Source organism: Papio anubis, chromosome 7 (genome assembly GCF_008728515.1).
Source record: "Papio anubis isolate 15944 chromosome 7, Panubis1.0, whole genome shotgun sequence".
Lineage (NCBI taxonomy): Eukaryota > Metazoa > Chordata > Mammalia > Primates > Cercopithecidae > Papio > Papio anubis.
The window spans coordinates 36,908,705-37,052,883 of NC_044982.1; the positions used below are offsets into that span (position 1 = coordinate 36,908,705).

The following is a 144,179-nucleotide window of genomic DNA, read 5'->3' on the forward strand; positions in this document are numbered from 1 at the left end:
AAGGGACTTGCCTTGTCTCAGATAAGACTTTGGACTGTGGACTTTTGAGTTAATGCTGAAATGAATTATGACTTTGGGGGACTATTGGGAAGGCATGATTGGTTTTGAAATGTGAGGACATGAGATTTGGCAGTGGCTGGGGTGGAATGATATGGTTTGGCTCTGTGTCCCCGCCCAAATCTCATGTTGAATTGTACTCCCATGATTCCCAAGTGTTATGGGAGGAATGCAGTGGGAGATAATTGAATCATGGGGGAAGTTCCCCCATACTGTTCTCATGGTAATGAATAAGTCTCATGAGATCTGATGGTTGCACCAGGGGTTTCCGCTTTTACGTCTTCCTCATTCTCTCTTTGCCTGCTGCCATCCATGTAAGATAAGACTTGCTCCTCCTTGCCTTCCATGATTGTGAGGCTTCCCCAGCCATGTGGAACTGTAAGTCCAATTAAACCTCTTTATTTTGTAAATTGCCTAGTCTCAGGTATGTCTTTATCAGCAGTGTGGAAACAGACTAATACAGAATAAAACAAATAATAAAATGGCCAGAAAAGGCTGGGCACAATGACTCATGCCCGTAATCCCAGCACTTTGGGAGGCCAAGGTGGGGGGATCACTTGAGGCCAGTAGTTTGAGACCAGTCTGGGCAACATAATGAGATCCCTTGTCTCTATAAAAAATAGAAAAAAATTAGCCAGGTGTCGTGATGGCACCTGTAGTCCCACCTACTCAGGAGGCTGAGGTGGAAGGATCACTTGAGGCCAGGAGGTCGAAACTGAAGTGAGGTATAATTGTGCCTCTGCATCCTAGACTGGGCAAAAGAGCAAGACTCTGTCTCAAAAGAAAAAAAAAAGGCCAGAAAATAGACAGACAGTGAAGTTTTTCTTGTATTTAACTTTGTATAAACAATCATCCAAGGCTGGATTACTAAACAGCAATGTGACCTTGGCAAGTCCTTGGTGACACTCAGTAAATACCAGATGGATGGATGGATGGATGGATGGATGGATGGATGGATGGATAGATGCATGGATGCATGAACCAAAGCATTTGTCTGTTTCATCACTCTGGATTGATTATCTCTGTAAAAACAAGCAAGTCAGTCCAGGCACAGTGGCTCATGCCTGTAATCCCAGCACGTTACCCATCCAAGGCTGGGTAAAATAAGGCTGAGACCTACAGGGCTGCATCCCCAGACAGTTAGGCATTTAAGTCACAGGATGAGATAGAGGTTACAAGATACAGGTCACAAAGACCACACTGATAAAACAGGATGCAGTAAAGAAGCTGGCTAAATCAGCTACTCAGAAGACTGAGGCAGGAGAATCGCTTGAATAGGGAGGCAGAGGTTGCAGTGAGCTGAGATCGTGCCATTGCACTCCTACCTGGGCACAAGCGTGAAACTCCATCTCAAAAAAAAAAAAAAAAAAAAAAAGAAGCCAGCTAAAACCCACCAAAACCAAGATGATGATGAGAGTGACCTCTGGTCATCCTCATTGCTCATTATACATTAATTATAATGCATTACCATATTAAAAGACACTCCCACCAATGCCATGACCATTTACAAATGCCATGGCAATGTCCAGAAGTTACCCTATATGGTCTAAAAGGAAGAGGAACCCTCAGTTCCAGGAATTCCCACCCCTTTCCTGGAAATCTCATGAATAATCCATGCCTTGTTTAGCATATAATCAAGAAATAACTATAAATATACTCAGTTGAGCAGCCCATGCCACTGCTCTGTCTATACAGTAGTCATTCTTTCATTCCTTTATGTTCTTCATAAACTTGCTTTCACTTTACTCTGTGGACTGGCCCTGAATTCTTTCTTGCGGAAGATCCAAGAATCCTCTCCTGGGGTCTGGATTGGGAGCTAATGACATATTTAACTCAGATATTAATGGATAGAATGTATCAGATCGGATTACAGTCCTACACTGTCTCAAAAAATAATAATAGTTTTTATTTATAAGATAGGATAGTCTATGGACCTCTGTTTCATGGGTCTCTGCCTATTGCACCGTCTCCACCTCTGGTAATTATGACACCTAGCACATGCTTTAAAACCTTCTAGGGTGCCCACCTACAAGATACTTCAAGCCAAGAGAATGGCTCTAAAAGCCTTTCACCATAGAGCCACAGTCTCCAGGTCTGAGCCATTTGACAGCACCTTGCCCCCACACCCTCCCTTCCAACCACACCCGGCTCCCAAACTCCCCAACCTCACGACGCCACTCACAACTGGGCATTGCCCACCTGTTAGCTCTGCCTAGAATGCCTCTCCCCCTGGCCCATCTCTTCTGCCTGGCAACTAAACTGCTATTTGTTCAAGACCCAGCTCCAAAAGCACTTGCTCTGTAAAGCCCTAGCCAACTGCTCTGCACCCACTTCCCCGCTGCGTGGTCCCCCTGCATCATTCCTGCAACCCTTCTTTCCTCTCTCCTGCCCTCCTCCATCCTTCCTTCCTAATTCAATGAAATACAGGGCTTCTGGGCCGGCCCTGCTAGGCACTAAGGAGTCAAGGTTGAAGAGGGACATGGATCAGTGATAACACTATTAGTGTCAGTCGTGAGAACCTCAAGAACAGAGCAGCTCCGTGTGCCCAACCCTCAGCACCAGCCTGGCACCTTGCAGGTGCTCTGGGCACATCTGTCGAGCGAAAAGATTCTATGGAGGGTGTCCTAACCTCTGGTTCCTCTGAATGTGATCTTATGTGAAAATAGGCTGTGATCAGGTTAAGATGAGTCCTACTGGATTGAGTGGGCTCTAATCCTATAACTCATGCTCTTATAGGAGGAGGGAGATCGGGGCCTGGACATACAGGAAGACAGAAACTGGAATGAGGAGGCATCTGTAAGCAAACCCACAACAAGAACTGCGGGCAGCCGCCAAAAGCTAGAAAGAGGCCAGGACAGACTCTCCCTAGAGCCTGAGGAGGGGACACGGCCCTGCCCAAGCCTTGATTTCAGACTTCTGGCCTCCAGAACTGTGACAGAAGACACCTCTGCTGCCTCAAGCCACCCAGTTAGTGGTAATTTGTTACCGCAGCTCTAGCAAACAGAATACAGAGTCCAAGCAGGACTGGCTGTCACACCCCCGACTCCCCGCTGATCCCCGTTTTGATAACCTGGAGGCTAACTCACCCCAAGCCCAAGCGTCGCCTCCAGCCGCAGAAGGCCGCCTCCTCACTCGACACTAGATGGCGCCAGCGGGCTGAGCCGGCCCGGCTTCGTGGGCTCCTGGTGGGTGGGGTGAGTCGCCCGCAGGCCGAGACCCCAAATCCAAGGTGAAGATCAGACATCCAACTTCTTCGAGTTCTTCCCAGGGAGAGCGGCTTTTTTTCCAGTCAGAGGGAGGAAATTGGACCCTCTGCCCTGGCCCTGCCTGCCCGGCGCGCCCTTGCGCCCTCGGGTCTGAGCTGCCCGTGGTGCTTCCTCCGGCCTCTGCTGCAGGCCCGGGCGCTGCTGAGCCTGCGTGAGGACGCGCACGCGGACCGCGAGGGTGGCGAGCACCCCGGCCTGCGCAGGCAGAAGAATTTGCCCTCGTACTCCGAAGCTGGGGCTTTCTGGGCGTGAGGACGGCTGCCTGCCAAAGGGCATGGCAGTGGGGAAGGAAGACGGGGTGGATCCACTCCTCTTCGTGGATCCTGTATTTTCTTCTTTTTTTTAATTTTAAAATTTTGCATCATTAGTTTTGTTTTGGTTTGTTTTTTGTTTGCTCGTTTTGAGACAGGGTGTCATTCTGGCGCCTAGGCTGGAGTGCATTGGCACGAACACAGCTCCCTGCAGCCTCGATCTCCTGGGCTCAGGTGATCCTCCCACCGCAGCCTCCATACTCTATCCCAGGAATGAAAAACTAGGCCTGCAACAGACCCCGCAGAGCCGTCGGCATGATGCCCCCAAGATCTGGCCATGGAGAAAAATGGGAGGGGCTAAATTACTGCCTCTCACAGGTGGGCTGTACTCTGGTCCTTCAAGTTCCCTTACATCTTCCTGTGGGAGACACACCACTTCTATTTCACCTCAGAAGCAATTTCCTGAAACAGGCTTTGGTCCTTCCCTCTGAACAAGTGTGATGGACCCTGCTCCACATCCTGGTCACAGTCCACAGACCCATGCGCTCCAGCCCTCTGCACAGGTTCCCTGCACACACTCTTCCAAATCAAAGCAATTTGTTCATTTCTCTGTCTTTCCCGCCTTTCTTCTCCTTGCTATGCATAGAGATAAGCAGCCTTTTTGATCCCTTTGTTTCTCATTCCTTTCTATACAGTCAGCCACAAAGCTCAAGACGCTTCGCCTGAATGATTTTCCCAAATACATGAGCAATTCTGTGAATTCTTCCTAGCTAAGTCAAGCCCCCCTTCTGCTCTCATCACCTGAGGGCTAATGAACATCTTTTACCAGATGCCTGCAGTGGTCTTTCCAGTTGGTGTCCACTCCAATCCACTGTCCATCAAGCTCTTTCCTGATATGTTACACTGCGAGCACACCATTCTTCTCTTCAGTATCCTTCAATGACTCCCATTTGCCTGCAGAATCACATCCATATCCTTAGTATGGCATTCAAAGTCCTGCCCCACTGGGTGCCTTCTTCCCTTTCTCACTAGTTCCCTCACCAGCCCCCTCCATGCTGGCTGCCTGCCCATTCTCTGAATGTGTTCTGTTTTTTTTTTCTTTGACAGAGTCTCACTCTGTCACCCAGGCTTGAGTGCAGTGGCACCATCTCAGCTCACTGTAACCTCCACCTCCTGGATTCAAGTGATTCTTCTGCCTCAGCCTCCCGAGTAGCTGGGACTACAGGCAAGAGTCACCATGCTGGGCTAATTTTTGTATTTTTAGTAGAGACGGGGTTTCATCATGTTGGCTAGGCTGGTCTCAAACTTCTGACCTCAAATGATCCGCCCACCTCAGTTCTCCCAAAGCGCTGGGATGACAGGCATGAGCCACCGCACTTGGCCTGGATGTGTTCTTGTCGTGGGAAGAAGCCCTGGTCCAACCCCCACTTCTGAGACTGAATGTATGAGTTTGCTAGGGCTGCCATTACAATCTTCCATAGACTGGGCAGCCTGAACAGTCCATAGACTGTTGTTTAAACAACAGAAATTTTTGTTCTTACATTCTGGAGGTTGGAAGTCCAATAGCAGGATGTCAGCAAGTTTGGTTCATCCCCAGGCCCGTGAGGGCAAAATCTGTTCCAGACCTTTCCTTGGCTCATACCAGGCTGTCTTCTCCCCGTGTCTTCACATCATCTTCCATTTCCTCTTCTTGTAGGGACACCAGTTATATTGCATTAGGGCCATCGGGTGACCTTATTTTGACTTAATTACCTCTTTAAAGACCCTATCTCCAAATACGATCACATTCTGAGGGACTGAGAGTTAGGACTTCAACACTCCAACATATGAATGGGGGGAAGGGGGAACAATTCCATCCATAATACTAAAAGTCCCAACAAATAATTTTATTTTTCCGGATAAAGTAGATGAAAATAGCAGGCAATGAGAATTGTTTATTGTTCTTAAGCAAGGCCCTGCAGGTAGCTGTATGACCTGTCCCAGAAGGCAGATTACTAATTTGTAACAAGAGATCAGATAAATTTTTTAAATTTCTTGTTAACTTATTCCTTCTATTCCTTCTGTGTCTAGGTAGCATGCCCTTTTGTTTGTTTGTTTGTTTTTTGAGAAGGTGTCTCGCTCTGTCACCCAGGCTGCAGTGTAGTGGTGCGATCTTGGCTCACCACAACCTCTGCCTCCCGGGTTCAAGCAATTCTCCTGCCTCAGTCTCCCAAGTAGCTGGGATTATAGGCGCCTGCCACCACATCCAGCTAATTTTTCTGTTTTTAGTAGAGACAGGGTTTCACTATGTTGGTTAGACTGGTCTCAAACTCCTGACCTTGTGATCTGCCCGCCTCGGCCTCCCAAAGTGCTGGAATTACAGGTGTGAGCCACTACGCCCTGCCCTTTTGTTTTGTTTTGTTTTGAGACAGGATCTCTCTCACCCAGACTGAAGTGCAGTGGTGTGAACCCAGATCACTGCAGCCTCAACCTCCTGGGCTCAAGCAATTCTTCCACCTCAGCCTCCCAAGTAGCTGGGACCACAGGTGTGCACCACAATGCCCAGCTATTTTTTCTAATTTTTGGTAGAGATGAGGGTCTCACCATGTTGCCCAGGCTACTCTTGAATTCCTGGGTTCAAGAGATCCTCCTGCCTCAGCCTCCCATGGTGTTGGGATTACAGGCATGAGCCACTGTGCCCAGAGCGTTTCACTTTTTAATATATAATTTTAGTTTAATTAATTTATTAAACAGGTAATACATTCACTTGCTTAAAAATTCTGAAGTACAAAAGGGTGTAGAAGATTCTTCCTCCCATGTCACTCTCCCAAGCACCAAAATCTCTCTCCAGAGTCACCCAGTGCTCTCAATGTCTGGGGTGTATTTACAGACATCCTCTGTGCATACAGAAGCAAGCACATTGACACTGTTTCTCTCTTTTTGTATACAAATGATTGCATTTCTATACTTGGCCTATTCTATACCTGGCCTATTTCTTCTATTCCTTCATACTTGGCCTTTTTCATACAATGTATTCTGCAATTGGTGCCAGGCTGTATTATTCTTTTTTTTTTTTTTTTTCTGTATGCCTTTTATGTTTGGATATATCATATGTGTTTAACCAGTCCATGTTGGTGATTATTTAGGTTATTTTCAAATCTTTGCTTTATTAAACCATTGCACTGAGTAACTTATATGTAACACATATGAACAAGATATCTGTAGGAAAAATTCCTGCAAGTAGAATGCTATGGTTTGAATGTATGCGTCCCTCCAAAATTTATATGTTGGAACTTAAACCCCAAGGTGATGGTATTAAAAGGTGAGGCCTTTGGAAGGTGATTAGGTCATGAGGGTTCCACCTGGGAGAATGGGATTCATGCCCTTATGAAAGTGCTGGAGGGCACTAGCCAGGCCTCTTTGGGCCCTTCCATCTCTTCTCCCACGTGAGGATGTAGGAATCAACCCTTTTGCCCTTCCACCACAAGAGGATGCAGCCAGAAAGTGCCATCTTGGAAGCAGAGAGCAGCCCTCACTAGACACCAAATCTGCAGGTGCCCTGCCCTTTGACTTCCCAGCCTCCAGCACAGTGAGAACTTTCTATTGTTTATAAATTACTTACTCTAAGGTATTGGGTTATAGCAACAGGAACAAACTTAAGTCATACAATTTCCAGGGTGAAAGAATTTCATATCATTTCAAAGAGTGCATTATCTACATAATGTTGTTTAGAAATAATCACAAATTTACAGAACATTTCCTGAAGCATTTGAGAGTACTTTTCCCAATCCCCTCCCAATACTTTAATGTGTGTTTCCCACCGGCAAGGATATTCTCCTACATAACCACAACTGTCAAATCAAGAAGTCAACACTGAGACATTACTACCATTGAATCCTCAGACCCTATTTGAGTTTGGCCCCAGTAACATCTTTATGGCAAAAGGACCCAGTTCAGAATCATATGTTAATTTCTTTTTATTCATGTCTCTTAGTCTCCTTCAGTCTGGGACAGTTTCTCAGATTTTCCCTTTTCATGACCTTGACATTTTCAAGATTACAGGCCAGTTATTTTATGAACTATCACTCACTTTGGGTCTGTCTCATTTTCTTTTCCATTATTAGTGTAGGTTGTATTCTGTAGGAATATCATGGGAGTGACGCTGTGTTCACTTGGTGCCTCCTGTCAGGCGGTACACGATTTTGATTTGTCCCACTGATGAAAGTAATGTCTGCTGGGTGTCTCCACTGTAAAATTTATCTCTATGGATTCATGGTCTTCTGTTTTATTCAATGGATTATAATCCATTATAATCATTATTTATTTTGATGCTCAAAATGTCCCTGATGTGGCCAGAAGAAGCCCCTTCCATGGGAGCCTTTCCGGCATGTCCCTATCGCTCTTTGAGCACTTTCTTGCTTTCTGATACCATATGTTCCAGGTTCATCTCGCAGTCTTCCTGCCTCAGCTCTGGAATCAGCCATTTCTCCAAGGAGCCCTGGGTCCTTTTCAAGGACAATATTAATTAATTAATTAATTAACTTATTTTTTGAGATGGAGCCTCTGTTGCCCAGGTTAGAGTGCAGTGGCACCATCTTGGCTCACTGCAACCTCCACCTCCCAGGTTCAAGTGATTCTCTTGCCTCAGCCTCCCAGGTAGCTGGGATTACAGGCATGTGCCACCACTCCCAACTAATTTTTTTTTTTTTTTTTTTGTATTTTTAGTAGAGATGAGGTTTCGCCATGTTGGCCAGGCTGGTCTCAAACTCCTGACCTCAAGTGATCCACCCGCCTCGGCCTCCCAAAGTGTTGGGATTACAGATGTGAGCCACCACACCCGGCTGAAAATACTATTTTAAAGCAAAGATCTGAATGCCAGGTGTACTCACTGCTATTGGGGTGTCACTGCTAGCAAGTCCTCTGGGAAGAGCTGGGGAATCTGTGTGTGTGTGTGCATGAGTGTGACTGTGTGTATACCAGCAAACCCACAGTACTTCTATATTTATTTCTGTATCAATTATGTATATTGAAAACCATAAGTTCACATCAATATCTCCAATTCCAATCTGGTATTGTAGGGTTCATTCTGTTTGTTTTGGTTGGGGTCATTCCCTCTTTCTGAATATGTAACTCTCTGCTCTGCCCTCACTTATTGTCTTTAGGACTAAATGAGTCCAGTAAGGGAAGAAGATAAGGAACTACATTGTAATTTTTTTTTTTTTTGAGACTGAGTCTGTCTCTGTCGCCCAGGCTGCAGTGCAGTAGCGCAATCTCGACTCACTGCAACCTCCGCCTCCCAAGTTCAAGCGATTCTCCTGCCTCAGCCTCCCCAGGAGCTGGGATTACAGGCACGCGCCCCCACACCTGGCTAATTTTTTTGTATTTTTAGTAGAGACGGGGTTTCACCATGTTGGCCAGGCTAGTCTCAAACTCCTGACCTCAGGTGATCTGTCCGCCTTGGCCTCCCAAAGTGCTGGGATTACAGGCGTAAGCCACTGTGCCTGGCCCTACATTGTAATTTTGATGATTATTGCCAAACTGCCCTCCATAGACAACGTACCAATTTACACTCCTACTGGATACTTTTAAGCCTTTTCTTTTCCCAACCTGAGGTGAAAAAATATTATTTCTGATGTTTTAATATGTATTACTCTTATTATAAGATAACTTGATTTTTTTTGAATGTTTCTAATAAAAAATAGAAAAAGTTAACAAGGAGAGAATGCTGTAAATGGGTGTAACTTCTGTCTCTCATTTTCCGCCCTATGGAAAACATTAAAAAGGGTCAAAACATTTCTGCATTAGAATAGCTGCCTGCCTGTGGCTGGCAGGAACTTAGTTATGAGTTGTGGGCGTCCTTCTGTTGTCCGCCTGGAAGAACAAGTGCATTGGTGCCGTCCTGGAGACTTGAACAGCTCACGCGATTTCTCAAAACGCCTCCCGCAGTCAGCCGGCAGGAGCTGGCTCATGGTAACCAAAGAGTCAGCTACGCTTAGTGCTCTGTTACGGTGGGGCATAGGCTCCAGGACAAGAAGACTTTGGACACTTTGGGTGTCCTGGAATTTCCTTCTTGTGATTAAAATAATTAAAATGTAGTCTAACTCAGAGAAGAAAGGCATCCCTAATTTGAGCAGATCTTAAGACAATTATATGTTAGGTTAAAATTGCCCATATCTGAACTTTTTTTTTTTTAAACCTGCAAAAATGGCAGTTTCATGTGGTTTATATTTTAGATGTTAGTACATCTGGCCAGGCGCAGTGGCTCATGCCTGTAATCCCAGCACTCCGGGAGGCCGAGATGGGCAGATTGCTTAGGCTCAGGAGTTCAAGACCAGCCTGGGCAACATGGTGAAATCCTGTCTCTACCAAAAAAACAAAAACAAAAACAAAAAATTAGCCAGGCATTGTGGTGGGTGACTGTGGTCTCAGCTACTCGGGAGACTGAAGCATGAGAATTCCTTGAACCTAAGAGGCAGAGGTTGCAGTGAGCTGAGATCGCGCCACTGCACTCCAGCCTGGTAACACAGCAAGACTTTGTCTTAAAAAAAAAAAAAGATGTTTGTACATTTGCTTCTATGGTGGTCTCTACAGCTTGAAAAGTCCTCTTCTTCCCATCCCACCCCCTCATTTCCTTACTTATCTATCAATAATATCGAAACACAACAATTTAGACCCAATGCAAGCGGCACCTTTCTAGGGAATCTTTGCTCATACCCTAAAGAAATTAGCTCCTTTCTCATCACTCCCCAAGCACTTTTCTGGTCTTTTTTTTTTTTTGAGACGGAGTCTCATTTCCGCTTCCAGGCTTGGAGTGCAGTGGCCGGATCTCAGCTCTCTCACTGCAAGCCTCGGCCCCGGTTCACTTCTTATTCTCTGCCTCAGCCTCCCGAGTAGCTGGGACTACACGGCTCTCGGCCACCTCGCCTCGCTAGTTTTTTTGTATTTTAGTAGAGACGGGGTTTCACCGTGGTTAGCCAGGATGGTCTCGACCTCCTGACCTCGTGATCCGCCTGGCCTCGGCCTCCTCCCAAAGTGCTGGGATTACAGGCTTGAGCCACCGGCCGTCAGTTTTTTTTTTTTTTTTTTTTGAGGTGGAGTCTCCGCCTCTTGCCCAGGCTGGAGTGCAGTGGCCGGATCTCAGCTCACTGTAAGCCCGCCTCCTGTCTAGGCCATCTCCTGCCTCAGCCTCCCCGAAGACTACAGGTCAGCCACCTGCCCTGCCAGTCTTTTGTATTTTTAGTAGAGATGGGGTTTCACTGTGTTAGCCAGATGGTCTCGATCTCCTGACTGGGTGGATCCACCTCGCCTCAGCCTCCAAAGTGCTGGGATTCAGGCATGCTTCACCACTCGCCTGGTGTATCATTATAGGTTTGTTTTTTGTTTGTTTGTTTCAATTTTAAGTTCTGCCTTAACTTTTAGAAAGCTGTCTAATCTCTTTCTCCCCTATTGGACTACAAACTCTTTGAGGGCAAAGACTGAGTCTTGTTCATCACTATGTTCCTAGAATCTAACAGCAGGCTTTGTGTAAAGTCCTCAAAATGAATATGAATAAACAAATAAAAGTTTGTTGAATGAATTAGCAAATGAGTCAATGAATGAGGACTGCAGCAGGAATGGGGAATGGGCTTCCCAGAGAGAGGCTACAGCGCCAAAAGTCCCTAAAAGTCTCTGGAGCCCAGCTGCTCAAGGCCCTCAAGAGGCCAACCCCAGAAGCCAGGGCAGCCCCCATGCTGGGTGCATTTGTGTTGAGCCATAGTCTTGTCGCATACCCCAGTCCCTTCAGATGCTGAGCCCTGCTGGCACGCTTCATCTGCAATAGGCTGCCTTTGCTGCAGGCAGGGCTGCTTACTCCCCCAGAAAACCTCTGCTATGGGGGAAGTCCACACTTGCCAAAACCTCTGCAGGAAGAACCATAGAATCATCTACTCCCCCAGGTTCAGAACAGTGTACGCTGTCCCAGACAGCCTGCTCGGGACATTCCTAGCTTGTGAAATTTCCCTTTCTAGGGGCACTGGAGCGTCACAGGAAATGCCAAGCAGCTGTTCGCCTCTTGGGTGTGGGATTGGACGGTCCCCAAGCCCGGTAATGCTCCTTCATCACCAGGCAGCTTGAAGGACGAACCTAGGCTCAACTTGGGAATGTGTCATGTCTCACCCCAGGTTCACAGCAGATGAAATTCCCTTTTCAGTAACAAAGAGAAAAGCCTGGCAAGTGCCCCCAGCTCTAGTGCCAAGGAAAAGCGGGAAGACCTGAGAATACAGAGCGTTCTCCTCACCTTTCAGAAGCAAGGCCCAGGGAGGAGACATGGGCTGCCTGGGTCTCCTGGCTTTGCCTGATCTTTCCAGGGACCAAGAACCCGTCCTGACTGCTGAGACTGTTGAGCACCTGGGACTGCATTTTTCTAAATGGCTTGGTGTCCTGGCTTTGGGCATTGCCGAGAGGGATTCTTGGGTAGGATAGTAGGTGTGAAGGGGTCAGGTGAACCCAGGGAGAAAAACTGGGGAGTAGAAGAGGAGAGTGAGTCAGCAGTGTGAGGTGAAGAGGCCTGGAGTGGCACACCTGAATTCAAACCCCAGCTCAGCTGAGGATTCATGACCTATGTGGTCTTGGACTGTACTTGAATCTGTCTGAGCCTTACTGTCCTCACCTATAAAAAGGGCAATGACATCTGCCTTGCAAGACTGGCTGAGTTGATTGAGTAAAAGAACACCTCTCTCTCTCTCTCTTTTTTTTTTTTAGTTTTGGAGACAGGGTCTTGCTCTGTTGCCCAGGCTGGAGTGCAGTGAAGCAATCATAGCTCACTGCAGCCTCAACCTCCTGGGCTCAAGCAATCCTCCCACCTCAACCTCCCGAGCACCTGGGACTACAGGTGCAAACCACCTCACCCAGCTAATTTTTAAAAATTTTTGTAGAGATAGGATCTTGCTCTGTTGCCCCGGCTGGTCTCAAACTCCTGGCCTCAAGTGATCGCTCCCACCTCGACCTCCCAAAGTGCGGGGATTGCAGGCATGAGCCATTTCTCCCGGCCTAAAATAATATCTTTAAAGCACCTTACCCAGTCCTGGGAACCTATTAGGTGCTCAGCAAACATCAAGGAAGGTTGGGGAATGGGAAGATGTGTGGTAGATGTCCTGTGGAGCCGACACTCCCCCACATGCTCCCCACCAGACCGAAGCCCCTATTGGGGCACAACTGCATTTGCTGTTGTCACCTCTCATCTTGAAGATAGACCGTGAGACCCGCTCCATATGCAGCTTGGCTTCTGGGATCACTTGAGTGGGGAAGGTTGGGACAGTGCCATTTCCCCTACCCTGGGCGGCTACCATGGACTGGGCCACTCAGAATCTCCCTGTGATCCCTTCTTCCCATTCCAAGGTCTGTGGAGAAAAGAAGAAATCTCCTTTCAGCTGGGCCTTGCCACTATCAGAGTGGGGGATTCAGCAGCTATGCCTCTGGCCAGCCGCTACCCGTGCCTCTGAGCTCCCTCCTCTCCTGCCACTTCCAATGCAGGGGAAAGAGGCCGCCTGTCACCCAGTGAGGAGGAAGCAGGTGATAAAGGAGGCAGCTCTCTTCCTTCCCCAGTCTCCTCTCCATAGTCTAGGCTGCAGATGGGCCACAGCCTCAGGTTGAGATCAAGACAGGAAGGAAAATAAAGTGCTGCCCCAGGTCTTGAACTCTGGGAAGTATTCCCTATTCATACTGGGGCTCTTTTCCTTGCCTCCTGCCCAGGCCCTGATCTGAAGGAACTAGGAAAGGAGTGACGAGCTTCTCAGAACTTCCCCTAGATACCTAGGCTGCCTCAGGAGGTGATATGGTTTGGCTCTGTGTCCCCATCCAAATCTCACCTTGAATTGTAATAATCCCCACGTGTCAAGAGCGGTACCAGGTGGAGGTAATTGAATCATGGGGACAATTTCCCCCATGCTGTTCTCATGATAGTGAGTTCTCACAAGATGTGCTGGTTTTTGTTTTTGGTTGTTTTGAGACTGAATCTCGCTCTATTGCCCAGGCTGGACTGCAATGGCATGATCTCAGCTCACTGCAACCTCTGCCTCCCGGGTTCAAGCAATCCTCATGCCTCAGTCTCCCAAGTAGCTGGGATTACAGGCATAAGCCACCACACCTGGCTAACTTTTGTATTTTTAGTAGAGACAGGGTTTCGCCATGTTGGCCAGGCTTGTCTTGAACTCCTGACCTCAGGTAATCCACCCGCCTTGGCCTCCCAAAGTGCTGGGATTACAGGCATGAGCCACTGTGCCTGGCCGATGTGATGGTTTTATAAGGGTCTTCCCCCTTCACTTGGCACTCATTGTCTCTCCTGCCACCCCGTGAGGAGGTACCTTCCCCCATGATTGTAAGTTTCCTGAGGCTTCCCCAGCCACGCAGAACTGTGAGTTAACTAAACCTCTTTTCTTCATGAATTACCTAGTCTCATGTTATTTCTTCATAGCAGCATGAGAATGGACTAATACAGGAGTTTGTCCTCAGGTGTTGCTCCTCCTTCCAACCTCCCCAGGAGCAGCATTCAGGGCCAAGAGAGCCACAGTGACTCTGGCATACTCTGACACAATGAGTCATGGGTGTTCAGGAGGCAGAAGGAAGCTGTGTTGGAGAACAGGATGGGGCCGGGCTCCAAAGCCAAGCAGAAGAGAGTGGACTTGCGAAGATGGTGGGACAGGGACACACACTGGACCCGGACTAGGGGCTTGGAATTTCAGCCCAGCTCTGCCACCAACTAGCCGTGTGGTCTTGATCAAATCAGAGTACAGCCATGCACATCAGTGCCCTCATCTGTAAAACTGGGCATTTGAAACAAATGACTACTGAGGGTTTGTGATTTCTTTCCTACTCTAAACAATAAAGCAAGACTCATGAAGAGTTTCTGAGAAAGAAAATGATGTCATTCAAGCCAAGTCTTGGTAGAATTAGCCTGGAAGTGGGGTGCTGGGTGTTGAATCAGCTGCGCATTGTGGTTGAAGCCAGTGGGGTTTTCTGTTCTTGCAACATAAAGAACGCCTGCATGCTGGGTGCAGTATTCTTTAAGGCAGATATTAAGACACTGGGCAGTGAGACAATCATGTTTGAGTCCCAATTTCCATATTTCAGAACTGTGTGACTTTATAATAAAGCTTCACTACACTATTTTGAGCCTGCTTCTTCACCTGCAAAGTCAGGGTTAATCAGAATGCCCATCCCCTAGTGCAGCTGCCAGATCTGGAGTTACTGCAGGCCAAGAGCCTAGAAGGGCGCCTGGTACATACGGAAGCACTCAGTAGACACTGGCTCGCATCAACATGAATCCTGGCATGTTGCCAGCTCTCTTTTGCTTTTGGCTTTCCTGAATGCATTCCCACCACTTCTCCCTGTGTTCCTGCCCTCCTCACTGCTCCTGCCCACTGAATTGCCAGCAATGCCTACTGTTGCCATAGTTTCCCCAGATAAATAGAATGCTTCCCTTATTTTAACTTGGGCCTCACTGCCTTCTTCCTGAAACCCTTGGTGTTTTGGGAGCCATCACCACAGTTCCTTCTCTCTTCCCGTCTGCTCCAAGACATCTGCTCTTTCCAGGAATATAATCCAAAGCCTTGATTCTGTGAGCTCATTTCAAATGCCCTCCTTGCCACACTGAAGCCGTGGTGGCTTTCTGCCCGGTTTGAACCTCCCTTTGCTGTCATCCCTCCCTTGCCCAAGCACCCGCACCCCACCATACTGAAGAATTGGTGGCCAAGACTTTTTTTTTTTTTTTTGAGACAAGAGTCTTGCTCTGTTGCCCAGGCTGGAGTGCAGTGGTGTGATCTCGACTCACTGCAAGCTCCTCCCCGCCAGGTTCACACCATTCTCCTGCCTCGGCCTCCTGAGTAGCTGGGACTATGGGTGCCCGCCACCACACCCGACTAATTTTTTTTTTGTTTTGTATTTTTAGTAGAGACAGGGTTTCACTGTGTTAGCCAGCATGGTCTCAATCTGTTGACCTCATGATCTGCCTGAATCGGCCTCCCAGAATGCTGGGATTACAGGCACGAGCTACCGTGCCCGGCCAAGACTTTTTTTTTACATTTATTTATTTTTTGAGACAGTCTCGCTCCGTCACCCAGGCTGGTGTGTAATGGTGCAATCTCAGCTGGCTGCAACCTCCGTCTTCCGGGTTCAAGCGATTCTCCGGCCTCAGCCTCCCAAGTAGATGGGATTACAAGCATGCACCACTGCACCCAGCTAATTTTTGTATTTTTAGTAGAGATGGACTTTTGCTCTGTTGGCCAGGCTGGTCTCAAACTCCTAGCCTCAAGTGATCCAACCACCTTGGCCTCACAAAGTGCTCTCCATCCCGGCTCCTCCACCTCTTGCCAGGCACCCTCCCTACAGAGCTAGTGCCTCATCCTTCCATGACCTCCGGTCCACATATCCTCTTTCAATCTAAGGTTTCTGCAAAAGCTTTCAGGAAGGATTACATTTCCCATAATTGCCTTCATAAGAACTTTTTTTTAATTATTTAGAAATGCAGTTATATACATAGAACAATTAAAATTAAATTAAACTTTGTACAAATATTAAAATACTATCTTCACACCCACTGCAATGTACAGGATACCAAAAAATATATATATATATAAAATAAAATAAAGCAAACCCAAACTGATTGAGTGACATCCTGCACAGAGCCGATTATGAATGCGTTGTTTTAAACCATTATATGAGTACCATTCTGCAAAGGATTCCATAGTGGTGCGATAACCTGAAGAAGCCAGGGCATGGTGTGGGGACTGCCACACAGCCCACGTACATCTCTCCTCCTTGCTTGGCAATTGAGTGCTTTGCCCCTGCATCCCCTTCTGCTAGCTCTGCTGCTTGGCAGAGGGGCTCAACTTTGGGGTTTTCATTCACAATTCTACTAGGGTTTCAATGGGAAATTAAGAGCCATTTCCCAGCAAAGCTGGGCCTGCCACCTTTTCCTCTCTAGGGAACCAGCAACTATATCATTCAGACCAAACATATGCCAAGCAAAATATTCTCCAAGTCCCACCTTGGGGCACCAATAATGACTGTCCCTATTCCAAGAGCCTAGAGACCCAGCAGGCCTAAAAGCAGCTCCCAGCCTCACTCGCTGTCCTTGGCATTAAGCTGTGAAGCCTGCATGCTGCTTCCCTGCTAGGCCTTTTTTTTTTCTTTGGGGGTGAGGAGTAAGGATGCAGAAATGTTTGCAGCATATTTCATTCTCTATGCAAGGATGTTCCTCAGAAATGGAGGCGACAATGTTATGTGGGAACCAAGTGGTTTGAGTGCTCGGCTGGGACTGGGAGGGAAAGGGCTAAGAGCTATCTATTCCCGTGCCACCACCCATGAAGCAGGAAGAGTATACCTTTGTCTGAATTGCCATCTGGCTTCTCCACTGAACTTTAAAGCTGGCGGGAGGAGGAGGAGGGCAAGATGAATGGGAAAGAAAATATTAGCTTAAGATCTGTTTGCAAATGGAGTGCTTGTATTTATAGAATGTACATTGAAATGCCTTATAAAACCAAACTCATAAAGTGGCCAGGATTCAGTCCATTTCACAGTTCATACCCAGTGAAACGGGAACACAGCACATAAAATACAGAAATGGCAAAAGATAGAGCCCACCTGCTAAACGAAGGCATGGAAGGGACGGATATTTTAAGTGATTTTCACCATATTCTGGCCCTTGAAAGTCATTAGAATGTGACTGCAAGTCACCAGGATATTAAACCGTCAGCTCAAGTGTGCAAAACAAAACAAAACAAAACAAACAAAAACAAACCCAAAAACTCTTTTAAATGTCCTTTGGTGCTGGCCATTCTCCTGCATCAGCCTTCTGCTGGAATGCCCTAGAGGTGAGCCCGGGAAAGCAGGGCTGTGGCCGGTTTCTACCACCTGTTTCCACCTGCTCCGGGCTCCTTAGGCAGCCTCTCTTCTAACAGCCTGCCATCTGCTGCTGCCCTTGTCTCTCAGCCAGGCCCCACCTCAAGGCAGCTGTGGAGTCCCTAATCCCTCAGTAAGGGACAAAGCCCAGAAGCCCTAGAAATAGCAGCACATGGCTGATGGTTAAGAAGAAATTGCTTTGGAAGAAAGAGAAATAACTGGGGGAAGAAGCTGTCACAGACTTCAGCAGCGAGGAGAGAATGAGCTCCTGTACTCACAGGCCCAGGAGCCTCTGGGAAGTGGGCCTCATCAAAGCCAGTGACAAGAAGGAGGGGAGGAGCCAAGGCTCCCATTGTTCTGATTTCCTTTCCTACCAGGTGGGCAAGCCTGGGCTTGCCCTCCTCAGTGTTGTTAAGTGGAGGGCAGGGCGGAAAGAGGTTTCAGGAGAAGGAAGGCTTTTCATTTCACCAGGGATCAAGCTGGTCATCTATGCAGCTGAATAAACCCCAAACAAAAAGTGCAATCTCTTAGTGGGGAAAAACCCCAGAGTAACAAGATAGAAAAAGGCAAGATCTTCCATTTTAAAACCATTCTAGAATAGAATTCAGGTTTTGAAACAGTGAAAAACAAAAGCTGAAGGCTCAGTAGTGAGTCTTCGGACTACCACCCCTCCCCCATTTGTCCCTGCTTTCTTTTTTGGAGGAAGACAAGGGCACTGCTGTGGGTGTGGTAAGGCGACTGGGGCCATTAGGGACACCTCTCCAGGTGGGCCAATGCTAGTCTCATCTGCCTTCTGGTTCTAGCACCTTCTCCAACCAGCTCCCTACCTAACTATGCTTTCCTGGACTCAGCACAGCAGATGAGGGCTCCTAGGGGAGGGGAAGTGTGGGAGTGGCCAACAGGCACAGCAGGCACTGCCCTTACCCTGAGAGGAAGGAAGGAAGACCACAAGTGGCAGCAAGAGGCCAGGGAATGACTGGGTGGTAAAGTGCGTGTGTAAGCGCGGAGGCAAGAGGCAAGAGGGTAACAGGCTGGGAGAAGACCACTCCCCTTATCTTCTAGGCCACCCACGCCTGGAGCCAACCCTGTTAGGTAAGGTACTGAAAAATATACTGGGATTTTTATTATTTTTAGCACCCCCAAGCAGAGAGGCTCAGGGGAGGAGCAGACATGCAGCACAGGGTCCGCTTCGAAGTTTCCCAGCCACAGTGCTTCAGAAAATTTCAGAAAAAAGCGAAACAAACATTCCTTACTGCTGCGTCTATCTTCTGAAGATGATAGCAGCTGGCAGAGTTCGTCCACCCCAGCCTAGTTAGCATTCAACACATGGCTATGGGAGAGTGCCCCTCATCAGCGGGCTCCTCCCCCAGGGCCCTGTACTCCAGGCTACTCCACACCCCTCTGCCCACCTCAGGCCAGTAAGGTCAGGGTGCACATGGACTGTTTCTCAGCCCTTCCCCCAGGGGGCCAGGGAAGACAAGGAATCGTTTGTCAGCCGTGACATGCGAGTGGTGGCAGGGAAGGGCAGAAGTAGGAAAAGCAGCAGCACAGCAAGCAGCAGGCCACTTCCTGGGCACAGTTACTAAGGCACGTGACCATGGTGAGGAGGATCCTCAGGACTGGGCTAGAGCTGCCTGCAGCCACCCGGGGACTCAGTCTGCGCCCCTCGGCCTCCCCTCCGTCACCACAAACCCAGAAAGGGGCAACCTGGCTAGATTGCCAGTGACCAGATGGGCACTCCATGGCATCTCAGCAACTCTCCTTCCTGCCCCAGGCCCCTGTGGGTAGCAAGAAAGCCAGAGCTATCTGGGATAAAACCCAGGAGGCAGCATGCAACTTCCCCTTATACTCCAGGGAAACAGAAAAAAGACAAGGCCAGGAAGGCCGACGCTGGAAGTAGGAAGTGAGAACTTGCATATTAGGAAGACAATCATTATCAGCCATTTTCCTTCTCTCCCTTGGGATCTTCTGGATGCTTCTTGGAAACACTCAACTCAACAAGGCCAGGAGCTTGCGCCTTTGGGCCAGATGGCTGGGTCCTGGACCAGCTTGGGCATGATTTTCCAAATCTTCCATCCTCGGCCAAGGAAATGTGCCACCAGGGTCAACCCAGGGCAAGCCCAGGGACTACACTCTCACCCCAGTTAGAGCCACTTCTGCCACTCCTGACTCAAGAGCTCTCACACCTGGATCTGCTCCTGCAAAGGGCAGCAGGGGCAGCCCTCAAAGGAAACAGGATAGACCCAGGCCTGGCCCCCTATGTGGCAGGGGGCAGCAGTGCAGCCACTAAGGCTTGTGGACAGCAACAAGCCTGCATGACAGGGAAACTGGACAGGGTGGGGGAAAGGCACAAGTAAACACAGCAGCACTCAGGCCCACAGGAGCTGGTGGGGGCTGCTGCCAAAGAGCTGGCTGGAGGGGACCCAGAGGCTTAGGAAAAGGGAGGGTTCGATCCAGCACATTCAAATATGTCTCCAACAGACGGGAAGGCTGGGCCAGGCAAAGAGCCAATTCCTCTAGCTGTCCAACAGGCAGATGGTGAGAATCTTCCTTGAGTTTCCAGCAAGGTGGGCCTATAGGGCCCTCAGAGATACACAGGTACACAGGTGGCAGCTCAGGTATCCAGGTAAGGTGGCTGGAGAGTACAGGGTGCTCAATCCCACAGGGAGAGGGAGGAAGGGCTGAGAGAACCTCGCAGACAGGAAAGGCTAGCCGCTGCCCTCATGCTTCTTTCAACAGTGGAATATCTGCAGGAAGACCAGAAGAAAAGCACAGTGGTTACCTCGTGTGGGTCTCCAGAGCACTCTCGACCCCACTGCAAATTAGGGGCTATCCCACATAGCCCGTAATTTAAAGAAAGTAAATGTCCCACTCATACACTTCTAGGTAGGCAAAAACTCCCTACTTCCTTTTTATGACTTTCTAGTTTATCTTTCTCACTGCCTATGTGAAACAAAACTGAATGTTCAGCCTGGTATTCGAACCACCCTCCTCTCTGCTCTCTGCCTTAGCTCTGCTGGTCTAGTCCCTTCCCTTTCTCTCCTAATTCCACCCTATGAGGCTACAAAGCCCTGTGAAGTCCCACTGCCTCCTAAAGCAATCTGCCAGTCGTGTGACTTTGGATAAATCATTTCCCCTCTTTTGGTTTCAGCTTCTTCATATGCTGTGGGCCTCAAGCTCCCAACTTCCTAGGATATTATCAGTCCCAAACAGCTCAGGCATGGCCTGCAAGGAACTCACTGACTTCTGGGTCTTGTTTTCTGAACCCCTCATTTTGACATAGATGCTACAATTCCTGGTTCTATTATTTCTTGAGTATAGGCCCCACCATCTTCCCAAATGGCTGATACTCCATGCAGGAAGATAGCACATTTCATATTTTCTCTGTATCACCCCTGAAACCTAATCCAGCGTTAGGCACAAGATGGCCTCTCAAAATGCTTGTTAAATACAAAAAACAAAGCTAGGTAGCATGGAAGAGGAGGAGGAGGAGGGCCCCACCTTGGCTCCTTGGGAGGGTAAGGGCTATGATATACACTTAGACACATCTCACAATATATGTGGCTGACTGTGGGGTTACTGGCTTCCAGATTCAAACCTGGGTCAACTATTTTAATGGCCAACCAAGAAAAAGGAAGGCAAGCTGTTGATAACCAGGAAGCTCCATAAACATGATCTGCCTTCAATAATTTCCAACTTCTTTGCTTTCAGATATTCTAAACCTTAGACATTTACTATGCCCAGGATACCCAGGAAGCATAAAGTTTCCTCTAAGGCTCTTTTAGGGAAGCTTTCTGAGTGTACAAGTCTTCACTATAGAAAGGGGCATCTAGGGTTAGTCTCATCCTGAACCACACTGGGATTTACCTTAAAGATAGCTTTCAAAGTGACAGACTCAAGCCCAAGGTAAACTGGGCTCTGGCAAAGGCAGAAACATCAGGAGGCAATAATTTCATTCTATGATTGTTTGCCACAAGGGTGCTAGAGCCAGCTGGAAGGCAGCATCTGGCTTCAAATCCCAGCTCAGCCATTTACCAAGTGGGCCAAGTGACTTACCTTCTTTGAGCCATAGTTTCCTCAGCTGTAAAATGGGGATGTCAATAAACACCTATGTCTTAGGATCATTGTGATGTTTAACTGAGATAGTGCAAGCAAACGAACTAGCATAGTACCCGGAACACTCCTGTTCAGAAAGCAGCAGCTGTCTGCTTTGGATAGGCTCTCATTTTTCCGTAAAATAACCTATGCCTCCTTGTCATTCCCGACCTTTCAGGAACATAACATTTATAACAAGAGCACAGACCCCATCCGCAACTCCAACAAGCTGTCTATCTTTTGATTTAGCAAGGCTCTGTGACCATGAATGGCCTTAGAGACTCCAAATGATCAGAATTCACGGGCAACAGTGAAAAGTCTCACTATAGAGAGCCCAAAGCCCTACTCAGTACTCTGAGGGTGAAATTCTATTTTGTAGGCAAATATCCCAGGTACTATCTTTTTTTGCTAAAAATATACCAATTATTAGAGAGGCTCACAGTCCTTCCTCACTCCCAGCAAGGACCCTAAGCAGCTAATAATTCATGTTCAGCTCAGACCACTCACCATCTGTGTACTCCTCTGACGTGAGGGATAAAAGGCTTTGTATGTCACTGTTCTCTGAATCTGCAGCTTCTTTGTGTGCCAGTTGGCGGTTCCCTGAGCCGGCCACCCAGGAAGAGGTGGTTGCCTGATGCACCATCACAGTCTCTGAGCCCCGAGAGCCCCAGACTTCACATAGTCCAGACTGGCCTGGGGCCTCATCCTCTCCACCTGCAGAGGAGCAGGCCCCTTGGTCCGGCGGCTGTTGCTCCCTTGACACACTCCTCCCACTGGGCCCAGACCCTTCTGACAGCACAATCTGTACTCTGGGGTCAGCGGGTGGCACACAGTGACCAGAACTGCCATATACAGCCTCCTCATATGATGGTAGTGCAACCTGGACTCCATCCACCATGATGGAGACCTGGTCCCCAGATACTCCCTGGTCACGCCTGGAGTGGAGGAGGAAAAGACAAAGGATGAATTAGAATAAACACACAGATAAACAAGTACAATAATAATAACAATAGCAGCAGCCACCAGTTTCGAGCACTTACTATGTAACAGGCAAAGCACTAAGAATTTTAAACATCTTATGCTGGATTCTCACCTCAGCCCTTTCAGGTAGGGATTCGCCAATAATGCAAATGAGGCTCAGAGAAGTTAATTAACTTGCCCGCGATCACACAGCTGGTAAAGGATGGAGCCAGGATTTGAATCCAGTTCCATCAGCCTCCAAAAACTGTGTTCTTAACCTCTGGGTACACAGGCACCTGGCCCTTTTGCCCTGTGGAAAAACTAGGAGCCTAGAGACCCAGAAATAAAAGCATTCATTGAGCATGGCTAAGATAAGAAAGTGAGAGAATGACAGTGGCATATATCTGTGAATATACTAAAAACCACTTCACTGTACACATTAAATAGGTATATTGTATGGTATGTGGAATATATCTCAATAAAGCCGTTAAAAAAATAGGGAAGCACTATGGCCTTAAAGTGGGATACTGGACTAGAAATCACAATAATTTTGTTCTGACTCAGCCATACTGCTTGATTTTTTTTTAACTTTGTAAACTTTTTAAAAAATTAGAACACAAATACAGAAAAGAGAACACAAGAAAAATCTATGTACAGCTAGCTGATTTACTCCAAAAGTAACACTGGTATAAAACTCCTACATAGGTCAAGAAAAAGGACACTGCCCAGACCCTAGACCCTTTGCACCTGTCCCAAAATCACTCCCATTGCCTCACCACAAAAAGTAACCACTATCCAGACTTTCATGAAAATAATTTCTTTGCTTTTTATTTTAACAGTTCTACTACCTAAACGTGAATCCTTCAACACTATGGTTTAGTTTTGCATATTTTTTTTAAATAAAAAAAATTGTTTTTCTTTTGAGAAAGGGTCTTACTGTTGCCTAGGCTGGAGTGCAGTGGCGTGATCACAACCCACTGCAGTCTTAATATCCTGGGCTCAGGTGATCCTCCCACCTCAGCCTCCCAAGTAGCTGGGACTAAGGCATGCACCACCACGCCTGGCCAATTTTTTGTAGAGACGGAGTTTCTCCATGTTGCCCAGGCTGGTCTTGAACTCCTGGGCTCAGGCAATCCTCCCACCTCCTCCTCCCAAAGGATTACACGCATGAGCCATGGCACCCAGACAGTTTTGCATATTTTTAATCTTTACTTGAATGGGATAACAAAGTAAATTTGTGAGAGTATATATCTGTTTCTGGCTTCTTTTATTCAACATCATACATGTCATGCAGATACCTTTTTTGGGGATCACTTTTGTTATACACATAAATATGCCTTTTTCTCCCTGAACCTTAAAAGTAAGGTGAAGACGTTACTTAACATATACTTCCTAAAAGTATCCTTTCTGATATAACTACATTATCAGATCCCAGAAATTCAACCTTGGTGTAATACAATAACACACATTTTCCTAACTATCCAAAAATATTTCTACTTCAGCTGCAGTCTTGTTTTCATCCAGGACCCAATTAAGTATCATGTATTGCATTTAATTGTCCTGTCTCTTTCATCTCATTTAATCTGTTAAACAGTCCACCAGTTTTTCTTTCATTACATTGACTTTTTTGTTTTTAAGAGTCCAGGCCAGCTGTCTCAAAGAATGTCCCACAATCCGGACTTGTCTAATAGTTTCCTCAGGACTGGATTCAGGCCAATCCTAGGTGATGCTGTGTCCTTTCAGCTCATCACTTCAAGAAATACAGATGCTCTGCTGCCGGACCATATTATTGTTGCTAGATTGCTGTTAGTAGTTCTCAATTTCCTCACCTGCTCTTGGAAGTAAAATCTGTGCTACCTACACTCTGAGAGGAGAGAAGTGGCAGAGAGTTTTGGAAGGAAGGCAAAATTTGATGGGAGCACTTTAGGAAGCTGAGGTGGGCAGACTGCTTGAGACCAGGATTCAAGACCAGCCTGGCAACATGGTGAAACCCGTATCTACAAAAAATACAAAAAAATTAGCTGGGTATGGTGGCACATGCCTGTGGTCGCGGCTACTAGGGAGGCTGAGGTGGGAGGGTCACCTGAGCCCAGGGAAGTTGAGGCTGCAGTAGGCCGTGATCACGCCACTGCACTCCAGCCTGGGCAACACGAGTGAGACCCTGTCTCAGAAAAAGACAAAAAAGAAAGCAGTGTGTACACGGGTATGCGCTTGATTTTTATTACTCAAAATAGTATTTGGCTTAAAAAGTAATATATGTACACAGCACAAAATTTAAATGGGGTCTACAATGAAAACCAAATCTTCCCTCAAATCAAGCACAACTAGCCAGTTACTTTTAACAAACTTACAAGTTAACTATAGTGGGGGGGAAAACTCCCTAATTTAGATGAGATGCAGAACTGATCAGTTTGACTTTAGGTGGAAATAGCTGATTATTTCAAGTAAATAATCCCCTTCAAATTCTCTTCATCCTATTAATTAATAGCCTTTAAAAATAACTGCTAGCCTCTTCCCAAAAACAAAGCAAAAGAAAGAAAATCACACATAGTACACAGAGATTAAATCCAGCCTGGTCCTTGTCTGTAAATCCAAACTTGGAACATTTTACTGACTGCAGTTTAGTTTGGCCTTTTATGTTTGTGAGTTATAACAGTGACTGATGAAGGACTGTGAAGATATATAAAAAATGTTACTCCTCAAGAGGGAATGAGGAACTGCCAGGAAGGGCCAAGCAACTGCAGAAGCCACAATGGCCTGGAAGAAAAGTCCATCATTGGGAATCCACGCAGGGCCAGCACCATCAGCCCCACCCTTCATGCTCCCGCCCCTAGACAACTTGTGGCTAAAGCACTAGACTGGAAAAGGAAACTGATAAAGGCAGGCAAGAAAATCCACTTCCTCTGTTTCTCCTCAGTGTGGTGCAGTGCTTCTCAATCCTAGCTGCACAGAAAAACTGAGAAGTTTTTTATAAAAAGTGAATGCCAGGGTTCCATTCCAAACCAAATAAATCAGAATGGGAATGGAGGCCCAAGTGTTGATATTTGTTTTTAAACTCCCCCAGGTGCCTCTATATTGCAGCCAGGACTGGGAACCAAGAGTACAGGATAGTGGCTCACAAACTTAAGTGTGCATCAAAATCACCCGGACAGCTTGTTAAACAATATCACTGGGCCTCACCCCTAGAACTTCTCATTTGGTTGATCCTAACAAGTTCCATGATCCTGATGCTGCTGGAACCACGCTTTGAGAACCACTGGTGTAGGCAAAATGACATGGCTTTGGAATTGAACAGATTTCAGTTTTTTATGGGACAGAGCGCAGTGGTGCGATCTGGGCTCACTGCAAACTCTGCCTCATGGGTTCAAGTGATTCTCCTGCCTCAGCCTCCTGAGTAGCTGGGACTACAGGTGCGCACCACCACACCCAGCTAATTGTTTTGTATTTTTAGTACAGACAAGGTTTCGCCATGGTGGTCAAGCTGGTCTCGAACTCCTGACCTCAGGTGATCCGCCCACCCTGGCCTCCCTAAGTGCTGGGATTACAGGCGTGAGCCACTGCGCCCAGCTTCAGTTCTGAGCTCTGCTGTCATCTAGAGGTATAACCCTGAGTGAATAACTTAACCTCTCTGAGCCTCAACTTCCTCATCTGCAATGTTCCTATGAGGATTAAGATAATGTATGCAAAGCAATAAGCACAACGCTAGGCACATCTAGGAGTTTAACACATGGCAGGGTCCTCCCCACTCCCTGGACACACACAGATCCACAGAGATTGGCAGGCCACCAGCAACCCTCCACCAAAGACTGGCCCCCACAGTGATGCTTGCACCTGCCTGTCTCACAGCAGCTCTGCCACTGGGCTCACCTGCTATGATGGAAAGACTTCAGCTTTGGCTGCAGCAGCACAAACAGCACCACGAGGAGGAGAATGAGCGCCACGGAGCTGGCAGTAGAAGCCACTATAGACAGCGTGGGGACCCCAAGTGATGTGTGGGTGTCTTTATCTATAAAAACAAGCCATCATCAGAAGGGTTTTGTACCCAAATACACAAAACAGCTGACGGGCCCCACAGCTGATCTTGTCAAATGCCTCCTGAATGAGGCAATATAGACATCCTATGGACAGGGTCATTTCAGGAATAACAGCTTACAATGACCTATATATACACAGTTCTCCTGGAAAAGGACCATTTCCCTATCCTGTTTCCTGAATAAAAATTCCCTTCACTTCCAATCTTTGAGGTCCATCTGATACATAAACTCACTTAACACTAGAGATTTTACCTTTATAAGCCACTTTGATCCCATCCTCAAAAGCAAGTTTGTAAACATGGACCATTTAACTGGGCACATCCTTCCACCATCTTAAGTTCTACCTATGTTCTCCCCAAGTGGCAGGATTAGTTTACAGAAACTGGGCTGTAATAAAACCTTGTCTTAAGATCCACAGCTTTAATTGTAACTCTCAGGTTGGTTCCCACCCACTTGTGGGGTGTCGTGGGTTAAACATGCTCTGGTCTTGAAGCCTGAGTGGGAAGCACAAAGATGGTCATGTGACACACTTTCCTGCAGTTGGCTTTTCCTGTCATGCAAGACAGGAGGAAGCAGGAAGGGTGGGAAGTCTTTTGTCCAGCTGGTCTGTAGCTCCATTCAAGGAAAAATGAAATGGAAGAGACACTAGAGAAGGTATTAGCATTGTGCTCACTGTGAGAGCAGAACATGGCCAAGGATCACCAGCACTTGGTCAGGCGAACGAGATCTTGAACATCAAAGGGGCTTTACAGAGCACAGCAGATGGCTCAATGAAATGCAATAGGACATGCACCAGCAACCTCAAGTATCTTCCATAAAGACATGAAGACCCAAGAAAGGGAGGCTGCAGAGCATCAAATGGGGCTGGGCTGCACCACAGCAAAGGGTGCTCTGGAGGAAGCATGCATTGTGTCCTGTGAGTTAACAGAAAGCAGAACCCCAGCAGCATCCCTTTTTCAACTGCCAGACTGACCCTCGTTGAGACGGCAGCTAATCTCCATGGCTGGTTTCCACTCGCCATTCTTACACGTCAGGTATTTGTAATCGCCCTTCAACATGTAGCCTTCAGCACACAGGTATTCGATGACACTGCCCGCTGTCAGGGGGTCTCTGCAGGGCCGGGGGTGGCAGATGTAGCCACCATTCTCTGGCTCCGGTGGTAGGGGGCACACTGCAAAGACAGGGAGAGCACAGGGGTACAGTGGTGAGGTATACAGTAGGAGTCTGCTCTCAGTGACACAACTCTGAAGGCCTCCACAGGAAACACAAGAGGAGCAAAGAACCCTTTCCTTGGAGGAGTTGTTAACCAAACCCTGGAAACTCAGGCTGCCACTGACAGAGGGGAAGTACACTGGCAACAGGGGAAGTGTGGCTGCTTGCAACATTTCCCCTCCCTCCCCACCATGCCTTAAGAGAATTCCATCCATAAATTAACGGCCGACTCTATAAAGTCTTGAACCTATAGAGATCTAGACATAATATGTTTTAATAAAGCCTGTATTATGTAATAAAGCTTGTAACACACACAATAAATCAGAGTGAAAGGAGGTAAAATGTTGGCCTTGTTTCCACTATCAATGTCAGAAAAGACTCCATAATATAATAAAAACATGCACTCTTGGCCTGAGAGGGGATTTCTGATGGATTCCCTGGGAGGCTTCCCAAACCCCCTGTGCATCTTCCATTCTCTGACTATAGTAGTCAATGGCACCACCTGTCTCTATCCCGTAATAAATCCCACATTTTCCACTGATATACAGGACTGCCTAGTTTCAAAAGCACCTTCACCTCCTATCTTATTTGTCCTGACAACTCTGTGAGACAGCTATCATTACTCTCCTTTGAAGATGAAGACACTGAGGGCCACAAAAGTTAAGTGACTTTTAGCCAAGCTTATAGCAGGGTAAATATCAGGCTTGGGGTCACATTCAAATCTTTTGATCCTAAACTTCTGCTCTTTCCACTAGCAGACACTGCTTCTACCCCATGAGGGGCACGGCCTTTAAGGGGTATGGGTGTCAAGGTTACCTCCCCTTTGCCCTCTTGAAACTGGTTAGGGAGATGGCAGGCAGTGCCTAGGTGTGGTGGGAACGCTGACAAGTTGCAGGAATGGTAAGTCAGAGGATCTGGAAGGTCTGAGTGACCCTGAGGAGGAAAAGGACAGCCTCTGATTCCACTCTGGACACACACTGCAAAACTGAAGTCCCCAGGTGGTGGACTGCTGGGCATTACCAGCCAGAACAGTAAAAGTGGGGGCACTAAAGAATCACTGTTTGGAATGCTGGGCGAGGTAGAATGGCCAGGCAACCATGAATGCACTAAAGACCAAAAGTTTTCTCAACGAAATTCAATTTTGCTGACAAATACCCTGCCCCCATCCTGAATATCACAAGGACATCTGTATGAGAATAAGAACGGTCATTTTCTTTTTCTCATTTCCTCTAACAGGCCTGGAGTGACTGGGAGTCACACCGCAGTGCCTGACTGTCCAAGATAAGGCAGTTTCTCATCCACAAGATGGGCAGACCACACCACCCTGCGGCTGTGCGCTCACAGCCTCTCTCACCCATGCCACTTCTTTCCAATCTATAAATGGCTGTTAAGCAAGCTGACTGCCAGCCAGGTTGGGGAGCGGACACCAAATGAAAAACAGATGATGGCTCCCTACCCTCAACTTGCTTATCACTTGAGATGGGGAGAAAAGACACTTTTTCTTTTCTTTTTTTAGGTGATGCCACTAAAAAAAATGCTATTAACAAAACAAAGCTGGGTAGGTGCCACAGGGATCCAGAGAAGTCTGGCAGCTTCTCTGAAACTAGGAGATGAGCCCCAGTAAGCTCCCCCGAGTCCCCTCTAAGAACCCAACTTGTCCCTATTCTACTCCACCACCAGGGTCTTGAACAGGAGGAAGACAAACACAAACACTCCTTCTGGTGCTCTTTAACTTTGGCTAAGTAGTTCAGAGCACTGGCCAGCTAGATTTCCAAAGAAACCTCCGCAAACTGCTTTAGCCTTTACACTTTCCCTCTTTTGTTCAGGGCAGCAGGCCTGCCACAGATCTCCCTGACTTACTCCCTGGCTCTCCTTGGACTATGTCTAATTGGTTCATTTCCTCGGCATAATTAATGCTGAGCACCCCAGGGCAGCTTCTGAAAGCAGGCAGGACCCACGCACAAGTCCAATCTGCTGGGAAGGATAGTCTCAGGGGAAGAGCTGCTGATTCTAAAGCCACTCCTGCTTCGCTGGGTATCTCTTTCCATAAAACGCACATCTCCACAGAATCTTTGAGTGGGACCCTGGAGGTCACCTAGCACTCATGATAAGTCAAAAAAAAAAAAAAAAAAAGGTGAGGCCTGCAAAGAAGTGACTTGCAATTCAGTTTCATTTCAATTCAACTAATACTTACTGATTCTGAGTAGGGGATCACTGTGCTATGCTCTGAAAAAGGATAAAAATATAAGCACCTCAGGTCCTTCTTGCCAAATAGGGATATGACCATTAAGTGCACACATATATTTAAAAAATCATTCTCTTTATGGTTTCTGGTTTAAGGACATTTTCTCTACTCTGAGGTTATAAACATACTCTCCAGTATTTTCTTGTAATGTTTTAGGGATCAGGTTTTTGTTATTTAAAATACTTATACAAAAAAACAAAACAAAACAAAAAACAAAAAACAAAACAAAACAAAACAAAGAAAACAGACTCATGGGAAACATACACGGTATAAAATTCAAAGAGTACACAGTGAAAAGCAAGCCTTTCTCCTGTCCCCTGGTCACTTGGTTCCACTCTTCAAAGGCACTGCACCAGTTTCTACCACATTCTTCCAAAGATACTCTATATACAAATTTATTCTAACACATGTCAAATAATGTGATTTGTGCCACAAGAGACGAAGTTCAAAGCAGGAATAGGGGAGCCTAGAAAAGGATTTCCGAGGAAGGAGCATTTCAGATGGGGCTTCACTTCATCAGGAAGGGAGATGATAGTTTGAAGTAAATGCACTGAAGTGGGAAAATGTAGGTTAAGTTCAGAGAACAGCAAGTAGCCCAGTTTGGCTGGGTTGAATAATTTTTTAAAAGTCCAAAAAAATAACATGAAGAGTGATGAAACCATCTTGTAGAGGATCTTCCTTGCAAAAGGAGATATTTATAATTATAGTCAAAGAAAAGGGGAAGTCACTGAAGGTTCTTGAGAAGGGTAGCATTATAAGAAAAGCAAATTTATAATTTGATATAAAGGGACTAGAGGTAAGAGAGACCCCTTAGATTATGTCAACATTATAGCAATCCTAGTATTGATACAGGAGCTAGAAAGAAATTATTTAGGCAGATGGTGAGGGCAAAACAGTCCTCAGCAAGGTTTCCCTTTTAAGGAAAAGCAGCCTCAAAATCGTTTCTTTTCTAACAAAGAGCAGCCTGAAAAATCGAGCTGCATAGATAAGCAAGCTGGAAGCTTGCACAGGTGAATGCCAGCAGCTGTGCCAATAGAAAAGGGCTACCTGGAAGCCAGGAATGTTCAATGTGGAAGCTCCATCTTCCCTTCTCTTTGTCACCACGTGTACAGTAAGGACCAGGCAACATGGTGCCCACCAGGTAGAGAACTTATCTGCATAAAAAAGATTAGGGTGGGACAGCCAGCTATTCTACAACTATGCAAATGGCACACCTGGTCCAACCAATCTTTCGTCCCCTACGTAAATGGTCTCCTCAAGTTCATCTATAAAACCTTCTTCATTTTACTGCAGAAGTGGCAATCCATTTTCTCTGGGATCCCTCTCTATGCAGAGAGCTCTTCTCTTTCTTTCGCTTATAAAACTTCCACTCTTAACCTCACTCTGGTGTGTCTGCATCCTAATTTTCCATGGCTGTGGGGCAATGAACCTCAGGTTCAGACAACACCACTTCAGTATGGCAAAATAAACTGAGTACAAAAATTCTTTTATGCCCATCTATGAAGGTCATAGAAAAGAAATAAGTTGAAGTATGTCATAAGATGCTGCTCCAGGTTCAAAGAAGAAATAAGGAGACCTAAGAAGAAAGGGTCCCCCCCAAAAAAATGCAAGTCATTTTAAGACACTAAGAACATGTGAAAAGGCCGGGTACTGTGGCTCACACCTACAATCCCAGCGCTTTGGGAGGTCAAGGTGGGCAGATCACTTGAAGTCAGGAGTTCAAGACCAGCCTGGTCAATATGGTGAATCCCCATCTCTACTAAAAATACAAAAATTAGCCAGGTGTGGTGATGCACACCTCTAGACCCAGCTACTCAGGAGACTGAGGCACAAGAATTGCTTGAACCCATGAGACAGAGATTGCAGTGAGCTGAGATTGTACCACTGCACTCTAGCCTGGGCGATAGAGTGAGACTCTGTTTAAAAAAAAAGAAAGAAAGAAAGAAAGAAAAGAAAAGAAAAGAAAAGAAAAGAAAAGAAAAGAAAAGAAAAAAGAAAGAAAGAAAAGAAAAAAGAGAAGAAAAGAAAAGAAAAAGAACACGTGAAAAAATACGATCCTCTTGACCAAGAGCAGAGTCCTGGCCAACGGCAGGTATTGAAGAGGACCCTCTCAGTGATGCCTGGGAAGAACACTAAAAAAAAAAGCAAAACTCACATGGCAAAGAAATTGCCCAAAGGCTTCCAGAAGCCACAGTCTAGGCAAGAAACTGTCTTGATCTGTGCACCAGGATCATTCTCTGACAATTCCAGGTCTGCAGAAGGAAGCTCCATACTTAACTCTGGGAAGGCAATGAACTCAACTGATGTGGCAGTGTCACATAATTTTAAAAAGAAAAGGAGAAAGCCAGACAATTTTACAGGGGGGAAAAAAATCAATGAATTATCTTTAGCTTCCTCTGCTTTCCATTCTGTCCCACAGCCACTTAGGCTTTCAGTGAGCACAGGGAGTGCACACGGTAGGCATTCAGTCAAAGTCCACCCTGGTAACAATTCAGATGAGACGCAAAATGATCTAGTTGATACTTCCATCACCTCCATCGCCTCAGCCTGACACCCTCAGCAGAAACTAAGTGCTGAGGACCCTCACCAGCCCTTTTAAAGGTTCCCTGCTTTTGTTGGTTTTGCAGGCCAGCCTTTCAGAAGGAGGAGGCAAATTAAAACAAAACAAATTTTTACAACATTCCAAAACAAGCAAAGCAAAATAACCTCCAAGAAAGGCCCCCAAGGTCAAAGCACTCAATTTAACAAAGAGAACAAAATGAGGTCAAAGCATTCAATTTAACAAACAGAACAAATACTTGAGCTCCTACGAAACAAGCTGTGGAAAGTAGGGAATATAAAGATCAGTGTGACATGCGTGCAGCCTCAAAGGGATTAGGGTTGAGTTGGGGAAGGTTACATTTAAATTATCTAGAGTGCATTTTTTGTTTGTCTGTGATGAGTCTGGCCCTGTTGCCCAGGCTGGAGTGCAGTGCCGATCTGGGCTCACTGCAAGATCTGGGCTCACTGCAACGTCTGCCTCATGGGTTCAAGCAATTCTCCTGCTTCAGCCTCCTGAGTAGTTGGAACTACAGGCATGTGCCACCACACCCGGTTAACTTTTGTATTTTCGGTAGAGACAGGGTTTCACCATGTTGACCAGGCTGGTCTCGAACTCCTGACCTCAAGTGATCTGCCTGCCTCGGCCTCCCAAAGTATTGGGATTACAGGCGTGAGCCACTGCACCCAGCCCCTTTACTTTCCTAATCAACTTGTTTTCACTTTACTCTATGGACTTTCCTAAATCATTTCTTGTGTGAGATCCAAGAATCCTCTCTTGGGGTCTGGATCTGGACCTCTTTCTGGTAACAGAACTATGCCCCGCCAAAAGCCTACGACCTAGAGAAGACAGACATGGTCACAGCCAACTCTACCCTAAACCAATAAAATGTAAGTGTTAAATGTGACACAAGATACTCAAATATGAGCTTTTCTAATAGCCTGGGGTGTCTTTCTGGCCAGATGATCATTCTTCTGCACCCAGGGAGGGTAAGAGCCTGAGGCAAAGAAGAAAAAGTAGAAACTGAGGAGGAAGGAATGGAAGGAAATAATAAACCTAGCACAAAGCTGTCCAAAAGAAATATAACATGGCTACAGATGTAATTTAAAATGTTCTAGTAGCCAATTAGGAACATAAATGGAAACAGGTGAAATTAATCTTAACATTTTATTTAACCCAACATATGAAAAAATACATGACTGATTACATCTCAACATGTAGTCAACATAAAAATTCACTAATGAGATACTTTATATTCTTTTTCTCATAGTAGTCTGTACACTTATATAAGAGGCATCTGAATGAAAGCGACTCCATCTTGAATAGGGGCTGGGTAAAATGAGGCTGAGACCCACTGGGCTGCATTCCCAAGAGGTTAGGCATTCTAAATCACAGGATGAGACACAAGATACAGGTCACAAAGACCACACCGATAAAACAGGTTGGGCAGAGAAGTTGACCAAAATCCATCAAAACCAAGATGGCGATGAAAGTGACCTCCGGTGTCCTCACTGCTCATTATATGCTAATTATAATGCAGTAGCATGCTAAAAGACACTCCCCGACCATAGCCATGACAGTTTACAAATGCCATGGCAACACAGGAAGTTATCCTATACGGTCTGAAAAGGGGAGGAACCCTCGGTTCCAGGAATTCCCACCCCTTTCCTGGAAAACTAACGCATAATCCACTCCTTGTTTAGCATATAATCAAGAAATAACCATAAATATACTCAGTCGAGCAGTCCATGCCACACTGCTCTGTCTGTACAGTAGCCATTCTTTCATTCCTTTACTTTCTTCATAAACTTGCTTTCACTTTACTCTGTGGACTCGCCCTGAATTCTTTCTTGTGGGAGATCCAAGGACTCTCTCTTGGGGTCTGAATCTGGACCCCTTTCCGGTTACACTTATAGCACATCTCAACTCAGACTAAACACATTTCAAGTTCTCAGTCACCACATGCGGCTGCCTAGTAGTGGCTATCGTAGTGGACTTGTTTTTTCTCAGTGAAGGAGTCTCAGTGAAGGAGTCCTTGGCCAACAGTCAAGAGGATAGGTCTGGGGATCTGAAAACAGTGGAAAAGGTTCAGAACCACACCACAGGGCATGAAATGTGAGGCTGAAGATGTGGAAAGGAGAAGGCATTTAGCACTGAGGGTCTCTCTTTTTTTTTTTTTTTTTTTTTTTTTTTTTGAGACGGAGTCTCGCTCTGTCACCCAGGCTGGAGTGCAGTGGCGCAATCTTGGCTCACTGTAAGCTCTGCCTCCCGGGTTCACACCATTCTCCTGCCTCAGCCTCCTGGAGGGTCTCTTAAAGTTTAGAAAAGCACTGTTTATGTGCTTATTCTCAAAACCCTTTCTTATATATAAAGGTTGTATTTCTACTTCTAATCTTCAATGGTTTGTAGAAGCAAAGAGATCCAGAGAAAAAGCAAGGTCAATACAGAAAACAAAGGTGTTTAAATGTATACTTTTGTTTGTTTGGGACATAAGATAAGGAAAACAGTAATTATTGCGAACAGATAGTTTATTACCTGTGCCAAGAACTCTTCTGAGTTCTCTCTCTACATGAAGCAGGTACTATATTTTCTCTGCTTTACAGATAAGGACAATAAGGCTTAACTGAGTTGAGTGATCTGCCTCAAGCCACACATTTGTAATTGGCGGGGCTGGATTCACCAGGAATTCTGGCTTCTAAGCTGCAAGCCTGACCACTAAGTTAAGCAGGGCCTGCTGAGGGGTGCAGGGCATCAGGAAACCTGCCAGGTTCTGTTCTGTGGCTCATTTCCCCCTTTGATGTGCTCAGCCTGCAGCTTTGGAGACATCCAGCTACTGTATACAGCATAAAAAAGAAAGAGTTATACCCTAGTATGAACAGTCTTTTTCCAAGGGAAGGTGATTCCCCTAAAGAAAGCCTCCCAGGCAAGTTGGAATTGGAGCATTCCAGACAAATACAAAGAAGAAAAAACAAGTGATCACATCTGATACGGTCAAAAGGTTTCTTCTGAAGTCTCCTAATAATAACAGCTCGCGTTCACTGACTATAGGCCAGGCACTATCTGAGCACTTTACATGTGCAACTCATTTAAGCCTCACAAAAAACCCTCTAGAAACATAACACTGCATTACACAGATAAGCAAACTGAGCCAGGGGTTGAGATACTTGCTCAATTTCACCCAGCAGGTGGGTGGCACAGTTAGGATTTGAACCCCAGAAGGCTGTATTCCCACTCCACAGCACTGGGCAGTATCAGAGGGTCTCAGAGCCAGGCTTCTGCCATACCCATAATCTGTCAAGGAGTCAGACAGCACAGTCCAGTGACAAGGACAATCTAGGTACTGCCCACAGACTCTGGGCCTCAGTTTCAATCCACAAAGGCCCTGAACCAGATCACCTCTGAGATCTCTTCTGACATTTACAAATGTGTCTCAAGTTGGCGGGCCTCACTACCTCCCCAAGGTTCCTTCACAAAAGTCCCGCAACCACTGTGGTTTTGGATACTGCACAAGGTGTTAGGGGCTAGAGATCATCCTGTCCATGCAGAAACTCCTGCATCGGGACAGATTCCTGCTGTGGATTTGTGGTGAGAGCCGGAAAACAGGCAGGAGTCCCATTACTTAAGAGATACCTGGAGCTGCTCTGGTCCATGGCTCTGCCCAGCCTTCTGGCTTCCTGACCCCCGCAAATAGTGAAGTCTAAATCACGCTGCAGTGAGAGGGAAGTGAGATGGTTTCTCATGCCATTTGCAACCTTCCTCTCCTATGAGACAAATCTTCCCAGCAGTCAGACAGGAAGCCTATTGTCCAGCCAGGATCCCTTTTCTCATGAGAACTTCCCACTCACTGGGGGAGAGCCAGCCTGCAGTAGCTCAAGCCGTTTTCAGGGTGTGGTACCAGAGCTGGGGTGGGAGAACACAGGGAGAAACCACCCATGGCTCAGGCTACCTCCTGTGGCTCTTCCCGGGCCCCCACCACTGCCTTCCTAAAAGAGGCTCAGCCTAAGCCCTCCTCGGAAGATCAGCAACCGACAGGTGGGACAAGCCTCGGACCTGTCCATCTTGTTTCAGGTCTGGGCCCCTCAGTTCCTCCCTGTCACCTGGAGTTTTCATGTTTGAGGCACAGGTTCAATAAAAGAAAGTGCTTTTGGCACCTAAGCCTCTGAAGTCCTTAGTCATTCAGTAAAAAGCACTGTTTCTCTCCCAGCCTAGAAACCCTGACCTGAAAGCACATGCAGTCAGCTGGAATCCCACCCATCTCCAAGGTTCCAAGGCCACCTTCCCAGGCATGGCCAGAGAGAAACAACGAGTAGCACAGGGTGGAGCTTATCAGCTTGGGCTGAGACTTACACTGCCTGGGGTTGCACACGGCTCCAACAGTTACCCCCTGGGTAGTCCTGGGGAGATCTGCCTATTCCTCAGTTTCCTCATTTGTAACATGGGGATTCAAAAGGTTAATCACAACTATGCAGGTAAAGTACCTGGTAATGAGTCTGTCACACACTAAGTGTTCAATAACAGCAGCTTCATTATTCCTCCTCTGGGTTCCCATTACATTGTCTTCACTCCTATTTGTAACCTATCACCATGTTGCAGTCTCTGCAGGTTTTCTCACAGGTTGGTCCTTCCTCCATTTCTCCACTAACCACCAATTTGCACACCTAAGCCACAGGGCAGAGACTTGTTCTGCCCATTTTTGTATCCCTAGTACCTGACAAAGAATCCAGCAGATAGATGCTTAGTAGAAAACCAATGTGATTTGCAAAATTTTGTCATTTCAAGACACTGTCTTGTTTTCAACTGCAATGAGCCACAATGATTTTTTATTTGAGATGAGTCAATAACAGACAACGGCAAAGAGAATCCCTCTCCAGCGTACAACTTGTGTTCTCCAAATTGGTACCTAACTGTGAAAATACACTGCCTACCTAACAGGACCAGAGCCACATGGAGTACTAGCATGGTCTTGGGGGTCAGACAGATGAATCTGGGTTTGACCCAGGGGCCTGCTCTGCAGCCTTGTCACCTGCCATAACTCCTCTGAGCCTTAGTCCTTAGCAGCCAATATCCAGCTCCACAGGTTTTTTTAGTGGACTAACAAAACTGCATACTTGAAAGGGTCTTGTACTATGCCTGGCACATTATCAGGCACTGATAGATTTTCATGTAGCAAACTAAACCCTTATCTCTGATTTTTTGAATGGGCAAAGACTTTGGTAAAAAGAAAAAGGATTATTTCAGAAATTTCTGGATATTTGGAGAGGGGGCAGGCAGAAAACAGACCAGGGTAAGCACTTTGGAGGATGCTGTTTGCTCTCTCCTCGTTTCAGCTCAGTAATAAGCCAACTCCTTTTTCACTTCCCCTTCTCGACAATACAGCCCAGGCTGCTCTTGGCTGACAAATGGACTCCATATGGCCTGTTACCCTTTCACCTCCTCTTGTTCTTGCAGCTCAGGGACCCAGGGAAATAGGCTGCCAGCTGGGGTTGGGCACCCCTCCTCCTCCCACTGTTACGACTGCTACAAGAAGGGGCAGGGGGACCACTCTCCTTTATCCTGCTGCTCCAGGTACAGGGCTAGGCCACTCAATGCCCAAAGCCACTACCACCGCTAGGTCAGTACAGTGACCTACAGAGCAGAGCCCACAGCTGTCTCCTACCTCCTCCCCCAGGATGGTGGGATGACACTGGAGATAGGGAGCCAGACTATTCCACCTGTATTAGCAAGTGTTACTGTTTCCCTTGACAGTGGCAGTTAAAGGCTTAAGAAAAAGCAGAGAATGCTTATTTTTCCCTCATCAGCAATGGTCACTTCTTGTTCTCATCTCCTTTACCATATTACCTACCTGAGCTAAAGAATGTGTTTGTTCTCCCCTCTCAGAATTCCTCATCTCCCAGAGGAGGTGGCTGGTCCTCTCAAGAAAGGCCCAGATGGCTGCTTAGGGCAGCTCAGAAAGAAAGCTGATGAGCAGGTGACAACTGAATTAGGAGTCTGGCTTAGAATTTAAAACAGGGTTGGACTCTTGGGTACAAAGGCCAAAACTGTGGTTTTGTTTCCAATTCTACCATCTAATGGTAACTCCTAATGCTAAGTACAGTGCCAGGCATACACAGCACGGCCTCAAGAAACACACAGTCAAATTTAAAACAAATTTAATGATCTATGTTGCCGAAAGGATACAAGTAAGGGAGAGAATTAACATTTATCACCAGGCACTGCACTGGTACTTTAAAAGCGTTATCCTATTAAATTCTTCCACCCTAGGAAGAAGGTGGTATAAAACTTGATTTGTTCAGAAAAAACTGAGGCTCTGAAAAATTCAGTAATGGACTGAGGTCACCTGGATACTAAGTACTAGAGTCTGGATTCAAACTCTGGCTGGCCCGTCTACCTATTGTAAGGAAGCTTCTTAATTTTTTCTGATACCACCAGAAAAAATTTACCCCAAGACCTACAAAGTATAACATAGGGGTGGGATACATACGGACAAAAGCTGCTATAATTCCTCTCTGGAGAAGAATATGGTCTGGTAAGTTTAGTTGTACCCAGATGACTCAGTTCATATCTCAATTGGGGCCACATTTTTCCAGAGAAGTGGAGGGAAAAGGCAAGACAGTTTCCTTACTAATTTCTGTGTACTACACACAATGGAGCTATTTAAGGATCACAGACACCAAAGCTGCAAGTGGGAGAAGATACGCGGGCATTTTCCGCTGAGAACTGACTTCTTTTTTTTTTGAGACGGAGTCTCACTCTGTCACCCAGGCTGGAGTGCAGTGGCACAATCTCAGCTCACTGCAACCTCCGCCTCCCGGGTTCAAGCGATTCTCCTGCCTCAGCTCCTGAGTAGCTGGGACTACAGGCGTGTGCCACCACACTGGGCTAATTTTTGTATTTTCAGTAGAGACAGGGTTTCACCACGTTGGCCAGGATGGTCTTGAACTCCTGACCTCAGGTAATCCACCCGTCTCAGCCTCCTGAAGTACTGGGATTAGAGGCGTAAGCCAACATGCCCAGCTGAGAACACAAGACTTGTAAGAGGGATATGTGAAAGGAAGGTTGTCACTAAATGCAGAATGGGGATGTGACCTGGAATTAGAGGGCTGCCTTTCTGCCACTGCTCAGAGCACACGAGGCCACTGGATTATCACTGCCAAAGCCTGAAATAAACAGCCTCTGCCACATACCCCCAAACAGGGGGTCAGGCAGTGTGCTGATTCTCTTAGGCACTCAACAGGCCACTGCTATTCACAAAGGCCTAGACAACTGCGAAGAAAGAAAGGAAACACCAGTAAACTCTAGTTATGGATGGTAACAGAAATCCACTGAGGATGCAATGGCCCAAAAGCAGCAAACACCACAGGTCTTTGAGAAACACTCACTAGCAGTTGAGGGGTAGAGGTCTGAATGGGTTTTTTGTCATTGTTGTTGTTTTGAGACAAAGTCTTGCTCTGTTGCCTGGCTGGTGTGCAGTGGCGCGATCTCGTCTTGGCTCACTGCAACCTCCGCCTCCTCCCAGGTTCAAGCAATTCTCATGCCTCAGCCTCTTGAGTAGCTGCGATTATAGGTGCATACCACCAAGTCCGGCTAATTTTTTGTATTTTTAGTAAGGACAGGGTTTTGCCATGTTGCCCGGGCTGGTCTTGAACTCCTGACCTCAGGTGATGCACCTGCTTCGACCTCCCAAAGTGCTAGCTAGGATTACAGATGTGAGCCACTACGCCCAGCTCTGAATGGTCTTTTCTGAAGAAGGAGATGTGATTGGATCTAAGGCATGCCATGAAGTGAGACCTGTGCATTCTGAGGGGCAGGGTCCCACCATGAGACAGGGACTACAAATACAAGAGAGACAATAAAAGGTGTGTGGTTTTTTGGTGTGGGGGGAGAAGGCTGGATGAAGCCACAAGTCTCATCTCTGTTGCCTCTGAAACAACAAGCCTAAGGAACCCTGGACTTGCTGTGCACACGCAGGTGGAGCGGAAGTTACCAAGTCCATTGACCTAGATATTCTTCCTCCTCCATCTTGTGCGGGATGAGAGTCTCTGTTTTGAACAATCTTAAACCACAAAATTTTAAATCAGCTTCTCTCAAATGACCACCACAGGAAAAGCAGTTTGCCATGCCTTCTCGATTTCCTTTGCACTTCCCTAGAGGGGAACTTTCACCAACTGATTCTGGACAGTGAGGAGTCAAACCCCCCTAGGAGTTCTCTTCTTCACTACTTTGAACTTTTGTATCTTGCTCAGCATACAGTGCTCCTGGAAGATTCCTCTGCTCCTCCTACAAGCATTCTCTGTGAATCCTTCCCACATGCTTTTCTCTGAGGAAGCCACACTTAGCCTCTTTAAGGATCTTCAAAAACAACATGAATGCATTCAAGCCTGCTGCAAAGTCCAAAGAAGGATGGATGCGTGGCCCTGAAGGTCTAGGACTTGCCTTTGATGTTAGCCTGTGTACATACTGGTCAGGCTCTAGTAAAACAAAGTAACCTCAAAATAGTGAAATCTGGGCCTAAACTAGCTAACAGTCAGGAGTAGAGTCTCAACCACGCTTATTTATCAGGGTGAGGACCATGCCCCTGTCACCTGTCATGGCCTGTCTGGCTCTTTGGACCCTAGACTCTCGCAAGCCACTTTTGACTGACCAGTCTGAGATGCCTGGTCAGAAGATAATGCCTCAGACAGCTTCACACACACTGCATGTTGGTAGATAACTATGTCTAAATGCCCCATTGATGTACAGAAAATACCTTTAATCTCTTGTCCTCCAGACAGCAGGTTTAATAACTTTCACTCAAAAGAGAGTAAAAAAACATGGGCATGGTGGCTTAGGCCTGTAATCCCAGCACTTCGGGAGACTAAGGCAGGTGGATCACTCGAGACCAGGAGATCGAGACCAGCCTGGCCAACATGGTAAAACCTTGTCTCCACCAAAAATACAAAAATTAGCCAGGCGATGTGGCGCACGCCTGTAATTCCAGCTACTCAGGAGCCTTGGCACGAGAATCGCTTGAACCCAGGAGGCGGAGGCTTCAGTAAGCGGAGATCGCGCCACTGCACTCCAGCCTGGGTGACAGCCTGGGTGACTCCATCTCAAAAAATTAAATAAATTTGGCCGGGCGCGGTGGCTCAAGCCTGTAATCCCAGCACTTTGGGAGGCCGAGACGGGCGGATCACGAGGTCAGGAGATCGAGACCATCCTGGCTAACCCAGTGAAACCCCGTCTCTACTAAAAAATACAAAAAAAATAGCCGGGCGAGGTGGCGGGCGCCTGTAGTCCCAGCTATAGGGAGGCTGAGGCAGGAGAATGGCGTAAACCTGGGAGGCGGAGCTTGCAGTGAGCTGAGATCCGGCCACTGCACTCCAGCCTGGGCGACAGTGCGAGACTCCCTCTCAAAAAAAAAAAAAAGAAAAAAAAAAAAATTAAATAAATTTAAAAAAGCATTTACGAGTGTTGATTCTTATTCTCACCGGGTTTCACTTTCCTAACAAATTCCTTCATTCATTTAATGAATTTCTATTGAGCACTAACTATGTGTTAGGCTGGTGCTAGAAATTCAAGAGCAAATAATACACATGGTATGCCCTTGAGGAGATTTCAGTCTCTTTGGGAATACAGATAAGGTGCCCCAACAGGATTAAAATAATAGTAATATCTACTGTTTCTCTTCCAGAATCCATGTAAGGGTTATATTTATCCATTCGTCCTTCTTTTTTTCTCTTCCCTCAGCTTAATTCTACCATTCATTTTTTCAACAAGTTTTTACTAAGTACCAAAAGCACTGTGGCAGGCAATGAAGGTAGGCAAGTGGAAAGATAAAAAGATATTGGTCCTACACTCTAGGAGCTTTCTAATAAATGACTATAATGGACATATGTTAGAAATCAATATGGACTACAGAAAGTTCTGAAGAAGGATTAATCCAATGGGGAAGAGACCAAAGAAGATTGTAGAAATGGTATTAGAGCTCCAACTTCAGGGGAAGTAGGATAGTGAGCACGGGATAAAGGATTATGATGGCGATAAAGTAGAGTGAGAAGAACCTGGTGGGAGAGATATAGGCACAAACAAAGGCAGAGAAGCAAGAAGAGGTGGTATGTGTATGGAGAAATTAGCAAATGTTTCCAGATTTAGCAGGAGATAACTAAAGATTTAGAAAATCAGGCTGGTGCCAGAAGAGGGTAGGCCCTGAATGCAAGGCTAAAGAATGTGGAATCTTGGGTTCCTCTTCCATGAGATGAGATTTTAAGGACACTTCTAGGCCTATAATGCAAAGCCATGTTATTCATAATAAAATGAAAGCCTGCTAAATACTACCAATCCCACTGAAGAAGTTGCCCATATAAATCTGCCTACATCCCCTGGAAACTATTTTCCAATGAGCTGGATGTGCTGACAGGGTGGAGTGGGGAAAGGGGAAGAAAACGGAAAACCCATTGTGAGTTTTCCAGTGCAGATTGATCATGTCTCTTGAGTTTGCCTAGGTGAGAGGTGACAGGAAAGAACTAAAGGGGTTGGAGCACACAGAAAAGGAATACAAAGATATCTTGTGGTCAGTTTCTTTCCCAGGGTTCTCTCACATGGCAGCAGATGGCCTATCCCTGGAGGACTGGATCCAGAAAGCAGCTGCTCCCAGGTCCTGGTTCTAACAGCTGGGGTCACAGGTCCTCTATGCACAAGCTGAATGCCAGAAATCAATGGGTCCCATTGTGCCTGCATGCATGCATAAACTCTCACGTCCAGGCTCAAGCTCTATAACTGCCTAGAACAGAAGACTGGGAAAAATAACACTACACACTTTGAAGGACTACATTTGCAAATTAATGGAAAGATAGAGTATTATACAATCCAATTTTATTTAAATTACCTTGACTTTGCTAGGTAACTACTAAGATGCTAATTATTTGGGAGATAGAGGGTCAAGAGGGAGGCGGAAGAGGAACAGAAGTAGGGCAGATCACAATCAGAGGCTAATCAGTGAATACATCTAGTCCTCCTCTTTCTGCCCAATGCAGAATGGAGTCTGGCTCTACCACAACAACCAAAAAGCAGGCTAGATGTTTCATGTATTAGAAAAGGGGATACAAATTCATAAAACAATGTATGTGTACACAGAAGAGTATAACTGTATAATTACATAATTAGGCACATTATAAAGTATTTATACTGCTGAGACTAAAAGCCCCTACTCAAAGGCATTCCACCAAAGTTGAAAAGGGAAAAAAGAAAAGAAAGAAAGAAAAAAAATCATCTAATTGCAATCTTCCACAAAGCCAGACATCCCCAGCTGGTGCCACAGCTGAATTCTCTTAATTAACATGTTGTAATGGCAAGTATGAAAGACACTGTATGCTTATCAACTCCATGTCATGGCCAGCTAGGCATGGGAGAAGCCCGCACTACTGCTATAATTAGAGAGATTTTTCTCTTTTCTATTATAATAGTACCCCAGAATGTGGTATGTTGGTTAGTTTTTCTTAAAAACTTTGTCGTTTAAAGCACATACATAACAAGTTTACCCAGTTAGGGATTAAGACTAGAGAGTATGAGAAAGTTCACAGTGTAAGAGCCGGTTTAATTTTTGGTTGTTTTCTCTTAACTCCCCATACCTGGGGTTTTAAATTATAAAAGGCTAGCAATGTTTGAGCAGGCCAGCCTTTTAAATAAAAGCCCATGTGACAGCTTAAAATCATAGGCTAGGCGCGGTGGCTCACGCCTGTAATCCCAGCACTTTGGGAGGCCGAAGCAGGCAGATCACCTGAGGTCAGGAGTTCGAGAACAGCCTGGCCAACATGGCGAAAACCCGACTCTACTAAAAATACAAAAATTAAGCCAGGTGCAGTGGTTCACACCTGTAATCCCAGCACTTTGGGAGACCAAGGCAGGCAAATTACCTGAAGTCAGGAGTTCGAGACCAGCCTGGCCAATATGGTAAAATCCCGTCTCTACTAAAAATACAAAAATTAGTCAGGCATAGTGGCGGGTGCCTGTAATCCCAGCTACTCAGGAGGCTGAGGCAGGAGAATCGCCTGAACCCAGGAGGCAGAGGTTGCAGTAAGCCAAGATTGTGCCATTGCACTCCAGCCTGGGTGACAAGAGCGAAACTCTGTCTCAAAAAAAAAAAGAGAGAAAGAAAAAAAATTAGCTGGGCATGGTGGCAGGTGCTTGTAACTCCAGCTACTCAGGAAGCTAAGGCAGGAGAATCACTTGAACCTGGGAGGTAGAGGTTGCAGTCAGCCAGGATCATGCCACTGCATTCCAGCTTCAGCAACAGAGCAAGACTCTGACTCAAAATAAAATAAAACAAAATCATAGGCTAAATGTATCTAAATAGAATAAAGATGGCAGAAATTAGCATATAAATGAGTACAATATGTGGGGAAAAGTACTAATTAATACGCGAAGAGACTAGGTCAATGATATGGTTTGACTCTGTGTCCCCACCCAAATCACATCTTGTAGCTCCCATAATTCCCACATGTTGTTGGAGGAACCTGGTGGGAGATGACTGAATCACGGGTGTGCGTCTTTCCCGTGTTGTTCTCATGATAGTGAATGGGTCTCACAAGATTTGACGGTTTTAAAAACGGAGTTTCTCTGCACAAGCTCTCTTTTTGCCTGCTGTCATCCATGTAAGATGTAACTTGCTTTTCCTTGCCTTCCACCATGAGTGGGAGGGCTTCCCCCACCACATGGAAATGTAAGTCCAATTAAATCTCTTTCTTTTGTAAATTGCCCAGTCTCGGGTATGTCTTTATCAGCAGTGTGAAAACAAACTAATAGTCAACATATAATGTATACTCAGGGCTCTGGAAGGGCCTTTTACACTTACAAAAAGGGTTTTGTTTTTGCACACCTGTTGCAGGTAGTCCCCCCACTTCCCTAGCAAGGAACCTCATAGTCAAACAATAGGTCTACATATTATAAGAAAGTCAACTCAGAAAGCCAACAAAGATAATAAAATACCTAATTATAGCCTGTCTTTTAGAAACAATCTTGGACAACATAACCCAGGTTATTCTTTGGCTATGTGTGTTTTTTCCTCTTCACAACTGAGCAGGGCTGTAGACTTACAAAGAGTGTTCAACTGATACTGAAGATTTCTCACTTCTGACACATTCATTGAATTTAAAAATCTTTCAATTCTATCAACTTTAGAAGACCTACCCTTACAACTACCATTAGTAATTTCATTTGTCCATTTTCAACTCATCCTTACAAAATCAAGGTCCAATAATGCAAGTTACCGCTCCAGCACACGCGGCTGCACAGAGGGAGCTGGCGAGGCTGCTCAGAGTGTGCTGCTGACTGGCAGGCAGCCACACCACACAACAGCTCAAGAGGTTCTTTCTCAGCTGCTGCACAAAAGTCCAAATTCATTACACAAAGGCAATCGGGGTGTCGATTTACAACGTACCAGAGTACAGGCTGTTCCTACGACAAATGTTTAAAAGCAGACTGCTTGGAGCTGCTTCAGAATCCCCACTACCTCTACCCGCTCACCCCCGACCACAGGTTTATAAAATTTAGATTTCTTGCCCCTTCACTCTCCTGGCCCTAAAGGCCCGGAATCACTTTGGTGAACCCAGAGAAAACATATTCTTAGGTAGGCCCACATACAAATGAGGAAAGTATCTAGGCTCCAAAATCTCTGGCACTCAGCAACACACACACCTGCATTTTACAAAGAGACCAGGACTGCATACAGGGCCCCAAGGTTTGCACTGAATCAAGGGAAGTCAAGCTAGTCAGCACCTGCACAAGCCTGTTACTCAGAATGACAGCTCATCCTGGGTTTCCCCGAACTCTATGCCTTGTTGATGGAAAAGACTTGTCAAATGTGCAATCAGGGCCCTGAAGTCTTTGCAGATGCCTCCAGCCAGACCTTGCAGTGGAATATTAGTAGCACAATGGTTTCTTCCTCAACGGGGAGCAACATGGCCTATGGGAAACAATGAATGTGCCTCATGCACTCTATGCATGTGGGTAATGTCCTTTAGGGCTAGTCCATTTGTACTTGCAGCCCTTCCCTTGAAAAACCAAATGAAATCACCCACCACAAAAAGACAAGCTGTAAGGCAACCAATTCTGAACTCTGGGTTTGCTGCTCTCTCTCAACCCTTCCTGAGTCCTCTCAACTGTCCCATCGTAGAAGGTGAGAGAAAAATGTGAAAATTTCCCGCTGTGACTTCTGCAAATGTGGGCAGAGCCACTGAAAGTCAGGCCTGTTTAGGGGGCACCCTGCTACTCAGCCCTAACAAAGTGATAACACAGAATGGTATGAACAGTTTATCTACCAGCAGTTTGAAACAGAGGATCAGGGACCTAGAGGCTTTAAAGAAAAGTGGGTAAGAAAGTGCTGGTCTTTAAGGGCAGTAACTTGAGGTGAAAGTTGAAGACTCAAGGCTCCAAGCTAAGTGTTTCTCCTTAGCTCTTCTGCCATAATGGCCCCACATCTCTTGGCAGGGTGAGTCAAGGCTAACAGTGGCGCCTCGGCCTGACATGCCCCTTGGCCTGGCAATAGGCTGAGCTGACCCCTAAAGAGGAACTGCTCATTCACGGGGCTACAGACATGATGTTTCCACTGGCCACACCACGGTCTGTGCCAGGGCACTTGGGGCAAGTCAGCTGGCAGTGGCAGGCCCGGCCCAGGGACAGCAGCTGAAATTGAAACTGTCATTCATTTTCTGACTATTAAGGAAACTGGGCAGTATCTCCCTTGGCAATAATTTACTCTCCCTACTTCTACTGGAAATTAACAGATCTTGGGATAAGCATAACATGTTTATGCTTGTTTGTCCCCACTGATAGAATCTGACTCAAAATATTTTCCCAATTTCCATTTTTCACAAAGAGTCACTGCTAGATACATATTCTACTAAGAACACTTTTTGACTGATCCTCCTTTATTTTACATATCAAATTTCTTATTTAAAATCTTTAAGGGGGTCCAAGGCACAAAGGAAGGTAGTAACACCCAACATCGGCAAGGGTTTCAGGAAACAGCACTTTCATTGCTGATTAGGCATGAAGTGACTGGTGTCACCTGGACCTGGACAGTATCCCCTGGCCAATCTCATTCCCCAATGACCAGCAGAGGCTTGAAACCTGCTACACATTGTACTTGACCCCACTGGGCCCACCAGGGGACATCACTTCCACCTGCAGCAGGGCCTGATCAAAGCTTTACTCAGGATGGTGCCTGAAAGCTGATCCTACTCAGCCAGCAACAACCTGATGGCTCCAACTGCTGTGCCCTGCCAGGGGGACTGCAGAAGGCCACTGGGCCACAGGCACCATTATGGGACCACACTCACCCAAGACAAAAGAAGGAGACTTCTACCAGGCCATTTTCCCCTCCCACTATCTTATAGCATGATCTCCTCCCAAAACCCATGGACAGAGTTGGGGCTCCTTCCTGCAGCCCACCAGGAGGCATACTATAATTTACCCTCATATGCAAATCTTCCCCCAAAACACATTTTTCCTCATGATGATTTTCAGAATCTTCCAAAGGCTGCCAATTTCTTTCTACAAGTCTAAATGCTTCTGCTGGCTATGCATGTCTCCACACTTTGGCTTGTTCCATTTCTCCAACATCAAGTCCAACTAGGCAGACCCCACTGGCCTCACTCACCCATAATCATGGCCTCAGTTCAGCCTTCTAGCTCCTCTCAGTTCTTTCTCCTTTCTCTCTTCCTCAACATCCTCTAGTTTTTCCTCCATCAACTCAGACCCAACCCATAATGCAAGGCTCAATCTTAGTGCTCTCTTTTACAGGAATATCCTTCCTTTCTAAACAAAAGCATCTATGTCTACACAATCTAGTAGTTAAATACCATTTTGTTCACCATTTCTAAATGTGACATGGTCCTCTTCATGAATTCCTCAAAAGGGCAGAGCGCCCACCTTTACCATCCTGGGCATATTTAAGGCACTGGACAAATACCTGATGGTGTCCGTGTCTGGAAGGGCTGTTACCTCTCACAACATGTATAAACTAAATGCTTAAAAAGATCCCAGCTCTTGCTTCCCAGGGAGTCTCTCCTCCTACACCCCATTCCAGAACCCAGTCCTGGCAAACTCTGAGACTTCTGCCTGTAGACAGCCTGCATTTCAGCTCACATCAAAGCATGAAACAAAGGACTTCACAACACCCCCACCCCCCTTCAGGCTCCAGAGCTCTTCAAGGGCACCCTGTTTAAACAAGAGGTACAGTATATTTTTGGGAAATGATGAAGCAACTTCCCATAAGAGGAAAGTAAAAATTCCCCAAGTGAAAAAAAAAAAAAAAAAAAGCTTCTTGGAAAACAGAACAGCTTCCCTGCCAGGGCAGAGAGAAAGGATTTGACATCCAGGCTTTTCATCCTTGGCAAAGCCTGTTCTAGGAGAGACAGGGCTGCAGGGGAAAAAAGGGAGGCAACTTCTTATGACCAGATGTGGAACTCAGCATAGGTTTCAGAGTTGCAGGCTCAGCCAAACACTTCATCTGATATTGCCCAAGGTGCCACTGGGACTGCACCCTCCTACCTTCTCTTTCTCTTAGATGTCTTAAACAACAAATGTGATTATAAAAAATTAGGGGAAAATGTAATCTTATTATAGATAAACCAGAGCACTTGCTATTTAAAACAATTGCACAGTGACTCCTTCAGTGGATGGTAAAATCTTTTTTGCAATAACTATACTCTGGTTTTTTTTTTTTTTTTTTAATTGGGGAGAGTGTTAAATTTGTATTTCATACATTTGGTTTGATTACAAGGATTATTTTTCTCATATGTTCCAGAGGGCCTGGGTTCCAGGGGAGGAGACATGGGCAAAGTAGGGCAGAATGAGAAAGTTGGTACCATTCTGCTTGATATGCGAGGCTTACCTAATTATTCCTCGTATTTTACCACTTCTTCTTTCTTTTTTTGAGACAAGGTTTCACTCTGTCACCCAGACTTGACTGCAGTGGCATAATCATAGCTCACCATAGCCTCAAATTCCTGGGCTCAAATGATCCTCCCGCCTCAGCCTCCTGAGCAGCTGGGATTCCAGGCATGCATTACTATGCACGGCTAAATTTTAGAAATTTTTTTTTGTAGAGATGGGGCCTCGCTGTATTGCCCAGGCTGGTCTTGAATTCCTGGCCTCAAGTGATCTTCCCACCTTGGCCCCTCAAAGTGCTAGGAGTAAAGCGTGAACCACCCCACCAGGCCCATATTTCATTTCTCAAACTACTACTGATCAAACATTACAGCAACATTAGCAGTACTCTTCAAGTAACAAGACAAGCATTACCCACAAAGGAAACTTCTCTCTGATCCATGTCCATATGAAAACATATTTTTCAATAACATTTAACACAGTGTTTAACACAGTAACCCAGCATTTGTGAGTGCTCAGACCCTACTTCTTTAGCTGTAAGCCCTTTTCATGAACTTGAGAATTCATACCCACCTAGCCTGTTTGCAACAGATTAAAAGGCAGCATGCAACAGATCCAATCCTACCTTTGCATTGATTACAGCAATGTGAGCCAGGGAAATAATTTTTCCCCCATTTTATTATCTTACTTTCCCTACCTTTATAGCAACCATTTTCAATAACTAATGAAAGAGCTATAAAAAAGTTGCCAAAGAAAGTCAACTCTTTCAGATGTTAACAATGACATGAAGATTCGCCATCCAAGTCTCCCACTTCAGATCCCCCTACGGGGCCCTCCCCTTCTCTGACCCATCTCAACCCTCCTATTGCAGGCCACTTACGTCAGCAGTCTTCCAAGCAGGAGCCCCCTTGTCTCCACATCCATGTGGATTTCTGCTATAAAGCTCTTTCAGAAAATAAAAGTTAATCTGCTTAATTTGCATGTCTAACAGATGTCCAGGGTTTAGGGAGTTTTATTTTTTTAGGCTGCTAAAGGGGAGGCAGGAGGCTAGGTGTGGCTAAACGGGAAAAACAGAGTACCATCCAGAATTCTTTCCCTGAGCAGGACCTTTCTGCAGACAGCATTAATGCATACATGTATTTCATGTACCATTTTTAAAATGACAGATGTCAATGTACTACTTTTTCAAAATGCACAATAAGTGAATTGGTGGTAGCGAAGGGTGAGGGACTAGGTGTTGCCATCAGACTGTTCAGTGTATTCCCTCCCTGTAGGCAAGGCATACTAAAAGACAATTTACTAGGATATCAACATCAGCTCTTAATCACAAAAAAGGTATCTTCCTTTTTTGCAGCTACTGAAGAATTAGGCTGCAAAACTACTGGGGCCAACTCTGTAAACAAAATTTATGGGTAAGGAACTTTTGGGGAAGGGATGGAGATGTATCAGCCTTCCCCTAACAAAGCGACAAGTGCAACAAAGACAAAGATAACTTTGCTGAGTCTTCATTTTGACTGAAAGGCTATCAGTGGGAAGACTAAAGGAATCATCTTCTCAGATTGTTGAGTTTTGTAGGGTCTGAGAGACAAAAAAGATCTCCCCCAGCAGACAAAGAGGGAACAACACTTGAGTTGGAGGGAACAGCATAAGCAAGGCTTTGGGGGCACATACCACAGCATGCTAGGAAAATGAATAAAAATGAGATGCCTGGTGAGATTCCAGGACAGAGGATAGGATACAGAAGCGGCTGGCAAGAAAGCTGAAAGCACAGATGAGGGTTATATTGCTAGAAGAATGGACCTTACCATAAGTCTTATGGGTCCCTGAGTTTGTTTTCTTTTAAGAGGAGAAGTAGCATCATGCCAAGTATGAGATTCTGAGAGTTACTCTGGCAGGGTAGAAGACAGATTTGTGGGGAGAGGGGTGAGAAAGACACTGGAGACAGGAAAACCAGTAAGAGCCTGGTGAGAGATGATGGAGCCCTGGATGTCAGCAACGTAATTTTTTTTTCTTAGAGGAGGCCATTGTTTATATCCTTGACTGCAGTTAACCAGCTAGCTGCCTATACACCTTCCCACCCCAGCACAAACACAACCAGGAGTAAGGGCACTGGTGCCTCGACAGAAACTCAAGTATCCAGTAGAAACTGGGGCATGGGGGTTAGCGAGTGCAGAGAGGGATTTTGCTTCCAGAATCCCTGTCGCTTGTGGGTTCTGGGCCTCTGAACAGCCAACTGCAAAATCAGTGAACCCAAGGATCCAAAATGAGAGCGTACACCATTCTCAAGGAGAGACTGCTGCACTCTGCAAAATGCTAGGAGGCGCTCTTGAACAAAAGGGATCTGCAGAAGGCGGCTAAATCCCTATCCCCACATACTGCCCTCCCAAAAAATTATATTCAGATAGGGAAGATGTCCCATTCAGGCCATATAAGTGATTCGGAGAAGGCATAAAATTAAAAACTATTCCTAGTGGCTGAAGGGCCTGGGAATTGGCAGACACTGCCCATAAAAATACATTCCAAAACTTCTACAAGAAAATACAAAAGCCCATCTTTATGAATTTGGACAGAAAATAATTTCTTAAACAAGAAACATACTAGAAAGGAAAAAAAATTTTTTTTAAATCGACACAGTAAAGTAATAGTGGTTCTCAAACTCTTGGCTTTCAGTTTCCTTTACACCAGGGGTGCCCAATCTTTCGGCTTCCCCGGGCCACATTGAGAGAAGAATTGTCTTGGGCCACACATGAAATACACTAACACTAACAATAGCTGACGAGCTTTAAAAAAAAAAAAAGCAAAATAAACTCATAATATTTTAAGAAAGTTTATGAATTTGTGTTGGGCCACACGCAGCCCATGGGCCGTGGGTTGAACAAGCTTGCTTTACACTACTAAAACTTATTGAGAATGCCCAAAGAATTTGTGTGTTACACCTATCAATATTACCATATTTGAAAATAGAACTAAAAAATTTAAATATTTAGAATTCATTTTAAAATAACAAACCCACAGATGTTAGCATCGATGATCACAACACATGCCACATAGCTTTTGTAAACTCAATTATCCACTCATGAAACAATGAGTGCAAAAAAGGCAAACAAGATCTTAGTATGTAATATAGCATCTTAATATGAAATTAGTTTCAACCCTGTCAATCCCCTAAAAGGATCTCAAAGGTCCTTGAGAACCACTGCCGTAAGAAAAGTTTAAAAAATCTACAAATTGCAAGAAGATAATCATGGAAATGCAAAATTAAAGCCATAAGGAGATTCCATTTCATGTCCATCAAACTGGAAAAATTAATACCTAACAATACCAGTTGTTGTAAAGCATATGGAGATATAAGAATTTTCTTATACATCAGTAGTGGTGTAAACTGGTACAACTACTATGAAGAACAATATGCAGAAAGTTGAAGTTGTGCATTTCCAACAACCCAGCAACTCTCCTGCCAGGTGTAGGTACCAGAGAAATTCCGCACACATGCTTAGGACACATGTACAAGGATGTTCCTTGCAGCACTGTTTTTTTAAACAACTTTTTTTCTTTTGTTAACTCTTTTTCTTTTTCTGAGATAGGGTCTTGCTCTGTTGCCCAGGCTGGAGTGCAGTGGTGCATTCATGGCTCACTGCAACCTTGGCCTCTAGGACTCAAGTGACCCTCTCACCTCACCCTCCTGAAGAGCTGGGATTAAAGGCATGTGCCACTACACCTGGCTAATTTTTGTATTTTTTGTAGAGACAGGGTTTCACCATGTTGGCCAGGCTGGTCTCAAACTCCTGGGCTCAAGACATCTGCTCACCTCAGCCTCCCAAAGTGCTGGGATTACAAGTGTGAGCCATTATGCCCAGCCGCAGCATTGTTTTTAACAGCGAAAAACTGGAGTCGCCCATAGATACATCAGTGAGAGAATGGTTATAAATATTTTATTATTAATACAATTATACTGTTACATATCATCACTATAAATAATTGCAACTTATAATTTACAACTATAATTTGTAATCAATAGTTATATTTATATAATTATACATAATTATAAATTATTATAATGTTACAATATGTAATATACACTTACATTAACACAATGGAATGCTATACTGCAGGTAAAAGAAATGTACTAACATAGCCAAATGTCAAAAGCAATGTTGAGTGAAAAAAGTATGCTACGGAAGGTTACATACTTTTTTTTTCCCCCCAAGAGAGTCCCTGGATCTGTTCCATCCAAACACCATTGAAGCAGGAACACCAAATGTGCTGCACATTTTTACACACATACTTACGAATACATGTTTAAGTATCTAAAAACAGAAATGGTTGGAATGATGCACATCAACTTAGGATACTGGTCATCTCTGGAGGAAAAGGTCTGAAGTAAGTGTGGCAAAATATTAAATCTGGGAGGCAAGTATCCATGTGTGATTACACTTGCCTCTATTTTTTTAAGTTTACAGTGGAACACATGACATGTTTATAAATGTTAATTATTTTCACCTATAGTATTTTTATAATGCCTCCAACCTAAGGCATATCACTTCTTAACAGGGTATTTGGTAACTTTGTGATTGTTTTCTAATCTTTACAACTATCCTAGGTACCACATGGTCATAAAATACAGAAATAAATCATTGGAGTCACCAAGACTGCTAAATCTTCTGGCAGACCTGTTTCTACTCACCCGCTGATTGACCATGCAGCTGTCTCTGCTGCCGCCACCCACCCCGCCCACTCCCCTCTGCAAAACAGTCATCTGAAAGCTAAGCTACCAAACAGGATCTGTAAAAACACTTTTCTTAACAGAGTAACCTGAGTAACTCTGAGCAAGGCCAGAACTTTGTTTCAAAGGTACTCAGACTCAGTGGGTGTCCCCACCTGCGTTCAAATCAAGCTGGCAGACAGACTGACCCAGGTGCTGTCAGAGTCAACTTAACTTACACCATTTATTATCCACTGTCCCCATTCCTCCTTGGTTTTATCCTAAACACTCTAAGTCCCCTTCTCATCAAGTAGGACCTCTATGGTATCAAAACCCAGATCCTCAGTTCCTAATGCTTTCTGCAACACTAAGGGCACCAGAACACCCTTGGGTTTCAGTGTTTCTCAAAGCCTGGGCCGGCCTCACCACCTGCAACATAACGATGGGGGCAGCTGATTGACCAAACAGCTTCTGCCTCCGGAAAGGAACAAATGAAATCTATACCTTTGGGTTCTTCTCTTCAGGCAGGAGAATTGAGAGGCTGGGGAAACTGTTTTACATTATTAGCAAACTTTTAAAGAATGCAGATTGCTGGGCTGTACAGAGTTCTACTGAAAGGTTCTTTGTGGGCAAAATATATGGGAATCTCATTTTAAAAGCACAGTAAAGGCCGTGGGCAGTGGCTCACGCCTATAATCCCAGCACTCTGGGAGGCCGAGGCACGAGGATTGCTTGAACCTAGGAGTTCAAGACTGACCTGGGCAACATAGTAAGAGGTCATCTCTAAAAAAACAATTAAAAAAAAATTAAAACTTAGCCAGGCATGGTGGCATGCACCTGTAGTCCCAGCTACTCAGAAGGCTGCCGTGGGAAGACTGCTTTAGCCCAGGAGGTGGAGGCTGCAATGAGCCGTGATTGCCCACCACACTCCAATCTGGGAAACAGAGCAAGACCCTGTCTCAAAAAGAAAAAAAAAAACAAAACAAAGAAAAAGCACAGTAAAGTTGGAGGAGCATCATCCCAGAGGATACTGGTTTTCTAAGTCTGAAGAAGGAAACAAACCTCACCACCTTCTTTGTATCCCAGAGTCTGAGATAGTCAAATAGGAACCAAAACTCCTCCTCAGCTCTCCCCTGGTTTGAGTATTGCCTTTCCACCATGCCAATTCAAGTCTTGGCTCTTCTGGAAGCGTCCCTAGGCAGACATTAGGGTTAATTCTCTTCTTTCTAATAGCATCCAGTACCTGAATCATTCAAGGGGAACTAAGATGAACTCTTATCTTTTTCCCCCAATTAGATTGTGAGACCCTGATTTCCTTGCACAAGACCCAATGCATACATAATGGTTCTTGACACTTAAGTGGTTGAAGTCATACTAAAGACAATGGCATGGGAAGTCAGCGTTAAAAACAAAACCAAACCATCAAATAAAACAACATAGTACAAAAAGCAGAGCCAGGCATGGTGCCTCCCACGTGTAATCTCAGCCACTCAGGTGGGAGAATGGCGTCAGGCCAGGAGTTCGAGACCAGCCTGGACAACACAGTGAAACCCCATCTCTAAAAATAACAATAATAAACAAAAAGTATTTGATTTGTAATGGGAAGACCTAGGTTGAATCCCGGCTTTGTCCTTTACTGGCTGTGATAGGTTTACTGTGAGGATAACAATATGACATGATATACAAGCAAGTGTTTGTACATCTTGTCAACTTGCCACTAGCGATTAGCTGTTACAGCTACTGCTACCTGTTATTTCTCTGACATCAAGAGGTGGTCCATATTATTCCTCTTTAGGGCGAAGAAAAAAAAAAAAAAAAGCACAGAAACTGGAGTTGCAACTATAAAAACACATACAGAAAAAAAGCCCCAGAGACCACAGTTCCCAAGGTTTGAGTTTAGCCACCACCCTGCTGGAATCTCACCTACCTAGGCCTCTGGACTTCCACCAGGGCCAGGAGGAGGTGCTGTGAACACACTCAGTTCACACTGAGTGCCTGGCACACACCCCAGGCAGTCTGTAAATGTTGAGTGATGAAAATGAGTAATGAAAAGCTTGCATATATACTGCCTGGGATAAAAAGAATTCTCATGGGGACCCTCTTCCACCTGCACATCAAGAACTAAGCAGCTTTATAGGAGCAAGGTGAGCAAAACTGAGGCCCCCAGGTGGGTGTGAACTTAAGCAGAGCAACAGTCTTAGCTTCTGGAAATAGTGTCAAAGCCAGTCATTAAAACCATCTTCAAACCATTCTTCCAGTAAATGAAAAAGCTGAGTGCAGTCTCCAGCTGTCTCAGATTAAAGCAGAGTGGTGGGGGGAAATGAGAAACAGAGTCACGGTTTCCAATTACTGCTAACAGGAGCGTGTTCAGAAGGGAGGAAATTAATGAAATCATCAAAAGCCTGCTGATTTTACTTCAAATGAATCAAATCAACTTTAATCTGTCCCTGTTTCAACAGAGACTTCAGGCTAGTCAGTGCCTGAGCTACCTGAAAGTTGCCCAGGCTGGATCAGAGGGGCTAAGTAACAATTAACCAAGGCTGAAAAATACTTGTTTTGCCCCTTCAGATAGAGGCTGAAAAGACAGGGCCAGACAATGGTTCTGAGGCAGGCTGTACTAATTCTCTCCAAGCCAGGAGTCTTCTGGCTTGCCAATACAAACACCATCAGGCTCCGGTGGGAAATAAAGGCTGAAAACGGGGTCAAATTCAATCTGAAGAACAGCAAATTCCCCTAGGACACTGAAAACATTCACAGCTACCCTAGACAAAGTGGGCAGAAGACAGAAGGAGGGAGGAAGAGCGAGGAGCTCTGGAGGAACCCCTCACACAGACGGCTTGCAGAGGGTCTTTTATGATTGTCTTGTGTATACTTTAACCCCCAAAGCACTCAACGTACATGCTAGCTCTGCCAGAGTGCTGAGGAGTAAAAATGGGTACAAAGGAAGCAGGGAGGAAGGATGGAAGGGAGGAGGGCAAAGGAAGACAACTGTACCAAGTTAAGAAGAAAGAAGAAAATGAAGAAAAGAAGAGGTAGCTGGATACAACCCCTTATTCGATACATCCAGTAAGCATACACACAGGCCTACGATGAGCCACACATTGTGCCAGGCAATGGAGAATGTCAAATAACAATCCTGAGCATCCTGGAAACCAGAGCTGATCAGACAGCCTATGAAGCTGGCAGTGAGGTGAAACGAGCAGGCACGACAGTGATGCTAAGTCATTCTCTCTGCAGGCAGGTGTTATGGCAGCAGCATAAGTGCAGGTGCCAATGACTCCAAAAAGAAAAGTTATTCTCTCCAATTCCTAAACTTGTCTCTAGTTTCACTTTTGGTAAGCCAGTCTCTGGATGGGATTCTGATCAACAGAAGTTCTCGTACACAGAAAAAGAAAAAACAGGTAACAAGCCAGCAGAAGTTCCTGACCCTGAGGAGGAAGCTGTCAGGGTAAAGCATTAGAGAACCCAGAGTATCAGAGCACAAAAGGCACCAGAGAGCTAATCCACACTCACATTACCCTTGAGTAACATGAGGTGCCTTCAGTTACTGTCCATTAGAGGCGGTGCTGGGGCCGATGCCCAGGACCCCAGCTCAGGGTCCCATTCTTCATACCGCAGAGCCCAGACTGAGGAAAGGCATCCGAAAATGCAGACTTTTAGAACTCACTGCTGCCTCAGGGGGCAGAATAGGAAATGAAAGTGACCCAGCCCCGGGGCTCACCAGGTCTGGCTACTTTCCATAGGGTAGTATGCAAGGACCAGACCAGCCTGGAGAAGAGATACATCTGAAGGCATCCTCCCTTAACCTCTTCTCAGTTTTATAGGTTGGCCCACCTGTAGTAGCCTATTTCTGAGAGGGCCACTTGTCTCCCTCGTGGGTTCAAGATTTCTCCACCCCTCTGTCCTCACCTCAGCAAAATTTGCTCCGAAAAGAGTCAGACAGGTTTTTTTCAGTCCAAGTATAAATTGGTGGTTCTCAAAGTGTGGTCTTCAGACCAGCAGCAGCTGCTGCTCCATGTCTACCAAGTTCTTCTTTAGAGAACTTTTAAAACCACATCCCAGACCGACTGAACCAGAAACTCGGGATGGGACCCAGCAATCTGTGTTGAACAAGCCCTCTAGAGGAATCTGATGCTAGCTCAAATCTGAAACTCACTAGTGCAAATAACCTCCAAGGTTCAGTCTGTTGGTTCTCTCATGAGTATGTGCCTCTTCACTGGCACACCTGAATGACCTCTAGAGTTTCAAACCTGAGAGCCCACACATCTGCCACTGGAGGAAGGAGGAGCTTCCCAACTCAGTATATCCTTCTCCTGCTCCTAGGGTTCAAGACTTTGTGCATGAGAGTACAAAAGGTGACGATGGAACTGCCCTTTAAGCCTTGACCAGAGGCAGGGAAGCACAAGCTTGGAAAAAGGTCCTGATGACTCTGAATGGCCTCACCTAGTACTATGAACAAAACAGGACCTTTCCACACCAGTTCTAGGCTGGTGAGGCCAGCCTTTGGAAGGGACACAGGTGGACCAATGCACGTAGGCCTTTCCTTGACTGAAGAATTGGCCTAAGGCTGATCTGCCCAGATCCCACCCTGCCAAACTGGACTGCAATACTTGGTCTGTGGCAAAACTGGTCTGAGCAGGACACTCAGGGGGGTCTGTGAAGTTTCAACATGAGACCTGCAGAATACACCAAGCACCTGCTGTGGGTCCCCCTGACACTTCCTGGTACACACCAGAGGAGAGAATGTGTTTCCACTGGCATGTGCCAGGCAGTTAGCACTGTGATGCAGAACCTGGCATCTCAAGTACTTCCACCACAGTCTAATAGAACAGAATTTAAAAATCTGCCAGCCCCCTCTCTTCTTCCCTGTTCTTTGCACCAAAGCTGCTCTTCTTAGCCTTCTGCTTCTCCAGCTCCTATCAAGTTTCATTTCCAGCAGGAACTCTGGCTTCTCAGAGGAAAATGAATGACTGACTTCTAGGTCACTCAAAATCCTGACTATGACAGCCTTGTTTGACATGACCAGTTATTCATGGAAAAAAAAATTTGTAATGATCCCTTCTTTCTCTTTTCACCTTCTTTATTCCCAGGAATGAGGCATTATCACATTTAGAAGTCCAAGCTTTAGATTTAGATTCCACAGGTTTGGGCTTCAAGCTGAAGATGCGGGAGTTTGTTGGAAACTTGTGTTTGATCTTGCATATAAAGAGGGGCTATTAAATGCCAGCCTCCCGGAGCTTGCAGTGAGCCGAGATCACGCCACTGCACTCCAGCCTGGGAGACACAGTGAGACTCCGTCTCAAAAAAAAAAAAAAAATGCCAGCCTCCAACCAGGGATGGATGGTGGATTAACCAGTTAGTGTTAACGAAGTGCTCTGAGCAATTCAGAAAAGAGATGCTGGGCCGGGCGCGGTGGCTCAAGCCTGTAATCCCAGCACTTTGGGAGGCCGAGACGGGCGGATCACGAGGTCAGGAGATCGAGACCATCCTGGCTAACACGGTGAAACCGCGTTTCTACTAAAAAATACAAAAAACTAGCCGGGCGAGGTGGCGGGCGCCTGTAGTCCCAGCTACTTGGGAGGCTGAGGCAGGAGAATGGCGTGAACCCGGGAGGCGGAGCTTGCAGTGAGCTGAGATCCGGCCACTGCACTCCAGCCCGGGCGACAGAGTGAGACTCCGTCTCAAAAAAAAAAAAAAAGAAAAGAGATGCTGACTGAAAAAATAGTATTATAATAATCCCTTCCATTGGAATAGATTTTTATTGTTTACCCAGGACTTTTACACATATTATCTCACTTAATCCTATTATTCACAATCTTAACTATTTCTACAAGGCTAGGGTCTGCGTTACTGGTGACAGATTTTCTGAATGCCAAGGAGAGGAGGCAGTTGAACAGCAAAGCCTCTAAACTGCCTAACAACAAGGTATTGAGAACAATAGCACCAAGAAAGGGTTCCTTTGTTGAAAGCCAGTCTAAGAAACCTGAGACACATCTCTGCTGGAAGTCACAACAGTTCTCTGCACCCTTGAACACATCAAATCACAGACAGTCCTCACCCCAACTTCTCCAATTACCCCAGCCTGATCCAAGATGACAAATCCTGGAATACATCTGAAGGGCCCAGACGCCAGCTGCTCCTCCATTCTTCTCCCTTCCCCAAGCAATTAAGAACCTCTGACACCCTCCAACCTCCCCATGGAATTTGTGACGCCAGTTAAGACCCACATGGGACCCCACACGGTGCATCAGACTTGCTGAAATAAGGAGCCTTTGTCAGACATGCCTCCTACGAGTTGGCTGAGCTGAGGCCAGGTGACAAGGGTCAAGAAGCATCTCCTGTGGCCTGCCCTGAGTGACCTCTCCCCTCGGACCAGAAGGGCAGCCTCACCTAGCCCATCACTTCCTGTCTCATGGGCAAATAGGTGTCCACTGCTATTCTTCTCATCCCCAATCCTCTCCCACAAGTTGTACCTAAAATTAACATCCTCCTTCCAACCCTCTTTCCTTTCCTGTTTAGACTCATTCAACTTCTTGATTTATTAACTAGTGTTTGTTTTTTCTTTAACTCTTTGATCCCTAGGATACTCCAGGAGAGCTTATTTCTCTTCTTCTTCCTCCTCCTCCTCCACAATTCTGACAATTCAACCAGGACAGGCACCTGCCTCCACTAGCAGCATCTCAGTCCTCTCTGGGTGCTTCCTCAAACTGTGCTTTTGGTGTGCTCAACCTAAATCCCTGAATTCTCAGGCTAAGGTTAGACTTCTTTTTTGAAACTACAGCTACTGAACACACTCCGCCAGAGTGAAAGAGACCACTCCTTCATCCACAGGGCAAGAAACAAATCAGTTTAGGGAATACAGTATATTGGATTCAAACACTGTTGAAAATTCCGAAGTTTCAACAGTGACATGGGAAGTTCCAAGGAAAGGAAGTGCTGAGATGAACAGAGCAGACACTATACTCTCTTCCTCTCCTCCCTCCAGACTCCCCACAACAGCAGGCTGTACCTGCCACTGGCAAGTGCCACATTTTAACAACCATGATGATGATAACAGCAACATTTCATCTTCACCACAATCCTATATGGTATGTATGTTATCATCCCAATTTTACAGATATGAAGAACTAAGGGACGTAGAGTTCAAGAAGCTTGCTTAAAATGACACACTACTGGCAGAACTAGGATTCAAACCAGCGTGTCTGGCCCAAGAGACTGCCTTCTTCACCTGACTATGCGACCTTGTCTCCCCCTACCCGTTAACTCCTCCTTGCCTTTAGATCTCAGTGCAGACTTCTCTCCCTCAGAAAAGCCTTCCATGACCAACTCAAACTGAGTCAGGAAACCCCCTAATGAGTATTCCTGTGTAGTGCACTGACTTCCCTGATTATAGCATGTATCACATGGAATTGTTCTATTTCCAGTAGCTGGCACAGTCTTGGCATTCAGCAGAAGCTCAATGAGTACTGGTAGAATAAATCAGAGTGCTAAACCACAAGCTCTGCGTTCCTCCAGTGCAGAGCACAGTTCCTGGCTGCTGCTGCCCTCCTCTCACAGGCTTACTAAATATGATTAACTTCTGTCAAGATCCAGACTAGTACCTCGTCCCCAGAAGGCCCTCTGTGGCATTACACAGCTCCTGCCCACCTTATGTCAACACATACTTGCTAAAGGAGTTAACAGTCATGAAAATACGAAACCCAATCAACCCCACAGCAACTCTACAAACCCAGGGTCGTTAGGGTTTGGAGCAAGTCTATAGCGTTCATGTACCATAATGTACAGAACAAAGGGTTCAAGTTCCCCAAAGCTGCAATTCCCAGAGGTCATAACAAGCTGGCCAATCCCGTCAAATCAAAGTCAGTCAAGATTCTAAGAGTTGGAATCCTGCTCCTAGGAAAACCTGTCTGACATCCTCCCAAAGAAAGAACTAAGACGAGGAGCTCTTGTTAATTCCATTCAATAAATACACTCAAAGCCCACTCTCCTTCCTTCAGACCCTATTAATTCTAGTGGTAAGAGAGATGGGTGATGTCCCACAGAAGAAGCTGAGTAGGACCTTGAAGGATAAAGAGAAGTATGTGAGGAAAAGGCAGGAGGTAGAATTCTAGCCACAGGAAGAACAGGGTGAGAATAAGTTTGAAGGTGCTAATGTTTCGAGGAGAAGGAACTGTCTGTCCCTTAGCCTTGATCTTTCGAAACAGACGTAGAGGTAGAGGAAGCTGTGGCTGCAAAGGCAGTAGGTAAGAAAGTGAAGCCAAACCTACCCAAGTGGCACTTTCCGAGCCCCTCTCTAATGTCAGGATATGTTTAGAGCCAGTATGATTTTCATATACATTCCTCCTTATCTTCACTTCCCACTGGCAATGAAAGCCTGCCTTTCCTCCCTCCTTGAACTAGGCAATTCCTACTCTGCTATAAAGAAATACTTGAGGCCGGGAGCGTTGGCCGAGGTCTGTGATCCCAGCACTTTGGGAGGCTGAGGCAGGTGGATCACAAGGTCAAGAGATTGAGACCATCCTGGCCAACATGGTGAAACTCCGTCTCTATTAAAAATACAAAAATTAGCCAGGCATGGTGGCACACGCCTGTAATCCCAGCTACTTGGAAGGTTGAGGCAGGAGAATCATTTGAACCCGGAGGTGGAGGTTGCAGTGAGCCAAGATCGCACCACTGTACTCCAGCCTGGCGACAAAGCGAGACTCTATCTCAAAAAAGAAAAGAAAAATACTTGAGACTGGGTAATTTATTTAAAAAGATATATATTTTTTAAACTGGCTCACAGTTCTGCAAGCTGTACAGGAAGCATAGTGGCATGTGCTTCTGGGGAGGCCTCAAGAAGCTTTCAATCGTGGTGGAAGGCAAAGGGGGAACAGGCACATCACATGGTGAGAATGAGAACGAAAGGGAGAAAGTGGGGTAGGGAGGGGGTGCCACATATTTTTAAACCACCAGATCTCATGTGAATTCAGAGTGAGAGCTCACCATCACGGGGATGGCCCAAGTCATTCATGAGGAATCTGCTCCCACGATCCAAACACCTCCCACCAAGCCCCACCTCCAACACTGGCAATTACAATTTAACATGAGATTTGGCAGGGGTATACTTTCTTTCTTTTCCTTTTTTTTGAGACGAGTTCTTGCTCTTGTTGCCCAGGCTGGAGTGGCACAATCTTGGCTCACTGCAACCTCCACCTCCCAGGTTCAAGCAATTCTCTTGCCTCAGCCTCCCAAGTAGCTGGGATTATAGGTGTGCGTCACCACACCCGGATGATTTTTGTGTTTTTAGTGGAGACGGGGTTTCACCATGTTGGCTGGGCTGGTCTCGAACTCCTGACCTCAAATGATACACCCGCCTCGGCCTCCCACAGTGCTGCTGGGATTACAGGTGTGAGCCACTGTGCCCGGCTCGGGGCATATTTTCAAACTATATAACTCTTCATCACCTAACAGGATCCACACTGGGTTCGAAATCCTCACCCAAGCTATAAGGTAGCATACTCTGCAATGTACTCTTCCAGGCAGTTGCTTGGGCCCTCTCTTCTCCACAGAAGAGCCCCATCACCTGCATCCCTGACGCATGAAGACACTTTCATGTGCTTCTCCACTTCCTCCCCCAGATGGCTGGGGACTATGAGGAATCATCACTCAGTGGGGAGCCCCCACACACTGCTACTGCTCACAGATCCCTGGACTTGCTCCTGCTTTCCTCACATGAAGGACAAGCCATGATTCTGGATCGTCCTATGGGGTAAACCCACCTATGGAGTACCCTTCCCATGATGTGTGTGTTGGATCTACTGGGATGATCGCTAGCCTGGTTGTAGCAAAGGAGCAACACACAAAAGATTTTGTCTCTGTGTTCAATGAGCTTATATGCAAACACATCCGGAATCAAGAACAAAGAACAAGAATCAAGAACAAAGAGCAAAAACAAAGAAATAAAACTGAAAGCAGTGTGTATAGATATCAAAGCTCAGAGAGGTGTGTGAGAGGTATAAAGCAGATAGCCACACAGCCTACTGAAGGACTCCAGCTAACTTCATGGGCCGCTAATCATAAACTGTGAGCAACCACTGGGCGCGGTGGCTCATGCCTGTAGTCCCAGCACTTTGGGAGGCTGAGGCGGGCGGATCAAGAGGTCAGGACATCGAGACCATCCGGGCTAACACGGTGAAACCCCATCTCTACTAAAAAATACAAAAAAAAAATTAGCTGGGCATGGAGGCAAGCGCCTGTAGTCCCAGCTACTCGGGAGGCTGAGGCAGGAGAATGGTGTGAACCCAGGAGGCGGAGCTTGCAGTGAGCCAAGATCGCACCACTGCACTCCAGCCTGGGTGATAGAGCGAGACTCCGTCTAAAAAAAAAAAAAAAAAGAAGAAAGAAATCATGAGCAACCATGCATAGTTATCAAGGAGCCTTAGTGGGGCTGCACTGGCTCAAGACTCCACTGGGTCCTTTGCAATCCAGCCTCCGGATCATAATGAGATTAACTGGGAAGAAGAGAAATCTAAGACTTTTCTCCCATCTGCCACCAAACCTCTCTGTGCCTAGACCGGTGCTCAGGAAACACTGACAGGCTGATCCTCACATCCACTCAGTCATAGTCTAGTGTGCAACAATCCCAATGACATTCTCTGGTGCCTCTTACCATAGCCAGTGTCAACAAGGCTGAACCATCAGAACCCAAGCCAGTGACAATAAACACAAAGGTCCCACCCTCTCCCAAGGAGACATGTGTCTACTACATGGGAAGAATTGATCAAGCCCTTTGTATTTCATAGAGTGTCACTTGTTACTCAGAATAACAAAGGATGAAGCAGAATTATTTTATAGCCCTGTTTTTACTTGGTCATAACTTCCTGAAACACATTTTGTGCCCCCTCCCCACAGAAATACCAAACATACTTTTGTGATTTAAAAAGAATGAAAAAAAAAAAAAAAAAAAAAACTTGGCCAAGAAATCTTGAAGAGAATCTGTTTACCTTCCCTGCACTACTTCCCAGAATTTTGGATGACTAAACAATTCTCCTTTAAGAGATTTGGTTACTGGCAAAGCTAATAAGTCAAAGAAGTTAAACAAGAAAAAAATCTCCATCACCAGGGATGCCAATAAGTAGAAAGGGGCTCCTAAAAGAAGAAATACCAATATAGCTAAGAAAAGCAAGAGGAGGCAAAAGGACTACCAAATGGGAAAGATATTTCTTATTTTTTAATTCTAATGTTATATTCTCCCAGTTGTGTTTTGGAATCATGTAAAATGCAACCTTTCAATCACATCACTGTGCTGATTAAATAAAAAATATCTTTAAAAGAACAGAACCTTGGCATTCTCATATTTAATATGTAAGGTTTCAAAAGTGACTCCAAATGTTCCTAACAAATAGCATCCCTGAGGAACATCAGCTCTGAAATACCAACAAGGCAGCCTCCCTGAAGAGAACAAACAGTTCACAGTGAGATCACTTAGCTGATCTCACTCCAGCACCAACATCTCAGAAGGGCATTTACCACTCTTTGCTACTCGTCTTCATGTATGGGAAACCAACATGTGTTACTTGAGAATTTAGGGACTCAGAAAACCTCATGAATATCAAGGATCTCACTCTACTCAGTAAGCACTGAATTGAATGAAACAGAATCCAAGAGATACAGAAGAAACGGGGAGCACGTTCCAACCCTGAGTCTGCCACCCAAGCAGCTATGACGTCATAAAACCAGAAGTGTGGAATGATATCAATTAGTGCTAGGATCTGATCTTCCAATATGGGAATATTTATTTGTGTACCCAGCAATGTTCCAAATGCCTTACATATTACTATCTTATTTGATCCCCAATACAATCTTATAAAGCAGACATTATCATCCCCTTTCTGGTGAAACACAGACAGTGAGGTCACAAAAATTATCCAAGGCAACAAAAGTAGCAAAGAATACAGGCAGTATTCAACCCAGACAATCTGACTCCAGAGTACATGCTTTTCATCAGACTATGCAGTCATTCCAAAAAACAAGGTGAAGAGCTGAAGCACAATGGTAGCTAGATATAATACTGAGCTATACTCATGACCTCAGTGGCTCCATGAGAGCTGCAGGTAGTATTTACTATTTTGAGGGGTGTCCATGAATTGAATCCCCCTCCACCTCATAAGAGACAGCTATGTGAAGAAATCCTAGGGACAATCCTGTTCTAAAGGTTATAGTCAGTCGGGTGCAGTGGCTAATGCCTGTAATCCCAGCACTTTGGGAGGCCAAAGCGGGTGGATTGCTTGAGCCCAGGAGTTCAAGACCAGCCTGGGCAAACCCAACAAAACCCATCTCTACAAAAAATACTTTTAAAAAAATTAGCCACGTGTGGTGATGCATGCCTATAGTCCCAGCTACTCAGGCTGAGGCGGTGAGGTGGGAGGATCACTTGAACCCGGGAGGCAGAGGCTGCAGTGAGCTGTGACAGTGCCACTGCACTCCAGCCTGGGCAACTGAGTGAAACCCTGTCTCAGAAAAAAAAAGTTATAGTCACACCCTCATCTTCCAGTGAATTCAGATTTTCATGTGTTAAATTCGCTTAAGATGAGGTCAATGAACAGGGCTGGAAAGAAGTCAGCAGCCAGGGTACTCTTCATTCACATTGCACACAGAAAGGTTGTCTCTAAATGTTTCTGTCCCTCTGGGCCCCAAAGCTAAATCTGAGGCAGGCCAAGGTCTCTCCTGATCTGACCCCAGTTCAGGCAGCCAGGCACACCAGCACAGGCCACCTGGAATGGAAGGGCTCCACACACCCTCTGCAGGCTCCCACTCCCAAGTGATGCACTGGACTCTTCCAGTGGGTAAGAAGTGGTGAGAGGTGTTCATCTGGAAACCTACCTAGAATCACTGAAGACTCCGAGTGCTAACCCTAATTGTTTTATTAGCACCCTGTGCTCCTCTTTTGCAGAAAGTCAGGTAGGTAAGAAGAATAACCTCTAAGCTGGCAAGTTAGCAGGGTAGTGGGGCACCATTGCTCAGCAGATGGAATCTGTGTTTAGTGAGGGCTTTAACCCAATAGAGACCTAGTTATGTGGACTCCCGGTTTCTTTTATTAGAAAGTTACAATGCAAGGGTGGTACCATGTATTGTCAATGTTCTAAACATGGCACAACAATTAGTGTGCAGAGGGTAATTTATCAATGCCTTTTCGGGACACTAGGGTTCAACAAGAACTATAATGACCCATCCAGCCTCCCACCACAATCCCTAAGTTTTTTTATAGTCACAGGTAATTACACCATGGAGAGATTACATCACTTTCATCAACAGGGTTTGCAGCTGACAGGAAGATGCTTTGCGGATGTTTTGGGAACTGTTTGCTATGGTCCCTATTGTTCCTTTCCAAGAATAGAACCACCTTGGCAAACCTTGTGCCTAAACTGGAACCAAACAACCCAGAGCCACAGTAGATGAGAACAGAAACAACCACAGAGGGCCGGGTGCAGTGTCTCACGCTTGTAATCCCAGCACTTTGGGAGGCCGAGGCAGGCAGATCACGAGGTCAGGAGATTGAGACCATTCTGGCTAATATGGTGAAACCCCATCTCCACTGAAAAATACAAAAAAATTAGCTGGGTGTAGTGGTGGGCGCCTGTGGTCTCAGCTACTCGGGAGGCTGAGGCAGGAGGATGATGTGAGCCCAGGAGGCGGAGCTTGCAGTGAGCCAAGATCGCGCCACTTCACTCCAGCCCGGGCGACGGAGTCAAAAAGAAACAACCACAGAGGGAAACATGGTAACCCACAGATGACTCCTGTATCCTTTTTATCCATCAGGAGAAAACATGGTCTCTTTCTTCCTCCATCAGAATAATCTTCTGGAGGCTGATCTGAGCACTTCAATCAGGAAACACAAAAAACAGGTCTCAGTGAAGCCTGTCACTCAGCACAGGTAGTGGGGCTCCCAGAAAAGACCATGGGCAAGAGTCAGACATACTGAGCACAAATCCCAGTCAGCCTCACCACTTAAAATCATCAGTCTCTGAACAAGTTATCAAACCTCTCTCTGGCTCAGTTTCTCTTTTATTAAATGATTGCACATCTGCCTGGAATGATAACAGAGCCTGACACATAAATGATGCTCTATACACATTAGTTTCCCATTTGTCTTCTCCTCTCAACTCAGTGTACATTATCTCTGACTCCAGGGTCCTTCCGAGATGAGGTGAGCCAGGGCCACCTGCCAACATCTCTCTGCTACAGGCCAAAGTCAAGTCATCTCCCAGAGAACCTAGTTCTCAACATTTTCCATTTTCAATGAAAACTAACTGCCTGGCTTTCTGTCATGTAGAAATGCAGATGGCTGTTTTCCTTACTATTCTAAAATTGTTTTAGGTGATGGTGTGATGTTTAACATGGCCTAACATGTCATGGCAACATTTTAAGGGGAAAAAAATCAGAAACAAGTAAAATACTGACCTTGTTTAGTAAATAAGCTCAGGAAAGAAAGAGAATGCAAACAAAAACTTTTTATGAGTCAGCAAGCCAGTTGGATTGAGATCAAGCTATGCAAATATGAGCTTTCTGAAGGCAGTGGGGATTCCTGAAGAAAATTAATCCCTCCTCACTGGTCAAATTTGATAACTGCTCCAAAAATCTCTTATCCCCAACTCAAACAGTACTTTGCACCTTAAGTTTTGTGTTTCAATGACAGCAAAGAATATCATCTGCATAAAAAGTCTACTGTACCTCGTGACTCAACAGTAGGTCATATACCAATTTTGTTGTTGTTATTTGGGAATTACATCACACACTTCATTCTATATGCCAAGAGCCTTCCAATCATTTTTATTAGTCTACACAACATCAACTTAACATTCTTAAGGATTATTGTTTCTGTTTTGCAAAAGACACAAAGAGGTCATGTGATTTGCCTCAGGTCATACAGCAAGTTTCTTAAGACTACAGGTAAAATGAAAGACTTGGAGACCTGAGAAAGGCTGCTACAGAGAAGAGATCTTAATTCTACCTAGCTCAAGAAAGGCAAATTGGGTAGCATGTGCGTAGATTTTATTTTTAATTCTGGTCTATCCACTGCATGGTGTGACTAGGTGGGAAGAATAAGATATGCTTCCTTTTGCCATTCTTAAAAAGGAAACTTTTCAATAATTCTCCCCATTTAAAGGAATGGCCAAGGGAAAACTTGACCCAATGCCTGTCTAACACCTTTTCTGCTATAACTGCAAATCTCGAGCTGTGGATGAGAGAAACCAGTATAGAAACTGAACTTTAAACATGGTGTAATTTTACTCCAGAACTCTGAAGTACCTCTTCATACATGATTCTTCCTACCTTAGATTGTGATCAAAACTGTGATACTTGATGAGATGATATAGATTATGATGACTGTGATATCTACAACCAGAGATGATGCAGACAAATTGTCTCCAGAGGATGCCCACTTACCTATGTCTAGTGGGATTCTCAGAGTCGTGAATGTGCATGTACACACGCATATAGCCAGGGTCTACTACAGCCCACTGGATAGCAAGGCTGTATATTTTACAAGCACCCATTTAAAAACGTCTCTGAGGTGGGTGTTCAGGAGCAGCTATAAGCACAGGTAAGAAATGCAAGAAGGAGGCCAGGCACAGTGGTTCATACCTATAATCCCAGCACTTTGGAAGGTAGAGGGGAGAGGATCACTTCAGCCCAGGAGTTTGAGATCAGCCCGGGCAACATAAAAAAACATTTTTTTTATTAGCTGGGCATGGTGGTGCATGCCTATGGTCCCAGCTACTCAGGAGGCTGAGGTGGAAGGACTGCTTGAGTCTGGGAGATCAAGGCTGCAGTGAGCTATGATTGTATCACTGCACTCCAGCCTGGCAAAAGAGTGAGACCTCATCTCTAAAATAAATAAAGAAAAAGAAAAAAGAAACACAAGAAGAGGAAAAGAGGCTTTTCCTGAACTAAACTGTGTTTCCTCGGCTTCGGAGTATCTGAGATCCTGGTTTCTGGACAAGCCTGCTTGGCATGCTGCTTATGGCAGGCACAGCCATACAGGTGTGCTTTGGGTTTCAGGCCTAGAAAGGGTACCTCCTCCCCTAGAAGCCGCTCCAAAGAAAGGGAAAAACATTGGTAGCAACTTGGTACACTGGATCTAAGCAAAGGTGAACCCCTTTCCCCTGCCAGTACACATGTTTTATGGGGGGCAGAAAAGACTTGGAGGTTGGGGTGGCAGGAAGGGAGCATTCTTTGCAGGTGGGGGAGGGGAAAGAAAACAACAGAGCCAACTTTCCCATCCTGGTCTGAGCCCACACTACAAACAGACACATTTTTCCACAGTGGAAAATAATAATCCCTTTATCTAGCCAGTATGGAACCTGATAATTGATTTCGGACCTTGAGTGGGAAGTTGGGAAGGTGTGGGTAGTTGGAAAATGAGGTGGGGAATGGGAGGGATGCAGCCAACAAAAGGGAGGGTAGGGGTAAGTAGGATAGCTTAATGACACTCAAGAGGCTTCAGACACTTAAGGCAGACGTTCTGCCACTAACACCATATGCCAGGGCAGTTTCCTTAGAGGAGCCTTGGAAGAAGCAGGTCATGGTGGTACGCCAGGCACCAGGTTAGGTCTTGGCCTTACCATTAGCTGTGAGACTCTGGGCAGCAAGTGCACAGTTCTCTGAAGCCCAAGCTGGTTCTGACTAGTCCTTCCTTTCTTCCTGCTCTGACAGTCATTCCATTCATGTGCATACTTACTGAGCACCATTTGTTCTGGGCTGGGGGAGAACCTCTTTTACAAAGACCCAAATATTCTAAAGCCCCAACATTTTAGGCTTTTCAGGCCACATGGTCTTTGTCACAACTACTCAACTCTGCCACTGTAGCATAAAAGCAGCCATAGACAATACATACATGAATGAGCACTGCTGTGTTCCAATAAAACTTTATAGACATTGAAATTTAAGCTTCATATACATTTTTTTTTTTTTTTTTGAGACGGAGTCTCGCTCTGTCACCCAGGCTGGAGTGCAGTGGCCGGATCTCAGCTCACTGCAAGCTCCACCTCCCGGGTTCACGCCATTCTCCTGCCTCAGCCTCCCGAGTAGCTGGGACTACAGGCGCCTGCCACCTCGCCCGGCTAAGTTTTTGTATTTTTAGTAGAGACGGGGTTTCACTGTGTTAGCCAGGATGGTCTCGATCTCCTGACCTTGTGATCCGCCCGTCTCGGCCTCCCAAAGTGCTGGGATTACAGGCTTGAGCCACCGCGCCCAGCCCATATACATTTTTACAAGTCATGAAATATCTGATTTTTCCAACCATTTAAAAATATAAACAGTTAACTGCAAGGCTCTACAAAAGCAGATGGCAGGTAGGATTTGGCCTGTGGGCCAGTATGCCAACTTCTGCTCTGAATACACACTGGTGAATAAAAGAGTCACCACATTCTGCGGTTCTGCAGCTAGCACTTCTAGAGGCTTCCTCTGGTTTTGGGGTGACCCTATGAAAGGAGGCTGTGCTTCCTTTTGTTGCACATTGGTGCAGCCTGGTCTTCTCTTCCTTTGAAACCTCATATAACCTTGATGGCCACATTGTGGGGTCCCAATCATTATGGCCCCCCGGGTTGTGCCAGGAGTTCCTCATAACTAGGGAGAAAAGATTTGGGTTAAGTGTCAGAATGGGGTGGAAGGAAAGGCAAATCTATATGTTGGTAGCAGAAAAGGCTACAATGGAACAAAAAAATCTGTAATTGTTTGTTCCAACAATTCAGGAAAAAAAAAAAAAAGATTAGCTGAGATGGTGCCATTATCTGTTTATGCTGGGTAAGTGGGTGGTGGGAGCTGATAGAGAATGAAAGAAGTAGCACTAAACTGTGGAGGCTCTACAGCCACAATATACCACTCCCCTACTGTCCCTACCAAAGTCCCCTTCCAGGATCTAGTTCTGAGATCCCTCTCCAGGAAGCACTGGCCAAGGAAACTGCCATGTATGTGCTTCTAATAAAGTCCAGTAGGAACACCAGTACTGGTAAGCTCAATGATGATTCTGGAGCTCACAGACACAGAGGTAGGTTGTAGCACACCACCCAGAGGCCTACTGTACACACCCAAATACAGCCTTTCTAAAAGAACATTTTGTCTAGAAGACCACACAAAGACTGCCTAGAAGGGTCTCTGGAGCACTGTTGAAGGCAACAAGGGCTGTACAAACACAAAAAGGTTCAATGGGCCGAGCACGTGGCTCACGCCTGTAATTCCAACACTTTGGGAGGCCAAGGTGGGTACGGGTGGGTCACCTGAGATCAGGAATTCAAGACCAGCCTGGCCAACATGGTGAAACACCATCTTTACTAAATAATAAAAATATTAGCTGGGTGTGGTGGCACGCGCCTGTAGTCCCAGCTACTCGGGAGGCTGGGGCAGGAGAATCGCTGGAAGCCGGGAGGCAGAGGTTGCAATGAGCCAAGATCGTGCCACTGTACTCCAGCCTGGGCGACAGAGTGAGACTCTGTCTCAAAACAAACAAACAAACAGGCTCAATGGTGCATTTCTAGCCCCTGCTAGGGCCCGTCCAGCTCATCAGCTTCAATCGCAAAGTCCTTAGAATCATGAAAGCATTTACTGAGGGACAAGGAAGTGACTTTAAATGTTATTCCAGGTAGACCCATTCATGGGACAGAGGGAAAAACTGAGCCCCAGGATGGTTAATTAGCTTACCCAAGATCACAACATTTGTAGTGTCAGTGACCGGGTCTTATTTCACTAAATTGTAATACTTCAACTAATTCTGAGAAAAAGCACAGAATGACGAACAAACAAAAGAGAGCTAACAACCATTACATACTTATTACCTCAATCTTCACATCCACCCAATGAGGTAGGTACTATTATTATCCCATTCTGCAGCTGAGGAAACAGAGGCTTGCAGCAGTAAAATAACTTGTTCAGAGTCACAGGGCAAGCAAGTAGTGAGAATGAGCGCTGAACACAGGCAGTCTGATTCCAAAGTCTGCCCCCTTAACCCGCATATCATGCTCTGAACCCTACACCTTTGTCCTCCCGATGATGATTATGGCTGGGGGGAAGGGGTGACAAGGTTACCACCAGCAGGCTGCCACACATCCCTCCTCCAGCTGACTCATTAGGCCCCAGAAGGACTGGCTCCCTGCTATATTTACCACAGCACAAAAGCCCTCCACCCTCTGCTCTCTCTGAAACTGCCTGCCAGGAGGAGAGTCCCCTGTCCTAGTCTTCGAGAGAAACAATAGTATTAAATATTTTCCCACCCACACACAGAAGGCAGGTCAGGACTTACCGGAAGCAAGTCCGTCTCCAAGCAGGGTGCAAAGGATCACCAGTGGAAGGAACACTCCATGTCCCACGGAGGCCACGGCAAACACTGAGGTGCTCTTTGGTGCTATCCTGCCATGGCACATCTTTTATCCGTCCAAGTTTTTTTAAAAGGAAAAAATTTAAAATCCAGAAGAATCCTAAAGTCCGCCGGGAGCCGATTCACCTGTAACAAACAAACAAGGACATAGATAAACTGAAAACTTCAGCCATAAGTTAGTCAAAAGCAGACACTTTGGTAAGGAAGTCATAATCACACACAAAGTTGAGAGAATTCTAGCAACTGAATCCCTGCTGCCAGGAGAGGCAAGCACAGAAGTGGCTTTTCAACTCCTCCCTGGGGAAACAAGGCCTGCAGCGTGCAGAAGCCAGGAGGTGAGCTCTGTCTCACCTGGATGTCGGTCAGGCACAGCAGGGCTTTCAGAAACTGCCCAGTTCTGCCCCACCGCCTGCCTGGAGGCTCCAGCAGAGAGGCGGCTATTGACACAGAGCTGCTACACCCAAGTCAGGCTTTGCCTTTGCCACTTGGATTCAGAACAAGTTCAACTAACCAAAAGGAAAAAAAGAGAGAGAGAACACGTGTCGTAAAGAGAGAATACACCGCCTAGAGAAGGAATGCAGCAGTGGGAGCTGAGGGCCCCAGCCTGCTGGCTAAACTGCCAAAGGCTGATGAGCCGGAGGATCTGACTCGACAGCCATGAATCTCAAAAATTGACTAATTAATCAAGGCTCACCCAACACACCTGTGACCACATTCTGTTGGCTGTCCCTGAAAAAGATGGGGCGGAGGGGAGGCATGGAGAATGGGCTGTAATTGCTAAATAGTCCTACCACCTACCCACTCTAGTTCAGACAAAGACTTCAGAAAAGTAGGAACCAGTGGGGGTGGGGGTGAGAGAGAGACAGAGAGAGAGAGAGAGAGAGAGAGAGAATGTGTGTATGTATCAGAGGTCAAGACTTTAAAGATTATTTTCTATAAGCCTTTAGGGAGGCAACTGGGTTGACAATACATATACATTATAATACATTATGATGTGGGCCTATTATATTTCAGTTAACTTATTTAAATTCATTTGCCAGTTATTTTAGTTTATAACAGGTATTCCATATAATATTACACCTCCTTTTTTAAAGTTACACACACACACACCCTTCTCCATTAATAAGGCTTTATATGCACAGATTAGGGAGTCTGCCATCTATAACCCTAATAAAGGATGCCCCGGGACTCTGCCAGGAATACTACCCAGATCTGATTTTGGTTTTTTTTTTTTTTGAGACAGAGTCCTGCTCTGTTGCCCAGGCTAGAGTGCAATGGCATGATCTTGGCTCACTGCAACTTTCACCCCCCGGGTTCAAGTGATTCTCCTGCCTCAGCCTCCCAAGTAGCTGGGATTACAGGTGCCCACCATCACACCCAACTAATTTTTGTATCTTTAGTAGAGATGGGGTTTCCCTATGTTGGCCAGACTGGTCTCAAACTCCTGACCTTAAGTGATCCACCATCTCGGCCTCCCAAAGTGCTGGGATTACAGGCGTGAACCACTGTACCTGGTACGAGATCTCATTTTAATCTGTGCCTGAAGCATGACTCAGGCCTACTCTCCCCTCCTAAAGAAGGTAACTGAAAACAGCAATGTAAGTTGTCTCTGTCCAAAACAAGACTGAGAGTTGTCAAAGGTTCAGGAACAGAGCTGGCCACTGATCCTCACCCATTTCCCTCTAATAACTGTGACTATAGCAGTCTTCTGTCCCCAGCTTTCACCCAGACTCCAGTTTGAGCCTTTAAAACTGTAGAACAGGGATGGTTCATGTAGAGGTCTGGGGTGGAGTCTGTGAGTGACCACCAAACAGTACACAAAACTGTGTGTGGAATCTGTGCCCATTTATGTGGCTAAGAACAGTAAAGTCAGAATGCCTGGATTCAAATCTGTTTCCTTATTATGACCTTTGGTCAAGTTGTATAACCTCTCTTAGCCTTAGTGTCCTCATCTGTAAAATGGGGATAGTAACCATACTAACTTCATAGGGTTGATGTAAGAATTAGGATAGACAAAGTGGCTGGCAAAGTGCTTGGTACTTTGTAAGTCCTCAGTAAACACTGGCTGCTGCTGCTGTTTTAATCATTAGTAAGACTTGCACAGCAGGGGCCTTAGAGTTCCTCAAGTTTCACCATCTCATTTGATAGAAGCCAAATCAAGGTCCAAAGGAGTTAAGGGATATGCACAGAGGCCTCAGCTGGTCACTGACAGAGTTGGCAATGGGCCCTTTGGTATTGCTGTTTTAGGTGCAGCCACACCAGGTAACCCTACTGGGCAGTTGTCATCCCCTCGAGGCAATAACCAGTGGATCATCAAGAATGACACCTGCATGTGCCACATCACAGCACGTGCATAAAAAACATTTAAGCAGTGAATAAATGAGGCCACATAAGGTAATGCTTAGGTGTTCTGTGCATAAGTGGTGGTAGTCAGGAAAGACTACCTAGAGGAGGTGATGCTAAGCTGAGTCCTAAAGGATGTGAGAGGGAAGGAGGGAGGGAAGAATGGAGGAAGAGGGAGGGAGGGAAGAATGGAGGGAGAGAGAGAGAGGGAGGGAGGGAGGGAGGGAGGAAGGAAGGAAGGAAGGAAGGAAGGAAGGAAGGAAGGAAGGAAGGAAGGAAGGAAGGAGAAAACAAAGAAGGAAAAGAAAAAAAAGGAAGCACCAAATACAAGTGGATGAGAGTACTATGGGAGCACATTACTACTGGCAGAGGCTGGAGGCAGGGGCTAAGCAGAGGGGTTTAAACTTTACCCTTACAAGGATTCTAAACAGGGAAGTTAAAAGACGAAACTCATTTAGGAAGATCACACTGGCAGGGATTTTAAAGGATTTTGGTGGGGAGCGAGGGGGCAGGCAGGGGAAGAGCTGTGGGGCTGGCCAAATGGTAAAGAATCTTAAATTTAGTTTTTTGGTGTGTTTTTTGGTTTGTTTTTTTTAAGAGACAGGGTCTTGCTCTGTCATCCAGGCTGGAATGCAGTGTTGTGAGCACAGCTCACTTGAACTCCTGGGCTCAAAAATCCTTCTGCTTCAGCACCCCAAGTAGCTGGGTCTACCGGAGTATGCCACCACACCTACCTTTTTTTTTTTTTTTTTTTTTTTTTTTTAAAGAGAGAGGGTGACTCACTATGTTGCCCAGCTGGTCTCAAACTTCTGGCCTCAAGCGATACTCCTAACTCAGCCTCCCAAAGGGCTGAAACTAGAGGGATGAGCCATTCCGCCTGGCTAGCATTTTATAATCAATATGGAACCCTTCGGAGAGCAACTTGTGAATATCTATTCCAAAAAAATGCACCTATACTCTGACCTATCAGTTCTAGAATGTGTCCTAAGAAATCACATGTGCAATGACATACATGAAAGATATTCACATATTGTTTGTAAGGGCAAAAGACTGAAGCAACCTAAAAGTTCGTGAAAGGGGAGTACTTAAATAAGTTATAGTACACCCAAAATAATGGAATACCGTGCAGTGGTTTAAAAAGAACAGAGCGCTTCAACCTGTGCTAATATGGAATGACTTCTAAAATTAGTATGTGAAAAAAATAACTTGTGTACATGCATGTATTCTTAAAAGACACCCCCCACCCCCATAAGCACTGAAAAACTCACCTGGAATAAAGCATAGGAAACTGGTAACTGCTGGGCACAGTGGCTCACACCTGTAATCCCAGCACTTTGGGAGGCTGAGGCAGGTGGATCACAAGGTCACGAGTTCAAAACCAGCCTGGCCAAAATGGTGAAACCCTGTCTCTACTAAATATACAAAAATTAGCCAGGTGTGGTGGTGGACACCTATAATCCCAGCTATTCGGGAGGCTGAGGCAGGAGAATCGCTTGAATCTGGGAGGCGGAGGTTGCAGTGAGCCAGTATTGTGCCACTGCACTCCAGCCTGGGCAACAGAGTGAGACTCTGTCTCAAAAAAAAAAAGAAAAAAAAAAAGAAATTGGTAGCTAATGATTGCCTTCAGGGAGGGGAACTGAGTGGTTAACGGTGAAGGAGAAAAACATTTTTCACTGCATATATTCCCTTTTACTATCTTGAGTGTTGTACTTTGTACATGTATTATCTATTCAAAAACTAAATATAAAGTTAATGTAGCAAGGCCTTCCTATAGACCACCTGTCTCCTCTCTCAACAAACTGCCATTAAAACAAATCTCAAAAACCTAATTGCTCCCTCTCCCAGGAATACAGTCATTTTAGGGGCTCAGCACCAGGGTCATCTAGAGGAATTCTTTCCTGACACTTCACACCACACCCACCTCCAACGCAGAAATGACCCCTTCTTACTTTGCTGTGACTGTACCTTTAACAGGTTATTATATCTATCTGTTTATCTGTCTCATCACACCAGGCTGAGAGTTCCTTGAAGGCAGGGACAGTGAATTACTCAACTCGGAACCTTCAAAAGCCAGCACAAGGCCAGGAATCTGACAGGCAGGTAGCAAAGGTTTGCCAAAATCGTGAATACTGTGGGGAGGAGCCAGTATGGAACTGGAGAAGACAAGATGTACATGTATGAGTTCCTGATCGGTTTTAGGTTTTTTGTTTGGTTTTGGTTTTGTTTTGCAGGAACAGCTGGCTCCTCCCTTACTGCTTAAGCAGCTACCTGAGTCAGGGAACAAATTCCACCATGAAGCCTAAGACGGGACAGGTGCAGAACAGATGGGGTGATGGAAATGGGGGCTTTGCAAAGAAAAGATAAATGGAAAGTAGTCAGTGGGGTGTTTACACATAAGGCTAGGTCAAGGGTTACTGCTTCAGAAATAAAACAGAAGAAAGCTAACCCCTAAATCTCCAAAGTATTACCCAGAATGGGAGAACCCAGCTACTGTGGAGAAAAGGCCACACTATAAATCTAATCATTTTAAGAAATGATCTGCCTTGAATATAGAATTTAAAAAAACAAGACCTGTTCTTGGATGGTGGCTTTAGTACACCAAGCAAAAAGAAAAACGTTTCACTAGGTATTCATTATCCCTAGAGAAATACCGAGACTAAAACTTTGTTTAAACAAAAACAATCCATTTCACTTCAGTATTCCTTTGGCATGTTAGTGACTACTTCTCCTAATTAAAAAAAATTACCACTGAAGGGAACCTAGAACTAAGCATCAAGGTCAAAACCAGTACTCGGCCATCCTCAAAAGGAATATCACATCTGAACTTAGAGGTGAGACAGAGGAGAGGGCCTGCAATGACTCAGTCCCACCTCTGCCACCAGGCAGGGGGCTGGTCATAAAGGCTCTCTGCCTTCTGTTTCCACATCTGAAAAAGGCTCTAAGGCCACATAATTCTTCACTGCTTCTACCCTTCTCTTGCTGTAATCCATCTCTTACCCCAGTAGCCAGCTTTCCTCTTCAAAATACAGGTGAGGAGAGTCACCCTTCTGATTTTATTTCTTGGGAACTAGTGCTGCTGCCCCAAGGGCTGGTGGTAACAGGAGGCCTCAGCTAGACTGTCAGCCCCAAAAGGGCAGCCTCTCCCACCTCTGTAAACTCAGAACATCAACAGCTGGGTGACTGTGCCCTGCTGAATGTGATATTGTGGACACACACTTCCTGTCCGTAAGTTCCTCCAATGAGGAAGAACACTGCCCTCAAGCCACAGCTCTGACCTTGAGGAAGTCACTTACTTCATCTCTGCCCATTTCCTCATTTGTAAAATGGGGCTGTTACTTGCTTTGACTATCTCCCTAGACTCTATTGAGGCTCAAAAGGAACAAAATATGAGGAAATGCTCTGTAAACTAGAAACACCTGGGGCTTATGTTTACTGTCTTAGCCAGAAGCCAAGACAGCAGAGGGCTGAGAAATGATGACACGCATGGTGGGTTTCTGGTGTTAAGGGCCTGCAACACAAGCCCAAAGTTCACATGGTTTACTTGCTTGTTGTTGCCACAGATGCTTCCAGGTTAACCCAAGAGCCTGCTAATAAGATTAAAAGTGCCCTGGAGTCACCTTCAAAAATGGCTCCGGCCTTGGGAGGCAGCGTCAGCAGCAGCTGGGGCCAGCCAGTAAACAGCCAGGGCCCCCTGTTCCCAAGGCGGCCAAGGCCCAGATCTCCTCAGTCCACGTGTCTGACTACCCTGGGGCCCACCCCTCCCAAGAATGCTATAGTCTTGCTGAAGGTGCATCTTACACTATCGAACTCTTCTCCTGAAGGCAAGAGGGGTCTGATTCAGTCAAGCGTGGCTCCCAGGTGCTGCGTGGGTAAAGTCAGACTCCGTTTACATGTTATTTATTTATTTATTTATTGAGACAGAGTCTCGCTCTGTTGCCCAGGCTGGAGTGCAGCGGGAGTGGCACAATCTTGGGTCAGTGCAGCCTTCACCTCCTGGGTTCAAGTGATTCTCCTGCCTCAGCCTCCTGAGTAGCTGGGACTACAGGTGCATACCACCACGACTGGCTAATTTTTGTATTTTCAGTAGAGACAGGGTTTTGGCATGTTGGTCAGGCTGGTCTCAAACTCCTGACCTCAAGTGATCTGCCTGCCTCGGCCTCTACATGTAATTTTTAGAACAAATTGTTTCCTAAACCATGGCTCCTCTGTCCATTAGTTAAAAGAGGGAACTGGGATGACAAAATCAACATAAATCCTTTTCTCGCCTCAGACTAATCTAGACAGGGGATAACAGTAGTAGTGGTAAGAGCCCAGAACAAGAGTTTATTCCTTTAATTAACCATGTTCACCAACCTTGATCCTGCTACATGAAGAGAAAGGACAAAGAACGGTTCCAGAAACATGAACAGAATTTAACCAGCTAATTACATTTCAGGTTGTAATGATAAGAAGTCCTAACACTTTGAAGTCCAAAGTTCCCCAGAGGGGTGTGATAAGTAAGAGAAATGACTAATACAGCCAAAGCTGCCCAGGCCCTTCCTTAACCTCTCTTTCTTCCCTGCAACATCTCCCCTCTGTACCCCTACTCACCCTGAAATGGCCAGGCTACAGCATCAAAAGATATCTAAACACTTATTGGAACTTAATGCCTCCTATCCCCCCAAATTCAATTATTTATAGATGCCTTCTGTCTTCTCCCACTGTGGATCAATGGATTCTTCCAGTCCTACTAACTTGTGTATCTTCCCCTTTCCTTTGTGCCACTAACACTTGAGTGCTTTGACAGCCGCAAATTCTACTGGACTCTGACATCCTTTCAGGCCAGAATATTAACTTATCCATTTCCTTTAATCTCCAGCTCCTACTTAAAAAGGCAAACATCAAACTCCTGTTAAAATCACAGCCCCTCCAAATCACAAACATTACCCTCAGCTTTCCTCTTAAGCCACTCAGAGGTTTTTCTGAATTGCTTTGATATTCCCTGTGCCCTTGTCTTTCACCCCCAGAATTGCTCACCACATCATCTGGGCAACACGCTTTCCCCAGCTTCAGACAACAGGAACGCCAGTCGACACACTATCACCCCACCTAAGTTTTCTTTTTAACAAGTCTCTAACACCTCTCTTCTAGCACCTAACAGCAGGATGGCTGCAGCAGGGACCTGATCACAGGACAGGAGAGACAGCCTAGGTCCCAGCCACTGAAAAGTGGTTTGGCCTCGGGCAAGTCAGTGAGTCTTCCTGTCTCAGGGGTGAACCTGGATGATCCCCAAAGGACCTTTCAGTTTTAAGAAAACTGGAATGTCTTCTAGGGCATAGGAGGGGCCCAAAAGTATTTCCTCTAAAAAGTAAGTCAACACAGGCTCTGACTGGAAGGAAGCAACATTAACTTTATCCTCATTGTTCTGACTGACAGCACATTCCCCTACATCTCCAAGACAGATCCCTAGCATCTATCTTCCTCTGCATTGCAGCAAACCCAGGACAGTCCACTTTCCCTTTAGGGTTTAATCATTCCATCAGCACATTCGTATGGACTATCCGTACACAGTGTTCCTAAAATGCTTTCTAAAAATAACACACGTCTTAACAACACAACAACAAAACCCAGCCTCTGCACACATTGCAGAGCTACAGGGGCCCAGGGAGAAAGGGAGAAAAGATGCAAGAGAGAAAGGCAGGAGAGAACAAGTAAGACTAGACAGAAAAAAGGGGGAGAGGAGGCAAAATGCCTGTAAGCAGGAACCAAGCCTGTCATAAGTTCCTGACCTGAAGGTAGGAAACCCTTTCTGAAGTCCCAGCTTCAACATGACTGATGGGCCAACCTCAGACAAGCATTTGGCTTCCATGCCTCTGTTTTCTCATCAGTAAAATGAAACAGTTGAACCACGTATCTCTCAGGGAGGCCAGTATCATGGAAAAATTTTGGCAGATATTATCAGTTGGGTGGCTAGGGCAAGTTATTTTCAGTTGCCATCTGTAAACTGGATAAACGATACCCACTTCATTGGGTTGTTGTGCAGTGAAATTAAGACAAACGTGAGACACATAGGATGATGCATGAAACAGTGGGTGCTCAAATTCATGCTGGCTAAGCCCCTTCCTGTTCTAACAGGCTGTGACTGACCCCCACTAGACAACCAAAGGGCACCGTTTCAGCTGGTTTGGAAACACTGCCTGAGACTAGGCTCAAAACACAACGTTAGTTTAGACAAGAGAACAGCCAACAGGTTAAACAAGTGAGCCTCCCACATTCTTTCCCATCAAATTCTTAAAAATTCTTTAAAGCACTTAGCACTACCTCCCCTCCAAATTAAACAGCTATTGTTTGTGACTATCCTGAAATATTAGTTTCTGGGAGACTTAGGGAATATACACATACACACACTCATTACCTCATTAAATAGGTGGTATTAGCCCCATTTTACAGATAAATGGAATCCAAGGGGCCTGGAAGTCTTTCCTCCTCCTGCTTCCCTAATAGGGCTCCCTGCTCTTTTGTTTTCCAAATAAAAGGGCAAGCTTAGTTCCTATCTTAGTTTTGGAAGAATTTCTCAGTTCAGCCCAAAGGTATGGAAGGCTCTTCCAAACCCCCAGCATCCCTGCCTGGACCAGGAATAGGACAGTCAATCATATCCCTCCCCAAAGGCCACTCACAGTTATTTAACTTTTGTATGCTGCATTTCCACAGGTAATAAACTCCTGCAGAGACCACCAATTCTCTGCCCCCAAAGTGCTCAACAATACTTCTCGAGTGAATGAGAAAAAAAGATAAACTCACAAGATATAATTTGTATAGAAACATACAAAATGGCAAAATAGCAGCATGTATAAAACAAGAGGGAAAAGATTATATAAATCCTGAAATTTTGGCCAGGTAGCAAAACAGATGCTTGGCAGAGGCAACTGTAACTGGTTCCTAGACCCTAGAGATATATCTCATGTGTCATCACATCTCTCTGCTTGGTTCCCATCAGGGCTGAGTGGAACAGGCTTCAATACCCAGTTGGCAAATAAAGTCCGGGAAGCCGATTTGCTAAAGCTGACTTCTTAGGGCTCTGTGTTTCCAATGACTATACTGCAATTCAGCTAATATTTACTGGCTGTCTTCCGTGCAAGGCTTGGGTGATCATAGAGATGAATTGGGGCACAGTTCTTACTCTCAAGGAATTCACAACTTACGTGAGAGGAATTATGTTTATCTATATAACACTGTCAAATTGTTACTAGGGCCCAAAGAAGGTTTTTTAAAAAGTGCTCTGAGAACACAGAGGACACAGGAACAAAGACTTCTGATGCGAGTAGGGAGAAGTGAAAGAGAAAGCTTTGAGTTGGACCTTGAACCCATGCACACATTTAGAGCTCCCAGGACAGTGTTTTGCATGCACAGTGATACTTACAAAGAAAGATAAATAAATGGAAGAACAATTCACCAAAAGTGTGGCAGAGAGGGAAAAAAACTGTTAATTTTGTCTGTCTAGAATCACTGAATGCTGCTGTCTGGTAACAAAAAATGTCTGTCTGTCAATATACCTTCACTCAAGGAATGTTTAGGAGATAAATTTTGGTATTCTGAGTACTTACAGCTATTCAGGAAACACCTCCTCCAGGTCAAAAATAGCAAACCCTAGAGAACTGGCTGATGCAGTTATGTTTACTTTTTACCATCTCTGTGGATCGTTTTGCAAAGGCCCCAGAGTGGGATGGTATAAACAGGTCTGTGTCACTTCCTGGTTCTCAGGCCTTCTGCTACATTCCCAGTCAGTCTGGGAAAGCTGCCTATTTAAAAATAAACTTTAAAAACTCACCAAAAACCCCAACTCTAAATCACCCTTCCCTCTATTTCATTCAATTTCACTGAAATTAAAAGGATAGTGAGAGTAAGACAAAAATGACCACAGAAAGTGAGTTCTCAGGTCAAAACAAAAAACAGGTGCTCAACTGAGCTCAAGGTCAAGAGACTTGCATTCCACTTGTATTTCTCCTTTAACTGGAAAACCTGATCTTGAACAAGGAGGATGCTCCATCTCTCTGCATGATAGCTACTTCAGCATTCTCTTTACCTCAATGTAGTTATCCAACCTTTCAGGACCTCTATTTCCTTTCTATAAAATGGTACTAGTAATTCCTATCTCACAGGGATATTTTAAATATTATACGGGGAAATGTATATAAAGTACATAGCATAGTGCCTGTGACTTAGTAAGTCATCAAAAATGGTAGTTACTATTATATTAATCACCATCTATCATTATTATTGTCATCATCATCTGAAAATGCAGGGCTGGACTAGACCATCTCTACTTGAAGAGTTTCTCTGGTTCTAAATCCTGATTATCCTGATTCTTTATTTTTTTTTTTTCCTGAGATGTTCTGTTGCCCAGGCTGGGGTGCAGTGGCGCAATCTCAGTTCACAGCAACCTCTGCCTCTCGGGTTCAAGTGATTCTCATGCCTCAGCCACCTGATTAGCTAGAATTACAGGTGTGCACCACCAAGCCCAAATAATTTTTGTATTTTCAGGAGAGACAGGGTTTCACCATGTTGGCCAGGCTGGTCTCAAACTTCTGGCCTCATGAGATCTGCCTGCCTCAGCCTTCCAAAGTGCTGGGATTACAGGTGTGAGTCACAGTAGCCGGCCCAAATCCTGATTCTTTAAGTCACTTTCTCCTTTTTTCCTTCCCCCCCCCCCCAGGGGGCTGGACAACAAGAAAAGGGAGATAAACTTGGCAAAATGGTTAAATACACATCATCAGCCTTTATGTTAGAAATACTAGGATACAATTAGGAAATCCATTAGTGAGTGAAATGGGGCATATTACTCCCCCAAGCAGAAGAGCCTTGCCTATTTATTGCATTAAATCCATAGCATTGTGGCAAGTTCACCAACAACACACTCTCTGTACTCCCATGAGCACCATGGACAACCCCACCCCCACTCCCCCGGCCAGCACAATTTGACTTCACCCACCTCACCTTTAACTGCATAAACAAATTTCTCAGTAGTTCCTTAGAGAGTCCTATAAGATAGTAGAGTGGCCAATCCACCCCTTTCTAATAATGACTAATCCTTCCAACAAAGTATTTATCTTTAAAAAGAGTCTTCCTGATATAATTTCAATGTGGCCAAAAATCAAATGACCTTCCCAAAAGTTAGTGTAACCAGGAGCATTCAGCTTCACCAAGGCCAAGGTATTTAATTGTAATTAAATTTAGATGAAATAAACAAACATTTTCATCCATCCATCCATTCATTCATTCAGTGCCTGTGATGTGCCAAATGCTATCGAAGATATCAAAAACTAATAGGATGGGGTGAGCGAGAACAATAAAGGATGATGCCTGAGGCTGGGCGCAGTGGCTCATGCCAGTAATCCCAGCACTCATGGATCACGAGGTCAGGAATTCAAGACCAGCCTGGCTAACACAGTGAAACTCCATTGCTAATAAAAATACAAAAAAATTAGCCAGACATGGCGGCGGGCGCCTGTAGTCCCAGCTACTTGAGAGGCTGAGGCAGGAGAATGGTGTGAACTTGAGAGGCGGAGTTTGCAGTGAGCCAAGATCGTACCACTGCACTCCAGCCTGGGTGACAGAGCAAGACTCCACCTCACAAAAAAAAAAAAAAAAAAAAAAAGATGATGCCTAAGTTTTTGGCTTATGCATAAATGGTAGAAGCTACCACAGGAGAAAAAGAATACAGGTAAATAAGCAGGTTTTGTCAGGGAACATAATGAATTTCATTCAGATTATTCTTTAATATATTGAGCTGGGGGTACCTGAGGGATAACTGGTAGAAAGGTCTAGCAGGCAAATTAGAAATGAATGTGAAACCCTACAGAGCACTCTGAGCTTCGGATGTAGCCCTGGAGTGATCAACCTGTAAGTGACGGTTGAAACCATGCAAAATAGATGAGCTTACCTAGGAAAGAGGGCAGGTTGAGAAGAAAGTCAAGGACAGAATCCTAGGGAGAACGCTAACTTATAATGCGCATACTGAGGAAGGAAAGCCTATGAAAGATACTCCAAAAGGTACGTGGAAACCAGGGACATGTGCAACAGATGTCAAGAGAGGGACAGAGAGACTCAAGGAAAACATGAGAAGTGCCACATGCAACAAAGGCCCAGAAAGACGAAGACTGAAAAAGGCCCACTGGATCTGGCCACTAGGAGATCACTGGTGACCTAATTAAGAACAGTTTTATCGAAGTGGTGAAGGCAGATTATATCAAATTTAACATGAATTAAAAGTGGGAGGCTGGGCACAGTGGCTCACGCTTGTAATCCCAGAACTTTGGGAGGCCAATGCAGGCGGATCACCTGAGGTCAGGAGCTCCAGACCAGGCTGGCCAACACATTTTTAGTCTCTACTAAAAATACAAAAATTAGCTGGACGTGGTGGTCCGCACTTGTAGTCCCAGCTACTCAGGAGGCTGAGGCAGGAAAATCGCTTGAAGCAGGGAGGTAGAGGTTGCAGTGAGCTGAGATCACGCCATTGCACTCCAGCCAGGGCAACAGAGCGAGATGCTGTCTCAAAAAAAGCAGTGAGAAAGTGGACACAATAAGGGCAAAACTATTTGGGGAAGGAGGTGAAAAAGAAGGGAGAAGAAAGACTGGATGATAACTAGAGGGGGTTTGTGTCTTATAAGGTACACCTTCTCAGTTAACCCAATGATTGGAGTTAAGGCTTCCTAAACGGTACAGATAGCTCAGAGACACCCTCCACCCCTTCCATGGAAAGTCTCTCTGAACTAACACTTCCATACTCTATGTTTAGCAAAAGTTACGTAGAAGTTGGGCAGACAGCTTAAAGAGTTTCCTGCTTCCTTAGTTGTTCATCAACAACAAAGTCTCTCTACCCCACCATCCCCTCCTCTGAAATTGCTACCTCTTCCATAGGATTAATGAATGGAAAAAAATAGCCTAGTGGCAGGGCCAAAGAGGTGACCTTCCCTACTACATCTGAGGCCTTAAGTTTCTCCATACATATGGTCCCAGTTTTTGCCATTTCCCTCCTTTCTACTCAGAAAGTAACCTGAGTTTCTTCCCTGAGTTTCAGGTTTAGGATTCCAGGGACAAGTCTTCACCTCCATCTAATGAAGCTTAGCAGCCCCAATGAGGCGCACACTCAAGCCAAACAAGATCCTGTTTTCTGGCTCCAAATGTTCTCCATCTTGTGTAACTTCTAGGAAGCCTCCTAATTTATAACCAAACCATGATTCCTCCTGTCCTCTTCATCATAAATTACCCAAACTTCCTGTAAGCTGTCAAGGTTAGACTGTGAGGTACAAACAAAAATGAGAAGTAGGAACTTGCCCACTCTTCCTTCTCTTTGATTAGCCCCATGCCCCTGCCGCCACCTATACCCACCCTTACATCACCTTCTAATTGTACAAAGTCCCTCTGCCAAGGCCTATATATTCTAGTTCTAGTCCTAGTCATACTTCCAGTTCCTTGCATGTGGGGCCCTAAGTCAGGAATCAAGAAGGAATTTGCTTAAACTAATTCACATAAAGGAGAGTCCTTCAAATGTCCAAATAGAGATTCCAAAAGTAATCACAAATTAGTCAAAGTTCAGGCAAAGGCACCAAACAAATAACTTTATAAAATCCAGGCAAATCAGATGAGAACACATCCTGAGAAAATAATTTTTTTTTTTTTGAGACGGAGTCTCACTCTGTCGCAAGGATGAAGTGCAGTGGCATAATCTCGGCTCACAGCAAGCTCCACCTCCCTGCTTCAAGCAATTCTCCTGCCTCAGCTTCCCGAGTAGCTGGGACTATAGGCCCCCATGCCCAGCTAATTTTTGTATTTTTAGTAAAGACAGGGTTTCACCATGCTGGCCACGATGGTCTCGATCTCTTGACCTCGTGATCCACCCACCTCAGCCTACCAAAGTGCTGGGATTACATGTGTAAGCCACTGCACCCGGACATAATTAATTAATTAATTAATTCAGGCAACATTCTGGAATATGGTAAAAGGGATTATGACAAACACAGAGAAGATGAAGAAGAAACATCACAAATTAATGAGGGAATTTGATATTTCCCTCCAGACAGGGTTTCTGAACTCATTCCTAACACACTTCTTTCTTAAGGAACTCAGTGACTATTCAACACATACATTGGGCACCTACAGGTACAAGATTCCTTGAGACATACAAAGACGGGAAGGAAGCATACGCCCTTAAGAGTTTACAGTCTACTGTATATTGTGTATATATATGACACAAACACAAATAATTACAACATGAGGTACAAAGTGAAAAGTCAAGGGAGATATACAGCCAATGTGTCAAAGATAAAACAGGAAGATAAGCTGGAGTCCAGAAGAGGGAAGTGACAGAGAAAATTACAGGGTCAATCAATGTAGTCTAGTGAATAGTACATAGTCTCTGGAGTCGCACAAAAGGGAATTCAAATCCTGACTCTGCCTCTAGCTTCTCACAGGGCCCAGGTATGCTGCTTTACTGTTGTGAGCCTCTGTTTGTCACATATAAAATTGAGGTAATAGACCTATACTTCATGGAATTACAGAGTCAATGAGTCACACATTTTTGAAATTGAATATAGTATCTGGCACAGAATAAGGCCAGGTAAAATGGAGGTGACCACCCACACACAGAGACTTAATGCTCTCTTTCCTCCCCGCACAGGGCTGTCTGGGTCTGACTCATGAATAGGCAGACAGCCAAGCACCTGCTGTTTGCTCACCAATTGTGACTAGTTAGTTCAGTTGTTTGCCCAGGTTTAATGGGACTATGATCAGGAGGTACAGGAAGAAGACTCAAAGTGTATCTATGTCACGTGCATGTCTAGTTGCACAGAATCTTCTGCTAGAAGGTGCAGCATTAGAATACAGGTAAAGTTACAGATTATACCACATTCAGCAAGATACTGGCCATGTCATTCTTTTGGACATAGCAGGTGCTAAATGTTTGGCAACTTGACATGATGTGAATCTAACTGAATTACCATAAGATTTGTCTAAATGATCCATGTTTCAATAAATGAACACAGAAGGAAAATGACATCCAAGGCTAATACCTGATTGGAGGGACAGCTGAGGAATATCTACCTCTAGTCATGATGGAATAATGGGGACTCAATTTATTCTCCTTCCCTAAACAACTGAAAAACCACATAAAATAACGGTTTTCAGACATTGGACAACAGGCAGCACAGGGCAGTAATCCTTGAGATATGGGGGAAAAAAACGCAGTGAGCCCTACTACTGCCCCACTTAATTCCCTTGAGAGTTTCCAGGCCATAGGGTAGGGCAGAGAAACCTGAAAGAGTTCAACAATCTCAGTTGAAAAAAACACAGTTGGAAATTTGGAGAGGTCCAGGTGGCTAGAATTTGCAGAGCAAATTAATTGAAAAGGAGAGAGCTGCAAAGAGCAAAACCAACAAACACCTGCAGATGGACCCCTTTGAGTTTTGGGCTAAGTACTGATGTGTGCACGCCTGTGAGGAAACTAGCAAGGGTGGGAAAATAATGGTCACAAAGAAGTGGGTGGCACAACCCCTAGAACTCACTCAGAGCCAGAAATAGTTCATGCTCTGATATGGTTTGGCTGTGTCCCCACCCAAATCTCAACTTGAATTGTATCTCCCAGAATTCCCATGTGTTGTGGGAGGGACCTGGGGGGGGCGGTAATTGAATCACGGGTGCTGGTCTTTCCCATGCTATTCTCATGATAGTGAATAATTCTCACAAGATTTGATGGGTTTATCAAGGGTTTCCACTTTTGCTTCTTCCTCATTTTCTCTTGCTGCCGCCATGTAAGATGTGCCTTTCGCCTCCTGCCATGATTCTGAGGCCTCCCCAGCCATGTGGAACTGTAAGTCCAATCAAACCTCTTTTTCTTCCCAGTTTTGAGTATGTCTTTATCAGCAGTGTGAAAACAGACTAATACATGCTCCCACCAGCCAAGGCAGGAAAGTCTTCTAATACACAGGGCACTGTGTATCTTCAGAAGGGTTTTGCCTCCAAGTGGGACCAGCTTAGTTATCTTAGCTATTCTGGACTCAGCCTAACAAAGCTTAAAAGTAAGCCATGAAAGGATCAAACCAATTCCAAGTAACTGAACTGTTCCTGAGAACAAAGCCCAAAAGTATTTTTAAAAATACAAATAGTTCCAGCACCCAGCAAGGTAAAACTACAATTGGCTTTCAATAAAAAATTAACAAGCATGCAAAATAAAGCCCAGAAAGATATGAGCCAAAACTAGGAGAATAATCAAACAACAGAAACAGATCAAGAAATGACAGAGATGACAGAATAGACAAGGATGTTAAATCTCTATTATAAATATACTCCATGTGTTCAAGAGAGAACAAGGCACGAGCATGATGAAGAGAGAAAAGCCATGAGGAAGATTTGAAGTGGCTAGGCACAGTGGCTTGTGCCTGTAACCCCAGCACTTTGGGAGGCCAAGGTAGGAGGATCTCTTGAGTCCAGGAGTTTGAGACTAGCCTGGGCAACATAGGATTACCCCCTCCTCTCTACAAAAAAAAATTTTTTTTTAATTATCTGGGTGTGGTGGCATGCACCTGTAATCTCAGCTATTCAGGAAACTGAAGTGGGAGGACTGCTTGAGCCCAGGAGGTTGAGGCTGCAACGAGCTATGATAGTGGCACTGCACTCCAGCCTGGGTGGCAGAGCAAGACCCTGTCTCAAAAAAAATAAAGATTCAAATATTCAAATTGAACTTCTAGAGAGAAAAATACCAATATCTGAAATAAAAAGTACACAGGATAGGATTAACAGCAGATGAGACAATGCAGAAGAAAAAATAATAAATTTGCAAAAGAAATTATCCAAAATTATATACTGAGAAAAAAAGACTTCAAAAAAAAAAAAAGAACAGAACATCAGTGAACTGTGGGACATAACAAGCAGCCTAACAGAACAGGAGTAATGGCTGGAGAGAGGTAGCAAGGCACAGAAACAATACTGAGAAAAGAATGCCCCAAATTTTCCAAATTATATGAAAATTATACACAATAGATACAAGAAGCTCATCAAATCCCAAGAAGAAGAAACACAAAAAGAAAACACAAGGTACATCATAATCGAAATGTTAAAAAAAAAATAGTGATAAAGAAAGTCCTAAAAGTAGCCATGTGCCAGGGAAAATTAGACACATGGCAGAGAGAGGAGCAAAGAATTACAGCAGATTCAGTGTCAGGAATGATGCAAGCCAGGAGGCAATGGAGGCTCTATTCCATCACTAATGCTTTTTGTGCACTGGAATAATATTTAGGAAGGCCTAGTGTTGAAGACAAGGTGGGAACTCTGTGGCCTTAAAACATTTGCAAGTACAGTATCCTCTGAAAACTGAAAATGGATAAAAACCCTTTCTAGGCCGGGCACGGTGGCTCACGTCTGAAATCCCAGCACTTTGGGAGGCCAAGGCGGGCGGATCATGAGGTCAGGAGATCGAGACCATCTAACACAGTGAAACCCCATCTCTACTAAAAATACAAAAAATTAGCTGGCTGTGGTGGTGGCGCCTGTAGTCCCAGCTGCTCTGGAGGCCGAGGCAGGGGAATGGCGGGAACCTGGGAGGTGGAGCTTGCAGTGAGCCGAGATCACGCCACTCACTCCAGCCTAGGCGACAGAGCCAGACTCCGTGTCAAAAAACAAAACAAAACAAAACAAAACAAAACAAAACCCTTTCTTAGGCTCACATCTAAAAAGGGCATTTACCGACGTTTTATACCTATGTCCTCAGAACATTACAGACTATAGTTCCAGTCTTATAGCAATAATCACTTAACACACTAGAAAATAGACAGGAAAAGCTATCAGAGGATTCAACCCATATCAGAATAAAATCAAAGTAGAAATAAAAAATAAGGAGTTAATCTACCAATGTCAGGCTTGAGTTTGTCTCTCTCCATTCAAGGGTAGACATTTGTTGGTTAATGTGTCTGACTGCCCTCTACAAATTCAGATAAAATTTATTTTTCACACCAGGTGCAGTGGTTCATGCCTGTAATCCCAGTGCTTTGGGAGGCTGAGGCGGAGGGATCACTCAAGGTCAGGAGTTTGAAAACACCTGGGCAACACGGCGAGACCCTGTCTCTACAATAAACAAAAAGAAAATCAGCCAGGTGTAGTGTTGTGCACCTGTAGTCCTGGCTACTCGGGAAACTGAGACAGGAGAAATCACTTGAGCCAAGGAGTTCAAGGTTACAGTAAGCTATGATTGTGCCACTGCACTCCAACCCGGGTGACAGAGTGAGATCTTGTCTCCAAATATATATATTATATATATATTTTGTGTGTGTGTGTGTGTGTATGTGTGTGTATATATATATAAAATTTTTTTTCAGAATGGAAGAATTCTCCTAAGGAGTAAGCGAAAGATAGTTACTCAGTTCTTAGCTACGCAATCCAGCCCAGGACAGCAAAATATCTTCCTCATTAAGCACCCTGGGCTTGCACCACATTCTTCTGAGTCCAGCCTGGGTCTCTACACATCCTGGAGGAGGCATTAAGGTGGGAGCTTTCCTGGGAGTCTACAGTTAATAGTTTTGTGGTTCCCCCTCCCCCACTAAACTATAAACTAAACTGTAAATAAACTCCCAGGAAGGCTGGGACCCCACGCTTCCTTTATAATCCGAGATTAACATACACTCCAAAAAAAAAAAAAACAACCCCAGTGTAGGTGCGCCAGAGGGAATCTCTTCCCCAAAATACTAGTTGCCTGAACCAGTGGTTTCTCAACTGGGAACAATTTTGTGCCACCTCCCCCATTTGGCAATGTCTAGAGGCATTTTTGATTGTCACAACTTGGGGGTAAGGTGCTACTGGTATCTAATGGGTAGAGCAAGGGATGTCAACTAAACATCCCACAATGCACAGGACAACCCCATGCAACAAAGAATCACTTGATCCAAAGTCAGGGGTGCTGCAGCTAAGAGCCCTGGCCTAAGTGAATAAACGATGGGCTGCCGAGATGTCAGCTGATCTACCTGAGTTGTTCATGTGGTGCAAAATTCCCCCAAACCACTGGAAAGCCTTTTTGTTCAATCAGCATGTCCCCAAACCAACATTCTGATTCTCTTATCTCTAACTCAGATTTACACTCCCTCAGAGAGGGGCTTGGGAATTAAGGTATCTGGTTTTTCATCCCAGCTCTGCCCCTGGCTGTGATTCTGGACATTTAACAAAAGCTTTCTGGGCCCATTTCCCCCTCAGTAAAATAGACTGGAAAAGATTAAAAGTTCTTTCAGCTCTAAACTTCTATTTCAAATGCTAGGTTTGGCCTTATCTATTTCTAATAATCCAAAGAGAAAGGGGCAAGGACCCAATCTTGTTGTGAGTATGCACACACACCCTCCAAAGGGCTGTAGCTCTTATACCTTGGAAACCAAACTGGACCAAAGGAGCTCAGAGAAGCCAGGAGCTTAGATAAGAGGGACTTGCCTATAAGGCTCTATAGACACTGGCTGAGAGGCCAGCCCAGAGCCTTGGGTTTAAAACATGCAAGTCCTGACTAGTCCCTGTCTTGCCTTCCCTAGGTCAATCTTTTAAATCAACTATTAAAAGGTGGAATAGGAGGAACAGAGCCTTACTATTCAAAGTATGGTCCATTAAGGGCAGCACCGGCAGCACCTGGGAGCTTGTTAGAAATGAGGAATTTCAGCCCTCATCCCAGATCTACTGAATCAGAATCTGCATTTTAGTAAGGTTCCCCAGGTGATTCATATGCATGTTAAAGTTTGGGAAGTCCTGGTTAGGGCATGCTGCCCTTCTAGTCCCTGCTATGTCACATCTTCATTTGGTAAAGGTGGCTTTTAAGACTGTCCACAATTCTCATCTGCCAATCCCATCTCCTTGCAGTTTATACACACACACACACACACACACTCTCACACTCCCCTCCCCACCCCAGTTCAGAACCTTCAAACCCACACCAAGAGTGATGGGGGTAGGTTACTTCCTTTTTGCGTCTTTCTTAGGTCCATACAAGGTCAGAAAGAGGCAAGGTTTGAAGCACAAGCTAAATTACAGTCCTTCCAAGTGAGTGATTCAGCCCATCCCTGCCATTCAAAGGCTCCCCAGGAGGAGGGACGGAAAACGGGGTGGTGAACACAAAAGTACAAACTCTGATGGAAAAAGATTCATCATTTGCATCTGAACAGAGAACAACGGTCCGAAGTTTCGTTTCTAACATTTTTTGTTTTTGTTTCTGTTTTTTGCTGCTGCTGTCTTATGTAACATAAAGATTCTTGGAGGCATGGGCAAAAGGGCAAAGCACACACAGAGATAACAAAAACACAGCAAGAGTTCTCCTAGCAGAGTGCTGGGGGGCAGCAGCTGGAACAAAACCAAGACCTGGATGAAGCATAGCATAACAGAGAACTGGAAAAGAAGACAGGACGTGGGGAGAAGGGGGGCTGAACTCTGTCACGCAGTCAGTGCACTGAAGGAGACTAGGCTGCTGCTCACCCCACACTCCCTCCCCTGCACAGGTCACTCACCCCTCTCACCCCACCCGCTGTCACAAGCAGCAGATGGCCCAGCCCCAGGCAGCTGGGCAGAGGACAGCAATCTGCACATGCTTGCCTGCCCCTCCCCCAGGGCTGGAGATGAGGAGGAGCAGGGCAAAGTCAACGCCCATCCCTGGTGGAAGCAATTCTTGCAAGCGTACCCTGGGGGTGGGGATGGCAACATCACCCAATGCTTTGCCACAATGAGACACACTTCAAAAACAACTCAGCATTATCCAAGGCTCTCCAACACCCACACACAGCTCAGAAAAAGAGAGCCTTAGGCAGGGTAAGGGTGGAGAGGGTCAGAGAACAGTTCCCAGAGTGCACTGGGGTATGCTGACCCTGGTTAGTGGGGGACATTGATTCCTTCAACATTTGCTGTGTATATACCACATCCCAGGTGCTGCACCAGTAATGAGGGATACAGTGGTGATGGCAGACAGTCTCTGCCCTCAAGAAGCTCAGGTAAGGTCAGGAAGAACAAGGAAACAGACAGTAATACAGTGGCGTAAGTGCTGAGCACAGGGTGTAATGGCAGCACCAAGGAGAGGCACCCACACAAGTATGGGGCAAGCGGTAGTCTAAGCTGATACCTGGCTTTAGGAAGGTATTAGCCGGACAGAGCAGAAAGAGGTGGGCACAGGCAGTGTGGGGCATTCCAAGGAGAAGAAACATCAAAAAGCTGGGAGGCAAAAGAGAACTGGGAACTGCAAGCTTCCTGTCCCAGCCTTTGCCAACCTTGGTCACCTACACCAGGGGCAGACTCCTGGGTTTGTCATGGAATCCTAACACATTACTGTCTAAAGGAAGTCTGGGATCATCTTATAAAGTCCAATCTACCCATTTTAGGAGGGGAAAACTGAGGCCTATCAAAGGATCATGACTTCTTCAGAGAATGGCTGAACCAGAACCCCATTCTCCTAACTCACCAAAGTTTCCTCATATATCTCGCAATCAGAATCTGACCACTGACTGAGCGCTTTTGGACACAGTGGCAGCCCCTGGACTGTTCTCCACTAGGCTAGGTCTGTTCTGAGAACCCAAGAAATGGCTCTCATCCAGGCCTCTGCCAGATTAGAGGTCCAGCAGCACTAGTCTCCAGGAGCTCCAACGAGGCAGGAACAGCTCATAAGAAAAAAAGAGTGGCTACCTGCCTCTTCTGGAAAGGAGGCAGAAAGCACACACAGCAGTACCGGGGATAGGCTCTGTGAGTGTGTGCTGGCGACAATGGGTTCCCCCTGGAAACGAAGAGTTGTTCTTAGAGCTGAAGGAAATTATCAGCCAACACAGAAACAGGAGGCGAGTCTGAGGTACCGCCAAACCAGGCAGGCTTAATTAAGGCTCTCCCACCCTCTTCCCCAGGAAGCCCGTCCCCACCCCTGGCTGGTCACACTACCTTAGCTGTGAGAAGCACTCATTTCAGGGAAGCTGAAGGCCTTCCTCTTGGTCTCACCTCAGGAGGTAAGCCATCAGCCAGGGTCTGAGCCACTGGAATTTCAGGGCTTAGCTGCCCTTACCGTCACCTCCGTCTATGCCTTCAACAGCAACAGTACTTGCTCTATTGCGGTCCTCCAGCCTGCCGCCCACTCCAGGCAGCAGGAGTGTGTGCAGAGTGGAAGAAAGCACTCATTAGCTTTGAGTGTAACCCTCCACAGAATCTAAATAGAAGGCACAGTTATTCAACTGCTAAGGCACAATTCCTCCTCTTCTCATAGTAAAACAAAGATGCATGTCAACACCCACTAGCTGACTAGAAACTGTGCAGAAAGAGACTAAGAGGCACTGGGGTTAAACCAACTTACTAAATTCATCTCAGTCCCTGGCAATCCTCAGTTCTATGACCCTGAAGCACAGGTGTGATGAAAACATCCTAATAATCAGAAATCTTTCCTGTCCAAAATGCCCTCAGATGCTGTCCCTGACCACATGCTCAAGTGCAATCCCCAAAGGCTGGCCCTGGCCTTCAGAGCCAATGCCAGCCCAGGGCCCTAGACATGGATATGAAGGGCAAGAAAGTGGCCTGCCAGAAAAAGTTTACTCTGGGGCTGAAAAGCCATGTTTGGTCTCGTACAACAAAGGGGTTATAAAGGGAACCCTGTGTTCTAAACTCCTTCACATCTGCCACAAGGAACCTCTGGGTGGAGGTGAATATGAGTGTGTGTGTGGTGTGCCTCGGTTGGAGTGGGGGCAGAGGAGATGACTTCCTTCTCTTCCACCCAAACAACAACCCTTTAGAATATGTCCTCCTGAAAGGCAAATAAGTACAGTTCTGATTTCCAAACCTCACTGTTTGAGAGAACTTCTTGTTTTCTCTGCTTTTTAAAACAGATGAATGCTCCCCTAGGGGAAAAGCAGCTGTAAATATAGAAGAGGGTGGAAAAAGAATCCTGCTATGAGTTCCAGAGGAACTATTGTACTATTGTAAAAGGCCTTCTCAAAAGAAGCAATACACCCTATTCCAAAAAGAAAACACACGACTTCATCCAAAGTCCTTCTCTAAAGTGTGCCTTTGGCCAGATGACTCCACAGCTGCTTCCTCCTCTACCTGACACTAAGGCCTTCACATATAAAGTGAGTTAGCAATTTTCTTCCTGGGAGCCTTAGAAAGAACTAGTCCACAACTCAGTCCACTGCTACTGAGTGTCCTCCATCATCATCAACATTATCATCATCATCATCATCATCATCATCAAAGGACTTAATTTATTACCAAACTACTGCCGACATTTAAATAAACTTAAGCCATTATCTTTTTAGGCAAACTGAGGCCACAGTATTTACTAGTTGAGAATAGAATGCGAAGAGGGTATAAATCTGAAAAAGGCGGCCTGGCTTCTATACTTATTACTTTTCAAAAGCAACAGCATTTTTCAAAGGCTCAGGATTCTGTGAAATCTCAAACTGGCTTGTTATATCCCTTCATCCCAACAGTAGTGGGGATGCCACCCCAAAATCCATTTACCAAAAATAAAAGATATAAAGACATGTTTTGCATAAAGTTTGCGAGAAAAAAATTCCAGCTGCTTCTATTTTCATACAAGCTACGATCACATGAGTTTTGCCTTTGCAACCACACTTCCTATCTAGAATTCCAGTAAATTTAGATGCGCCTCATAAATCTAAACTATGTAACAGGGAATTTAGCTGGCTGAAACCGTCCTAGCCCACAGATGTGAAACCAACCTGTTTCACAGTCCCAGGTGGATCTAAGAAATGAAAGGGAGATGGAGGGGAAAAGCGAGCACGATGCTTAAAGCCCTACCAAGTCAGAAGTGGAGGATACTGCTTTTAATTTCATGCAAGATGCTATTATTCAAAGAAAAAATGCAACATAAGCCTATAAACCACATCAGTGACATGACAAAAGAAAATGTTTGTATTTGCAGAATACATTCAAATCCCCAAACTCCCCAGAAAAATCAATACAAATGCCAGTAATACAAATAAATCAAATCCTCAGTCTGACAGGTCTGCTTACCATTGCTCCCAAGAGTTCATTCCCTGAAGCTATAAGCTTCACTGCGGCCAGGCACCTTTCACACCCTCCTTCTGGGGTGATTCACCATGCAGAGAACCTGGATCAAACAGAGGCATCTGGCCTCACCATCATTCCCCAAGAACCCTAGTTAGTCAACTTCTAGGATAAGCACATTTTCCACATGAACCAGAGTTTCATGAGAATCCCATGATAATACAAACTCTTGGGAGACAAGACTGACCCTTCCTGACCTTTCCAGTTTCTCTCAGGTCTTGGTTACCATAGTCCTAAAACTGGATGGTCCCCAGCCTCCAGCCCCTGCTGTGCTCCAGGCCACCTAAAATACGACTGGGAACCTCACTCCCAAAGTACTATCAGGCCGCCTTCCACCTCCAACGGTTCACATTTGTTTATTCTATGTATCATCATTTCCTGACAATCTTCTATACACAGCTTTAAAATGCAAAGAAGGCACAATCCCCAGCCTACCAAGAACTTCAATGGAATTGAGGAGGCTGCAAACCCAGACAGCAAACAATCAAGACACACAATAAGGCAAGCATATCTACTTCAGTATTCTATATGGGTGCAATAAAATCCTAACCAGTGAGATATGAATGAATAGAACATAAGGAAGAATAAGCTGCAGCTATTTGTGAGTTACGAACAAAATAATGAAAAAATTGGAAAAAAGGAAATTAATCTGAACTAAGATAATCAAAGAGGGCCTTAAAAAGGAAAGAAAGGAGATCTGACCTGAAAGCTTTGAGGGCTGAGTAAGTATGAGGATGGAAAGACAGAACATTCCTTCTGGGGCAGGAATGTTGAAGCAAGCACGCTAGATGGGGGGTGGCAGGGTAAGGTAGGGGAGAGAGGCCAAGGATCAGGGAAGAACAGAAAATAAACTCCATTCAGAAATCTGTCAGGGCAAGAGACAGTTCTTGCTGGTTTTCTTAGCATCCGTCACATAGCAGACTCTGGCTACTCCACAAAGTATTGAGCATTCAACTGAATATTTAAGGTAAGGCTAGTTTGCACAGCCATGAAAAACAGGCAGAGAAATTCTGCCTTGGGTAAGTAGTGGGAAGTCAACAAATATTCTTGAGCAGGAAACCTGACCTAGTCCAGTTTAACAAGCATTTCCTAAAGGCCTCCTACATTTGAGGACCAAGAATACCCTCAAGGAGCACCTCTACCATGGGAAGGGATAGCAATGCTACCTCCCATACACATAGGGCTTTTTTCTCTTACCTAGTCTCACCGGAGAGGAGAACCGTGTTCTACGGGGGTGAACCTGGCAAGAGAGACTAAAACAGCCTGGAAGGCCAGCAGATGACAAGGTCTGGCTAGAGTGGTGGAGATAGGAACCTGTGAAAGAAAGAACTGGCAGGGCGGGTCACTGACTAGATTGGAGAAGTTCAAAAGAGGGGAGTTTTGGATGAGAGCAGGAAGACTCAGGTTTTGATTTCCAGATGGTGTCATTATCTTTAGGCAATGCTTTGGCTCAGTGAACACCAAACGCTAGGGTCAGTCAGTTCAGCCATTCTGCCTATTTCTGAGAACGGGGGTTACACATTCCGTCCTTCCCATCTGCCCAGTGTTTTGTTGTTGTTGTTGTTTTATGTTGTTTTGTTTTAATGCTAGTTGTGATTTCCTGTAATTCTCATTTGCAAGGGGGTAAGGGGGGGATCAATGAGATGATACAGAAAGGAGGAGCTGACAATTCTTTTGTCCATCATATCATGACAAATACATCTCAACAGTCTGCACTAAAGTTTTACTGGCAGCTCTTATTCTGGGAAGAAGAGAAAAGGGGAAGGAAGCATTAGTTTTAAAACCCAGAAGGGAAGTGTTCTCCTTACACAATGAGTTTTCCCCTTCTAGGCAACCCTCCCCAGCTGCATTTACTGAGGGAGGAGGGATGAGACAGAGAAGTGTCAGCCCTGAGAGCAACAAGAAGGCCAGTCTGGCTCCCAGAAATGCAGCCCCTCCCTCTGAAGCCTGACCCCTCCTCCACCTGCCACTCTGCCATCCCTGACATCCTAGACCAGGGAGAGAAGCAGCAGGGTAATAGCAGTGTGAACAGTGGTGCTCTCTGGAAGGGTTGCCATTAACCTGTATTTCCTAATCTTTCTTCCAAAAACAAGTATAAATTGTAATTTCTTAAAGCTTTTTAAAAAACAAGCTACTATGGGGAACAAATTTGAGATGTGCACCTTTACAAAGGAAAAGTACAATTTAGCCCTCTTTCCTAACCATTAAACAAGCATAAGGGGGAAAAAGCCCAGAATGAAGAACAAATTGTTGTTGGTTATAACACCTTGGTGGATTCTCTGCCATATTCTAAACAAGTACTTCCCTCCCACCTGTGACAGAGTCTGACCACCCTAGAACAGTCATGCTGTGTACCCTTTCCACACAGGGGCCTCAGAAAACTAAAAGGATGTGACCTGAGAATACCTGTTTTTGCAAGCATTTCCCAGTGCCCTGTGTTAGGCTTCCTGGGGATGGCAAACATTCTTTTATAAGCCTGTGACTTGGCTATGTCAATGGGGACAAGGATATTTTATCACCCTGCAGGACTTCCTTCTGTAAATGTCGTGGTCATAATCCTACTCCAGGAACATGAAACCTCAGGACAATCACAGAATCATTATCATTAACTGGCATTTGAGTGCTTATTCACTGTGCACAGATATAAGCATTTTACATCTAATATCTTATTTAATTCTTGCAACAACCTTACAAGGTAGGTACTGTTATCTCCATTTTTAGGCAAAACAAAACAAAACAAAAAACAGAAGCAGAAGGACACTAAATAACCTATCCAAGCTTACACAGATAGAAAGTGATGAGACCAAGATATCAAACTAAGCAGTCTGACCCAAAAGCATGCAATCTTGGTAGAGCTGAAATTTATTCCACATTATATAACATAATTCATTTTAAATGTTAAAATTATCCTAGATGTATTATGGACTAGGAGGCATCAGTATAAAGAGATGGGAAGTTCTGAAGATTGTTCCCCTGCAGCTTGCAGCTATGCACCCTCTTGAGGTGGGGTGGGACTTGGACTTGAGCAAGCAGCAGAAAGCCAGTTGAACATGCACATGTGAGAGCTGATTTTGAAAGTCTAAGGTAGGCCAGGTGATGCTACAGCATACTTTTGAGTGACACTGCCTTGGGGCATTCTAGGAGACTTCTGAAGCCGCTGCAAGCTTTGGGGACACAGGTCACTAGATGATGGTTAAGTCCCCTGAATTGCTAAGGAAACAGATCATCACTTTAAGTCACAGGCACCTCATGTTAAGAAAGCTGCTGACAGAATTGAGTGGAGTAAAACAAGAATTCCGAAACATGAACTCTCAGAGTCCTCTTTACAGACATGCATTTAAGATTGCCTTTTCCATGATGAGCAGGTGTGCTTGTCCCCAGTTCTCCACAACTGAAACAACCTGGCTAGAAGTTGCCTCAAAAAATGAGCTTGGGCCGGGCGCGGTGGCTCAAGCCTGTAATCCCAGCACTTTGGGAGGCCGAGGCGGGTGGATCACAAGGTCAGGAGATCGAGACTATCCTGGCTAACATGGTGAAACCCCGTCTCTACTAAAAATACAAAAAACTAGCCGGGCACGGTAGCGGGCGCCTGTAGTCCCAGCTACTTGGGAGGCTGAGGCGGGAGAATGGCGTGAACCCGGGGGGCGGAGCTTGCAGTGAGCCGAGATCGCGCCACTGCACTCCAGCCTGGGAGACACAGTGAGACTCCGTCTCAAAAAAAAAAAAAAAAAAAAAAAAAAAAAAAAAAATGAGCTTGGTTTTTCTGGAAAATAACTGCCAAAGATGGATACATTGCATATTAATGCTCAAATTAATATATTCTTAATAAAAACTTAGAAAAGGGTTGAAAGGGAAGAGGTTTTTTTCTTTTTTTTCCATATGTATTCTTCAAGAGTCCAAACACGAAGCATGTTGCCTGGGTCTTTGCACTTGTTTAGAAATTGAATAAACATGATTCACTTTAAGGTTTTTCCTCTGCGTTTTAGTCAGAGTCAATAAGTGTCCATCTACATATGTGAGCTCACCAATTTGGTCCTTCCTCCTTGGCTTAAATTATCTGTTTCAATTGTATTACTCTCCAAGAAAGATGGCTCCAAGCTCAGAAAAGGTTTCAGTAATTTAATTAAGTTGTGCAGAAATGCTGATGCTTTCTGAGGCACCAGCCTGACCTTTCTCTGCTCCTTGCTGGTCTCTGAGGGTAGGTCCTGGCTGCTGCCTTCCCTTGGGGAGACCACCTCTACTCCCTGACTTCCACAAGATCTTTACAGTGGCCAGTGTTTGGCCAAACATTCAGACTGCCTAGCTCTGCTACTTACTGCTGTGCTATCCTCGGCAAGTTTTTTTTTTATCCTCTTTTACCTACCAAGTGGGTACACAAGCAATCTACTTCGAAGTTGCTATAAAGATTAAATAAGCTAACACGTAGAAAGCACTTAGAGCAGTGCCTGGCAAATAGAAGGCATTCAATATATGTTAACTTTTATTATCAGCCTGCCTAGTAATACTGAAGAAAGTTTTACATAAATCGAGAGCTTAATACCTTTAGAAGCAGTCTCAATTCATTACCACTATATTCAAACCTCTCAACAACCATGCAAATGAGACAAGACAATGTTTATGACACTTCCTACGAGAAGGAAAAGGAACTGGCTCAACTGCCAACTGTGGGAGCTGTTTGCCCATCCTCCCTCATTTAGGTCAGAGACCTGCCTCCATCATTTTCACATACCACCCCCAACACACACACATACTAGCAGGTGCTCAATAAATCCATGGTGAATTGCACTGACTTTAGGGTTGGTTGTGCTGTAAACACAGCAACCCCAGCCTCATGGCAAGAAGCTGGCAAACCAGAATCATCATTCCTGGGCATTCCTGGCCAACCTGAACAGAAACAAGAGGGCTGCCTTTCCCAGTCCCAGCTCCAACTCATCCCTGAGAGGAAAAGGAGTATCTGCAAGAGAGGGGCAGCCAGAGGTCATTCAGGGAGAAACAGCAGAAGTGCCCCTGAACAACCTCTGAGGTAGCAAGGCATTAGGATAACATAATGGGCATTATCCAGACCCTCCCACTGGGCCAAATGGGAATCCATGGAAGTGGTGTTTCAGAGGCAGATAATGTTGCCTTCGCTGACTGAAATGGTAGCTGCCTTTCAGTAGCATACAGGCCAGTCTATAAATACCAGGGATTAAAAGGCTTCCTGTGGGGGCCCAACGGCCATCTACCTAAATACAGAGGCTATCTGGTCGTCCAGGCACTCTGGTCCATCCCTCGCCCTTCAGGGAAGAAGTGCTATCATCCAACATTACACCCCCTCCAAGGGACCCCCAACCTCTCTTTCACTTCAGCTTGTTTTTGCTAACCAACCCCTCCTTTCCACACCCTCACCAGGGCCATTCACTCCCACCTGGCCCTACCCTCCTCTCTCCAGGCATTTGTTCTCTGCCTCCCTCACCACCTCATCCCCCACCCAACTTTCTAATCCACATATGCTTTACCTGCCATAAAATAACCACAGGCAGAACTGAGCTCAGTGGCTCATGCTTGTAATCCCAGCACTTTGGGAGGCCAAGGCTGGCAGATCACTTGAGTCCAGGAATTCAAGACCAGCCTGGGCAACATGGCAAAACCCCATCTCTTAAAAAAATACAAAAATTAGCTGGGTGTGGTGGTGCGTGCCTGTAGTCCCAGCTACTGGGGTTGAGGGCTGAGGTAGGGAGGCAGAGGCTGCAGTGAGCCCACATAGACCCACTGCACTCCAGCCTGGGAAACAGAGTGATACCCTGTCTCCAAAAAACACACACACATACACACACACACACAGGCTTTGGAATCACTCCAACCTTGGTTCTAGTTCCAATACAGTAAATTACAGTACTTAATGTTTCAGAGCTTGGTTTCCTGATTTATCCAGTGAAGATCAGCCTAGTGAGTTAAAGCACTGAGCACACTGCCTGGCATAGGGCACACATTCAATACTTTCTGCCTTGTCCTACTCCCCAGGGGGATTTTTCTTCTTTCTTTTCTAGGACACTCTCATATAGACACTCTTTCTAGGTATAATACCTGCTAAATACAGATGTCTTAACCCAAAGGAATGACTCAAATGTTGCATAATTTCATCACCAGCAGTATCTCTGTAGCAAGCACACAGCCTCATCATCAACACAGCCCCATCAGCAACCTTCAAATTCTACTAGAGAGAAGGCTGGTCACTTTGTACTTTGCCACCACAAATGACACATGTGCTGAGAGAAAGTGATCAGAAGGGATGGGAAAACAGAGTTAAGAGCCACTTTAGGGCCGAGCACGGTGGCTCACGCCTATAATCCCAGCACTCTGGGAGGCAGAGGTGGGTGGATCACCTGAGGTCAGGAGTTCCAGACCAGCCTGGTCAACGTGGTGAAACACCGTCTCTACTAAAAATACAAAAATCAGCTGGGCATGGTGGCAGGTGACTGTAATCCCAGCTATGTAGGAGCTGAGGCAGACCAATCGCTTGAATCCAGGAGGCAGAGGTTGCAGTGAGCCAAGATTGCGCCACGGCCCTCCAGACTGGGTGACAGAGTGAGACTCTGTCTAAAAAAAAAATAAAAAATAAAAAAAAAGTCAAGAGCAAGGGATAAATAAAGTCTCTGTAAGGTAAGAGCAGCACTTCCATATGAGACTAAGACCTCCCAAAAAAGAGTCCCATAACCCCACATTCACATGTAAAAAAATTAAAATTAATTCCAACAGCAAGAACATCTGCCACTTTTACTACAAATACCATCTGGTTAATTTCTGATAAGGTGCAGGCACAACTTTACATAGACCAAGGACTGCCTACAGTATGTCCCTAAAAGGTAGCAGCATCCTAATGACAGCTCCAAGGCAGTGTGCCATGCCTCTCTCCCTGGTGTCCTGAAGCTGCTCCTGCAAATTCATGATTAGCCCTGAAATAAATCCAGAGCTTCATTCTTTTCTAAATACCGCTTCCAAAACTTTTAGTCATCACTCTTGAAATCAGAATTAATTCAAGCAAGACGATCTTAAAAAACCAGATAAATACTAGAGCAACATAATAAAAGTCCTGAACAACCTGTGTTTTATAGGGACTTCTACCATGGTAGTGGGAGGGTTTCTTTTCCAATGAAGATTCTTATTTTGCAATAAGTTAACAGGGTCCCTTCCATAAGGTCTTTAACATCCTCTAGGATCCACCTGTTGCCAAGCCAAAGGGAGTCGGAGCAGAGTCCTCTAAAGAATTCTGATAGGTCAGTTGCAGTGGCTCATGACTGTAATCCCAGCACTTTGGGAGTCCAAAGCAGGAGGATCACTTGAAGCCAGGGGTTCAAGACCAACCTGGGGAACATAGCAAGACAAAAAAAAAATATATATATATATATATTTTTTTTTTAAATTAGCCGGGTGTGGTGGTGCTTGCCTGTAATCTGAGCTGCTGAGGAGGCTGAGCTGGGAAGATAAGCACTTAAGTCCAGGAGTTCGAAGCTACAGTGAGCTATGATCAAGCCACTGTACTCCAATCTGGGCACAGAGCAAGACCCTACCTCAAAAAAAAAAAAAAAAAAAAGTCTGGTGACTTAGTTGGTATTAAGCATGAAAAAATGGGTGCTTCATAGGTAGGCCCCTTCATACTTTTCAGATCCTGATGGGGAATTATTAAATGTAAACCTAATACCCATAGCAAGAAGATATTAAAAGAATATCTACAATGAAAAATGAAAAGTAAACTATGGGGGTTTGCCAGCCACTATTAAATGCATATTTGGAAAAGTGAATATTTGAAACACATGCACACCCAAAAATGATCAAGTCCTGCAAGAAGATGGCACATGCCATCTTCCAGTCCACTGTGCAAATTGAGATTTGGTAAAATTTGACACTACATTGTCTGTATTTTTCACTAATTGGTATTTCATGAACCCTGTGCAGCAGGAAGAGAGCAGGGCACATGTGGGAAGGTCTGATAAGCAGAAAACAGAAAGGGCAAGGATAAGAAGTGTACTGTAAAAACCCAAGGTGGGAAGGTGAGAAGCCGGGTGCTTAATCAGTTCTGGCCCCACGACTGAGTTTGAGGAGGAGAATCTCGCACTCTCTGGAAACCGTACTGGGCAGAAATCACTCAGGGCTTTTTTTCCCCCTCTCAAAATGCACATATGCAGAAGAGGAGCCCACAGAGAAGCTCAAAACCTATTTCCCACCAAGACTGGCTTCAACTCAACCATTCAGTCCCACCAACAGGCAGATTGTTCCAGGAGCAGGTAGAACACCATAGGGAGCGCTAAAGTGGTATATGGAAAAAGGCCTTCCTTACAGAAGCAAAGACGTCCTCACACAGGCCACCCAGGTTTAAAGCAGGAGAGGATGAGCAGACTCGGGTGGTGTGGCTGTCCGTGTGGACTCCAGCAGCAGGGACGGTTTCACAGAGAAGGCCAGACCTGAATTTTCTAGATGTGACAGAGTTCACAGAACTGAGACCACGAAGGGAGTGGTAAAGAGTGTGCCACCTACAAGACCAGGAGGCAGAAAGGAGAGGGGAAACAAGCCTCTCCCTTTGATCACTCTGGATGTGGTCCATCTGCCCTGGAAAGTGGGAAAAGGATGTGGTCCTAAGCTGGCTTCTCTCACTCACTCAGCCCCACAGTCACCCTTGCTAACCCCCTCTGTCCAGACCGGCCATGTTCTGCTAAGTTTCACCTCCACAGGCCTGGCCAGTGCTTCCTGTCTGCACATCCGCGAGGCCTCCGTGGTTTGCTGCCACCCACTCTGACAGGGCTGCACTGAAACATGAAGGAGACCATGTAGGCGTCAGCCCCGTTTCTGCTGCTAACCCAACATCTAGCCTTAGGACAAGTCATCCACTATTCTGTGCCTCATTTTCTGTAACTTTAAAGTAAATAAAACTGCCTCCTCTCTTCAAGCATAGTTGTGAGGATAAAAGCTGATAACAGCTAATATTTACTGGGCACTTACTACGTGCCAGATACTGGGTTAACCGCTTAACCGTCTAGAATCATTTAATCCTCAAAACCCCCCATGGGATAGACACTACTCTTAACTGCCAATTTCAGTTAAAGAAGCTGGAGCTTAACAAAGTTAAGAGAGTTACCCAGAGTCACACAGCTAGACAGAACATCTAACACTACAAAAGGGTCAGCCACTAATTAATACTTCCCCAATCTACCCTTTGAGTATCTCTTAGCTGTCAGGCACATACACATCTTTTTAAATATCCCATTTCATTTGATTTTCATAAAATTCTACAAGGGAGTACTTTTAAAAGTAATTTTAATAAAGTATTCAAGTTATATATGCCAATAGTAAAAAATTCAAATGAAACAAAAAGTTTAAGTTAAAGTCCCCTTTATCCTTTACCATTCACATGCAGAATTCCCCACACCAGGCAATCATCAATACTTTGGTAGCCACCCGTCTATAAATTGGTAGTGTTAATATCATTTCCATCCTACAAATGATAAAACTAAGTATCGGCCAGGCACGGTGACTCACGCCTGTGATTCCAGCACTTTGGGAGGCCAAGGTGGGCAGATCACCTGAGGTCAGGAGATCGAGACCAGCCTGAACAACATGGAGAAACTCTGTCTCTACTAAAAATACAAAAAATTAGCCGGGTGTGGTGCCGCATGCCTGTAATCCCAGCTATTTGGGAGGCTGAGGTAGGAGAATCACTTGAACCTGGGAGGCGGAGGTTGCGGTGAGCCAAGATCGGGCCATTGCACTCTAGCCTGGGCAACAAGAGTGAAACTCTGTCTCAGAAAAAAACAACTAAGTATCAAAGAGGTTAAATTTGCTCAAGGTCATATAGCTGATATGTGGCAGAACTGACACTGAAGCAGGGTCACTCTGATTCCATGGATACTTTCTGAGAACTGTGTCATTAGGCAATGTTGTTGTATGGATATCACAGAGTGAACTCACATAAACCTAAATGGCATAGCCTACTATACACCTCAGCTACATGGCATGGCCTAGGCTACAAACCTGTACAGCAGATACGTTACTGAATACTGTAGGCAACTCTAACATGATGGTAATTGTGTCTCTAAACATACTTAAACATAGAAAAAATACAATATGGTATAAAAGATAACAAATGGTACATCTGTATAGAGCACTTACCATGGATGGGGCTTGCAGGACTGAAAATTGCCCTGGGTAAGTGAGTGAATGAAGAGTGAGTGTGAGGGCCTAGGACATTACTATATACTACTGTAGACTTTATAAACACTGTACACTTAGGCTACACTATATTTGTAAAACTTTTTTCTTCCATAAACTAATCTTAGCTTACTGTGACTTTTTTACTTTATAAACTTTTTAATTATTTTAAACTTTTTGACTCATTTGTAATAACACTTAGGTTAAGACATACAGCTGTGACAAAATATTTTCTTTTTTTATATCCTTATCTATAAGCTATTTTCTATTTTAAAAAATTTTTTTTTGTTAAAAAAACGAAGACACAAACACACACATTAGCCTAGGCCTACAAAGGGTAAGGATCATCTATATCACTGTCTTCCATCTCCGCATCTTACTCCACCAGTAGGTCTTCAAGGGCAGTAACAGAACTGTTTTCTCCTATAACAATGCCTCCTGGAAAACCTGCCTGAGGCTGTTTTACAGTTAACTGGTTTTTGGGTTTTTTTTTTTTCCTAAGTAGAAGGAGTATAGTCTATATTGACGACAAAAAACATAGTATAGTAAATACAAAAACCAGAAACACAGTTATTATCATCGAGTATTATGTACTATACGTAATTGTATGTGCTAGACTCTAATATGACTGGCCATGCTGTAGATTTATTTACAACAGCATCACCACAAACAGGTGAGTAATGCATTGTGCTATGACCTTACCATGGCTACAATGTCACTAGGTGATAGAAATTTTTCAGTTCCATTATAATCTTATGGAGCCACCATCATATATGCAGCAAAATGTCATTACACTACACATGACTGTATGCACATGTTTACATTTTTGTTCCATTAGTACACAAAAACATGTTGACCTTAGGGTACCTGTGCCAAGATGGGGATGGAGGAACCAAAAAGGGGCTATTGCTATCATGTTGCTGGTTGCTGTTCCTTGGCAGGTTAATCAAGTCTGCAATCCTAGGAGGTTTCCCATCTCTCAACATGTGCTATCATACCAGTGTCTGATTTAGCATTTGAATTCTAGCTGACTTAACATCACTACTACATATAAGTACAGTTGCTGCCAAATGCATACCGGTTGCCAAAGGTCTTATCTTTCCCATTTGTAAAATGGGACTACAATCTTCCTGACAGTATGTGATGTCTTACATGAAAGCAGTTTGGCCGGGCGCTGTGGCTCATGCCTGTAATCCCAACACTTTGAGAGGCCAAGGTGGGCGGATCACTTCTGGTCAGGAGTTCAAGACCAGCCTGACCAACATGGTGAAACCTCATCTCTTCTAAAAACACAAAAATTAGCCAGGCGTGGTGGCGGGTGCCTGTAATCCCAGCTACTCAGGAGGCTGAGGCAGGAGATTCGCTTGAACCTGGCAGGCAGAGGTTGTGGTGAATCGAGATCGCACTACTGCACTCCAGCCTATGCAACAGAGACTCCATCTCAAAAAAAGAAAAGAAAGCAGTTTGTAAAATGAAGAAATCTTTACTGCTATCAATATGGATGTTCAGTCTGCACAGTAAACATGGAGAAACGTAAACCATCCTCAAGGGGGTTGAAATCTATGAGGAGAAGAGACTAACCAAAACACTAGGCCAGGGGTGGTAGCTCATGCCTGTAATCCCAGCACTTTGGGAAGCTGAGGCAGGCAGATCACTCGAATCTGGAAATTCAAGACAAGCCTGGGCAACATGGCAAAACCCCATCTCTATAAAAAAATACAAAAACATTAGACGGGCATGGTGACGCATGCCTGTAGTCCCAGCTATTCAGCAGGCTGAGGTGGGAGGATCGCTTAAGCCCGGGAGGTCAAGGCTGCAGTGAGCCGCGATGGTACCACTACACTCTAGCCTGGGCAACAGAACAAGATCCTGTTTCAAAAAAAAAAAAAAAAAAAAAGCCAAAAAACACTAGAGAACAATTCAAAAGTATATAATTAAGTGTTAAACTTTTGTGCTGCAAAGAATTCCTGTGGTGAGATAATCAGTATATGGGAAAGAGCATCTGATAAATACTTGATCAATTAATGAGTTCAGATGTGTTGCTTCAAAAACACCTCATCTGCTACTTTAACATTAGACTCCTAATACCTTCACTATTCACAGAAAGTGATACCAACACCAAAACCCCGAAGTCTATTCATTCTACCATTGCTCACGTATAACCCAAGAAAAAAGCATGTCAGCATTTGTACAGAGCACCCTTCTTTCAACGACGTGCTTTTAAAAAAGCATGGACAGACCTTCAAAGGAGATGACCCACACAATTATATAATTCCAGAAGCAGTAGAACTGCCCCCCTAAAAAGAGTTCAATTGTGGAGAACAAAGACAGAAGTCTTCCTCGCAATGACTTCCTTGCCTGCAACCTGACACACTGGATACTAAATATATTTCTCTCCAAACTACAGAGGCAAAGGTGTAAGTTGGCTTTCAAGAATGAATGATGCCTCCCAAGGCTTTTAAAAGAACAGAATTCTAGAAACAAAGACCTGCTACCTAAAAATTAGCAGGGATGACTTTCTGGTCTTCAGCCCCGTAACAAGAGGGCCCTATAGTTTGTTTTTGACTGGCCTTGCTAAAACATTCTGGAGAACCTCCAATACCCTCTCTCTCCTTCACCTCCCACTGCCATGGTTCCTGAGCTGTCTTCTTTTCCTGCCACCAGACAGGGTGAACATGCCTGAGCTGTCTTCTTTTCCTGCCACCAGACAGGGTGAACATGGTGAATGTTAACAGCTTTTTAACACCCTGTTTATATTTGTTTTTCACTCAAACCAGGCCCTCCTCCAAATGACTCCATTTTTAGAATTCATCAATAATACCACTCTTTCATTCCTTTTCATCAAGGTTCATAACCTCAAAGTCACCCTGCCCTCCTCTACTTGTTATTTTAATCCCCTACACCTGGTCAATCATTTATTAATCATCCAATTAATCCAGGAGGGGGTACAAGGAAGTGGATGAGACAGTCACCGACCTCAGGGAACTTCCAACGTCAGCTTGGAACCAGGGCCTACACAGAGATGGCCACCCAAAGAGGTAAAATATAGGGGGAGGGCGTATGTTTACTGGGAACTAGGTCCTTTACTGCCCCCAGCAGGTTGTAAAGCCACAGATATATCAGGAAAAGAGATCTCACAAATCCACATTTCTATCTAAAATTGAGGCTTGAGGGAGATGGAAGAAGAAAAAAGATTCCCTAAGGAATTCATGCCACTGATCCTCTCTATTCCCTTCTCCCAGTTTCTCATAGTTGAACCCACATCTCCTTTTTTCTTTTAATTAAAAATAGGATAAGTCAAGGACTGAAAACATTCACAGATTAAAAACTAGTTGATCAAATAAAGCAAGAAACAGGAATCCTCAAAGCACACCAAACTCCTAGACCTAGCTCATTGCAGAGAAAGACAATTCATTTCTTTAATAGGGAGCCTGGGGGAACTCTCTAACAATACTTTTCAAGTTTTTCCCTTCCAGGATGACTGTGGTTTGGACCACAGAAGTAACTGACAAATCCCAAACAGTCAAGCTGAAGGTCTACTGTACACAAAAGACTCCTCCAACACTACTCTCAAATTAAAAACCTCATGAGTATTCCCGCAGTATGCTAACTCCACGCCAGCAAGTACTATGTCCATTTTGTTCTTTGTTCACAACTGTATACCTAGTGCCTAGAACAGGCATCCACTAATTATTTGCCAGACAACTAGACTTACTTCCCTTTGGTTTCCGCAGCAACCACCTACCAGCCTCCCACCAGCCTGACATCATAGCCTAACCAGATTATCAGCTCACAAATTATTATGACTTGAGGGTGCATGTAAAGGAAAGATGGATCGATGAATTCTTATGAAACTCAGAGCCTGTTTTTCTTGCTATTCTGCTGTGTAACAAGCAAAATCCCCACAGGACAGAAACAAGGATGTAGACGGTCTTCCCATGGCAGAGTTTCTACCTGGAGGCAGATGGAGGATTGATAAAGGGGTGGACCAGATAACATACCACTGGTTAATTTCCTAGCAATGCCTCAAGCATGCCAACTGAAACAGCAGCACCCACACTAAACACAAGACTCTGTTCACTGGTTTTCTGGGATGGGGAAAGCCAGTATATATGACCTGCTTCCTTCGTGCCTGGTTAGAGACATACAGTTATAGATGTGTGGTCACGCTGCATTTAGGTGGGTAGCTGATTCCACATACCATAAGTCCAAGGAAGTTGAGACACAGCTCTGAAGGGTTTGGTCGGTTAATGGGGTGTGGGGGCAGGATCAGTTCTCCCAGACAGAGAACACACCCATTGGCCTGGGGTCAGGTGGGGTGTTTTTTTTTTTTTTTTTTTTTTTTTGAGACAGGGTCTCAACTGTGTCACCAGGCTGGAGTACAGCAGCACCATCATAGCTCATTGCAGCCTTGACTTCCCAAGCTCAAGTGATCCCCCAACTCCAGCTTCCCAAGTAGCTGGGACTACAGGTGTGTGCCACCATGCCCAGCTAATTTTTAATTTTTTTTTTTTTTCTGTAGAGATGTGGACTCTCACTACGTTGCCTAGGCTAGTCTTGAACTGGTCTTGAGCAATTGTCCCACCTCAGCCTCCCAAAGTGCTGGGATTACAGGTGTGAGCCACCGTACCGGGCCAGGTGGCATTTTTTTTTTTTTTTTTTTTTTTTTTGAGACGGAGTCTCGCTCTGTCGCCCAGGCTGGAGTGCAGTGGCCGGATCTCAGCTCACTGCAAGCTCTGCCTCCCGGGTTCACGCCATTCTCCTGCCTCAGCCTCCCGAGTAGCTGGGACTACAGGCGCCCGCCGCCTCGCCCGGCTAGTTTTTTGTACTTTTTTTTTTAGTAGAGACGGGGTTTCACCGTGTTAGCCAGGATGGTCTCGATCTCCTGACCTCGTGATCCGCCCGTCTCGGCCTCCCAAAGTGCTGGGATTACAGGCTTGAGCCACCGCGCCCGGCCCCAGGTGGCATTTTTGAATGGCAAAGATACACAGCACAGAAATTTAAAAGTTAAGTAGGCCCAGTCTAAACACAACTACAACAATTTTTTAAAGTGAAAGCAAGTTTATTAAGAAAGTAAAGGAATAAAGAATGGTTACTCCACAGGCAGAGCAGCCCTGAGGGCTCTGTACCCATTTTAAGAACAGTTTTCTTTCAGAAGAATTGGACTTCAAGACTCATTTCCTTTGTAATTTCACTATTAGATTCAAAACTACAATCACAGAAGTAACTTGAATTTGTTCCCAAAAATATGAACCACAACACCCTGCTGGACTCCCAATCCCCATTCCTGGTCCAGGCCCAAAGGAGGGGGAGAAACAAAGAGTTGATCACACCAGGAGAGAAAAAAACTAGACTAGGAATCAGGGGCCTTGGCTTCTCCACTAGCCCTTTCACCTCTCAGGCAAGTCAGCTCTGAGCATCCATTTCCCATTTGCATTTCTTTAGAATGAGGAGGTAGAATAAAAAGAACCCCAAAGTCCCATTTTTCCAACTCTAACATTTCATGAGCCTAGAGTCTCTCTTCATATACTTTGTTGTGCAGGGAGTTTTGGTAGCATCTAGATACCAACAGTGAAAAATCTGGATCTTCAACTACGAGTCTCGTCTCACTTCACTCAACCTTTGGAAACTCTTAGGATTTGGGAATCAAATTTGCATTAACAGGTAGGGCCTGCTCCAAATCACAAAATTTTTGGCAATGAATTTTGGCAGAGAAGTTACGGCTGCATTCACACACATTTACACACACACAGGAGGGAACTTTCTAGAAGAACTGATCCTTGGCCTTGGCTCCAGATACAGGAACCCAGAGAAGAGAGTTCAAGTTCCTAGCTTTTGTCTGTCTTGCTGGACAAAGGGCATGTGCCCTATCCCTTCTGTTTCTCTGCAGTGTAACTATCTTGATCCTCTGTTAAATCACTAGGTAGCCTGCATGTGCACACTTTCGAGAGCTTTTATTGGGGATCTAGGAGTAGGGAAAGCAAGACTAGCTGTTGGTCACAAGTGCTAGTACAGGCTGAGTGTCCCTTATCAGAAATGCTTGGGATCACAAATGTTTTGGATTTTGGAATATCTGCATATATATAATCAGGTATCTCAGGGATGGGACCCCAGTCTAAACACAAAATCCATTTACAATTCATATACACCTAATACACACAGCCTAAAGGTAGTTTTGACTGTGACCCAAAACATGAGGTCAGGTGTGGAATTTTCCATCATGTGGGTGCTCAAAAAGTTTAAGATTTTGGAGCACTTCATATTTCAGATTAGGGAAACTCAACCTGTGGTTCCAATTACAACAAGGGCAAAAGCAGACATTCTGTTGCATTATTTCATTAATATGGTTGGCATGATGTAAAACCACCCAGGGACACATCCTGTAGAGGAAATGACACTCCAAGCAGCACCATCTGCTCCTTTTTGTGTCTGGCATGATCTGTTTTTAACCTCAGGTTACACCTGAGGTCCACCTGGAAAAGCCCTGTGGCAGCTGCTCTAAAGAGCACTCTTTCTCGGATCTACATTTTCAGGGCACTCACAGCCCCTCTCCCTCTTCCCTATCTTGCTGGCTGGCTCTCTAGTCAATAAGCATTCCACTCCCCAACCTAGCAGAAGCCTCTGAGCAGGTGCACAGAACCCTGGCATGGAATTTTTCACAACAAAAGGAAAAGCTTCTGAGAACTATAAATCACATCTGATAAGGAAGGCTTTGGGGATTCATGGTCAAGTTCTCTCTATAAAACACAAAGATGAGATTTAGAGCTGAGGCTTCGCATTGAAAATCCTCTTTATTTTTTTTAAAGCAGCAGTACATGTGCATTGAATTTAGGCACTATTGCGTCTGTCAACTCTCACCAATGGTTAAAGTTTTGTACCAAATATTTGGAAACAATGCTACTGGAGAGTTCAAACTTAAAAACAGGATTCTCTCTTTTTGTTTTTGGGTTTTGGAATTTTTTTGGTGGCACCTTTTCTTGATCCAGGACAATATCCGCAACACCACAGTAGGGCCAAGAGTTTACTATAACACTGTTCTTCCTCAAACAAACTGCATAACCTAGTAGAATGTTAACCTCAAAGTAGAGATATGGATGGATGCAGCTTTAAAGATACCTCCTTGAGAAATGAAAACATATACCCACAGAAAAACTTATACACACATGTTCTTAGCAATACTGCAATATTATTCGTAACCAAAAAACAGAAACAACCCAACTGTCCAACAGGTTATGAATGGATACACAAAATGTGGTATATCAATATAACAGAACAGCATTCAGCAATAAAATGGAATGAAGTACTGATACATGCTAAAACATGAATAAGCCTCAAAAACATTATGCTAAGTGAAAGAAGCCAGTTATTAAAGACCACATATCATATGATTCCAGCTATATGAAATGTCCAAATAGGCAAACCTATAGAGAGAGAAAGATGAATGGTTGCCTAGGGCTAGATGGGATTGTAGAGAAATAGGGAGTGACTTTTTGGGGTGATGAAAATGTTCCAAAAGTAGGTTATGGTGATAGATGTACAACTCTGTAAATATACTAAAAACTACTGAATTGTACTTTAAATGTGTGAATTTTATGACGTGTTAAAAAAAAAAAGCTAAGTGAAAAAAATACAAAGCTGAATGTACAGGTACTACCAGCTGAAGACGGAAACAACAGAATCCACACTATGTTTATGTTAGGGTGGTAGAATCATGCTGATTTTTTTTCCCTTTTATTTTCCAAGCTATCTGTAATCTTGCGCTTCCCCACCAAAAAACATCTCTCAGTCTTCCTTCAAACAGTTTGCATAGACTGCTATAATTTAAAAAGGAAATTAAGTAAAATCACCTTGTTCCCTTTTTGCAGTTACCTTTTACAAGCCTCCGTCCATTTAGTTTGTTGAGCTCAACTGAGAATAATCTAAAGGAAGAATTGGATAAACAGGCTCTTATGCCATTCCCAGAAGCCAGTTTCATTTTACTGTCTTTGTCAGAAGCTGAAGCCTAGTCTAGCCAAAGAAAATTTCAGCAAGGACAGTTTACATAAAGGGCAACTCCACACTCTAATCTTAAATTTCTGTGGGTGAAGGCAAGTCACGGCTGGCAGTAGGTTGGACTTGGAAAGATTAGACATTCCCTCTACTCTACAAAGGGTGGCAAGAAAGGGGAGGCTGGGAAAGATCTCTATTTGTGTCTCTTCTCTGAGGTTTTGTATCCAATCTCCAACTGCAGAATCCTGAATCATTTTTCATCAGAGAAAATCCTCTTCTGAGTAATAAAGAATTGTCAGTCACCACCTCTGCCGTCTGCGAACCCACTGAGAATCTATTACTGTCATCAGGAATCCCAGGCTAACTTCCCTTAAACCAAGCAAGGAGGCTTTGCCAAAAAATAAAATAAAATAAAACAAAACACTTGTGTATGTGTGTAGGGGGGGAGTACATTTAAGGGCACACTGCTATCAGGTAATTTTAAGGATCTACTAACACTGGCGACAGTAACAGAGAACTACATCTGTTTCTGCTTGAGAAAAATGCTTCAGTAATATCCTGTTTCAGGAGTACTGTGTGAATTCTTGGCACGCAGCCTTCAGATGTTTCAAGGGTGGTTATTTTCCTTTTTTGAGATACAAGAGCCAGGGAGGGAGACTACATTACAGGCAACACCACAGTCTGTGAAATTAGTTTCAGTTCTCACTGCTGCACTTCTGCTGTCGCTGTATCCAGTACCTTCACAGACGCTTAACTGTCCCAAGCCTTGATAGTAGCACAGTTGGCCTTTCATGGCTGAAGTGACCCAGCTCAGTGCCACTGCAAGGTCCACCAGCAGAGCGACTTCCACACTCAAGTTAGAACCAGAGGACGAGAGAGCAAATGGAGGAACCCTGCTGGTTTCCAGGCCAAAAAAACTAAAAAGGCAAGAAAAAGGACACCATCGCAGACACATGAGCACAAGAAGAACACAGGTGCCTAACAGGCTCTGCCGCGAAAACCTAAGCCTTGTAAGAGGTACCTCTTTCCCCAGAACTTGTACTTTTTAAGATAAAAGGTTCTTACACAGAAACACAAACTCACACTCATCCAAGGGACACACAATGGCTGTTGCCTTGAATCCAAGCCAGGGGTGGAGTGAACAGATCTTCATGCGCAAGGACAGTCCACCCAAAGGTTCCTGAGTAGTATGGAGCTCATGAGAAACCTGGGGAAAGTCTCTATTTCCCCTAGTTTTGCATTTGTCCCAAAGCTTACCCTTAACCAAATGTCCTAATCCTCAACATTCAAGTCTGCAACAAAGCAATGTTTGCTCTCAAAGTTGAAAAAAAGACAAGACATGGGGTTCCTTCCTCTATTGGCTCCTTCTGATCTTTCTCCTACTGCTTGAGCGAACACCCTCTAACAAGACTTCCATAGTGTCCAGACAGAAAGAAGAGGGAAAATAAATCCAGCTTGTCAGCTTCAACTAGGAGACAGCATGTCAATTCAGGAGCTTAATAACTCACTTCATGTATGGCAATTACACAACCTGGGCCCAGTGGATCTGCTGACGTTCGGGCCTGCAAGTGTGAACTATCTCTTAGTAAATGGGGAACTAGAGGGGAAAGACAACCATGTGTGCCCTCTGGCCTTCCCTCTCTGCTGGCAAGTGGTTCTGCTTCATTCTCCACAGTTCACTTGTTTGGTAGTGAAATAAGGAAGAGTATGTACCTCACTTTTTTTTTTAAAGATGCTGTATTTCTCCCAGCCCACAAATGATACCAGTAGTAACGTGGTTGTCAGAAGAGCTAAGGATATGAAAAAAGGGCAGAAGAAATATTTGAAGCAAAAGTCAAGTTTTTATGTGGGAAACGGACAAGCAAAGAGGGAGTGAAACAATGTTTCGTAGCAATAAACTTGAAAGAAGTTCTAACTTTTAAGAAACCAGGTGAATTATTACCTTTTGGAAGGGGCGTGTGTGTGTATGTAGAGGGAAGGCTGCCGCAGGAATTGCTGCCCCAGCAAAAGAGCAAAGGAGGATATCCCCTACTGAGAGATGCACCATTACATAAGAACACAAGCTCAGGCCGCACACGGTGGTTCACTCCTGTAATCCCAGCACTTTGGGAGGCCAAGATGGGCGGATCACCTGAGGTCAGGAGTTTGAGACCAGCCTGGCCAACATGGTAAAACCCTGTCTCTACTAAAAATACAAAAATTAGCCAGGCGTGATGGCATGCACCTGTAGTCCCAGCTGCTCAGGAGGCTGAGGCAGAGAATTGTTTGAACCTGGGAGGCGAAGGTTGCAGTGAGCCAAGATTGCGCCACTGCACTCCAACCTGGGTGACAGAGTGAGACTCTATCTCAAAAAAATGAAAAAGAACACAAGTTCAATCATCACACCTCAGAGACTGGCCAGGAAAACAGACAAAGTGCTGAGATCTCTTTATCTGCCAGCCTGCATCTGTAAAACCTCATTCCACCCTTCTTCCTCTTCTATCTCACCAAATTCTGGGCTTTCAGAAGGTAGGCTTCAGCGAAAGAAGTCAAACTCAGCCATTTGACAGTGGATTTGCTCTCAGGTGTTCAAACACTGAGCATCCCGGCACCTGGCTCTATCTAGGTGTAAGTGAGGATTTGTTTCATATGCCATTTCTACTACAATATCCAAAAAATTACTCTGTAGACAGAAGTCCTATCTATCAGGACTCATACCAATACTGTCCTCTGTTTAACTCGCTGGGCAGAAGTTCTTTCAGCAGCAAATGGCCAACAATGAAAGCTAACAACATAAACCAAAACAAATTGACTTAAAGGCTGTGAGTCCATGAGAGCTGGATTCTGACTTATTCAATGCAGTACCTGCAACACATAGCACAGTGCCTGGCATACATTGTGTATCACATAAATACTTGGGAGTACTGAAGGAAAGAATGAACAAATGACTCTTATGCAAACATACCGTAAGTGTGTACCCTGGAGAAAGAGTTTAGAATGCTCCTGATCTGAGAAACAGCTTGAAGCAGCAGTGCTTTGAGAAGGTTTTAGACAGACTCCAGGTTCAATTTTACCAAAAGGTAAACAAACCAGAAACCAGCGGTATAATCTCGTAGTTCAGACTGTGGGCTCCACCATGAGATACCTATCTGACACCGGCGAGTTATTTAACTTGTTTGGTTTGGGTCTCAACTAGAAGAATGGGGATAATAATATCTACCTCAAAAGTCTGTTGTTTATTAAATAAGTTCAAAAAAGTAAAGCCCTTAGCACAAAGCTTGGTACTCAGTAAGTCCTCAAGAACCTTTCCATATCATTGCTGCTTAATTAAATACCTTCTTTCCTGAGATGCAGAAATACCTCACCCAACTCCAGGAAAATTTTAATTTCTGGTTGAATATGCTTCTAGCTAAAAACATAAAGCCCAGAGAACTCAGAAGTCAGTGCCAAGCACATGTCTCTACTAGCCTCCACTAGATGGTGACAATTTGGGTGTGGAATTCCCAAAACAGAAAAGGTGTGTGTGCGTAACTCCTATGTATTTTTTTAACACAAGAAGAACGAAAACAGCAAGAAATGAATTAACTACTGTGAAGGGTGGAAAGCCACGCTTCCTATCTCTGTAGATCAAAAAAGGGGGTAAATCCCTAGGCCTAATTGAACCGAGTAATCTTACTGCACCTCTGGAAGAGCACACAGGAGCCCAGTTAGCAAGAGCAACAAAGCCCAGCATGTCGCCTGCCACCGAAAGAAAATTTTGTGGGAACAACAGCTTTAGGCCTCTTTGCCCAGACACCAACTTCCCTTTAACCAGACCAAGACTATTTTGACGCCTCTTTGCTTCTGGGTCTTGCTGTCCGCATAACCACCTCCCCCTCCTGCTCCTAAATTCATCCAGAGTAACTTTTCTCCACTTCAGCAGCTCCCCAGCCACGACTCCCATGAGGGAGAGTCAGATCCACACTCATAGCTGGGGTCTCAAAACCAAGCGTAAAAAAGGAAAGTCTGTATGTACGTGCCTACTTTTTGAAAGAAAAGAGCTGGTTTCGGGGAGTTTAGCCTGGTTAACAAGAGATGTTTTTGAGATTAAAGAGCAGCCGAGGCGCGGGGGCTCCCGAACGCTGCGGAGCGCACAGGCGAGCTCTGAGATTTCCTCAGGAAATCCACCTTCTCTAAGCCAGCCCTGCCCGCCCCAGCGCAAGCCCCGCAGCTTTGCTGGGCTGAGGGCAGTAATGACAGTGGCACAGAGGGCCTCTGCCTACCTCCTCCGCACCCACCGGCACGGCGTCTGGCTCTGCCGGCGCTGCCCCGGCAGCGACGCGGGACGGCGCGCCCCGGACCGCAGGTCACTAAGTTCCCGGCCGCAAACCAGCCGCTGGTCCCCCCGGCCGCGCAGCCCCCACTGCCGGCCCGCCGGCCGCGCCACGCCAGCGCGGGGCTCCCAGCGGCGCGGTTCGCGGCCGGGTGACAGCGGGCCGGCGCAGAGAAGAGCGGGGAGCCGCCGAAGCCGGCCCGGGCTCCGGCCAGCGTCACTCCTGGGCGGTGCGCGCTGGTCCCGCGCCCCTGACAGCCGGCCGCGCGCGTCGGTGGCACAATGCCTGCCCCGCCGCCCCCCGCCCGCCGTGACAACTCACCCGGGAGCCGGCGGAGACCTCCGGGATGGGGGCGCTCACCGCTTCCACGCCGCCGCTTGCGCGCGCCAGCAGCCTTCTCGGGTCTAGGGGAGGCCCCGCGTGCCCTTGTCTAGCTCGCTCTGGCCGGCGCTGTGGGCAGAGGAAGCGGGCGGGAGGGAGGGAGGCGGCGGGGCGGTCGCCGGCTTGGGAGAATAGAACTCGGCGGTAGCGGCGGCAGCAGCGCCCGCGTCACTAACCCAGCTGTACCGCGCGGGCGGGGGAGGCCCCGCGGAGGGGAGGGGGCGGGGAAGGGGCGGTGCCAGGCGCGCACGCAACAGCGACGGCGTCGCGCCGGCGTCGCGCCGCCGCGACCGCCCCGCCGGGAGGCCCCGCACGCACGCGCCGCCGGCCGGGCCAGGTACCCACGGGAGAAGCGACGCGGTTGGGGAGGTGGGGGGTCCTTAAAGGGACAGTCCCTCTGCGCTGGAGTGGATGGGGCGGTGGCACCGACTCAGCTGGACTGTGCGGCGTTTGCAGTGCGCTCTTCAGTTCGTTTACTATTATTATTATTTGCATTATTGAATTACTATGATTTGAAAAGAATTGTACTGCCGTCAGGTTTACAAGGCTTTTGACGCATGTTGCCTTGTTGCCTGTTGAATTGCTTGTCTGACCTATCTCTGAAGCAGGTTATTATCTCCCTGTTAAGCAGTACTCTAAACTAGTTCCTAGTCTGCCAACATTAAAGCTGCCCAGGGGGTGGGTGGGGGTGAAAATGCAGATTCGGGGCCCCACCTCCAGCCATTGTGGTTCAGTGGGGTCGGACTTGGGAATCTGTATTTTCACTAGCATTCCGAAGTGAGTGATCCTTCAGCATGCTAAAAGCACACAAGGGATCTCAAGGTTGAGAAAACCGCAGTTCAGAGGCACGACTGGCAGAGCCCGGGCTAGAGGCCTGCCACATTCCTAACTGTATTTCCCCTCTTGAGCCTTGCCTCCTGGGGCTATTTTCTAGCACATACTGAGTGAGCAGTTTGTGCACTGTATGGCTACATCGTTTATTGGTGATCTCTCATGCAGTGTGTCCTCGGTTTATGTGTTTACAGGGCCCGTGGCGCCTTGATGGGGAGGACTCTGGCTTTTTATCTTTGTGCCCCAGGGCCTTGCACCTTGTAGGTCTCCGAGGTCCTCAATAAATGTTAAGGAACTCCTACTTGTAAATCAGTGGTAGAGTTCACATCTGGACCTACAGACTTGTGTCTTTGCTGCAGCTTGGGTCAGGCAGGCCTCTTCTCCCAGATGCTCTTGGACAAAAGGATACACCTTCTCAGGGCCTCTCACCAGGCCTAGTTCTAGTAGGCTTTCAGGAAAAGTGCTGTGAATTAACAGGGCATGTCCTTGTGAAGTAGCTTGAACCAAATAAACAGGATGCTCCTCCCCATGCACACAGACCCATCCCCAAAAGAACCCTTCCCTTCTGGGCCCCACAGCAACCTGTGGCTTGTTGCTAAAACGCCTTTTTCATAAGCCTATCCTTGTTCTGCCTTCTTTCGTCCTTGCCTTCTTGGTTCCACACTCATTAGAGAAGATGGGCACCCCTCCCTTCCTGCTCATTTGGGGCCACACTGCCCAGACCACTAGAAGATTGAAAAGCAAACTTCAGAACTACCTGGGTCTGCAGCAGAGCGCAACCAAATCAGTGTGGGCAGCAGGAACACGCCAGGCAGACCCAAGGCTCAGGGAGGGGACAAGGAGGGAAGGAAGCAAGGGAAAGGGATGGAGGAAGAATTGGAGAAGACGAATGGAGAGAAGGAGAAAAAGAAAGAGAAGAAAGGGAAGAAAGCAGGCATGGATGGTTCAGGTCAGATCAACTGCTGAGGTAACTGAGCCCTTGGCTGTGCACTGAAGTCAGTTTGGCCACTAAGAGGCTCAGTAACTTCATGCAAGAACTGCCACCTTATAAAATCCCTTATGAGACCCTATGCAGATCTGTCCATCACTACCCAAAAATCCTCAGCCGGGCACGGTGGCTCACGCCTGTAATCCCAACACTATGGGAGGCCGAGGCGGGCGGATCACGAAGTCAAGAGTTTGAGACCAGCCTGGACAACATGGTGAAACCCCTTCTCTACTAAAAATACAAAAATTAGCCAGGCATGGTGGCACATGCCTGTAATCTCAGCTACTCGGGAGTCTGAGGCAGGAGAATCGCTTGAACTCAGGAAGCAGAGGTTGCAGTGAGCCTAGATTGTGCCATTGCACTCCAGCCTGGGTGAGAGAGTGAGACTGTCTCAAAAAAAAAAAAAAAAAATCATCTCCCTGACCTTCAGGGTCCACAGAATGAACTCAAACTCATCAGCAAGGACTGTAGTATCCTGTGCTCTCCACAATTGGGCCCAAATGCTCTCCATCCCTCCACACACCCCACTCCAGCCTCCCCATACCACCTGCTGGTCTCTAACAAGCCATTCCTGTCACATCTCAGTCACAAACCAGGTGCCCATGCTGTTTCCTCAATCTTGAAGGCCTTCTCCACTTACCCTTCAGAATCTTCCCAAAGCTGCTGCTTCTACTTTTCTGTGGCACTTTGGTTGAGCCCCAAAGTGCCACAGAATAGTATTAAATTAAAAATTTTAAACATTTTAAATATGTATGTATGTATTTATTTATTTATTTTGACGGAGTCTTGCTCTGTCGCTCAGGCTGGAGTGCAGTGGTGTGATCTGAGTTCACGGCAACCTCTACCTCCTGGGTTCAGGGGATTGTCCTGCCTCAGTCTCCCGAGTAGCTGGGATTACAGCTGGGATTAGCATCCATTTCCTTCTGCTTTGAATTGCCAGAATCAGGGTCAAGTCTCCTCCCTTTATAAATGCCGGCTCACCAGCCTTTCCTGTCTTCTCTTCCTCTCCCATCTGAAGTTCCATTGGCCTCCTCTGTTGAGCTGATGAAAAGCCCCTGTTACATTCTACACATAGCCCTTGCTCTTCTCACCCGCAAAATGGAATGGTGCTTCCTTGTCTGGGGTGAATATCATCTTTCTGTCATTGAAAAGATCTCACAAGATGAAGGTTAAAAATAATTTAGACTTAGACATTCTCAAGTGGGAGGGATCATAGATTTTTAAAAATAAAATTGTTTAAAATTTTTAAGTTTTTTTTTTATTTATTTAACAGCTTTCTCACACTGTAATCCCAGCATTTTGGGAAGCTGAGGCAGCACGATCATTTGAGGCCAGGAGTTCAAGACCAGCCTGACCAACATGGCAAAACCTCATCTCTACCAAAAATACAAAAATTAGCCGGACATGGTGGTGCACGCCTGTAATCCCAGCTATGTGGGAGGCTAGTCAAAAGAATTGCTTGAACCTGGGAGGCAGAGGCTGCAATGAGTCAAGATTGCGCCACTGCACTCCACTCCAGCCTGTGCGACAGAGTGACACTATGTCTCAAATAAATTAATTAACAGCTTTATTGAGATATTCACATACCAGCAAGTTACAGTTTAAATTTGTATATTTATTTTGTATAACTTTACAAATTGTACAAATTTGTACATGTACAATTGTACATTTAGAGTGAACAATTCAATGGTTTTTAGTATATTTACAGAGTTGTACAATATTTTAGAACATTTTCATGACCCTAAAAAAACTCCCATACCCATTAGCAGTCACTACCCATTTCCTCCCTCCCTACCACCTTCCCTGCCTCCCTCCCTAGGCAATCAACAATTTACTTTCTGTCTCTATAGATTTGCCTATTCTGAGCACTCCCTATAAATGGAATCATACAAATATGTGGCCTTTATAATTGATTTTTTGTTTCTTCCACCCAACATAATGAATTTTAAACCAGAGCTAATTTTTTATTTTCACTTTTTAATTCAGACCCTGCCTTACTCTAAAAGGACTTAAGATGGCTCTTTGAACTAATATTCCTGGGTCCTTCCAGATTTCCAGCATAAATCTTTTTTTTTTTTTTTTTTTTTGATGGAGTCTTGCTCTGTAGCCCAGGCTGGAGTGCAGTGGCGTGATCTGAGCTCACTGCAACCTCTGCCTCCTGGGTTCAGGGGATTCTCCTGTCTCAGTCTCCCGAGTAGCTGGGACTACAGGTGCATGCCACCACACCCAGCTAATTTTTGTATTTTTAGTAGAGACGGGGTTTCACCATGTTGCCAGGCTGGTCTCAAACTCCTGACCTCAGTGATCAGCCTGCTTCTGCCTCCCAAAGTGCTAGAATTACAGGCGTGAGCCACCACACCCGGCCAATTTCCAGCACAAATCTTAATACTCTGCTCTAAATCTAGGTGCTGGAAAATGGCATGGGGGTTAGATTAGTCCCATTTGGTGGTAAGTAGAATAGCCAGCCATCCCAGTTTGCCTGGGACTAAGGGGATTCCTGGCACGTGGGACTTCCAGTGCCAAAATTAGGACAGTCCTGGGCCAATCAGGATAAGGTAGTCATTCCTATGATAAGAGTCAGGAGGCATGGTACTCCTTTCATCTCCAAGGAATCTAACAAGGGGTGTGTGCCTTTACTGCTTGTAGGCAAAGGAGTTTGGCTCTCTGAAAGTGAGAGAAAAGGTTCAGAATAAGTACATGGAATCTCAGTTGCTATGGTTATTACATACAATAGTAGTAATGACAGCTACTATTTACAAAGCACCTACTGTGTGTCAGGTGCTTGGTAGGGACTTTATGTGTAACCTCAATTTTGGCAACAGTCCTCCAAGTTAATTATCATTAACACCATTTTACAAGCAAGGCTTAGGGAGATTTTTTTTTGACATATCAAAACCACATAGTATGTATGTTGCAAAACCAGAATTCATTCTTGTTTGTCTGTTCCAAAGGTCACACTTTTCCAAATAAACCATGTGGTTCCTCCCACCCCCAATAAAAATAGCAAATAAAGACTGAAATTGTCCTCATATATTTCTTGCTTTTTAAAAAAGTGCTTTTTTTGCATATCAGCTAGTTTTTTTTACAACATCCCCCTAAAATGAAGAGACATTATTGTTCCCAGTTTTACCTATAAGGAAGTTGAGGCACGGAAAGGTCACTAGCTTATCTGATCTCATATAGAAATTAGCATGAGTTTCATGTTTTGATTCAAGATTCCTTGGGCAGCCTTCAAAGCCCTGTGAAAGTAAACCCATTTGACCCCAGAGGAGGTGGAAGTATTCAGCCCACCCTCACCGCAGAATGTCAGAGTCCAAAATGGGTGGGTTGTACAGGGCTAGGCCAACAGGAACTGAGAAGCAACTCCCACTCCAGAGGAGGAATATCTGGGCTCAGGTGGTTATCTGAATTTGTGAGCCTGCACCATCACAAGGGGCAACCCTTCTTGGAGCTTGTCGGGAACCTGTGAGAGCCAGGCTTGGTGACGCAATCCCTGCCGGCCACCGGTTGGAGGGTGCTTTGTAGAGGTCATAGTTCAGGGCTTAGATCTAGGCTATTCACAGCAGCAGCTATGATTCCCTATCCACTCCAACTCTGACCCTAGCCCTAGAAAATGTGCACTTGAGGCTGCCTAATTAGCAGGTACATATAAGAGGGCAACCTATCCCTACCTGCTTTTCTGAAGCATGTCTTTGACAACATTCTTTCCCTGACACAGATCAGGTTAACTGGTAAAAGTGTTGGCCCCATTTTTCACACAAGGAAAAACTAAGGTAGAAAGGGAGCATCTACCTGCTATGTCCCCAGATGGTATTCCAGTGGAAGATGAATGAATACCAAATCCCCCCACCCCTGGTGCCAGCCAGCCTGATATCCTGCTGTTCCTCTTTGCCCTTTGCCCAAGGGCTGGGCAGTGACTCTGGGAGACAATCTGCAGGGAAGAAGGAAGGGACTGGGGATAGCCTAGGGCCTGAGGCCTTTCTAGGCACAGCCAGCCCACAAACCCCTCCCATATACATGCACACACACACACACACTCACACTGCTCCTGGTTATTGGACTCTGTATTCCCTCCCTGATGGTTCCTTTTCATGTGATTTAATGGGGAGAAGACGGAGCTGTGAAGCTCTGGCAGATACACCTCAGAAGGTCTTGGCTCTAGGACTTGTTGGCTGGATCGATAGGGTCAGTCCCTTTTTTTGCTGGCCAGGGAGCTTCAAAATCAGGGTATTTTGAAGGTGCTGATGATGGACCCCAAGGTGCAGGTTTTCCCCCAGGCATGTCAATGAACCCCCTGAAAAAAGCTCCAATACATTAAGTATGTACTGTCTGCCAGACACTGCTAGTGGCTCCACGTATATGATCTGATTTAATCCCTGCAATAGCCTCTGAAATAGGTATTAATACTATTATCTTCATTTTGCATATGAGGAAACTGAGGTACATAAAGTTTAAAGATGAGGCCAAGGCCACAGTTACTAGTAGCATGTCCTGCTTCTTACGGAATACAGCTGTAATTTGCACTGTAAAAAGCAATGTGATTTTTAAAGGGAGACCAGAGCAGGTTACCTGCAGTGGTGTGCTGAAGAGTGCTCAAACTGTCAAGAATCAATTCTAAAATGTCCAAGATTTTCGTAAGCTAGCTGTTAAACACAGCCTTTGTTAAAAATTAAATTATGGCCAGGAGCAGTGGCTCACGCCTGTAATCCCAGCACTTTGGGAGGCCAAAGCAGGAGGATCACTTGAGCTCAGAAGTTTGAGACCAGCCTGGGCAACAGAGTGAGACCTCTTCTCTACAAAAAATACAAAAATTAGCCAGGTGTGGTGACAGGTGCCTATAATCCCAGCTACTCAGGAGGCTGAGGTGGGAGGATTACTGGAGCCCGGGAGGTCAGGACTAAAGTAAGCTGTGATTGTGCCACTACGCTCCAGCCTAGGTGACAGAGCAAGACTCTGTCTCAAAAATAAATAAATAAATAATATATATGTAAAATTAAATTATAGTTGTTAAAGTAATAAATACTCAAGTTATCACTTCCTAATTATTAGTTATTTTACTACATTATATATTTTTTTTACTTTTTCTGCCTCTCTCGTCTTTTTTTTTTTTTTTTTTGAGACGGAGTCTTGCTGTGTCGCCCAGGCTGGAGTGCAGTGGCCGGATCTCCGCTCACTGCAAGCTTCGCCTCCCGGGTTCACGCCATTCTCCTGCCTCAGCCTCCCGAGTAGCTGGGACTACAGGCGCCTGCCACCTCGCCAGGCTAGTTTTTTGTATTTTTTTAGTAGAGAGGGGGTTTCACCGTGTTAGCCAGGATGGTCTTGATCTCTTGACCTCGTGATCCGCCCGTCTCAGCCTCCCAAAGTGCTGGGATTACAGGCTTGAGCCACCGCGCCCGGCCTCCCTCGTCTTACATTATACTCTTATCTATGCTTTCAAGTTTATTTATGTCTCTTATATCTATATGGTGGAAGTACATCATATTATGCTACTTATCTCTTCTCAACTCCACATTCAGTGACATCACATTGATAGTTTGAAATCAGATACAGTGGAAGTATTTACACCACAGAAATTACCAAATATAAATCAGCTCCCACCTATAGAACAAGTTGCTAAACATTTACAATTGAAATGTGAAACATTTACATCTGGAAAACTGAAAGCTTCCAGCACGAGGGTCTGTAGCAGTAGTAGAGGAGGTGAACCCAGGGCTAGCTGAGCTCACCAGCAGAGCCAGCAGGGTGAGTGGTGCAGGGCGCATGTGGAGTATCTCTAGGAGGCAGCCAGACCACGTAGTCTCCATTTTACAGGGAAGGTGAATCCTCAGACCAGGTGAGAAATGTTTGATGCCTCAAAAGTATGTCGGTTCCTGCTGGGCACAGTGGCTCATGCCTGTAATCCGAGCACTTTGGGAGGCCGAGGCGGGCGGATCACCTGAGTTCGGGAGTTCTAGACCAACCTGACCAATATAGAGAAACCCCGTCTCTGCTAAAAATACAAAATTAGCCGGGCATGGTAACACATGCCTATAATTCCAGCTACTCAGCAGGCTGAGGCAGGAGAATGGCTTGAACCTAGGAGGCGGAGGTTGCGGTGAGCTGGGATAGTGCCATTGCACTCCAGCGTGGGCAACAAAATAAAGATTTCTTACTTTCCATATCCCCCAATAGAGTGTGTTCGCCAGTTACCAAGGGAGATGGAGGAACAGGAACCTGAGAGGAAGCCTGCCTGGAAGAAGGGGGCCGCTGGTCCTCAGTCCCTTGTGAATGCCTGGCCTCTAGTGGTGGGAGTAAGAATGCAGCCTCTGCCCTCCAACCTTAGGTCAAGACGCTGAAACCCTCTCCCTCCACAGAGTACAATCGTGGCATTTCCCAGCACAGAGCACAGGACAGCTGGTACAATCCTTGTGGGACAAATGGACGATGGACAGAAGCATCTGCTTCTAACAGGAGGGTCTCCACCATCCCCTTAGAACCTATGCCCCCTTTGGATAGTATTTTATAACACCCCCCATCCCACTACCATGAAATGAAAATCAGCATAATCTGCCTACACACATAATTGCAAAAAATAAATGGATGCATAGGTTCACCAAAAGGCATGTACAAGAATGTTCACAGCATCATTATTCATAATGGCCAGACTCTAAAAACAACACAAATGGATATGGTATGTCCACATGATGAAAATGAACAAACTTCTGCCAGGCGCGGTGGGCACAGTGGCTCACACCTGTAATCCCAGCATTCTGGGAGGCCAAAGTGGGCAGATCACTTGAGGTCAGGAGTTTGAGACCAGCCTGGTCAACATAGTGAAACCCCGTCTCTACTGAAAATTCAAAAATTAGCGGGGCGTGGTGGCAGATGCCTGTAGTCCCAGATACTCGGGAGGCTGAGGCAGCAGAATCGCTTGAACCTGGGAGGCGGAGGTGGCAGGGAGCTGAGATCGCACCACTGCACTCCAGCCTGGGAGACAGTGAGACTCTGTCTCAAAAAAAAAAAAAAAAAGAAAACAAACAAACTTCCAATTCACACAACAACATGGATGAATCTCACAAATATGATTTTGGCTGAAAGAAACCAGACATGAAAAAAGCATGCACTGTATGATTCCATTATATCAAGTTCAAAGGTAGGCAAAATTAATTTCAGGTGTTAGAAGTAAGGAGAGTAGTTTTCTAGAGGAGTTGTGACTGGGAGGCACCATGAGTTGGACTTCCAGGATACTGAGAGTGTTCTGGTTATGAAGGTATGTTTATTTTGAAAAAATTCATAGAGCTGTACTCTTAAGATTTGTTCACTTTTTTGAAGTATGTAGTTATTCAATAAAAAGTTTACTTAAAAAAAAAATCAATACAATGCCCTAACTATAATATAAAAAAGAAAAGGCCGCTTGCACCTAGAGTCAAGTCATAGCAATTACAAATGCAGACAGATGTAGGTGTGGGATTTTAGTGATGCAAATGCCTTCAACAATGTCGCTGTTATGTTCTGAAATGTTCAGCTCTTGGTAAAATGCTGAAAAATAAAGCACATTTTTCCTGTAGTTGTATTATTATTATTATTATTTATTTTTATTTATTTATTTTTTTGAGATGGAGCCTCACTCTGTTGCCCAGGCTGCAGTGCAGTGGCGCCATCTCGGCTCACTGCAACCTCTGCCTCCCGAGTTCAAGCGATTCTCCTGCCTCAGCCTCCCGAGTAGCTGGGATTACAGGTGCCCGCCACTACAACTGGCTAATTTTTGTATTTTTAGTAGAGACAGGGTTTTGCCATCTTAGCCAGGCTGGTCTCAAACTCCTGACCTCAAGTGATCTGCCTGCCTCAGCCTCCCAAAGGGCTGGGATTACAGGTGTGAGCCACCACGCCCAGCTCCTGTAGTTGTATTCTGATCATTATAATAGGGTTTTCATTGTTGTTTGTTTGTTTTTCCTACAGAAACATCTAGTGGAAGGCATACAAGGGTCTATGACTTTGTATAGGCACACAGGATGGTTCTATGCTGTACAGGGCTATCTACTGCAGACTATGCCCCTTTGTCTGTGAAATGGGAGTGACAGCAGTACCTGCTTCATAAGGCTGTTGTGAAAATGAAATGAATTCACTTCAATAAAGTACTCAGAACAGCAGTTGGCACACACGAGCACAAAATAAGCACTTGATATTATTTGTATCATCCTGGGCCTACCCACTAAATGTCAATGGTGCCTTCATCGTCATAACACCAAAAACACTCCCACAGATGTCCAAACAGCCTCTAGGGTTGACACTGCCCATAAAAACCATGACTTTAAACCTACTGGATGAACTGTACTTACAGCAAGTAGCAGTGCCATTCATTCATTCATTCATTTGCTCACAAAGCAGTCTGTGCTGAGGACTGCTTTGTCCAGCTCCTGCCCTCAAGTTTCTGAGTGGGGAGATAAAGGTCTCCACAAGTAATGACAACACAATGCAACAGTGTTTACATAGCCCAGAGGCAGCAAATTGTCTCTGTCAGGTTCCAGCCCCCTGCAGAGGGGTTTGATCTACTTTGTGGTTTGCTTTCATTTATTATTATTATTTTTATTTATTTATTTTGAGACGGAGTCTCGCTCTTTCACCCAGGCTGGAGTGCAGTGGCACGATATCAGCTCATTGCAACTTCTGCCTCCTGGGTTCAAGCGATTCTCCTGCCTCAGCCTCCCGAGTAGCTGGGATTACAGGCACTCGCCACCATGCCCGGCTAATTTTTGTATTTTTAGTAGAGACGACGTTTCACCATGTTGGCCAGACTGGTCTCGAACTCCTGACCTCAGGTGATCCACCTGCCTTGGCCTCCCAAAATGCTGAGATTACAGGCATGAGCCACTGTACCTGACCATTGCTTTCATTTTTTATTTAGTTGCCAGTATTTGAAGATGAGAAGATTTCCTGCTTCTCTTGAAAAATCGATCACTTTGTAAACATCAGTCCTGCATGTGTATGGTCAGGAGAGCTGTCTTTGCCACAGCCCCCACCTGACCTTCATTTAGTTTTCCTACCAAGCCTTGGCAGACCCTGGGGCTTGGAGCCATCAAAAAGGTCTGTCTCCTGATAGCTACGGGAACTCAGGACAACTAAAAGCTTCCAGAAGGGGCAGAAGAGTCCCAAAGGCTCAGTGCAAGGCAGATAAAGTGGGAAGGGGCTTTCTGGGTGGAAGGAGTGGCATGTTCAAAGGTCCACGCTATAAGAGCAGTGGCATGCCCAAGGGCCATTCCCTTGTTCATGGAGACACTTGGCAGAGTCCTGAGGCCCACTACAGCAGGAGGCCAGGGGTGAGCTAAGAAAGAGGCCTGAGCTTTAAAGTTCCCAGGTCTGACACCAGCCTGCTCTCCTGCTCTGCACACTTGCTTGGCAGAGATACAAGTTCAAAATCAAAGTGAGTTCCAGGCCTGAGGTGCTGTGGGACAATGCTCACAGTCTCCTTGCCCCTGGGACAGCCCTAAGAGAGTGAGGGAAATAGCAGTAACAGCCTGGTCCTTAGGTCCCTGCAGGGCTGACTTAACGTGGTGTGAGTGAAGGGGCAGGAAAGGGCTCCCCTCACGTCTGAAACATATCATTAGGGATGTGCATCCCCTAGCTCGGTGCTTCTCAAACTTTTATGTGCACATGAATCACCTAGGGATCTTGTTAAAATGCGGTAGTTCTGAAGTGGAGCTTAAAAGTCTTCATTTCAAACAACCCACCAGGGATGCTGTGATTACAGGTGTGAGCTACTAAGCCCAGCCTGGAACTCTTAAAAAAAAAAAAAAATGCATATGGGCTTTTCTGCAATCTAGAGAGACTCCAAGACACTGAGACAGGGCTGACCATATACTTTGTAAAGCACATTACAAAATAAAGATGCAGTGACCTTATTCAAAAAGCAGGAAAAAGGTGTTGCTAAAGGTACTAGAAAACATAAAGCTTTTGCCTTTAAAAATATTTTATTACGGCCGGGCATGGTGGCTCACACCTGCAATCCCAGCACTTTGGGAGGCCGAGGCGGGCAGATCACAAGGTCAGGAGATCGAGACCATCCTGGCTAACACAGTGAAACCCCGTCTCTACAAAAAAAAAAAAATACAAAAAATTAGCCAGGCGTGGTGGTGGGCACCTGTAGTCCCAGCTACTCAGGAGGCTGAGGCAGGAGAATGGCATGAACCTAGGAGGCAGAGGTTGCAGTGAGCTGAGATCGTGCCACTGCACTCCAGCCTGGGCGACAAAGTGAGACTCCATCTCCCCCCAAAAAAAAATTTTTTTTATTACTTACAAACATAATGAGGTAATAGTGATACATGAGTAACAACATAAACTCACAAATGACAAAAGAGTACTTTGATGTCATATGTCATGTAATGCAATAAATGTTAATACTTTATTAATATTATAGTATCTTGACCAGATTATCTGGGCTCACTTTTCTGCAAGTTTATTTATCAGGTTATCAAAATTTACAATTTGAGCAACTTTATTTTCAATCAATATAACTAACACTGAAAGCAATGTTAGTTGCCATTGGCAAATCCAATATCACAAATAATTTCTGATTATTGTGAGCAAATGTACTGCACAAAAATTACCTGGGCATTGGCCGGGCATGGTGGTTCACCCCTGTAATCCCAGCACTTTGGGAGGCCAAGGCAGGCGGAACACTTGAGGTCAGGGGTTCAAGACCAGCCTGGCGAACATGGTGAAACCCCATCTCTACTAAAAATATAAAAAATATTAGCCAGGCGTGGTGGCGGGCGCCTGTAATTCCAGCTATTTGAGAGGCTGAGGCAGGAGAATTGCTTGAACCCGAGAGGGAGAAGTCACAGTGAGCCAAGATCATGCCATTGCACTCCAGCCTGGGTGACAGAGTGAGATTCTGTCTCAAAAAATAATGAATAAATAAATATAAATGAGGCCGAGACGGGCGGATCACAAGGTCAGGATATCGAGACCATCCTGGCTAACATGGTGAAACCCCGTCTCTACTAAAAGTACAAAAAACTAGCCGGGCGAGGTGGCGGGCGTCTGTAGTCCCAGCTACTCGGGAGGCTGAGGCAGGAGAATGGCGTAAACCCAGGAGGCGGAGCTTGTAGTGAGCCGAGTTCGTGCCACTGCACTCCAGCCTGGGCGACAGAGCAAAGACTCCGTCTCAAAAAAAAAAAAAATAAATTAAAAAAAAATAAATAAATAAATAAATAAATATAAATGAAAGTTTATACAATGGCTTTTTTTTTTTTTTGTAGACAGAATCTTGTGATTCTTTTGCCTTAGCCTCCCGAGTAGCTGGGATTACAGGCGCCTGCCATCACACTCAGCTAATTGTTGTATTTTGCATAGAGACGGGGGTTTCGCCATGTTGGCCAGGCTGGTCTCAAACTCCTGACCTCAGGTGATTGCCCACCTCAGCCTCCCAAAGTGCTGGGACTACAGGCGTTAGCCACTGTACCCAGCCCTACAATGGCCTTTTCATATTTCCTCTGACATATCCCATAATTTGTGGAGGTCACACAGCAAACTAAAAGTGGCTTCATCTTTTGTGTATAATTTAAAACACCTACTATGCATTCTTTCATCGTATCTTCAATTACAAGAAAAATTAATTATGAAATTGTTTTGCTTGTTAATAATTGGTTTCTCCAAAGCTTCATATCAAAGTGTTCTTTTCCATTGAGTACAACGACCTTTAATTTCCCTCTGTAAGTCTATGAATGTTTGCTTGCAATTTTGCAGCACTTTTCAAAACTGAAAATTCAAAATTTTTAATAGATTCTAATAATTGCCTGATATGCTTTATTACGATGTCCATATACATGCTTTTATTTTCTAATCATCTACAGACAAAGTTTACTGCCTGAGAGCCAACAGTTCTTGTCCTGGAACTTAGATCTAAGAGTTATTTATTATTATTATAATTTTTGAGACAGAGTTTCACTGTTGTTGCCCAGGCTGGAGTGCAACGGCAACATCTCAGCTCACTGCAACCTTCACCTCCTGGGTTCCAGTAATTCTCCTGCCTTAGCCTCCCAAGTAGCTGGGACTACAGGTGTACAGCTGATTTTGTATTTTTAGTAGAGACGGGATGTCACCATGTTGGTCAAGCTGGTCTCAAACTCCTGACCTCAAGTGATCCACCCGCCTCGGCATCCCATAGTGCTGGGATTACAGGTATGAGCCACTGCACCCAGCCCTACAAGTTATTTTTTATACAGCCAGGGACAGACAAGCAGACTTCCCATGGTGGGTTCCAGCACTCATGTCTCATGTAGCCCCTTCTCTTTCCTACGGTTGCTGATGCCATCACTGTTGCTGCCACCGGTCTGGGCTCAGGTTCTGGCCCCCTTGGGGCCCAGCATTGCTCCAGACTGTTTCAGGTATGCATGTGCTTGCAGGGCCATCTGGCCCTTTGTTCCATGTTTCTGGTGCTTGCCCTGCCCTGTGTGTGCTGTCGCCAGGTGTCTAATCTCCACTGCTCACATCCAGCCTGCATCAACCCACTGGATTTCACTTATAAAACCCAAATTCGGAGATAAAATTATTAAGAATTTCAAGATAGAGACAGCAGCAGATTAAACCAAGACAGGGTCCTTCTGGTACAACTGCACAGGTCGCATGCCCAAGCTGGCTCTGCACTCCATAGTGATGGGCAGTGCATGAGATTGCTGATGCATCTCACTGCAAAATGCATGTGGCAACACTGATTTGTATGGAGAATTAAATTTGGAAAAATTGTTCTATGAGAATCATGCTCTCTAAATGCACTGAAATTTATATTTTGAAATAATGTATCAGAATTTGGGGGGTAATTTATCAGTATTCCAATGTTGTCACATCCATAAAATACTTAGTGAGAGCAGTGCTTACTGAAAAGCTTAGTGAGACCAGTTACCATGAGAATGCGTTGGCCTCCCAGAGGCAGCAGGAGGGCAGATAGAAAGGGGAGCCAGAAGACTCAGGACAACTTTAGAATCTACATGGAGGCACCTTCTGCACAGCTCCATGGTGGGGCTGGCTGCTTGGCATCCCAGAGGGCACAGGAGTGCTCAGTTGTGGCCAAAAGCCTGTTCATAAGGACTGCTTCTTCTCATAGTAATTCAGGGAGCGACCCACCAGCTACAAGGCCTTCTACCTATCACCTCTTAACTTCCTGCATTTTCTCCATGTGCCGCTATCACATCTATTCCTTTTCCTGACTTCCCTCCAACTTCAACTTTTTCCTTCTTTGTGCTTCTCTTCCAAGTCTTCCAGAGCGCCTGCACGACTCACCTTTGCAGAATGTCTGGGGGCAGGCTCAGATCTTCTCTGGTGGTAAGAAATACTTTCAGAGAAAAGTTTATTTCAGGGGAACTAGAGAGATGAAAACCCTTCTCTCATCAGCCAAGAATAAATGGGAAAAACATGACAAAGGGGAACGGGCCTCAAAATGCAAGTATCTTTTGAAGGCTTCAGTGAAATCCAAGCCTCCAGCCTCTCAACAGCTTTCAGGGAATGTCGTCTCAGCTTCTGAAGTCACCGCCCAAGAACAAGCCCAGGTCTGAGCTGAGATGAACAATGACAGCAAAGAGAATTTGCTTAGCTAATAGAACATCCCAGCCCCAAACACGCATTGTCAGTGATGACTCTTGGGCCGCTTCTAATAAATTACATGTGTGCGCGAGGTCTCAGTTAAAAGAGCGTTTCACATTCATAGCTACCCAATAAGGCAGGGATTATCAGCCTTACTTTAGCAATAGGAAATGAGGGCTCAGAAAAGTCAAGAAACTTGTTCAAAGTCACCAGCTAGTAAGTGTCAGAGCCAGGATTCAAACCCAAATCCAATGCTCTTTTTTTTTTTTTTTTAAGACAGAGTCTCACTGTGTCACCCAGGCTGGAGTGCAGTGGCATGATCTTGGCTCACTGCAACCTCCGCCTCCTGGGTTCAAGCAATTCTCCAGCCTCAGCTGGAGGTAGCTCCCAAGTAGCTGAGACTACAGGCGCGCACCACCGTGTCCAGCTAATTTTTGTGTATTTAGTAGAGACTGGGTTTCACCATGTTGGCCAAGCTGGTCTTGAACTCCTGACCTCAGGTGATCCGCCCACCTTGGCCTCCCAAAGTGCTGGGATTACAGGCATGAGCCACCCCCCGCAGCCTCCAGTGCTCTTTTCTCTGTTCTGTGGGATAACGTGTCTTTTCCCTAAAGCTGCTCTTAAGTAGATCAGTGTCAGCTAAGTGTCTTTTTCATCATGTGTGTTAAGGTCCCCTGGCTTCTCCTTTTTGCCCCCTTCTTTGCCCAGACTCAACTGCCCAGTGCTTCAAACTGAAGTGGCAGAATTTCAGGCAGGCCCAGGGAAAATGGCTTCTAATTGGCATACCTCTCTGGTCCCTCAAATCACCTATTCCAAAAGGCAGTAAGATCAGCTCTGAGTGGCTGGGCTTTGTGTGCAAAAACGTGGTTAACGGATACAGTGCCTACATTATTTCTATAATTTCTCAAATCCTGACTCCTTTGCAAACTTCAGGCATGAAGTTGTTCCCATTTTTAAAACAGGGAGGCCGAGTGTGAAGCTGGAAGAGGCAGGAATATCCGCTGAGTCCTCCGTGGGTGAGGTGTCGGGGAGGTGTTCACATGAACACTTGTTCTGTGCCTTTCTTTCACTTTGGAAATGACTCACTGTGATTCTAGTCTCTTGGGGGGACTGACGGGGGCTCTCCAGGAACCCCTGATGACCGCTGACCCTTCCTAGGTCTCTCCATTGGCGCAGTGTCTGTGGGTCTTTGTTCAATGGTTTTTTTGAGCTATCCAAATCTCAGTCCTTGCCTGCTGCCTGCCTAGCTCTCTGAATGCTCTCGATCCACAGGCAACATCTGCTCCAGAGGCTTAATCCCACGTTTGGAAGGTTTCCCTTCTAAGATCTCTGGCCTGGCACCACTCCCAGCCCTAGTCAGCAAAGAGCTGCAGCGTTTATGTGGCTTTTCCAGCAATAGCTTTGCATGGTGTAGGGGGCAGCTTTGATCTTTGTGTTGCTGGGAAGGGCTGAGAATGGAGGAGGTACAAAGAAGAGAAGAAAGGAGGGCCTGCACACACTTGTTCAGGCTCAAGACCTTGCGCCCAGCACCTGAAGGCTCCGTACAGCCCTGAGGAGTCAACAGGTGTGATTTACACATTTAAAATGCAACTTTGATACTAACCCTGAGGCAGAAATATTTATCAGTTCTAGGAGTATACTGTGGAATTTGGAGTTAAGGGGGGTGTCTATCAACGCATCTTATCTTTTGGAGTTAGGGGATGTCTATGAATGTACCTAGTTTTCATCTAGTTATGAGACATTTAAATGTTTTGTGATCATATTAACAAAGACACTATGTCTACAGTCCTACTCTCTGGGTGCCTCAGCTTCATAGATTATTCTAAAGTCTTGCTGTATAATACGCCTCAGAAGAGGACACGGCTTTTGTGACAAGTGATAACACAGATGCTCAAAAACAAGAAGTAATTTGACAAGGTTACAGAAATTTTGCAGAGAAAACCACATAATTAACAATCCATGCCAGGCGCATTTGGGAGGCCAAAGTGGGTGAATCACCTGAGGTCAGGAGTTCGAGACCAGCCTGGCCAACATGGTGAAACCCTGTCTCTACTAAAAATACAAAATTAGCCGTGTGTGGTGGTGGGCGCCTGTAGTCCCAGCTACTTGGAAGGCTGAGGCAGGAAAACGGCCTGAACCTGGGAGGCAGAGGTTGCAGTGAGCCAAGGTCATGCCATTACACTACAGCTTGGGCAATAAGAACGACACTCTGTCTCAAAAGAACAGCAAAAAACCAACAAACAAACAAATAAAAAATCCAATGACTCCCAGACTCCCCAGATTTAACAAACTCAAGGACCCAAGTTCCCCATGGGTCACCCTAGCCTCAGAACCCTGCAGCAAGGGTTCTGTCTTGTCCCAGATCCCAAAAACCCTCCCGCCCTCTTCCAGCAGGCCCATCTGTAGCCTTTCTAGAGGCACTGAATATTCAGTTTGGGAATCCATCCTTGGATCTCTCAGACTTCCCCCCAACACACATGGTCTGACTCTAGCCTTCCTGATGTCCAGTTCTCCCTAGAGCCCCTTGGAGCCACGAGTCTCAGTAACACCCACCCCCAACCCACCCCAACCTGTACAGGACTGATTCTTTCACTGGGTCCAGGAACAAGATTCAGTGAAAACCCATTGCCTCTGACTGGTCGCCTTCTGCAGCTTCCCTAGGGGACAAAAGCACCTCCCAGGCTCTTGCATCTGCACCCTAGAAGCCTCATTTTTCTCTCCCTGAAACTGGCATTGCTGGATGGAAAAATGGTCTACGCACCTGATGCCAGCCTTGGATAGGATCCTCTGTTCCCATAAGAGGGCCCTCAATGCCAGTGAGTGGTCCTCCCATCCCATTGTCACTTTGGTAAGGCACTACTTCCTCTCCATTCCACATGAGAGGATTTGCAAGGATCAGACCTTGGAAAAGGTATCTGGGGTTCAGTGGGGGCCATGCCCATCCACCCAGAAAGACAGCCACTTGCATGTAAAGTATGTGTTCTTCAGATTATCTCTTTGCTATCTTGAGGTCTTAACTGGCTGTTGGCCCAGCACCGTCTGTAACTGTGTTTGAGTGTGAATGTCTAAGAAAACCATGCTTGTTCGCAGCCTGCCATAGTTCCCTCCACTCGGCACTGCCGTATGCCTCACATGTTTACAAGAACCTGCTGTAGAGGATACAGTTATCTGGCTGACATCTGAACATTTTTAAAACAGAGGGCTTTATGGTGAGTAAGGCAGCTCATTTTCAGTCAGATCTTCTCTGGGAGGTGTGAGGAAGGTATTCTCCAGCAACTGGTCCCCTCCCCAGGGACAACCATTGTTAACTAGTCTTTGTACCTCTATGAGCTGACCTGGATTTCAATCCTGATTCCACTAATTATCTGGGGCTAAAAGAGGGTAGGTATAAACCAGTGCTCACCTCTGCTAAATGAATTATTGATAGGCATCAAACATCTTTAAAATCCCCAGTTAAATTATTGTCTGTCCTTAACAAGGCAAAACAGCTATTTTTTTTTTTTTTTTTTTTTAGACAGAGTCTCGATCTGTCACCCAGGCTGAAGTGCAGTGGTGTGATCTCGGCTCACTGCAACCTCCACCTCTCGGGTTCAAGCAATTCTGCTGCCTCAGACTCCCGAGTATCTGGGATTACAGGCGTGTGCCATCATGCCCGGCTAATTTTTGTATTTTTAGTAGATATGGGGTTTCACCATGTTGGCCAGGCTGGTCTTGAACTCCTGACCTCAGGTGATCCACCTGCCTCAGCCTCCCAAAGTGCTGGGATTACAGGTGTGAGCCACCATGCCCATCCGAATATCATTTTTTATGGGGGTTATACATACATATATCTGCTGTTTGTACTAATTATCGTTTGAAGCATAAACAAGAACCTGATTTTGGTGCCACTAAGTTGGGAAACTGGGAAACAGGAGTCACTGGAAGACTTCCTTCCTACTGTATATCCTTTTGTATTGTTTGAATGTTTTACCATTTGTATGGTTTCTCTATCCAAAAATAAACTTTTTTTAAAATGTAAAAAAAAAAAAGTTGGTGGGGGCAGCAGGCGCAGTGGCTCACACCTGTAATCCCAGCACTTTGGGAGGCCAAGGCGGGTGGATCACGAGGTCAAGAGACAGAGACCATCCTGACCATCCTGGTCAACATGGTGAAACCCCGTCTCTACTAAAAAAAACCCACAAAAATTGGATGGGCGTGGTGGCATGCACCTGTAGTCCCAACTACTCAGGTGGCTGAGGCAGGAGGATTACTTGAACCTGGGAGGCGGAGGTTGCAGTGAGCCGAGACCGTGCCATTGCACTCCAGCCTGGGCCACAAGAGCAAAACTCCATCTCAAAAAAAAAAAAAAGGAAAAGAAGAAAAAGAAAAAAACACAGAACAAAGTCCACATTCTTTAACCCAGTAATTTTACTTCTGTGACTCTATGCAAATGAACCAATCAAAACTGCACCACTCGTAAGGAGTGAAACATGAGAAATACACAATATCTCACATTGGGGGATGTCTCAATAAGCTATGGGAAAATATATGAAGGGATTTTATTCAGACAATGGAAAGATGTTTATGTACAGTTCTTGACGTCATGTAAAATGCTTATTGTGTTAAAAGAAGGATGGTATTACTTACGTATTAAATATGTAACTTAGGTTTGTGCAAGCACTGTTTTTAGTGTTTATAACTACTATTGGCTCATTTATTCCTCAAATAACTCTCTGTGGTAGACACTAATATTACCCTCCTTTTTCAGATGAGACTGAGGGATGGGAGGTGGAATCCCTTGCTTAGAGCCATACAGGTAATAAAAGGCAGAGCTGGGATCCAAGCCCAGGCCAAGCACCCAGAGTCCGCCTCTAGCCCCCCTCCTCCACTGCCTCGCTAAACATCTATCTATATAAGCACAGACACATCAATAAAATCATGCATATGCACAGTATGATTTCAGTATGTTTTCTTCCCTCCCTCCCTCCTTCCTTCCTTCCTTCCTTCTTTCCTTCTTTCCTTCCCTCCCTCCCTCCCTTCCTTCCTTCCTTCCCCCGCCCCGTCTTTCTTTCTCACAGAGTCTCGGCCTCCCAAAGTGCTGGGATTACAGGCATGAGCCACCACACCTGGCCCCAGTACATTTTCTTAAGCCTAGAAAACAAATTATGCCAGATGTCATCAATGACTGCCTATAGTAGATATGGGATTTAAATGATTCCCTTTCCTTTTTCTAATACTTATTTCTACTTTAGATATTGCACATATCTCTTTTATCAATGAATAAAAAAGAAAGAAGTAACAGAAATCTCATTCCTTGTAACTCCTTCCCACGGACCCTAGATTTTTCTGGAGGCGGTGCTTGTGCCTCCCCAGATCTCTGCCAGGAGTAAGTGGTTTTCCCGCCCCATCCTGCTCACCGTCCTGGTGGCAGTTCTCCAGGCGAGACAGTCTAATTTGTCCATGTGCAGCCTGGGAGCATGCAGATCTCCCGGTGGGTCCGACCAGCACACAGGGGAGAGAGTCCATCCCCTTCTCCACCCCAGACACTACTTTATCAGCGCAGTGCAACTCAAGATCATGTGAACTTTACCAGACCAACTGAGACTCCAGCCTCTCTCACTCAGGCCCAGTCTAAGCAAGTCCACAGTACCCTGGGCCCAAGCACAAGACCTGATATTGATCCTAATCAATTTCTTGAAACTCAGCCTAGAAGCACAGATCACTTAATCCATTTAAGTTGATGCTGCTTCTCAAAGATGCCAAACCTACCCCTGCCTACGGGCCTTCCCCAGACACTCCCCACCTGGCTCCTTTTTGCCACAGATGTCACTTCTGAAGAGACATCTTCCCCAGTCACTCAGTGTAAAGTGGCCCTATCCTATTGCCTCACTTTATTTTTATTTTTATTTATTTATTTATTTATCTATCAACTTCTTGGGCTCAAGCGATCCTTTCATCTCAGCCTCCTGAGTAGCTGGTACTACAGGCGCATGCCACCATGCCCAGCTAATTTTTTTTTTTTTTTTTTTTAATAATCGGGGTCTCACTACATTGCCCAGGCCGATCTTGAACTCCTGGGCTCGAGGAATCCTCTCACTTCAGCCTCCCAGCATGCTGGGATTACAGGTGTGAGCCACCACACCTGGCCACGACTTTATTTTTTATAGCACTTCTGTGAAATTTTTTAAAAATTGGTTTACTTCTTTATTCTCAGTCTCCTTCCTAGGATATAAGCTCCATGAGAGCAGGACTTTGTCTGCCTTACCTCACATGTCGCCCAACACTTGGAAGGAGTTCAATAAATCTTTGTTGAATGGATGGATGGACGATGGATAGAGGAGTGGAGTTTGTCAGTGCTGGTGAGACTCTCAGACGGTTTTCCAAGCCCAACTCACCACGTATTAGCTATGTGACGTTGGGCATGTTGCTTACCCTGCCAAGTCTCTGTTTCCTCATCTGTCACCTAGGGACATCCCTCCCACTTCTTAGAGTCATCATGAGAATTAAATACAACGCAAAAGTGTGTGGCAAAGTGAAATGGGCCAGACATATAAATGCTAACTATGATGATTTTCATTATCTGTCTGCCCAGATTAGAGTCATCTTTGATCACTCTATCTACATCCAAGTTATCAATATCCCTTCAATGGCACAGCACTCAGGACAACACTGCCACTAGAGATGCCACCATCTGGCTATAGTCTGATTGGATGTATGCGTCCCCATCCCATCCGCAGAGGGTCTACAGGGGCTTGCTTCTTGTTGCCAGCACTGCCCGGCTCTGCAGCCTACTCAAGAAAAGAAAATGAAAGCAGCCTGACTCCATTCATCATGATTCCTTCTTTTCCTTTTGAGGCTCACAGACCGACCTTTGGCCAGCCTCGCCCAGGGCTGACGTCAAGTTCATCTTTTTCCCTTGCTTGGGCTGGGTCCTCTTGCCCAGCGATGGAACACTTGTGTACCTTCACCTGGTGCCCTGGGCCGCTCTGGACCCTGGCCTCTGTCTGTGCCAAAGCAGGAAGGACAGACTCAGGGTGTTGCCTGTTTGCTCTGGTGGGGAGGCTGAGGAGTGCAGTGACGTAGGGAGAGAAGAAAGATGGACCCATGTGGCAGGAGATTGTGCTCAGGGTAGAGTCAGCAAAACACTGGCCAGATTCCCCAAAACTCCGGCCAGAAAGTGCCTGAGATCTCCGTTTTTAGATTCTGTTCTTTAAAGAGACTTCATCTGTATGCGTCCTTGAGTAGAAGGCAAGTGCTCTGTGAAGGGGATGCGTTTTTCTGCTGTCATCTTAGGACAACTTATTTGAGAAGAAGGAGACTCTAGTTCCTGCAGCCATTTAAGAAGGGGGCGGGAGGGGCTGAGCTAGGAGGTTTTGGGGGTGAGGCCCAGGTAGAACTTTGTGGCAGGGAGCGCTGGGATGGGCACCCACATGGGGCACCCCACAAGTTGATGGGGATAGGGGGTAAATAGGGAGTGCAAGGATGGAAGGCGTTCTCTTCTCCCCACCCACTTTGCCTGGCTGACTCCCATGTGTCCTTCATATCTCAGTTTCAGCACCAGTTCCTCAGGGAAGCCCTTCAGGCCTCAGAACAAGTGAGATCCCCGTGTCATTCCCTCCCAGAGCCTGCACTTTTTATCCATAGCCCTTACCACAGTTACAGTTAAGGCTGTCGCAAGGTGTGCGGGTATCTCACCTCCATTCACAAACTCTGTGATGACAGTGGCCAAGTCTGTCTGTTAACCACTGAGTCCGAGCACCCAGCCCTGGGCCTGCACACAGTAGGCACTCAGCCATGTGGAGTGTTGTATGAATGAATACATGAATGGAAGAATGGACAAATAAAACTGGGAGGACACAGTGCAGAGGCACTGCAGCCCCTTCTCATTTTTCCCTGGCCTAGTTGGACACAGAGGACTTGGGTAAGTGGGGGAGGCTGACATTCCATTTCCCATGCTGGGGCAGGGGAAGCGGGTGTTTCCCAAAGATCCATATTGTCATTGTTCCAGCTGCATAATGAATAACAGCCATTCCTCCCCAAGGATGAAGTCATTTTCCCAGAATCAACATAAAACCTACAGGAAAGGAAATAAACATTTAATGCTCACCTACTATGCCAAGCAGTTGGGTATCTTATTTGATTCTCACAATCATTCTGCAAA

The 144,179-nt window shown here is 45.4% G+C and overlaps 1 protein-coding gene and 1 long non-coding RNA gene across 4 annotated transcripts; one reads left to right on the plus strand and one right to left on the minus strand.

Annotated features, from left to right (window-relative positions):
* Positions 1-16,013: 16,013 nt before the first annotated feature.
* SUSD6 (sushi domain containing 6) lies at positions 16,014-120,853 on the minus strand. 3 transcript variants are annotated; one of them, XM_003901982.3, is made up of 6 exons: positions 120,604-120,853; positions 73,361-73,561; positions 27,491-27,688; positions 26,351-26,489; positions 22,031-22,458; positions 16,014-20,175 (listed from the first exon to the last, which is right to left on the minus strand). In XM_003901982.3, the coding sequence occupies exons 2-6, from the start codon at positions 73,479-73,481 to the stop codon at positions 20,150-20,152; spliced, it is 912 nt and encodes a 303-aa protein (XP_003902031.1). In that variant the 5' UTR covers positions 73,482-73,561; positions 120,604-120,853; the 3' UTR covers positions 16,014-20,149. The 3 variants fall into 3 exon arrangements, with proteins under 3 accessions (XP_003902031.1, XP_031523898.1, XP_009210091.1); XM_031668038.1 differs by lacking the exon at positions 120,604-120,853 and adding an exon at positions 99,017-101,321; XM_009211827.4 differs by lacking the exon at positions 120,604-120,853 and adding an exon at positions 73,787-74,660.
* Positions 112,079-115,952, plus strand: LOC103886341. Its single transcript, XR_649875.4, has 3 exons — positions 112,079-112,180; positions 113,544-113,665; positions 115,867-115,952. It is a non-coding gene; the product is annotated as an uncharacterized LOC103886341 (long non-coding RNA).
* Positions 120,854-144,179: the final 23,326 nt, after the last annotated feature.

Bases quoted from the DNA above. Each gene is read 5' to 3' on its own strand.
- SUSD6 (XM_003901982.3), bottom strand. From the start codon at position 73,481: ATGTGCCATGGCAGGATAGCACCAAAGAGCACCTCAGTGTTTGCCGTG. The intron at 27,689-73,360 runs GTAAGTCCTGAC...CTGTCTTTGCAG, and splicing joins TGGAGACGGACTTGCTTCCG to TGTGCCCCCTACCACCGGAG. The intron at 22,459-26,350 runs GTGAGCCCAGTG...CCTCCACTCCAG, and splicing joins AAGTCTTTCCATCATAGCAG to GCGTGACCAGGGAGTATCTG.